The sequence below is a fragment of the Lepisosteus platostomus genome, chromosome 5 (assembly GCF_059453375.1).
Source record: "Lepisosteus platostomus isolate fLepPlt1 chromosome 5, fLepPlt1.hap1, whole genome shotgun sequence".
Classification (NCBI taxonomy): domain Eukaryota; kingdom Metazoa; phylum Chordata; class Actinopteri; order Semionotiformes; family Lepisosteidae; genus Lepisosteus; species Lepisosteus platostomus.
The window spans coordinates 10,620,272-10,759,042 of NC_142615.1; the positions used below are offsets into that span (position 1 = coordinate 10,620,272).

Here is a 138,771-nt window from a genome sequence, read left to right on the forward strand (position 1 = left end):
AGAGGAGGTCAGGCTGCAAAAGTGGGGGAATGGAAAAAATCTCCTCTCCAGAAAGTGGAAAAACTTTCCTGGCTTGAGTCCTTTTCTCTGCAAGTCACTCCTCCCTACCTCGTGCAGTGTAGTGATTGTCATATTCTCTTAACACACCGAAGGGTTTCAGTTCGAAAGCAGGAGGAAACAAGCTATCTCTTTTATCAAAATTTTAGCTCTCCCTACAGTGCTTAACGGGGCTCTTTTCTACACTGAGCTGCTTATTTGGAAAACATAAGGGAAGAGAAAAGTTTCCCTTATTGGGAGTTTAACCCAGGCCACCTGGGTGAAAACCCAGAATCCTAACCACTAGACTATACAGGAGCACACAGCCTCACAAACAATGTGTAATTTCTGTCTTTATAGCGCACTTGTTACATAGCTAGCTGGCACTCAGAGTACTGCAAGATCTATTTTCTGAGAAGTATAACGTCAGGACTATAACCCCAGCTTTCAGGGGGACTGCAACCTTAACACAGAGCCTTAGACCACTCAGAAAAGGTTTGTTGGCTTTTATAAGTAATTACATGTGTGAAATCTATGTCTCTCAGGCCTGTGAGACTACATCACAGAAGTGCAAACTTGGAGGAAGGGCTTAGTAGATAGGGCAACAATTGCGACACGCGCCAAGCCTCTTATGTCCACTGAACATGCAGACTTTAAAAGGGGTCTCAGATTTTATGGGTACTCAATTCTATACAACACTAGCAAGACAGAGTAAAGGAGCAGACCCTTTAAGAGACAAAAACAACACATTGTTACAGCCAATGTTAATTAAAAGGGCAGCACAGCGTTGGAACTACTGTCGCGGATGTTATAAGGCCATGCCGTGGAATGGCCAGGAGAGCAAAATAGGCCCTATGTGTGGTGGCAAAACGGGTGTTAGCCCGTTTAGGAGGTCAGATGATGTCGGGTAGAAACATAAGCCCTCAGGCCGCGGAGGAGATGGCCTGGTGCTAGGCAGGTCTGAAGACATATGAACCCTCAATACTGAATGAGGAGGAAAGGGTGACCCGGAAATATATAGCCCCAGACAAAGACAAACCAGAAGGACAAGCAAAGCACAGGGAAACTAGGACAGGACAGAGTGGGAGCGCCCTCTAGCTGTAGAGGGTTTGACAACTATTAGTTTTGAGTGATTGAAATCCATTTTCAATGGTGTTTTTCCTGCTCATAACATTACCAGTGAGAAAGAGGATTGTGAAACCCCCATTGCTTAAACAGCGAGTGCGTTGGTGGTAATAGTAAGAAGTTTCCATAAAATGAAGCATTATATTTTTGTAATACGTTTAGTGCCTATAAAAACTATTCACCCCCCTTGGCCTTTTCACATTTTATTGTGTTACAGTATGGAACCATGATGTATTTAACTGAGAATTGTTGCCACTCATCAACACAAAGTGCTCTATAATATCAAAGTGAAAAAATTCCAGACATTTTACTAAGTCATCAAAATAAAAAACACTAACCCTATCACTCAATACCCAGTTTATAAGGTGAAAAATTATGCTTGAAGCACAGCAAAGTTCTAAAACCAGCATTTGAAAAGCACCCAGAAACATAAAATGTCCATTATTCAAAAGTAAAATCTTTAGCTTTGAAAGATTGTTATCCATGTTTTCTTTTTTTCTTTTTTTACATAACATGCTTTCGAGAAATAAACTGCCTATTACAATGAAGGCAGCATTAGCAAATGTGCATCTAGCTTTGTTAAATAAAATCAGGACGTTTACCTATCTCAAATTGATCACTCTTTGCAGGCACACTACGGAAACCCGCGGATGTGAGCTGGGAGAATTGACTCTTACAAAGAGTGTTGACCTAAGAGAAAAGGAGTCCTCCTCCCAGTAATACATTTCCACATGTTGAAGAGTCGATTTTCCCCATTGCTTTCCCATATTTTTCTGTGTGGTTATTGATCACTGCCAGTTATCTGCCAAGTCACAGTGAAACTGTTACAGTGAAAAGATTAATAATATTTATTTTATTGGAATACATGTGTAATGTCTCATTCTTACAAGCAATTTTTAAAGAAACACTAGTGTAAATTATAGTGTAAATAGACAGGAGCTATTTTAATGTTAAATACTAGTTGTGATAGGTGAAGCTGCATCCAAGTGCTTGGTATGAATAGGTTATCTACGGAGTCTTTGACTTATCTACTCAGATGAGGAGCTAGATCAGTCCTTTTTTTCTCAATTTGAGTCACCATCAAGATGTAACATGGTCAAAGATGAACAGGAAACTTAATTAATGAGAACACCTGTATCACCCAAAATTGAATTCATAACCCTGAGATTAAGAATTCCATGCTCTACTGACTGAGCCAATCAGGCACTGGTTAAAGTGCCAATCTAGTCCCTGCTGACGTCAATTTGAAAAGGTATACTTGCTGGCTTTTAATCCTGTTTGGACCGGAGTCTAGTGAAGCACATTGTGTTCTTCATTGATTACTTAAAGCAGAGCAAATGTCAGTGTAGCGGCGATGCTTATTAATAAGAAAGAATTAAGTGTTCTGAGCTTTCCCAAATGGTCCCATCTCTGTTCATCTCTGTGGTGCAGCCACAGAGAAACTATTCATGCAGGCTGATTTAAGGTTTCCTTTGGTAAGGGACAGCTCCCAAAGGGGGATGCACTTAGCTAAGCCTGGCTATCATGATCAATGGTCATCCATTGGCGCCTATGTGTCTAGGGAGTGCCAGATGGACATCTGGACTGCATTCATAAGTGTCAGGAGTAAGTGACTCTTATCTCACCTTGATCAACCAATCAGGGACTGGTAGGGCCGAGTAACCCACGTGGGACTCTGATGCCCATGGAACTTTCAGCCAATCAATGAGCTGAAGTTCATCCAGGTAAAAACAGGCAACACAGAGGGCCTGAGAAGATTCAGTGGAGAATTCTGTGGACTTTTCTAAAGGGAATTCAAAGGAGAATTCCAGGGCAGGACGGCCCAGGATCAGAAGGCTCCCAAGGGCAGGACATTCTCGCAGAGCGCCTCCTGACCATCCTGAGACTCAGCCCGGACAACCACGGAACGGCCAGTGTGTCCGAGTGCCAGAACTTTCCTTTGTTCTAAGAGTCTAGAGCGGAGGTTGCCAGAGAGTAACCAGAGGATCCACCCGAGGTTAGCACCAGCAGCAGGCCTCGTGAACAGGTCAGAACTGTGGACAGCTGAATCACTATTCAGAACTAGCTCTTCATCAGGAATGAACCGGTCCTCTTCCTGACTTGCTGGGACCCACAGTCATCTTTTCTCCTGTGCACAAACTTTGCTAGTTAAAGCCAACACTAACTAGCTGGTCAGTGAGCATCAGCAGCGCACCGTCGCAAGCCGCACAGCACAGCCTGGCACCGAGCCAGAGAGCGCGGATTGGACAACAACAGCCTGAAACTGTTTCTTTGTGCCCGCAGGAGATCTGAATCCACAGAGTTTGGATGAGTATTCAACTTCACTGCATTACTGCTCGAGAATTCAATTGTTATCCCAACCAGTTGATATCAATTTAATTCCTAAGAGTTATGTACTTGTTTTGAGTATCTAATGTAGAAGTTGTAACCAAGTTCACTTTATGAAACGGTCTAAATTAATGATATACTGAACGTATGTCCTCTTGATATATGTAACACTTCGTAACTGACTGAATATATATCTTTTGTATTCTGATAACCCTCTCGATAAGATCTGTTAGGTTTATATGCATATTCTATGTATTAATAAATGTATCCTCGTGTATTAGTACCTGTGTGTGCGTTGTTTGAGTTATATCGCATGGTTGGATTTTAAAGCCATCAAAAGAATCAATTTTGTGATTTACTGCTACAATTAATGATTGTCCCAGTAAATGCCCAAACCCTACAGAACTGGTGCCTTCAGAGAGCACACTACAGGGGTCAGAACAGGACTGAGCAGTTTGTGTTATTTTGATTTCTACTCTTTTGGACTTTCAAAATGCATTTTGCGGTTCAGTCTTTATCCTGACCTGAAGGAATCCAACAACTGAATTTCAAATTCTCTAAGACTGAAGGAATTCAGTCACAATTCTGTGATACCATAGCGCGTTTTTTTTTTTTACTCCCTGGCGGAAATGGGCTTCCATAGGTTCTCAGTCCTGCGAAGCAAAAGCAATCTCTGAAAAATCAGAAAAATTATTATCAGATCATGTCAAAAGCTGATCAGTATTTCTTTACTGGGAAGCAAAGAAATGCTTGTATTACACATTTTAATATGACATGCAATTACACGTGAAAAATAGTAAAATTATTTTCATTGCGGTACATGTTGATGGAACAGCCCCCACGATAAAGGAAAGTGTGGACGGACGTGTCGCATGTTCCGTACTCTGTCTGACAGCGAGTTTAACACACTGTCCTCGGAAAATAGAAACTAATTGAACAATAAATTCATCTGAGCCAAATCTACACATGTGGGTGATTTAATTCTGTCTAAATTGCATGGAACTCCTCCGCTGAGGTCAGATACACACGGGAAAGTGTTCAGGAGAGGCTTCACGGAGTCCCGCCTCAGACTGGAAGCAGGTTCTAATTAGACGCTGAGAACAATCCGGATCTCTGTGTGTAATTGATTGTGTTGATTGAGCGGTAGTGTGACCAGGTGTGTGGTAGCAGGTCCTGTCAGTATAAAAACCTAGTCACCGCATTCACACTTTATGCTCTCTTCTTTCAACACAGTTTGGTGGTTTACTTATTTTACTCCTGTAGCAATTTAGCGGGACGATAATTTGGCAATGCGCTCGTTTCTCTTTATGCTGTGCCTGTGCGCAGGGGCCGGGCTCCCCGCACTGATCTCCGCCGGGCCGGCTGGCTGGGACTCTCGGGAATTAGCGCTCCAGGCTGACCTCCCGGCTCCTGAAGACGTAGCCCAGTCGGAGGACTTGAGCCTGGCAGATGCGTCCTCCGAAGACCTGTCTGCAAGCGAAAACGACTCGCAGTCCTTGGCTCCCGACTTTCGCCGCCTTCCCGTGTCCAGAGACGCGTACTCGCCCTACTTCGACAAGGAGAAGATGAAGCCCGAAGCTGGCAGCCGCCCCTTACCCGCCTACATCAAAAGCGTCCTGTTTCCTCCCCAGCGAGGGTGGCAGCCGGCTCGCCCGGCCATCGGGGGCACCCGAGGAGTGGCCGTGTGGTGCGACTCCAGCAGGATGTACGTGAGTGTCAGTCGGCTCCTGTTCGGCTTCAGCTGTCGGCCATCGGAGGTGACCTTGGGCAACTGCAGCGTCAGCCGAACCACACGCAGTTACTTCAACTTCATCTACGGGCTTCACGAGTGCGGTACCGAGCAATCGGTAAGCAGGTCTTCATCTACATGCAGTGTATCGATGTGAGCTTTAGGGCTTGTGTCGGGGTTGCCTTTCCTGGGAATATCCCTTCCTCTGTGACCCTGCAGGTTGTCCAGGGCCGCCTGGTGTACTCCAACACTCTCCGCTATGCCCCGCCCTCCTCCAGTGCACCTGTGCATCGCTTCATTCCCTTCTCTGTGCCGGTCAAGTGCTCCTACTACAGGTAGGCAGGGCTTTGCTGCTGCTGAGAAGCTGCTGGGGAAAGTGTCCAGAAGCCCCTCATCCCCTCTGTCCTGCAGGTTCCACTACTCCTACAAGGTTGGCTATGTCCCCACGTGGGCCAGGAGAAGGACCTTCTTCAAGGACCTGAAGAACAAGCACAGCTTTGTGCTGCTCACCACCAACTGTTAGCTCCTTGAGTGAGTGGCTCCTCCTGCCTGCAGGGGGTGCTGTGTGCATGTGTAATGCTGCCTCTCTCTCCAGCCCACCGGGTCCGCCTCTCTCCCAAGGATGAGTACTTCCTGGGTCAGCCCATGTACTTCCAGGCCACTGCCTACTTTGCCACAGCGGAGCAGAGGCTGTACATCCACTCGTGTTACGTAACGGAGAAACCAGACCAGCACTCACAGCCCCGTTTCCCCGTGATTGACAACTTGGGGTACGGCCCCTTCTGGGAGGGGAGGTGGGCAGGAGCCCCGAGAGCCTGCAGGGGTTCATCCTTGTCCTTGTCCCCAAGTGCATGGTGGACAGCAAGGCAGATGGCTGCCTGTCCAGGTTTGTCCCCTCCAAGCAGAAGGATGTGCTCCGCTTCACGATTGATGCCTTCCTCTTCCAGAAGAAGCTGTCCAGGAAGGTACTGCTCTCAAAGGCTGCTCAGCCTTCCTGCTCTACTGATCCATTGTCTGCTTTTCCATCCATGATCTCGATGTGAACCAGACTGTGGCAGCTGTAGTGCCTAGAGCTGCCAGCTTGCCTTCACTGATGGCAGAAGGTCCTTCTCTGTCCCTCTATTGGCCTTGATCCCTTAATGCTGTGACCTTCCCTCTTGCAGCATGAAGTGACTGAGCTGTACATGCACTGTGTCATGGCTGTGGCTCCTGCTAAAGCAACACCAGGGACCAAGTCCTGCACCTACAACAGGGAGGCGGAGAGGTACTTCTGCAAGGAGCCTGCTGAGGGTGCTCTGGGACATGCCAGGTGGGGACCTCACCTGTCCTCCTCTCCTCCAGGTGGGAGGAGCTGTATGGTGACCATGAGGTCTGTGCCTGCTGTGAGTCCAGGTGTGCTGGCACCGGGAATGAAGGTGGGCCTGGTTCTCTATCCCTTGTGGATGCATCTCTGCCCAAGAGACAACCATGCTTGGACAACTGAGGAATGATCCTGTGCTGGACAAAGGGACTGTTTAGATGAGCAGACTGTGGGTCTCTGGGTATAGCAGATCCCTCACTCCTGGGTGTTGCTTGTCCACAGGTACCAGGAGCCTGGTGACCAGCAGTCGGGTGGCTGTGGCACCAGTAGAAGCTCCTCTGGATATGGGGGCTGACTGGACTGAGGATGAGGAGGGAGACCCTCAGAGCTCCAGTGAAGATGCTGAGAGCACCAGTGAGGATGTGGAGGGAGCAGAGGACTTTGGAGATGTTGGCCAGTGGACAGGTAGGGTCTGGCAGGAGGAGCTCCTGTAGGGGTGGTGTCCTGCAGTTCAGCTGGATTTTTCTCCTTCTTCCTCCCCAGGTGCCTGAATGAAGGCTCCAGCCTGGCCCTTGTGACTCTCCTGCCTCCACTTGCCTTGTAATGGCAACATTTCAATAAAGCTGTGAAAGACCTTTCTGCCTGCCCTTGTTTCTTTATGGTTTATTCAGATGCAGCCATTCAAAATGGGTGAGGTATTTCGCGGCATACCCCGGTGGGCGTGTCGCGGTGTCACGCGGTATCACGTGGTGTCACGTATCATTTGACGCTCTGCCGGAAACTATCCGGCGTCGCCTTGTAAAACCGCCAGGGGGAGCTTAACCTCTCATGCACAGCATTTGAGCCTTTAATTTTGAACTGTGTATTACAGCATGTTAATCATCAGTCATTAAGTTATGGTATATTTTATGAAAGCAAGATTGCTCAGTTGGACAAAAGTACACAACCTACCTTTATCAGAAATATTTATGCATCAAAGCCTTTACTGAAGATATTACTAATAGTATTAATAATGGATTCGTCACAGCCAGCACTCCGGGAGTTCATCAGCGGTTTTACAGTATATATCGCCTTTAAAGGTGGCTTCTCAAAACGCTTTACGGGATAAAAACAACCAGAACAGCAGCAACAACAATATTGTATTTCGTTGCACTTTGAAAACCAAGTAATAACTTAACTATACAGTACGTGCAAACGTTTCGTATGTTGCTGTCGTGAATGCCTGCGTACCCATAAGTATCTTATTTGCCTTGAGTCTGTCAACAGTATATCTGTCCCACTACCCCCCTCTCTCCCTCAATTCAATTCAAGGTGTTTTATTTGCATGACAGATGGGTACAAGCAGTGTTGGGTATGTATATTGTAACGCTTACTGCCGACAGGCACTGTGTAAGACCCGGCGTACCAGAGCAGCGCACCGAGGAAGCGTTTGCATTTATAACTTAGTTTTTAAAATTAGTCAAGCAATATGAACTCCCGGAGTGCTGGCTGTGACGAATTAAACCGGTCTCACAGGTATTCAAAGTACGAAGTACAGTGTTAAGTGGTAGCTGGGCTACTCCCTCAATAGAACCGCTTTAAGGAAATGCATTTTCAGAGAGCAATCACGCTGTGTTTATGTAGAAAAAGCGATTAGGTTTATGAGCAATCTAATTACCTATTCGCTTAAAACGCTATATAAAATAAAGTTTATTTAGAGATGAATGATCAGTGTCGCAGTTTAAATAATGGGAGTCAGGAAACTAACACAGCGCCACCGGATTTAATAACGCAATAAAAACGCTATAAAATAATGTGACTAGCTTGATTATGATTAAAAAACACAATTAAACACGCGCTTGCGATTTAAATCAGAACACGATTTAAATCAATATAAATGTTTATATTGTAACGCATACTGTCCAGCCTCCATTTCTCTATAAAAATGTACTCTGTTGCACACACACACACACTAGAAGCAGGAACCGCTGTCAGAAGGGAAGATATGTTCAAAATATCGCAAATATCGATCATGTTGCGATATTTTGAAATATAAAAGTCAATTGATTGTCCATAATATCGCTTACCTATTTTTTAAAAGAAATGTTTGTTAAAAGTAAAGTCCAGCACCAGCTGGATTCAAACACACAACCTGCTAGTTAGTAGTTACGCACCTAGACCAGCAGGCTACAAGACAGCTCGCATGAACAGGCAGGCGAAACAGCCCTACACAGCCCTGTCGCAGTACACGGATCTAATCATACCGTTATTAAATTCTTTAGATACGCGATTCCATATTATATTCCCTTTTAATCAAATTCTAAAAGTATGCTTGTTGACTCCGGTATCACGTTAGTTAAAGACTTCGAAGCTTACAATGTTTAGGGAGAAATGGAATACTGGTGTGTATTTTTTTCTTTAAAGTACCAAGACCAGCTATATACTGTTTGTTTATGTTCCAAAATTAATATCGTTTATGGCCTTCACAGGCGTTACAGTATGCTCCTTTTCTTTTTATGCTCAGCTACTAAGATTTCCCTTCAGTGGTAAAATTCAATATCTACAACGGGCACAGTAAAGACGTTTACAGTAAGTCTTTCTACGACAGACCAACGGACCACGAGTGCCCCTGTCGGTCAACCAATCACGCACCGCGGTACCCCGTGTCATCTTACCTGCGGTACGTGTCTGTACCGCTCACTTTGAATGACTGCATCTGTAGGTTTGAATGGGGTGGAGGAATTCAAGGGAAGTGAGACCCATTAATCAATGGAAGTATTTGTGGGGGTTCCCCTTTCAAGAATGCTTCCCATATTGCTGCCAATGAGGACTGAAAATGGCTGGAGTAATAAAGTGTTGTACTGGGGGAAGATGGCCGCACTATTCCTTGGGCAGGGCATTGTGAATTTTTTTTACTGGGGTAGAGACAGAAGTGTTCTATATACTGGAAATCCTCCTGTTTTCGAGAGGGGTAGTGCTTCTGGAGTGTGAGTTGCTACTGTAGTGCCCAGTAAGAGTGAGATCTGGTGTCCTATTCTAGGCTGCACAAACTGACTAAAAGAAACACAAGGAAGGAATTGTCAACAGGGGCTTGGTGTAAAGTAGGCTTTCCCTTCCTTAGCAGAGGAACAATACTGGTGCACAAACATCAGTGAATAATGGTACAGTTAGAATCTTGGAGGTCTTGTCTTATGGGTGTTGGTTTCACAGTATTGGACAGTCATGGGAAGTATTAGGATTGAGACTGGAGATCCCAGTACTTGACTGGGAAGACAGGTGTTCACAACCACCTCTACCAGCAGCACAGACTGTGTAGATTGAGACTGAATGCTTACTACACAAAGCCTCTCCCCTGTTTCAGTGTCCCATGTCATGAATTTCAAGTGAATCCTAGTCATCCTTTGGGACTACCTATAATTTGCACCAATCCTGCTGGCCCACTAAAGCTGTTAATTTTTAGCCCTACTGCACTGCCCTATTAAAGCTTCAAGGATTTAGGATAAACTATTTTATATAATGGTTCCAAAGGTGTCTTCTCAAAGCACTTGAAATAATTACAATAAGAATACACAGTATAAAACAATTCCAATAGACAGAGGAGACCATGGCTGGTGGTACTAAGGAAAGTAGAAGCAGAGGGGTAAAGAATGGAACCAGTTCAGTAAAGGCTCTTCTACAGAAGAAGGTGTTGAGTCTGAATTTGAAGGAGTTTAGGGAAGGTGACTCTGCTATCCTTGGGCAGAGCGTGGGGGCATAACAGGAGAAGGCCCTGTCACCCATACAGTGTAGACGGGCTTGGGGGACAGTTAGGAGACCAGAATTAGAAGAGTGAAGGTTATGAAGTGGGGAATAGGGTGATAATAGATTAAACTGCAACTGAAATGTGAAGGTACTTTCTACAGTTTATGCAAGAAAGGGTAATGTTAGGCTTTTATGGGACGGGGGTAATGGCAGCACTTTTGAGGACCGTTGGTACAACAGCAGTGCTCAAGGATTCAATTCTAATATTGAGGACAATGGGTTATATACCCATTGTTCTAACCAAAGGCTCAGAGACCTTTTGCTATATAAAAAGACTTCTTTCCACCACTAATTTATTCAGGTTTGGTTCATTTGGGTTTTATCTGTTAAACATTTAATATAGTATGTCAGTTTGTTGATGCCTGTATATCATAGTGATCTGCACACACACCTTTGACTGAATATGGGCTGCCAAACCTCTCCACCAAACTTATGTATCACGGTAGGTACACAAGAAGTTTATTTGTAATAACAGGGTTGTTGGTGCCAGTAGTCAGATTGGGTCAAGTGCAAGGTAACAACAGCATCACATTAACTGGAGATGATCCAGAGATTAGCATTCAGCTCTGTACGCCAGATTAATACCGATTTGCAACTCGCTCATCTGCTGACTTTAGTCCCCTGCTCAGTAATCACAATATTCCCAATTGCAATGAGCCCAAGGAAACAGCTGCTGCTCTCTAGAGGACACTACAGGACAGGACTAAGTACAATTCCTGCAATAGACTAAGCAGTTTAGTGCCAAACTAATGGAACACTGAATCCTATGGGACAGTTCCGAATGTAGTAACAGCTTAATACTGAAATAATATCGTAAACACCTCGTGATCTTAAGAATCTGTCGCTGTTAAAAAGTATTATAATAATAAACTAAAATTGTACTGCAGCCACAACACAGTGGACTTGCAGCTCCTGTCCTGATCAAACAGAAAGATGTCATCACTATAACACCTGTTAACAAACATAGTGCCTGCAGTCTGTGAAAGAGAGCTCTGAGGTAAATATTCCTTGCAGGGAAGTGAACTGAAAAACAGGCAAATACATCACTCAGATGAAGAGCAACGACTGTCGCTAAAGAAAGTGAGCGAGGGTACACCTATAGTTGTTAATCCGGCGAAATTCAAACATAAATTCGTGACGCACCAGAGTACCACAAAGCTAGAAGCGTGCCTTCAACTGGAGTATTGTAGCATGACTATTTATAAGTAATATTAACTTATTCCAGGCGTTCATCTGGTTTAAGAATACGAATCGGTGCCTTCAAATAGACCTTTAACAGTCCTTTGATGTAGAATTAAGAAAATGGGGAATTATTTGATCCCATTCTCAATCCAGTAGTTTATGGACAGGCACTCTCAGCGGACTGTGTGCAGGAGTGAGGGGTGATGTGGAATTCTATGGGCTCAGTGGGACTCTGGGAGTCAACTCAGGGCTCTGCTGTAGATTCCTGTAGAACCGGTGTGAAATGATAATGTATCGTTGGCTGGTATTGTTAATGTAAAGTTTACTAGTACGTTTCGGCAAAAACATATTTTCTTTCTTATTTTTTTCAGCATGGAATAAACCTATTACTTGTTCCTTTGCAGCCTACAGTACGCATGCTGACGCAGCTACCCACCTGAACTACAAATTGTATGTTGGCCGTTCCGTTACACCATATTGATGAATCGTACAAGATCATAGGATCTATAAGCCTGAAGACTCGTCTTGTACAGTGCCCTGATAAAAATCAAATTAATTACACTAATTTTTATGGAATCCCATTTCCGGTAGTGAGGCTTCCATAGTAAACGGATGGAATAGTGGACGGTGGGCTTTTAAATTCTTTTTTTATTTAAACACCAGAAATACAAAAACAGAATATGAAATAAGATACAGAAATAGACACTTCACATCCAGAAGAATTCACAATTATAAAAGCTGAAACTTATAATTTTTAAATATTTCCATTGTATGTCCTTTTTTACTTAAAAAAGGTCTTCTTTAGCTCAGCTGGCAAGGCCTGGGTTCGAGCCAATGCAGTGAGGCACGAACTAGGGTGGGAGCGGGGAAGGCACAAGCCCTGGAACCCGAATCCGTTACAATAACAAAAGGACAGACAATGAAATATAGGTTATTTCGAAGTCCCAAATGTGAGATATAAAGTCGCAATTACGAGATATAAAGTCGGAATTCTGAGTTTTTAAGTCGCAATTCTCAGTTACTAAGTCGGAATTCTGAGATACCATAGCGCGTTTTTATTTTTACTCCCTGGCGGAAACGGGCTTCCATAGAAATGGTCAGATTCAGAGCCATTGCAGTTCGTGCTAATTAGAACAACGCCAGTACTGAACCCTCAGCACCGTACTGACTACTGAGCACAAGTTCAGCTGCTCGCCAGCTTTGTTACGCACAGTTTTGCATTGCTATTGAGCTCAGAGCAGGAGCTGATCTTCAGACAGTACCGTGTTAAAAAAGCAACATGAGCCAGGCAGGAGTCAAACCTACAATCTTCTGTTTCAAAGTCAGATGCGTTATACATTACGTCACTGGCCCTAATCTTACGGTGCTCAACTGCACCATAGTGACCTCAGCGCCACTACTAGTAATACATCGCCCCCGGCCAAAATTGCTTAGTAAAAAAAAACATTTTCTATACTGTCTGTTTAAAAATATTATATCTTTAAAAAAGACAAAGGGTTTGTGTGTCGCGCTAAAGTTTCGATTCATTTCGAATGCAAAGAAAAAACATTTTCTTCCAAGAAATCATAAATTTGTCTCATCCTCCATACTATAATTCTCTCTTGTAGTAGTAAAGCATTTTGAGTCAAACCGAACAATATATTAAAGGAACAAGTAATAGGTTTATTCCATGCTGAAAAGAGAAGAGAGAAAACACAACGTTTCAGCTGTGAAACATTCTTCAGGTTTGTTTTCTCTCTACTCTTTTCAGCATGGAATAAACCTACAGTATTACTTGTTCCTTTGCAGATATGCATGCTGACGTAGCTACCCACCTGAATATATTTAACGTTTCATCTATACGATTAACATAATGTTCTCCTGAATAACTACAGTAAATGGCAAAGCCTTAGAGCCACAGAGAAAAACAAATTGCATTTAAAGTCATTTTAAAGGCTCGAGATAACATTGCACTATAAACGCAAATGTTTGTCTTCTTTGTGGCGCTTACTTTTTGTTGCTTTAGCAAATTTCATGCAGTTTATTTCTGACACAAGACATAACAAGCTTGTGTATTTATGACAAAAAAGCAGGGCAACAATTTATATCGGCCTTGAAACTGAAATTGTTAAAAAAGTGAGTTAAATGCAGATATAGTAAATATATTTTCTCATATAATGGTGTGTTTTTTTGTCTAAAAATCCTTCATGAATGGTTTAACAGACACTTTGCATAATAAAAAAAATATATTTGCAAATTTTAACTTTTTATATAGTAAAGTTTTGTTGTGAACATGAGCCCTGTTTATCGATATCACCAACACAGTTCTGGATTTTATTCTGCCTTCCTATGGACATATGAATTTTCTTTCACACAACAGCTCGCATGTGTGGTAGCTTATTAGCACCAGGGAGAAAAATAATATTGTTGGCTTTTAAATGAGAAACCATTTGCATTTATACAAAATCACAATGCATTGTCCCAGACATTGGGACATCCTCTGTTTAAACACCTGTCGTTTTCTCTCATATTGGCTCCTGTGCTTCAGTCCATTTGAGAGAGAAGACACTGAAAAAGTCTTGTGAAAGTGGATTTTGCACCTACGCCAGTGCTGTAGTGGTATCATACAGACACCCATACAAATCCATCACACGTTGGAAGCTCTGGAGGGCAACGTAAAATATTGCTCTGTCTGTTGGTGGATTAGGTATGCATGCTACATTTCAACGTAAAATGCAATGTAAAAAGATCAAATTTGATTCAAAATCGATTAATGTAAAAACCGATAAAGCTCATGTTTTTTATCTAGTTTTATCTATATCTATATCTAGTTTTTCAAAGGTCTTAAAAAAATGTTTATCGTGATTGTGAAAGTTCGAGAAGGTGTACCAGCGCGTGCCTTTATATCGCCAGCTTCAGTCTCGCCTGTAGCTGCGAGAAGGTTAAAAGCGCACAAGTGATCTGTCTTTCGTCAAAATAATTGCTGGAGCAGCAGGGCGTAGAGTACCATCCAGCAGCTGTAGATGGTGCTCGGGTAAGCGCTAATTCTGTTTTCAGCACAGGGAGCAAGAATGAGCTTAGTCCGGCTCCCAGCAGAATCCATTCTGGTTTGGTTGCTGTCAGACTGTGCATCTGAGGCTTTTTGGATCGCAACGTGAAAAAAAAAAAAAAAAAAAAACAATTGCTCACATCGTGTTACTTCCACCAGAGGAAGGGAAGATATCACTTAAAAAAAATCAGAACTGAATATTTGGATCCGGTGCCTCATACTTATCAAATTATTAAAATAATAATTATTTAACTATCAGATTGTGTTTCTGCAACATTTCGTGCACAGTATGCCGTATTCAACAATAAAACAACAGTCACAACGAGGCGTTTACACCCAGTCTGGGGTATTTTCCCCTTTTATATTTTTGCCACTTTATATCGAACCTGTTATACTCCCAGAACTGCGCAGTAGCTTCTACTTAATACAAATATACAATTCACCGCTGGTATAAACAGATGTGTGCCGTGTTTGCCTTTGTAAACATTTGTTTCAAAAATAAGTTCACAATATGTTAAAAACACAAAAAGCACAAACTTAATAATACAACGATACAAAATCAAAACCAAATCATAAAGCCAATTAAGTACCTATCCTTCGAAAACAGAGAACACCTTTATATCTACAATAAAAAAGTGACATTTGTATCTACTTTTGAATTACTGTACAAAGCAGACAGAGTATTCCCTGAATTCAAAGATCAGATCTTGGCCAAAACAAGACAATCAGACTTGAGCTGAATTCAGAACAAGAGCCTCTGCTTCGTCGTTTATTGAGCTTTTGATCAAAGTCTGAGTGAAAAAGGATCAGCTATTTTAACTGTTTGAATGAAATACACAAAGGGCACCTTCCTTCGAACCGGAGTCAAACCAGCAACCTAAGGATTCCCTCTTGTTTCCACTACAGTCCTCCACTCTACCAACTGAGCTATCAACAGATGTCAGGAGCTGCTTTCTGGCACATACTGCCCAATGTAGTGAAATGTTCCGGATGATTTAAATCCCAGATCGACATTGTTTCCAACTCGTTTCCTTAGTCTTGTTTACCTTGAATTTAAGCCACAAACCAGGATTCTACTGTATAAACTTCCGGAGATATTACAAAATGTTTGATGGAGCATCAATCATTCCAGGCAGAAATTGACTCCTTTCTTTCTCGAGGGATCATATTAAACATTTCATTTGGATCGAGAAGAGGATCACCATGAGACACAAAACAAACAGTTTCATTCTGTCTTTATTAGAATTTGTATCAACGCTAATGTTAGCTAATGTAAAGCCTTTAGTATGCGAGAGTGAGAGTTCAGTTATGCCAGGGAGTGTGAGAAAAGAGAACTGAAATTTAATAAATTAATATTTAAATAGAGTGTAAATCTTCAAAGTGTCACTGCAAAATTATTACAGGGGTCTACCAGCTGCCGGACGTACTTGTTTTGGGACTATTTCCAATAAGTACCGCATTAGTAGTTGTGTGTCCTTACTGGTATCTTTTAAACATTTGGTTATATACAAATGGGACAGAGACACAGTAATAATCCGATTTTAACGTGTCCTGCATTTTAACTTACTGAACAGGTAAATTGAAATGTTCTGATTCAGAGCCCCTGCAGTTCGTGCTAATTAGAACCATAACAACACTCCTGAGTCCTGAGCACCACACTGAGCAAAGGTTCAGCTGAACTCTGACTTTGTTCAGCATGACTTGTTGTTGCAGTTGAGCTCAGAGCTGGAGATGATCTCCATATTCTACCACACTAACTAGTCCTAAACGTAGTACACAGTACACACTTTTTAAAAACAATTTAAAATATTACACAAGGGCTGTAAAGCACACTCTAAATCAATCCGAACATTTGATTTCTGCGATCCGTTTAGGCAACATTAGGCAACGTGGTGCTTCTCCAGCAAAGCATTTCTCAGTTTTGTGAACTACTGGTGCTTTTAACACACCCACTTACGTACCTCGTCAGGATGGCTGAGTGGTCTAAGGCACCAGACGCAAGGACTCCTGTCTTTCCATTGCTTGGGTGTTCTGGTCTCTAAATAGAGGTGTGGGTTCAAATCCCACTCTTGACAGCTTTTCCCTCTCTTGCATTTTTCCTGTCTTCTTGTGCTCGCTGACAACGACAGAAAGAAGAAAACGGAGAAACCGGCTTGCGGGCACATGATGGGCAGGGAAATGCTTCGTGAACACTTCAATGTGATTAGCAGAAAGTCAAATAGGCTTCGATTTCTCCCTTAAGAACTGTTTGGGGTGCCTGTAATCGAGTAAAGATTTACGGTCAAGGTATGCATTCAAAGGTGAAAGACTGAAATATAAATCCAGAAGAAGATGTATTAAAACCTATTGTTTTCCTTGCGGTTTCCCCTGTATTTCATTAAATGTGGCATTGTGAAATCAGCCTGTAGCCCTACGGAATGCAGCCACTCTCCCAGTGACAGTGGCAGGAGCCGAGAGGATTAAATCAGAGCTCGAACAGAGAGTTAAAAATATATGGGCAACTAGAACATAGATCATAGAACATTTTTATTAAACTTTCCTATCTGCTCGGCCTTACTGGAGTATTTTAGCTGCATTTTAGCTTCAATGTATATACTTTACAGTAGATAGTGTTTAGTAAGAGAAGAGAGATACAAGCACTAAACCCCCACAATAACCAAACCTTAACTAAAGCAGGAAGATCAGTTTCTGCTCGAGACAGCTGTTTTCGGAACTGTAAATCTCTGGCTGGAGACGCTGTGTCCGGACTCAGAGGTTGTATAAGAAAAGACTCGGAGAGCTGCAGGCGCGGCTCATTGCTCTACGCTCCCCGTGCGGAATGGGCGTGTCCTCCCTCCCTCATTACCTTCATACACTCCTCTCAAACCACAGCAAACTCCTGAAATATTTCGGTGAACAGATACTGGGTCTTTCTTTCCAAGATCATAGGCAGAAACAATAAACACGGTGAAAACAGGAAGGTATTCTGATCGTATAGAGAAATGCGCAAAAAAACATTTCCTAAAATCCAATAAAATCTAGTTACATTCTGATGCTATTCTGATGTATCTGAATAGTTTTGGCACAGTTGTTACAGCAAAGAGACAAATAAACTTTTTTTTTAAATTTCATTCGAGCTGTAGTTTTGAAAATGTTTTTTCAATTCTCTAAATAATACAAACACAAACACCCGTTGTAAGCGTCTGACCATTGATATTCTTGAATTATAAGCCCGTACACATGCTGGCAGGCAGTTCAGCGAATATGATGCCCCTGCAGGGGCCGAATATTAGACAGATGTATACATACAGTCATCGTGTGGAGTTTATTCCTCCTCTACCGCAGTCTTTGCCTCTTGTCACATTTGCGCTTAATTGTCGATTTTTTGTATAGAACACCGAATATCTCGAGGAAGCCTGTCAAGCGAAGACTGATGGATTATTGAGGTGCAAACACTGGTTCAAAATCAACACCCTCTGCTATTGCCGTTGTTTCTTTGATAGTTTCTTCAAATTCCTCATCTGACCTTCAATATCGAGGGATATTGAGCATAATACCATACAAATTGTAACTTTCTTTTGATTGCCAGTTTTATTAAAATGCCATCCCCTTTTACAGTTAGTTTAGATGTTTGGCAAGGCGTAATATCCCCCCTCTCACCCTCAGCTAAAATATTTTAAAAGTACGACAACATTACACTATATTGAACAGCACTTCGGTTAACATTTATATTCAAATTAAGGTAAATATACGAAAATAGTAAAATAGAACTCCGGCGATCTGTTGTTTTTGCTTGTCAAGTTCTCAAACAATTTTGCATTGTTTTTTAAATTACTTTAGCTGAAGATGCAACGGGAGCAGAAGTGAATTCTCCCGCCACCCATTGGAACATAAATGAACATGGGTGAATACTATCTGCTTGGAAGTTGCCGTTGTCAGTAATTATTGGAAATTCCCGGTAATGTTGACTCTTTTCTCAATTGTTTACTACTGCAAATATCAAAATAGTTAAGGTTTTGCGGAAAAACAAAATTTTTGCGGTGATGATGTTTACTACAGGAAGAAGTGCGTCCCCGGGTGGGTTCAAAACACCCACCTTTGGGTTAATAGCCGAACACGCGAACCGATTGCACCACAGAAATGTTTGCACCTTGCTTTTTTTTTCATTTACATGCTTTTGGTGAACAAAAAATTCGCTTGCATTTCATCTTTCGTAAGCTATATGGTTAAAAAAAAGCAAGATGGGTTCCGCAAATGAAATTAATACACGCATTAAACCAAATCAAGACCTCTGTGAGTGTCCCAAATTACATGTTCTGTAAAACAAGACAGGAAAAAAAGTACCGCTGGAATTCGGATCCAGTATCTCCTCTTAATGGTACCAAATCATGTCTGAAGGGAGTGGGTTTCTAGGTGAGGTGGCTGAGTGGTTAAGGTGATTGACTGCTATTATATTGTGCTCTGCACGTGTGGGTTTGAATCCCATCCTCATCAATGACAATATCTTTTTTTCTTTAACGTAACCTTACATTTGCCCATAAAGTTCATATATTTTTCTGTAGCCGCAAATCCCCAATATTTCTGCTGTCTCCCGAGAAACACAAGCGTGGAGTCAAATCATATTAAATAACACAACACATCTATTAATTTAACACCCAGATGTGACAGAACACATGTAAGACTTACACACAGCTTTTAATATGCTATAGTGAATTTGCAGGTATCCTGGGGAGGGAAGAGAACTGATATTAAGGAAATACATATTTAAAGGGGATGTAAGTCTTAAATGTGTTTTGTCACATCTGGGTGTTAACTGAATAATTTTCTAGCATTATTTATTGTGTTTTAACTCTATACTTGTGTTTCTCAGGAGACAGCAGAAATATTGATGTTTACATTTATATTCACATTCCCGGTGATATTGACATAGGTACTCAACTATTTACTTGTAGTTTGACTCGTGTCAAAAGTTGAAAATCTCTGCAAACATCAAGATGGCTAAGGACGTGCAAAGAAACTCAATCACATTTAGAGAAGGTAATGTTTAGATCGGATTAATTCGAAGTGTGTCTCTGGGTGCATTTGATCTACGAACGCTGTGTTTAACTGAAGCACACCCTGACTGAGTGTGCCATAGAAACTGACACATGTCGTGTTTTTCTACATTCACAGATTTTTGGCTAAAGTAAAAAAAAATCGTTGTCATTTTCTTGCCAGCTGGCAGTAATTCTTTTGCACTGATAAGAAAGATAAGCATTTTAGCTTTCGCAATGTGTGGAGTTCTTGAAAAACAAGTTGTGCCAAAAACTAAATGAACACCTCCATTAAACTTAATGCAGAAGCATGTTGTCTATAATGATAAATGGTGCAAAAAGACAGGAATAAAGGTACCACTGGGATTTGATCCCAGGATGTCCTGTTCACTAGGCAAACACTTTTACCAAGTGAGCCACAGCAAAGCACTACCCTTTTTTAAGTGGTTGTGTTTTTGTTTCATTTTTCGCTCTTGTACTAGAGTAGTAATGTTTCTAGATGTGCATGAACGTGGTATAGTAGGCTGACAGCAGGAACACGTGGCCCACAAGCAGTGACGGTATTAGAGGTGCCTGCAGTATGTTGGTTTGTGAGAAGCGATAAAGTAACTTGCCGAGGAAGCAGGTGTGCCTGATTTAATAGAGGCCATCGAGCAGAAAAAGTAACAGAAGAACCAACATAAATTCAACAGTGATCTTCTGCAGCTGAAAACACAGGCGAGACTTCTCCAGGAAACTCACAACCTGGGCATGACTTCACTGCACACTGCTGTTGAGAACGATTGGTGCAGTGGTGCACTGGAGCTGTGCAAGTATTTCTCTCGACACTGACTGACACTGCAGAAACACAGGGTTTGGGCTGTGGATCCTCGTGGAAGAAAGAGACAGTAAAATAGCAAGGAAAATACAAGAGAAGAAACTGAAAGAATTGTGCCCACTGCAAATTAGGAAGGACAGAGGTGGCCGGACACTTAATACAGCTCAGCGGATAATTTGTAACGACATTCTTCTGTGACAATCAGCAGATGGATTCAGGTTCTGTTGTGCAGTTTGAACGTTTGTTCTCAGAAATCTGGTTCGTTATATGAGATGAACTGATATTAAATAGGAATAATCATTGATATAATAATTGATGTCTGGCGAAGGCAAATAACCTTTGTTCATGATTTGGGATGTGACTGGTTACATTGCAACAGTTACAACCCCCTATATAAAGGGTTTGCACTCTTATGCAATCAAGGGATTGAAAGATTTTTATAATTATTATTATTGTTCCAAAAATGTTCTATTTTTTTATTTCTGATGGAGCTGTGTGCAAAGATTTAACAAGCTCAACTCCCGCCAACGATTCGTCGTGAAGAAGCAAAACATTGAAGTTTCACAGACAGAAGCAGTACGCCAGCACAACCAACATTAAAACACGTAATAGGTTTATTCCATGCTGAAAAAAAGAAGAAAGAGAACACAACGTTTCGGCCGTGGAGCCTTCTTCAGGTGTGAGAGAGACAGGGCAGTAGGCAAAGGTAAAGTAGCGGGAGAACAAAGGTTGAGAGGGAGGAGGAGTGAGAGGCGGGAGCAGGGGACAGAAAGAGAGGCCAATCAAGAGGTGTGAAGTCAGAATGGGTGCAGAGAGGTGTGAAATGAAACTTCCAATGAATGGAGAAAATTTAAAAGAACAGTAATCTGTTGTTAAGGGAAGGGAGAATGTGTGATCCCAGCTGCAGAATAATTTTAGTTTCGGTGGTCTTTCTGATGTATGAGTTCGGAAAACCGTCTTTGAGAACACAGACGGAGAGATTAGAGTGGTCGTGGCCGTCAGAGGTGAAATGAGAAACAATGGGCTTGGAGAGATCTTTAATCTTCACAGCCCTGACGTGTTCTCTGAAGCGGTCTCCGAGTCTCCTTCCTGTTTCCCCAATGTAGATGGCTGGGCATTTACTGCAAGAGATACAGTAAATAAGGTTGCTGGAGGTACAAGATGCTGTCTGGGTGATCCGGAATTGTCCTGAGGGGCCTTGAATGAGTGTGGTGGTGGCTGTGTACTTGCAGGTGATACAGCGAGCTCTTTTGCAAGGGAAAGTGCCTGGTGTGGATGGTTGCTGAGGGCGGTCAAGGGAGCTGTGAACAAGGAGGTTACGCAGATTAGGTGGTCGGCGATATGAGATGATAGGGCGAACAGAAAAGAGGGCCGCAATGGATGGATCATCCTGTAGGATGGAAAAATTCTGGTTAATGGTCCTGGGGATAGGAAGTGTGTTAGGGTGGTAAGGAAGCACCAAAGGAATGCGGTTGTTACGGCGGGAGTTCCTGATCGGGTTGATGGTCCGGGGGGTGTTTTTGGCTCGGGCAAGGGCCCTGTCAATCACACTGCTGGGGTATCCTCTGTTGATGAAAAATGAGTACATTTCGAGGGCTTGGTTTTCGAAGTCGATGTCGTCGCTGCATAATCGTCGTAACCTAAGGAACTGTGAAAAAGGAAGAGAGTTTTTAGTGTGGTTGGGGTGAAATGAGCTGTACACCCATCAAACCAGCGGACAAAGGAGGTGCTGTTGTGGTGTGGCGTAAAGATCTATATATCTTTGAAGCCTCTAGACAACTAACTGACACTTCTGCCTACCTCCCCCTCCAACAGGACCCTACCACTGACCACCAAAAGGAAGTGGTATCCACCATTTCCCTTCTTATCAGCAGCAACGAGCTCCCCCAGGAGGCGAACCGGCTCATCATGGAACACCCACAGGTATCTCAATTTTACCTCCTCCCCAAAATCCACAAACCGGACACCCCTGGACGCCCCATCGTATCAGCATGTAACTGTCCAACTACTTACATCTCGGCCTTTCTCGACAGCCTCATGTGACCACTGGTTGAAGATCTTCCCTCATAAATCAAAGACACCAACCACGCGCTCCAACTTTTCAATGATTTCCAATTTCAGGGTACCGAATGCCACATTTTTACCATGGACATCACATCTCTGTACACCGTCATTCCCCATAATGACGGCCTTACAGCCCTCAAGCACACGCTGGACAAACGCACAGTGCTTGATCCACCCACCCACACCCTGGTACGCCTTGCAGAATTGGTCCTCACACTGAACGCATTCTCTTTCAATAATCTTTTTTACCAACAGGTCAGTGGAGTTGCCATGGGCACCAGAATGGGACCCAGCTATGCCAACATTTTTGTCGGCTGGGTAGAAGAACGCTTCTTCGCTTCCTACACTGGCTATGTCCCTGACCTCTACAAACGATATATTGATGACTGCGTCGGTGCCGCCACATGCTCCAACGATCAGCTTGAATTCTTCCTGCACCATTTCACCAACTTCCACCCGTCCCTCAAATATACGGTTAACATATCTTCCACCACTCTTCTGTTTCTAGACATCCACTTGTCTATCAACTACCCCCGACTGTCCACTTCAGTTTATTACAAACCCACGGATTCACACAGCTACCTCCTGTACAGCTCATTTCACCCCAACCACACTAAAAACTCTCTTCCCTTTTCACAGTTCCTTAGGTTACGACGATTATGCAGCGACGACATCGACTTCGAAAACCAAGCCCTCGAAATGTACTCATTTTTCATCAACAGAGGATACCCCAGCAGTGTGATTGACAGGGCCCTTGCCCGAGCCAAAAACACCCCCCGGACCATCAACCCGATCAGGAACTCCCGCCGTAACAACCGCATTCCTTTGGTGCTTCCTTACCACCCTAACACACTTCCTATCCCCAGGACCATTAACCAGAATTTTTCCATCCTACAGGATGATCCCTCCATTGGGGCCCTCTTTTCTGATCGCCCTATCATCTCATATCGCCGACCACCTAATCTGCGTAACCTCCTTGTTCACAGCTCCCTTGACCGCCCTCAGCAACCATCCACACCAGGCACTTTCCCTTGCAAAAGAGCTCGCTGTATCACCTGCAAGTACACAGCCCCCACCACACTCATTCAAGGCCCCTCAGGACAATTCCGGATCACCCAGACAGCATCTTGTACCTCCAGCAACCTTATTTACTGTATCTCTTGCAGTAAATGCCCAGCCATCTACATTGGGGAAACAGGAAGGAGACTCGGAGACCGCTTCAGAGAACACGTCAGGGCTGTGAAGATTAAAGATCTCTCCAAGCCCATTGTTTCTCATTTCACCTCTGACGGCCACGACCACTCTAATCTCTCCGTCTGTGTTCTCAAAGACGGTTTTCCGAACTCATACATCAGAAAGACCACCGAAACTAAAATTATTCTGCAGCTGGGATCACACATTCTCCCTTCCCTTAACGACAGATTACTGTTCTTTAAAATTTTCTCCATTCATTGGAAGTTTCATTTCACACCTCTCTGCACCCATTCTGACTTCACACCTCTTGATTGGCCTCTCTTTCTGTCCCCTGCTCCCGCCTCTCACTCCTCCTCCCTCTCAACCTTTGTTCTCCCGCTACTTTACCTTTGCCTACTGCCCTGTCTCTCTCACACCTGAAGAAGGCTCCACGGCCGAAACGTTATGTTCTCTTTCTTCTTTTTTTCAGCATGGAATAAACCTATTACTTGTTCCTTTGCAGCCTACGCATGCTGACGCAGCTACCCACCTGAACATTAAAACACTACGATTTGCACTGACTCGAAAGTGATCTCAGCAGATGTTGTTCCCATGCATAACGCTAAAGGTTGCAAAGCGCATTTGGGTTGAGAGGACGCAGTAAAGCTTTTGTTTTCTGCCTTGATGTCAAGCTGACAAAGTATCTCTAAAACTTAGCTTAGGTTTTCAAGAGACTGTCAAAACACAATTCCACTGATTGCTTTCCAAGTCACTTTTTGGCAGCCGGTAATATTTCTTCTGCACTGATAACCAAGAATTGAATTTCATTTTTTCGCAAGCTGTGTGAATTTCTTGAAAAACAAGTTTTACAGAAAGGAACTGAACACATGCATTTAACGAAATCAAGCCCTTTGTGATTGCCCGAAATGGTACGCTCTGTACCAAAAGATAAGAAGAAAGACACAGCTGGGATTTGAATCTAGATTCTTTTGTTTAATAGACAGGTGCTTTAACTAAGTAAGGCACGGTGACAGGGTACCCATCACCTTTTACAGCCACTTGGACACACCACTCTGAGACATCTGCGTTCAGTAAGCGCTGAGCCTGCTCTCAGAGCAAATTGCCTCTTTTACATAGCAGCCCCGACACTGAGAAACGAAGAGAACTGGCTTTTATCTGGCATTTTCATGTCCAATGCGTTTGACATCTCCCAAGGGCGACAGAGTTCTTTTGCGACACTATTTCTTCTTCTTTTTTATTTCTGTACGCTTTGATAAAAAAAAACAAGAAATCGCGCAAGGGAAAAATGTCCTTTTTTTCATAGAGAAAACGTGAACCAGGAAATGTGTTGAGAAGAAATGATTTAACATGATACGTGACCTAACTTACCGGAGCAAATGCTCACCCGTCGAGGTCTGCTTTACTAGAGTGAAATATTTGATCATTTCTCGGCATTTTGGAAGAAAACAGTCTTTTTTTAATTCAAAATCAGTCGGAATTTCAGTGCGACATAAACGCTTTGTCTGATTTAAAGAGATTATATTTTAAAACTCATAAAAATGTAGAAAACAACTGTTTCTCACTTTGAAATTTTAGTCGGGCGGTGTATTACTAGTAGCAGCGCAGCACACTATGGCGCAATTCAGGTTATGTGATATACCAGAGGTTTAATAAATAATGAGTGTGATTTCGAATCATAAGATTGTAGGTTCGATTTGTACCTGGCTCGTGTAAACTTTACTCAGGCCCCACAGTAATAGATGTCTATTATGCAATGAACTGCACCTGAAAGCAAACGTTGGGTCTGTTCTTTTTTTTCCAGCATGAAATAGCAAATCGTTACAAAAAGCACCAGCTGCCCAATAGTGTTTTTTTTTTAAATTACATTTACTTCAGGCTTCAGACACTTTTTAATAAAACAAAAGTGTCCTGAAACTCCCTAGCAGGTTTGCTTGAACCTGTATTAAAAGAAGTTATCTAAAACTTCCGGGATTCCATTTCATTCTCTGATGTAGCTGTCTCTGAAGTCGGACGTGATGTTTAGCAGATGTGAACTGTGCCTTTTCTCTTTTGTTCAAGGGTATTCGCTGTGTGAGCTCTATTTTGTTTAGATTATCTATGTGGTGTACACACAGATCTTAACTGCATGGTGTGAATTCCGTGTTCAGGACCAGCAGAACCTGAAAAACTATGAGCTGATTCCGGTGTGACTTAAACACACAGCCTTCTGATCAGGAGTCAGATGCGCTACCGTTGCACCACAAGGTCTCAGCTGGCTATTCATTTGAATTCCCCAAAGGAGAAAAATCAGCTTCACAAAAAAAAAAAGATTTTTTTTCTCCTGTGAGGAGCGCCGCTCTTCTGAAGAGAGTTTCTTCTTCCCAGACCACATTTTATTTTTCCTGCGCAGCTCTTGTGCAGGTGTTGTTCTCGATAACAGATCCAGGATCACTGATTGTTTTTTCTATTTCTTTAATTAAGTACCCCATGGTGCAACTGTAACACGTCTGACTCTAAATCCCGAAGTTAATTTTCAGAGTATATCGGAGTCAACTGATACTGATCAGGTTCTGATTTTGCTGAACCCACAGCTTTAATCATAATGTCAAATTCCCAAAGCCTGCTGACCTTATATGTCCATCCATTCTCGTCAAAACTCGTATTTTCACAGGGTACCGTTCAGAAATCGCTGTATAGAATGAAAAACTCCAGTAGATGTTTGTGATTTTCCTTTAAAAACAATTGAATCTTCGGAAATTTTACGGAGTGTATCACTTTTACTGAGACCGAGGAGTGTTAAGCTGTACATGAGTCTTTGTGAGTCAGTTGTTAACCAAAAGGGTGGTGGTTTGAGCCCTCCCAGGGATGCTATGAGCCTTTTAATGTACACACCCTCCTCACTTCATTTCTCCATGGCCGGTCTTGTACCGCAATCAAATACAGAGCCCGTAGGGAGTAGAAGGCTCGCAAAAATAGCTCACTGTGTATATAATGAAGAATCGGAGGTTAGTTTCTTATCTGCATGTTGCAGAGCCTTACACAACTCGTACCAACAGCTGGGGTTTGATCCCTGCACAGGTTATAAGTTGAAAGGTCATTGTAAATGACGTGTAACAGATTTTTCCAGCTGGCTTTTATGTTTCACACTAAATTGCGATCTTGAAACCAAAATAATTAGAAATATTGAACACAACCGTTGTTCTCCAAGAAGAAATGCTGTTTTACACTGATGTCACTCCTTTTTATTTAACCCGGATTGTGAAGACAACTCTGCCCTATCAAAGGAAAATGTTACACAAAAGTCGGAAAGCACACTCTGAACCCATCTGTATATTTGATTCCCGCGATCCGTTCAAAGCTGCTTAGTGCTTTGCAAACAAATCATTTCAGGGAAGAAACTCAGTTTAGTGAACTACTTGTGTATTTTCACTCATTGAATTTGATCTCAAAATTACAATTCAGATTTATTGGAAAACTTCACAAGCATTATTAGGTTAGGACTGTAAAATTATGTTTTAATATCTTGGTATATTTACCTTCATTTTAATATAGATATAACCATAAAAGTTGTTAAGCATATTGTACCTTTGTCGTACTTTTTAAAACATTTTAGCTGAGGGTGCACGGCGACTATTTTACCTTGTGATACATTAAAGACATCTGTAAACGAAGATGTAATTACAATAAAATTGGCAATTAACAGAAAACCACAATTTGTATAATATTATTCCTCGATATCGATGATCAGTTGAAGGATTTGAAGAAACTATCAAAGAAACATCAGCAATAGCAGATGATTTTGGTTTTGAACCCAACTTTACACCTCAAAAATCTATTTGTCCTCGAAAAAAGAAAAGATAGGCATGTTTTGAGTCTCATAATTATCCTCTTCTAGATCCAAAAGAAACGTATAAATTGATTGCTTCCTTAGTATTTTGGATTTTCTTACGAAGATCTCACGAAGTATTGCCAGGATCTATATTTAGCGTTCGGTAGCGATAACACTGCTGATATTGATTGAGTAAAAATCTATGATGTATTGACAGCTTTACTGAAGCGAGAAGTCCTCGAACGCCGCTTATGAAGTGTTGGGATTCATACCAAGATATACTTTTTGTTTTCCCACCCAAAATGCTGCTATTGCATTACACATTATATGAACATTACCAGTTGTGGTAGCTTCTGGGTGTAATTTTCCAAAATTGAAACTAGTTACAAAATTATTTAAGATGAACCATGTCCAAAAAATTTTAATCATGACTAATATTAATATCAACTGAAATTACTACAGAAAAAAAGATTTAACCGAAACATTTATAAGGCTATGCAAGCCTAAAAAGTAGAACAATTAATTTCATATAACTTTTATTTTTTATTTTTTTAGAAATGGGCTCACACACCTGAAGACACTAATGTTTCTCTCCGCTAGAGTATGTGAATAATAGTTTAACCCAAAATGTTTCTAATTGTGATTTTGTTAAAATGCAATAAATCGTCTATCAGCAGTAAGAAATTATATAGAAAGTAAGAAATTGTTTTATTTCATAAACTGTAAGACGTGAAGGTAGTTTACAGTTTGCATCCTTCACTTTGTCTTTTAACTTAAGCGTTCAGGATCCAAGCCCGTGTGCGGACGGTTGTGTTTCTTGAATCTCTTGTAATCATCAAAAGACATTGTTTAGTCTTTCAGTTTTTTCTCGAGTTGTACCATGGATATTTTATACGATGCAGCTTTCAGCTCAGTGCGGAGTGCAGAAGGAGGACTCGCTCGCTGAACGATCTCTCAAGAAATCCCGGGTGAGATTCAACAAGTGGCTTCTTCAACAGCCACGACAAGTCTGAAGACTTTCTTCTGAATTTCCTGAATATACTGTTACATTAAATTAGTTCAAATAATTTGGTAGTTAACACAACTAAATGCTTTGGAGGTATATTTAAAACAGCAGAGCAAGACATCAGGCACTTCGAGTATGCATGAAATTAATTGTGTAAACCTGGATCTATATGAACAAGTTCTCTTGTTCATTATATCTTTTTATATTTGTTAATTGAATATATCAATTGAGTATATCTGTTATATTTTTTAATGGGATAGGACTGTACACTGGTGGTTCCCAGGGGAAAAAGGGTTATTGAGCCATTGGACATTCAGAGATTATATGTTGTGTGGGCGAATGTAACCGTGTGCGAAAGTAAAACAAAAAATCCTCTTAGATGATCAAAGAATAAGTTGGGTTGGTGAATGTAACTGTGCTCTAACAATCCTCTTAGATGAAGCCCTACAGATGCAGCCCCTGAAAGTGTATTCGACTTACCTGTATAGTACTGCTGACACAAATGTAGCCTCTACATCAGACAGAAAAGGCAATGTGTTCGCTTAATCGTGTGAAGGGTCTCCTTGTGAATCTGCCTCATTCATCAATGGAAATAGAAGCCATTAGAATACAATACATGTTCACCTTCAACCCCGCAGCTGCCGGACGTGCTTGTTTTGGGACTATTTGTGATGAGTATCGCATTAGTAGGTATGTGTCCTTAAAAATGTAAGGGACATTCAGTTATATACAGACGGTACAGAGACAAAGTAATAATCCTATTTTAACGTGTCCTGCATTTTAACTTACTGAACAGATATATCGAAATGTTCTTATTCAGAGCCCCTGCAGTTCGTGCAAATTAGAACCACAACAATACTCCTGAGTCCTGAGCACCACACTGAGCACACGTTCAACTGGGCTCTGACTTTGTTCAGCACGACTTCTTGTTGCAGTTGAGCTCAGAGCTGGAGATGATCTCCATATTCTACCACACTAACTAGTCCTAAACGTAGAACACAGTACACACTTCCTTGCGGTTTCTCCTGTATTTAATTAAATGTGGCATTGTGAAATCAACCTGTAGCCCTACTGAATGCAGAGTGACAGCGGCAGAAACAGAGAGGATTATATAAGAGGATTATATCAGTCTCACAGTCTTATAAATTTACAATTAGATGAATTATTGTAACAGTTATACCGTTAATTTAAACAATCAGACTACCTATGGAACTGAGAGCAGGCTGGAAATAAAACCAGGAAACACATTTTAACCCCCAGGATCAGGTTCCTGATCCTCCTGGCTTCTATACTCTGATGATTCGTTTAAAACATTTAAAAGCACTTATTACAGGGACTTATGCTTGTTCTCTACTGCTCCACACGGGGACACCTTGTAACACATTAATCTGCGAAGTAAACTTTTTTTTTCCTGTTTAATGAATTTCATTCCTTGGTTTGTCGCTCTCCTTTTACAACTGTTATGATTCGCTTCTCTTCACAGCCCGGTGTGTTCTTTTTTGGGGGGGATGTTATATCTGTAAGAAAAGCCGCCCGGGCTCTGGACAGGAGTTTCCTCCAGCGGAGATGCACTCTGCTCTGTCAGAAAGAGCACTGTGACGTCATAGACACAAGTCTGAGCGCCTGGATCAGAGAGCAAGGGCACGCATGGAGGAGAGTTATTGATCACTTATCCATCGAAAACCAATTAATTCAACTGAAGAACCGTAGAATAAACGATTAACTTCACCGATTGGTGAGTACTGATTCTTTTTCCGTTTTTGACCCTGTTTTAAATATCTAGAAAACAGTCAATAAAGATTGTATCCATCAATTACCATAGTGCGTTTAGTGTAGAAAAAAAATAGGTAACTGTATCCTAGAGCTAAAAAATTATATTCCAAGTTGATAAATGTATGTAACAGTTCACATGTATTTTTTCCTGTGTTTATAAATCAAAGAGCAATGTGACGTAATGGGTAGCAACAAATACTAATACTAGTGTATTCATATTAATATTAATGAGAGTAAAACTGGTAGTTTTAATGCTAGTGTTCATGTGAGTATTAATGATGATAGCGCTACTCATGATAGCGCAATGGTCATCCATTGGCGCCTATCTGTCTAGGGAGTGCCAGATGGACATCTGGACTGCATTCCTAAGTGTCAGGAGTAAGTGACTCATAACTCACCTTGATCAACCAATCAGGGACTGGTAGGGCAGAGTAACCCACGTGGGACTCTGATGCCCATGGAACTTTCTGTAACGATGCTCTGTAGAGGTGAAAAGGATCCGATGCAGATGCAGGAGTCGCAGGGAGGTAAGTAAACGTACCGAGCAAATCCAGGAGCTGAGCCGTAGTCCGAAGGCGAAGGTAAGTCGAGATCCGGTAAAGGCACTGGTGGCGAACAATCCAAAACGTGAGACAGAATCGTAGTCGAAAAGAGAGCTACAGGGTCAAATCCAAAACAGGCAATGATAGCAAACAATCCAAAGGGCGAGACGAGTTCCGAAGTCCGAAGGCAAAAGGTGCAGGCAGAATTCCAGGAAGGCAAAAGAGGGGTGAGAACGCTAGGCTGAGCAACAAGAAGAGAACTCAATACCGAGCAACGGGAATCAGGTACGAATGGTATAAATAACCCGGAGTGCCGCACGGTAGAGCAATTGCAGGTGTGTTAACTCGTGCGGCGGCGCTTGTTAGTAGTAATCCGCTGCTGGTGCTGATTGGCTCGCTTACGTGTTGATCTCCGCTGGCTGGTGGTCGTGACAGTACCCCCCCCTTCACGGGCGGCTCCCGACGCCCGAGACGGCCAATTAGGATAGTCCCTGTGAAAGTCACTGATTAGTGTAGGGTCCAAAATATCCTTCTCTGGAACCCAAGATCTCTCCTCGGCACCAAAACCTTCCCAGTCGACAAAAAACTGCAGGGTACCGCGGTTCCATCTGGAGTCAATGATCTTGTGGACCGTATAAGCCGGGCGCCCCTGAATGCGACGAGGAGGTGGCGGGCGATGTTGGGGAGCCGCAAGGGGCGAGCGGTAAACAGGTTTCAGGAGGGAGACATGAAATGAGGGGTGGATTCTGAGGGTAGGGGGGAGAGCAAGACGGAAGGTAAATGGGGTGATCCGGGAACGAATCCGGAAGGGACCAATATATCTAGGCCCAAGCTTTTTGGAAGGCTGATGTATAGGTAGGTTCCGTGTAGATAACCAAACAAACTGTCCTTTCCGAAAACGAGGGGCTGGTCTGCGGTGTCGGTTGGCGAATTTGGCGTGGCGCTGGGTTGACTTAATAAGAGCTGTCCTCGCCATTTTCCAGGTCCTTCGCAGTTTGGCAATATATTGTTGCACGGACGGGACTGCCGTGAGTGGAGGTGTGACAGGGATGAGAGTGGGCTGATAACCTAAAGAACAAAGGAAGGGAGAGAGACCTGTGGAGGAGGAGGTAAGAGAATTGTGGGCATATTCTGCCCAGGGAAGTAGTGATGACCAATCATCCTGTGAGCTGGAGGTGAAGGCTCTCAAAAAGGTCAGGAGGCTTTGATTGGTCCTTTCCACCTGACCATTGGCCTCAGGATGATAACCAGAAGTCAAAGATACATGAGTCCCTAGAGTTTGACAGAAAGCCTTCCAAAAGGCCGAGATCAATTGCGGTCCCCTGTCCGAGACAACGTCATCAGGCAAACCATGTATCCTAAAGACCTGTTGTACAAACAAAGATGCCATTTCCTGGGCTGTGGGCAATGCTGGGAGGGGGACAAAATGGGCTGCTTTGGAAAAACGATCGGAGACCACCATGATTACCGTATGACCCTGACTGTTAGGAAGGTCCGTAATGAAGTCAACAGCTATGTGGGACCAAGGGCGGTGTGGGATTGGAAGGGGGTGAAGGAGGCCAGCCTTCCTAGAGCGCGGAGTCTTGCTCCTGGCACAGACCGGGCAAGCCCGGACGTACTCTGCTGCATCAGATCGCATGGAAGGCCACCAAAAGTCCCTGGTGAGGAGGTCCAGAGTGCGTCTGCATCCCGGGTGGCCGGCAAACCGGGAATCATGTCCCCACTGCAAAACCACAGAACGTAAGTTGTTCGGGACGAAAAGCTTATCCGGGGGGCAGCACAGAGGAACTGTAGTTCCGTTGAGGGCACGCCTGACCTGATCTTCAATGGAGCAATGAATCGCTGCCACGATTCTGTTAGGAGAGATGATTGGTTCAGGTGTGTCGTCCAGGTCTGGGGGGTCATGGAGCCGAGAGAGTGCATCAGCCCTCCCATTCTTCGAGCCAGGAGTGTAAGTGATAACAAAATTGAAACGAGAAAAGAAAAGTGACCAACGGGCCTGACGCGAGTTGAGGCGCTTGGCAGATTGAATATAGGACAGGTTCTTATGGTCCGTAATAATGACAAAGGGGTGCTGAGCCCCCTCCAGCCAGTGTCTCCATTCCTCGAGGGCCAGCTTGATAGCTAGGAGTTCCCGATTGCCCACATCATAGTTAACCTCAGCAGGAGAGAGCTTCTTGGAAAAGAAAGCACATGGATGAGGGAGGTGATCCTCTTCGAGGCGTTGTTAGAGGACTGCACCAACCCCATGGGCAGAGGCGTCAACTTCAACAATGAAAGGCCGGGAGGGATCCGGATGCCGTAGGAGAGGAGCGGAGCTGAAGAGACGTTTCAAGCGCAGGAATGCCTGGTTAGCCTCCGGATTCCATTTACCCCAACTAGGACGGTTGCGGGTCAGAGCCGTAATGGGCGCCACCACGGAGCTAAAGTTCCGGATGAATCGCCTGTAGAAGTTGGCAAAACCTAGAAAGCGTTGGATTTGCTTCAAATTACGTGGCACAGGCCAATCATTGATAGCTGCCACCTTGGCTGAGTCCATCTCGACTCCAAGAGGAGAAATAATGTAGCCCAGAAAGTGAATCTTAGAAGCATGAAAAATGCATTTCTCAAGCTTGGCGTAGAGCTGGTTGTCGATGAGTCTGGACAAGACCTCCTGGACGTGATGGACATGTTCCTGAGGGTCGGTGGAAAAAATGAGGATGTCATCCAAGTATACCAAGACAAATTTTCCAATAATGTCCCTGAAGATGTCATTTATGAAGGATTGAAAGACTGCCGGGGCATTAGCGAGTCCAAAAGGCATCACCTGATATTCATAGTGGCCGTGCGTGGTCATAAAGGCTGTCTTCCACTCATCCCCTTCACGGATCCTGATTAAATTATAAGCCCCTCGTAGATCTAGTTTTGAGAAAATGGAGGCTCCACGTAGGGACTCCAGAGCGGCTGGGATTAAAGGCACGGGGTAGGGATGTTTGACTGTAATGGAGTTCAGGCCTCTGTAATCAATACACGGCCTCAAGGAGCCGTCCTTCTTCCCTATGAAGAAGAACCCAGCACAGGCTGGGGATGAGGAGGGACGAATAAAACCAGAATTCAGGGCCTCCTTGATATAATCCTGCAGGGCTTCATTCTCCATCTGAGTGAGCGGGTAGATCCGTCCTTTGGGTGGGAGTGCTCCTGGAAGCAAATCTATTGCACAGTCATAGGTGCGGTGAGGGGGGAGCGATAGAGCTTTCTGTTTGTCAAAGGCTTGCTTCAAATGTGCATATTGGGGGGGAATAATAGAGTGTTCTTCCAAGAGGTTTACTGAAGCAGCAACCTTGAGTGGAGGACGACAACAGTTGTCACGACAGGCCTGGCTCCAGGCAATGATCTCATTCTTGGCCCAGGAGATGTGGGGATCATGCTTTTTGAGCCAGGGAAGGCCCAGGATCACAGGGTAAGCAGGGGAGTCCAGGAGAAGGAGTGAAATGTCCTCCATGTGAGTGGCACCAACAGTAAGGGATAGGGGAATGGTCTGCCAGGAAATACGTCCAGGAGCGATCGGTGACCCATCCAACGTTTGAATGCAGATAGGGGGTGAAAGCGGAGCAAGAGGAATATCCCACTTCTTAGCAAAAGAGGCATCCATAAAATTCCCAGCTGCCCCTGAATCCACCAAAACCGAAAGGGGAAGGTGCGTGTCCATCCAGGAAATCTCAGCTGGGAATAAAGGCCCTGAAGAGGATTGTGAAAAAACAGCACTACTGACACTAACAGTAGGCAGTGGGGGAGTTCGAGGTGGATGTGGGGGTCTCAAAGGACAAGTAGCGAGCAGGTGACCCGACGCAGAGCAGTACAGACACAGCCCCTCCTGACGGCGCCTTTTCTTTTCCTCCAAGGACAGGGGTGCATGTGGCAGGGTGGGCGCCAAGAGGGGAGGACCCATGGGGCGCACAGGTCTGCTTCCTGGGTGTCTCTCCGCTCTCCGCAGCCGAATGCGAGTGTCCAATTCAACTACCGCAGCGATAGCCGCCTCTAGAGACCAGGTGGGTAAAGACATGAGCACCAGGTGGTCCTTTAGATCCTCCGAGAGACCCTTAGCGAAGAGGCAAACCAAAGCTTCAGGGTTCCAGGCAGACTCCGTGGCGAGGGCTTGGAATTCAGCCACATAATCTTGCAGTGGTCTGTCGCCCTGGCGAAGAGAGGAAAGCCGAAGGCAAGTCAAATCCAGGTTGCTTTGAGAAAAACGCGCCTGGAGACGGTCAGCAAAAAGCTGAAAGTCAGAGAACAGCTGATCTCCTCTAGCAAGCAATACTGCAGCCCAATCCAATGCTTTGCCTGTGAGCAAGGAAAGTGCGAATCCGATCCTCTCTCGAGAAGTAGAAAAACGCTCAGGCTGCAGCTGAAAAGCCAGGGAGCACTGGGCAATAAAGCCCCTGCAGCCTGCAGGATTGCCGTCATACTTCTCCGGGAGGACAAATGGTAAAGTTGAGGGAGTGGTGGGCGGGGCAGCGGGGGTTGGAGCAGGTGTTTGTAAAAAAGGCGTTGCAGGAATTGGTGCGGGAGCCGGCGAAACAGGGGAAGAAAAAAGCCAGGCGACCTGGTTAGTGAGCAGAGAAGATTGAAGCTGGGCGATGGTTTGGGAATGCTGCGGGAGAAGGGAACGAAGGGTCTGTGCGTCTGCGGGATCCATAATCTGGCTCGGTATTCTGTAACGCTGCTCTGTAGAGGTGAAAAGGATCCGATGCAGATGCAGGAGTCGCAGGGAGGTAAGTAAAAGTACCCAGCAAATCCAGGAGCTGAGTCGTAGTCCGAAGGCAAAGGTAGGTCGAGATCTGGTAAAGGCACTGGTGGCGAACAATCCAAAACGTGAGACAGAATCGTGGTCGAAAAGAGGGCTACAGGGTCAAATCCAAAACAGGCAATGATAGCAAACAATCCAAGGGGCGAGACGAGATCCGAAGTCCGAAGGCAAAAGGTGCAGGCAGAATTCCAGGAAGGCAAAAGAGGGGGGTAAGAACGCTAGGCTGAGCAACAAGTAGAGAACTCAATACCGAGCAACGGGAATCAGGTACGAATGGTATAAATAACCCGGCGTGCCGCACCGTAGAGCAATTGCAGGTGTGTTAACTCGTGCGGCGGCGCTTGTTAGTAGTAATCTGCTGCTGGTGCTGATTGGCTCGCTTACGTGTTGATCTCCGCTGGCTGGTGGTCGTGACACTACCGAAACCGCTAATGGTTACATAACACTTAATGCAAAAGCAACGTTCGGGTTTGAAAAAAAAATATTACTTGCTATGAATACAAACACTGTTACAGGAGGCGTGTTAGGGCTATTTTAGCTTAGACCATCAATTCATCTTACATTTCTTCTCCATCTATATCAACAGCGTCATCGCTACTGAGCGCTAAAGGCAGGTCCTGGCAATACAATCTTCTTTAGAAAACATTTTTAAAACTATTTCCACTACCATACATAAAGTAAAAGATACCGATTGCACGCAACTGATAAAATCTCTTATCCAGGGACGTTGTAGCTAGATGCAAATTCCAATCGAAAATGTATCAGCTTTAAAATTTTCTTTTGGATCCACAGGACGATCAGCATGAGACTCAAAATATACCTGTGTTTGATTGTACAGCATAGATTGTACAGCATGTATGTTTACATTTATGTTAAAATTAAGGTAAATATATCAAAATATCAACATCCAACTTCACAGTGCTAACGTACTGTAACAGTGCTTGTCAAATTCTCAAACAAATCTGCATTGTATTTCTAAACTCTTTATAATTATAATTACAGGCTTCAGACGCTTTTTTATACAAAAGTGACCAAACACTCCCTAACTTTCAGGTTTGCTTGAACCTGTAAAAAAAACAAGGTCTGAAACTTCCATTCTCTGTTGTTTATGTCTCTAACGTCGGACGTGATGTTTCACGGATGTGCAGTGTCTCTTTTCTCTTGCCGTGTTCAGGATGAAATGCTGCATAAGCTCCTGACTGGTAGTTCTTTACTTTATTGTTATTTCGTTCAGATTCCTTATGTGGTGTACAGCTAAAACCCGACTGAATGGTGTAATTTCCAGGTTCAGCACCAGCAGCACCTGCAAACTCATCAGCTGACCTCGACGTGATTTGAACACGCAACCTTCTGATCTGGAGTCAGACGAGCTACCGTTGTGCCTCGAGGTCACTCGCCACTCGCCAAAGAGAATAACAGTAATGGTAGAATAACAGTAGTATTAAAACTACTACTACTACTGTTAATTCTCTAACAGTAACACTATAATTATATTTAATATTAACATGAATATGAACATTAGTGTGTGGACCAATCCAAGAAATTTCAGTAAAGGAAGTGACAGAAGCTATCAAAGAGATGAAAGTGGGCAAAGCAACTGGACCATCAGGAATAGCAGCAGAACACTTTAAGAACCTCGATGAAGAGGGGATTCAGTGGCTGACGAGATTGCTAAACAATATTGCAAAGGAAGAGAGAATTCCAGAAGAATGGACAAAAAGCAGTATGGTTACCATCTACAAGGAGAAAGGAGACCCAATGGAGTGTAAAAACTATAGAGGAATAAAACTTCTGGAACATGGATTGAAAATCCTGGAAAAAATTCTGGACAAGAGACTCAGGAAGATAATCAGGATCCACAACTCACAATTTGGATTCTCAGCGGGGAAAAGCACAACAGATGCCATTTTTGTGATGAGACAGTTACAGGAGAAGACACTAGAGAAAGGGAAAAAGCTGTATGTGGCCTTTCTGGACTTGGAGAAGGCATATGACCGTGTGCCCAGAGAGGTGGTGTATTGGTGCTTGAGGAAGAAAGGAGTACCAGAAAGCATGGTGAAGTTAGTTCAAGCAACCTATAGAGATACAACTACAAAGATGATAACACAACAGGGAGAGACAAAAGAGTTTGAAATCACAGTTGGAGTACACCAAGGATCAGCACTAAGTCCTTTCCTTTTCATAAACATTATTGACACACTGACAGAGGAGGTAAGAACAGAAGTGCCTTGGGAACTCATCTTTGCTGATGATGTGGCACTGATGGCAGACTCAGAAGTAGAACTACAGGAGAAAGTGTTCAAATGGCAGAGGAGTCTGGAAAAGGGTGGACTGAAAATGAATGCAGAAAAATCTGAAATAATGGTAATGGAGAGAAGAGGAGATACTATGACCAATGTTGAGGAGACAAATGGAGGAAAACTGAAACAAGTTGATGACTTTAAATACCTTGGATCAAAACTGGTAAAGGGAGGAGAAACACTGGAGGCAGTAAAACAAAGAGTGAAAGCTGGATGGAACAAGTGGAGAGAAATAACTGGAATAATCTGTGACAGGAAAATTCCCAGAAAGTTAAAGTGCAAAATGTACAAGACTGTGATTAGACCTGTATTACTATATGGAGCTGAATGCTTGGCAGTTGGAAAGAGGGAAGAGAACTTGATGAGAAGAACTGAAATGAGGATGTTGAGATGGATTCTGCAGATTTCAATGAAGGATAAGATCAGAAATGAAGAAATCCGTAGACGATGTAGGGTGGTGGATGTGGTTGAGAAGATGCGAGAAGCGAGGTTACGGTGGTATGGACATATCATGAGGAGGGACGTTGAGGAAGTAACAAAGAGGGTAATGGAATTTGAGGTGGAAGGTAACAGAGGAAGAGGCAGGCCTAGAAAGAGATGGATAGATTGTGTGAGAAAAGATATGGAGGTATGTGAAGTGAGTGAGGAAGATGTGCTCGACAGAGACAAATGGAGAAGAGCAACCAAAGCAGCTGACCCCAGGACAGTCTGGGACTAAGGCTGTGAAAAAGAAGAAGAAGAAGAAGAAGAAGATGAATATGAACATTAAAACTAAAACTATCAGTAGCGCTATCATCATTAATACTCACATGAACACTAGCATTAAAACAATCAGTTGTACTCTCATTAATATTCATATGAATACACTAGTATTAGTATTTGTTGCTACCCATGACGTCACATCGCTCTTTGTGACGAACGCAATACACCTAGATGCACAGAGTGACATGGCACCTGTCCCCGTGGTTACCATACTTATGATTTATAAACACGGGAAAAAATACATGTAAACTGTTACTTACATACATTTATCAACTTGGAATATATATTTTTAGCTCTAGGATACAGTTACCTAAATAATAATAAGAATAATCATTGTTTAATTTCGGTTTGAACATTTTTTACACTAAACGCACTACGGTAATTGATCGATACAGTCTTTATTGACTGTTTTCTAGATATTTAAAACAGGATCAAAAACAGAAAAAGAATCAGTACTCACCAATCGGTGAAGTTAATCGTTTATTCTATGGTTTTTCAATTGAATTAATTGGTTTTCGACAGATAAGTGATCAATAACTCTCCTCCATGTGTGCCCTCACTCTCTGATCAAGGGCGCTCAGGCTGGTGTCTGTGACATCACAGCGCTCTTTCTAACAGAGCAGAGCGCGTCTCCGCTGGAGGAGACTCCTGTCCGGAGCCTGGGGGGCTTTTCTTACAGATATAACATCCCCCCAAAAAAAGAACACACCGGGCTGTGAAGAGAAGCGAATCATAACAGTTGTAAAAGGAGAGCGACAAACCAAGGAATGAAATTCATTAAACAGGAAAAAAAATAGTTTACTTCGCAGATTAATGTGTTACAAGGCGTACCTGTGTGGAGCAGTAAGGAACGAGCACAAGTCCCTGTAATAAGTGCTTTTAAATGTTTTAAACGAATCATCAGAGTATAGAAGCCAGGAGGATCAGGAACCTGATCCTGGAGGTTAAAATGTGTATCCTAGTTTTATTTCCAGCCTGCTCTCAGTTCCATAGGTAGTCTGATTATTTAAATTAACTGTATAACTGTTACAATAATTCATCTAATTGTAAATTTATAAGACTGTGAGACACCTGTGAGAGACATATGAGAGCTGGTGATTCCCTGGGCTGGTGTGGAATCACACACAGACAGGTCTTCTTCTGTGTGATCTGAGTCCCACTGCTGAGAGCTACAGACTGGTCAACTGGTCACTACTGTAGACACGGCCATCGGCCCATCGGCTACTAATAATCAATATACAGTGTACTGACCAGAGTGTCACTACTTGTGTTTATTACATAAAAAGATAAGTCCACACTCACGTGTGTTATAAAACATGTTTGGAGACTGACATACAGTAAAGAAAGTAATACTGAAGGGCTGGAGGTCCTGGAAAGGGTTAATAGAAGCTTCTTGCTTCTGACCTGGAACAGAGTCCACAGCTGACAGATCAGTGAGTCTTGAGCCCAGTTCACAGAGAGGAGAACCAGGAGCTCTTCTCTGTCTCTAAGTGGCTGTGAGGAAGGAGAAAATGGGGAGATGTGACCTGAGTCCAGGCTGTTCTGTCTGATATTATTCATGTAACAGCAATGATTGTCTGAATGTCCTCTGGTTCTGGATTGACGGATAAAAAGAAGTATGGAGCTTCTGTCCGATTGTCTCTGAGCTGTGAATCTGACTGAGAAGAGAATAATGATTTTTTATTCTGCCTCTGATAATTTTTCTCTTTGCCAAGTGGTGTTACATCCCCTTCAGAAACTCTGCACAGACTGTCAGAGTGAGAGAAAATTAGAGAGATGGACAGATAAGAGCACACGCGGCGAAAGATACATACGTCTTGATTTACTTTGAACCAAGTGTTCATTTCCTTTGTGGAACAAGTTGTTTCTGAACTTCAAGAAATTCATACAACTTCTGAAAGATAAAATATAAAAGTCTTGCTAATCAGGACAGAAGAAATACCGCAAGAAAATGTCAGTGATTTTTCTCCTTTCAACGAAAAGTGGAGAAAAACAACGGCAGTGCATCTCCGTCATCTTAATTTAGCTTAATACAAGTATTCACTTCCTTTTCTGTGGATTACAGACTGCGAAAGATGAAATAAAGTTATTGGTTATTCATGGTCAGTGCAGAAGAAATACTGCCGACTGGCAGGAAAATGTCAGTATTTTATAATTCTTTAACTACAAACGTGTGAATGGCAAAAAGCAACGGGAGTGTGTCTCTATGCAGCTATTAAATGAAGGGCTGGTGGTTCAAACCCACTAAGGGACGAGCTTCAGACTGTTCCGCTGTAACCATAATCTCTGCTAAAACTTGATGGGATTTCTTCGCAAGCCCTCTTGAAATTTGCAGGAAATATGTATTTTACTCGTGTGGAACTACAAGTAAACAATTAAGTACCTGTCAATGTCCAAGAAAACCATTTTCACGTGTGGAATTTTATCTTCAACTGGCTGTCAGGAGAATTCATTTATACACCCGTTGTATCCTTAGCAAAAATATTTTAAAATTAGAACACAGATTTGTTGGAGAACTTGACAATCCTTGACAATCATTATTAAATGAGCATTATACAAATGTGTGTTGATATTTTGTATATGTACCTTAATTGTAATAAAATTAAACATAATTGCTTTGATATGGATGTTCATTTGAAGGATTTGAGGAAACTATCAAGGATCTCAGAACAACCAAAGATACATTTGGGCATCTGCTATTGGTAAAGATTAAAGAGTACTGTAAGTGTGAAGCTTGCACACACACGAGAGAAAAATCAGTTTTAATGAACTTCATTAAACTGATGGTGTGCTTATCAATCGTGCATAAAATGTACATAGCTAAGGATGGTTTCAATCAGTCAATTTCTGGATTAAGGGCCCAGCACGGTTCCGCTGCACCACTCTGCTAACAGATGTCTTAGTGTGATTCAACACAACTACTCTATCTTTGCTTTCTAAAAGTGTGCCCGAGATGGAAAAGTCTAAACGGTAAATGCAGACGTCACTTTGAGCACTTGGTCTTTTATAGTACAAATCATCACCCGCTGCTCTACATGGGCGTGTCTTCAAGATCGTTATGAACCAAACCTTCTGCCAAACTGAATCTTTCGTTAATTCCCAAATCTTCAATGAGAATCAGTGAAACGAAAACCAAGCCCATGTACACACTCGCGTCCTAGCGTGAAAGAAAAATGATGTAAGCATTTGAGAAACAAACTGTCTTGTAATGAAGGCTGCATTAGAAAATGTGTATCTAGCTTTGTTAAATTAAAATCGGCACATCCCAGTGGACAAAAGATGTAGAATATACGACTATTAAACGCATACTTTAGACGTATAAATGTGATCCGTAACTGGTCTAGAATGAAATTCTAATATATGTATATCGTTATACGTCAATTAGACATCTATGATTATATGTTTATTATACATAAATGGTTGGAGTTCTATTATACGGATAAATTTAGACGACTAATATACATATATAGTTAAAGGTCTATTATACATCAAATACATATTTTATAGGTGTAGAAACTAGTAAATAAAGCCAATGATTTGTTTTAGAAATTTATTCTTAAAATATACAATTATTCACACCTGAAAAATATGTAGTTCAAATTATACATTATATACAATATTGTAATCAACAAATGGCTAATCATCATAAAAACACAACTAGTAAACTTCAGTTACAAATTCTAGTAACATGGCAGTATATATAGTAATGACAAACAAACTAATCACATGATCCCGCTAATATTTAACTCAAAACCACATTTCGATTCAAATATAAATTTAAACATTTACAACTTCTATATTTCCACGAAAATATAATTAATGTAGCACAAACGCTACTTTCTAAAAAAGACAGAATGAAACTGTTTGTTTTGTGTTTCATGGTGATCCTCCTCTCGATACTAATGAAATGTTTAATATGATCCCTCGAGAAACAAAAAGGAGTCAATTTCCGCCTGGAATGATTGATGCCCCATCAAACATTTTGTAATATCCCCGGAAGTTTATATAGTAGAATCCTGGTTCGTGGCCTAAATTCAAGGTAAACAAGACTAAGGAAACGAGTTGGAAACTTGATGTCGAACTGGGATTTAAATCACCCGGAACATTTCACTACATTGGGCAGTATGTGCCAGGAAGTATTGCTAGACATGCCTTCGATAGCTCAGTTGGTAGAGCGGTGGACTGTAGTGGAGACAGTAGGGAATCCTTAGGTCGCTGTTCGATTCCGGCTCGAAGGAAGGTGCTTTTTGTGAACTTTAATCAAAGAGTTAAAATAGCGAATCTTTTTCACTCAGACATTGATCAAAAGCTCAATAAACGACGAAGCAGAGGCTCCTGTTCCAAAGTCAGCCCACGTCTGATTGTCTTGTTTTGGACAATATCTGATCTTTGAATTAAGGGAATACTCTGTTTGCTTTGTAATTAAAAAAAAAACATACAGTACAAATGTCAATTTCATTTTGGTTTCAAGATCGCAATTTAGTGTGAAACATAAAAGCCAGCTGGATAAGCTTTATTAATTTCCCTCACGGGATCAATAAAGTATCTATCTATAAATTTCTTATACGTCATTTACAATGGCCTTTCAACTAATAGCCCGTGCAGGGATCAAACCCCAGCTGTTGGTACACTACGAGTTGCGTAAGGCTCTGTAACGCGCAGATGAGAAACTAACCTCTGCTTCTTCATTATATACACAGAGAGCTATATATGCGAGCATACTGCCTCCTACGGGCTCTGTATTTGTTAGCGGTACAAGACCGGACGTGGAGAAATGAAGTGAGGAGGGTGTGTACATTAAAAGGCTCATATCGTCCCTGGAAGGGCTCAAACCACCACCCTTTTGGTTAACAACCAAACCATAAAGACGCATGTACAGCTTAACACTTCTCGGTCTCAGTAAATTGATACACTCCGAAAAATTTCCAGAGATTCATTTATTTTAAAAGGAAAATCACCAACAGCGGCCGAGATCTACTGGAGTTTTTTCATTCTATACTGCGATTTCTGAAGGGTACCCTGTGAAAATACGAGTTTTGACGAGAAGGGATGGACATATACGGTCAAAAGGCTTGGGGAATTGAACTTTAAGGTGAAGACTGCGGGTTCAGTAGCAGCAGAACCTGATCAGTATCAGTTGACTCCGATATACTTTGAAAATGAACTTGGGGATTTAGAGTCAGACGTGCTACCGTTGCACCTTGGGGTACTTAATTTAAAAAAATAGAAAAAACAATCAGTGTTCCTGGAACTGTAATCGAGAACAACACCTGCACAGGAAGAATAAAATGTGGTCTGGGAAGAAGAGACTCTCTTCGGAAGAGCTGCGCTCTTCACAGGAGATTTTTTTTTTGTGAAGCTGATTTGTCTCCTTTGGGGAATTCAAAGGTACGGACAGCCGTGACTTCGTGGCGCAACGGTAGCGCGTCTGACTCCAGATCAGAAGGCTGCGTGTTCAAATCACGTCGAGGTCAGCTGTTACTTTTTCAGGTTCTGCTGGTCCTGAACACGGAATTCACACCATGCAGTTGAGTTCTATCTGTACACCACATAGATAACCTAAACAAAATAGAGCAGTACAGGACACGCAGTGTGGAGCTCACACAGGCTTACAGTCTCCAGCATTGGAGTGAAGAGGAAAAAAAGAACTTTGTTTTTTTTTAAAGAGAAAAGGCACAGTTCACATCTGCTTAACATCACGTCCAACTTTAGAGACAGCTACATCAGATAATGGAATCACGGAAGTTTCAGATACCTTTTTTTTAATACAGGTTCAAGCAAACCTGAAAGTTAATGAGTGTCGGACACTTTTGTTTTATTAAAAAGTGTCTGAAGCCTGAAAATGTAATTTGAAAAAAAAAACCGCTATTGGACATTAGCAGGTGCTTTTTGTAACGATTTGCTATTTCATGCTGGAAAACAAAGGAAACAGACCCAACGTTTGCTTTCAGGTGCGGTTCATTACATAATATACATCTATTACTGAGGAGCTTGAATAAAACTTACACGAGCCAGGTAGAAGTCGAACCTACAATCTTATGATCCGAAATCAGACGCGTTGTTTATTAAACCGCTGGCATTTCACATGACTTGAATTTCCCCATAGTGTGCTCAGCGCCGCTACTAGTAATGCACCGCTCCGTCTAAAATTTCAAAGTGAGAAACATGTGTTTTCTGATTTTTTATGAGTTTTAAAATATAATCTCTTTAAATCAGACAAGGGGTTTATGTTTCGCACTGAAATTCCGATTGACTGAGAAGTCAAAGAAAGACTGTTTTCTTCCACAACACCGTATAATTATCACATCCACCAGACTCTGCAACCTCGCCAGACCTTGCTGGTTGAGCAATTGTTCCGATTAATTAGGTCACGTATCATGTTAAATCATTTCTTCTCAACACAACATTTCCTGGTGCACGTTTTCTCTATGAAAAAAAAAAGACATTTTTCCCTTGCACGATTTCTCGTTTTTTATCAAAGCGTACAGAAATAAAAAAGAAGAAGAAATAGTGTCGCAAAAGAACTCTGTCGCCCTTGGGAGATGTCAAACGCATTGGACATGAAAATGCCAGATACAAGCCAATTCTCTTCGTTTCTCAGTGTCGGGGCTGCTACTGTATGTAAAAGAGGCAATTTGCTCTTAGCGCAGGTTCAGCGCTTCCTGAACGCAGATGTCTCAGAGCGGTGTGTCCAAGTGGCTGTAAAAGGTGATGGAAGTCCTGTTACCGTAGCTTAGTTGGTTAAAGTGCCTCTTTATTGAACAAAAAAACCGCGGTTCAAATCCCAGCCGTGTATTTCTTCCTATCTTGTAGTACAGAACGTATAATTTCGGGCAATCACAAAGGGCTTGATTTCGTTAAATGCATGTGTTCATTTCCTTTCTGGAAAACTTGTTTTTGATGAAATTCACACAGCTTGCGAAAAATGAAATTCAATTCTTGGTTATCAGTGCAGAAGAAATATTACTGGCTGGCAAAATAAACGGTAAGAGATTTTTTTTTAACCGAAAACTTGTGATTCGAGATTCTCTGTGGCGCAATCGGTTAGCGCATTTGGCTATTAACTGAAAGGTTGGTGGTTCGAGTCCATCCAGGGATGGGTTTCTTCTGCAATGTAAACGTTGTCTTAAGTCAATTGGATTTCTCAGTGAAACCATAACCATTTTAATATATGCAGGAAATGCGAGTGTTTAACACGTGTCAGGGTCACCGGGAAATGTCCAATAATGCCCAACATTGCAACTCCCCAGAAAACCATATTCACTCAAAAGAAATTATCGTCGAATCTTCATTTATACTCCAGTTGAATCCTCTGCTGAAATATTTTAAAAATACAATGCAGGTTTGTTTGAGAACTTGACAAGCATTGTTACGATAGCACTGTGCAGTTGGATTTTGATATTTTGACATATTTACCTTAATTTTAAACATAAATACTATACAGTCTATTGTAATTTTAAAATAAGTTAGCTGAGGATGCAAAGGGGTGAAAGGGAAAGGTCAGAGGGTATAGTAAAAACAAGGTTAGGATTGGTGGAGGTGGTAGGGGTGTTGATGTTTTTTCTCTGTAGAGGATGTTTTTTATCCTTCTCTGAAGTGAGAAATTGGAAGAGTTGGGAGTTGAGGGATCTGATGATGTTAGTTATAAAAGGAAGTTGATGTGGAGCTGTTAGCCGTAAAACTTCCTAACGTCTTTAAACTGCAGTAAACGTTATGTTTCCTTTCTTTTCAGCATGGAATAATCCTTTACTTTTTCCTTTGCAGCCTACGCATGCTGACACAGCTACTCACCTGATATATAACATTCCTATAATCACAACTATGAATGTCCACTGTGGGTATTTTTTTCCATTATTATTTATTTTGGCATTGAAGCATATTTTATGTAATACCGAAGTGTCATAATCACTGAAAAACTTTTTTCATTTAGAAAGAATTAAAAAAATATAAATCACTATGAATTACATTTAGCCTTTTCTGAACTAGGTTTTCTATATACTTTAACATGCCATGTTCAGAATGTCACAATGCAGAAATGCAACAGTGAAGTTTTGTCATTACAAATGTTCGTGGTGAGTGATTTTGTCTCTTACCTTAGTGTCAGAATACTAAGATGTTTTGGTAATGAGGAAGGAGGGAAAAAGTAATTCAGCAGAAGGGGTGCTATTTTGTTGACTATAAATCCTCACATGCCATGTTCAGAGGGTCATATTAAAAAAAAGGTACAGTAAATTTTCTTATAGTTCATGATTTTCATAATTTGTTACATTGTGACTCACACCTTTGTGTCAGAATTCTGAGATGTTTTTTTTTCTAAACAGGGGCCATCACAATACAACAGAAAGAGCAATTAGCTTTTCCCTATGAATTCTCTCATGCCATATTCAGAAGGTCATATCTTAAAAATGGTACAGCAACATTACCTGAAGTTCAGGATTTTGAGAGTCTGTTACATTGTCTCTCACACCTCAGTGGCAGAATTGTGAGACAATTTTATAATCAGGAGGGAGGGTCATAGCAATAAGCAGAAAGTGTCATCACCCTTTGCTCATCCTCCGTTAACCATATATTCTCATATGCCATGTTCTAAATGTCCCATTGTAAACTGCTATAATAACATTTCTTGCAAAATGCAAGATTTTAAGACTTAGAGAATTCACGTTTTGCCTTTGTCTTATTTACTTGTCGTCTAACATGCCAGTTTGTGTTATTGTGAGTTTTGAAAATTGGTTTTCGATTTTCTGAAATGTGTTTCATACAAAAATGCAATTTGGATAATCATTACTTACATATTCCCCTTTACTGAGGATATGTCCAGTAATCCACTCGGATTAGTATTTTTAAAAATGACTATAGAGAGCCATCTACAGGAGAAAGGCGCCATAACATCACAGCAGCAGCACTTAAGGTGGAACAAAAAATAAGAAGCTGGCGAATAAGCAGCAAACTTCAGCCTCGTTAATGCTGAAAAATATTTCTTCCTCTGAATCCTAACATTTTTGTAGGTGATCTAGGGCTTCTTGCCTCAGATAAAGCTGCCAATACATCACTTATTTCTACTCCATCAATATCAGCAGTGTTATCAGTACTGAGCCCTAAGTGTAGGTCCTGTCATCATATAAAAACTTGAACGTATCGACTGCATTCACCTGAAAAAATCTGATAAAATTGAAAAATACATCGGAAACAAATTTACACTGTTTTTTTCAGATCCAGAAGAGAATCATCATGAGACTCAAAACAGACCTGTTTTTAATTCGTTCCAGGAGGAAAGATTATTCAGATGCAAACATGGGTCCAAAATCAATGTACTCACCTATCGGTGTTGCTTCTTTAAATCCTTCAACTGAACGTCGATATTGAGGGATGATATCATACAAATTTTGGTTTTCTTTTAAAGCAAATTTTATTAAAATATGAGCCTCTATTACAGTTGTCTTGGATGTTTCGCAAGGTATAATAGACCCCCTTGTGCCCTCTGCTAAAATATTATAAAATACAACAATCTTTATATATATATAGAACAGCATTTATGGTTACATCTATATTAAAATTAAGATAAATATACAAAAGTATTGAAATACAAATGTACAGTCCTAACATAATCATGCTGTCCAACTGTCTTTTTTGCTATTCAAGTTCTCCAACAAATCTGTGTTGTAATTTTAAATATTTTAACTAAGGGTGCAACGAGAGTATAAATGAATTCTCCCGTCAGCCATTTGAAGGTCAAAGTCCATGGCTGAATACGATTCCCTTGAATGTTGGCCATGACTGGTCATTCCCAGTGATAATGACTAATGTACTCAATTGTTTACTTGTTGTAGTTCGCCACACAAAGCAACTGCATTTCCTGCAAATATCAAGTGGGTAAAGGTTTTACTAAGAAATCCAATTATCTCCAATAATGAGAAATGGGCTCGAACCACTTACCTTTCAATTAACAGCTCCCAGAGACTCACGTGCATCCCTTTTCTCTATTTGCAAGCTTTTGGTAAAAAAAAAGACTTTATTCTTGCCAGCCTGTGATATTTGTTTTGCACTGATAAGCAAGATCTGTGTTTCATCTTTCGCAAGCTGTATGAATTTCATGAAAAGCAAGTTGTTCTAAAAAGAAAATGAAAACTTGCATTTAACAAAATCAAGCCACACGTGATCATCCATAGTGATACATTCTATAAGACAAGACGGGAAGAAAGGCAACACTGGGATTTGAACTCAAGATCTCCTGTTTAATAGGAAAATGCATTAACCAAATAAGCCAAAGTGCTGTCAGAGTATTAACATCATGTCTGATGTCAGTGATTGCAGCTGACAAAGAGGATCACTGGAGGACAGTTCACTGTGAACAAGTCAGTCTGCATAATGAGGGGAAGAGACTGGCCTCTGTGATGCACTATAGAGTTACACTAACCTTCTGCCCTACTGTTCTCTGCTGCATTCTACTCTAGCAGATAAATATTGGTTTCCATGTGTGTAAGGTTTCTTTTTTTTGTCAAATATTTTCAAGCATATTTTTGCTGTTGAAAATAAGTGGTTTGTGGTTTTGAGTGTTGTGTTCCTCTTCCCTTAGTGTCACCCAAAGTGATACATTGTGCTTTGGCAATTCTTCAGGCTATAGTGTTTAGAGGAGCTCAGTTGAATTAGTTTGCATAGATAAAGTATTTATTTTCCTTTTAATCCTTTAAAGCATATTACATTGTCAATACATTGTATCTTTCTTCCTACTAATTGTCATCATTATTTTTCTGGCTTGATCTCGTAATTAGATATTTCAGAATCTTCCTTAAAAACTAGTAAAAGTAGTGGGACACATTCATGCACACTAAAAAATGCGAAAGGGTAGCAGGACACAGTAACCACCAAACATCTTGTAGATTATGGATGTGCCTAAAATATTTCAGTACTTTAGAGGGTTCTGCCATTTTAGATGTTGTACTGTGCCTGTCTGATTTATCAAACGTGTCATTTAAATCTCCCGTCATTTCTATATCAGTCTGAAGGCCTTGCAGTAAAGATTGCAATTCATCCCAAAATGCCAAGTTTCCCACTGTTGATACGTACAAAGAAATTAATGTACATTTTCCACCAAGATTAACCAATTTAAAAATCAAATGCATCCCTCCTCATCTGCAGTTGGAGAGAATAATGTCAGGATAAATACAGGTTTAAAAGTCAGGAGCATTGATAGTCCTATTTAAACATTTTGCTAAAATGCTCACAATATATTAAAAAAGTTCTATAAAATGCAAAAATAATTAAAACATTAAAACAAGGTAAAAAGAAATGATACACAGTTATAAAGATCAGGAATTATCAATTTGAAGTTACAATCCACTTACAATATGCCAAAAATGGCAAGAATATGTAAAACAGGTGTACAATTTTCTTTTTAAATAAAACAAGTTAAAAATAAATACTAAATACTTTTAAAATTCAGGAATGTGATTGGTCAGATGCTTACGATGAGTGTTGTTGGTGTTTCGTGTGATTTAGCGAATTGAAAAAATATTAAATTTAAAAACTGCAATAGCTCGTATGAAAAAAAATAGTTCGTAAGTAACTTTGTTGTAACAGCTGCACCAGAACTAGTGTATTCATATTCAGCAGAAAAGTACCTGAACTTGACTGGTTTATATTCAGTTATGTGCGTTGGGGACAAAATGGAGACTTACTGTACGTGGATTTTATTAGGTTTTATGAATCAGAAAATGTATTTTTACACGTTTATGCCTACGAGCAGAAATAACTTCCTGCTTTCAGCGCTTTTATTGTTTCTGCTTGTAATCTCGAACAGAGAAACTCAGTACTGACTCACAGAAACGCCCCTGAGTTTCTGTGTTTCTGGGATTCAAGAGGGATGTATGAAGACAGTAGAGGGGAGTTTGTTTTTTTTCCCCGCTGTAGAAGGCGGTGTGACGAGTCTGGAGGTAGGAGACGCACATTCCGCACGGGGAGCGCAGAGCAATGAGTTTCACCTGCAGCTCGCCGAGTCCTGTTCTATATAACCACTGAGCCCGGACACACTGAGTCTCCAGCCAGTGTTGGAGACTTACAGGGTTAAAGCCTAGAAGTTGAGAGTAGAGTTTGTGTACGAGTATAAGATTAAGGGAATAGGGTTTTGGTTTGGTTTTTGTTTGCTTTTGACACATTTGTAACGGCCATGGCGGCCTGTAGGGTCGGCATGCGCCGTTACTTTTGCGCGCGTTTGGTGTATAAGAGAGGTGAGGCCTTGGCTCATTCGGGTGATATTTCACGGTTGAACTTTTCAAGGAAGGTGTTACAGAAAGAGTTAAAGGTTAAGGCATTAGATGTCAATTGTTTAATTACTTTGCCGAAAGGAATTGGTTTTGACATTAGTTTCAAATCGGCAAAGTTATTGGAAGAATTTGGAGAAAAATAGAAGAGAAAAAAGATGTGGGTCTGATTAGAGTGTTTGAATGGCAGAAGCTGACGGATCTTTCTAATAGGACTGTGATTGTTCGTATGTTTAATGAGATGGTGATGATGGAAGATAGTGACATGGTTGTCTAAGTATTTTTTAGTGAAAGGTGAGCCTCAGAAAGTCTTGGATGATGATGGGATCTGGAACTGTGCATGGAGAGTACCTGTTTCGTTGCATGAAGACAAAAATGGTTATGGTGGATTTAAACACATTCCTTCTTTGATTGGATTAGGTGAAAATAGAGGCCTTGTGTTCTACCAAGGGCAGCCAAAACTGTGCAGGAGGTGTGGGGAGCTGGGTCACTTTGTGGATGCCTGTACAAAGGTGGTGTGTGGTAAGTGCAAGGAAATTGGACATGCATATACTGAATGTACAAGCGTGAGGAAATGCAATCTATGTGAGTGTGAAGGTCATGTGTTTAAAGACTGTCCAAAATCCTTTGCAAATAGAACAAAACTGGGAAGACCGATGCAAAAACAGGAAGAGTTTGAAGAGGTATTAGGGCTGGAGCAGTGGTTCTGGATCAGGAACTGGATGTGGTTGACGTTGAAGAAAGTAGTGGAAAAGAGAGTGAGGGTTCAGAATGGAGTGAAGGAGATGAAGCTGAGGTAGAAGAGAATGATAATGATGTGGAAAGTGAGGTGGACTCTGAATTGATTGGTAGTATCTCTCCTGATCGTCTGCCACCCGTGGAGACTGAAAGCGCTCAAATGGAATGTACAGAACAGAGGGTGCAGTCTAAAAGGTCTGCTGAGACATCTGATTTAGAAAGTGATCTAACTCCGAGTGGAAAAGCGAGGGAAGATCATTTTCAGAGTCCTCAGATGGCAGGTTCTCCCATGGGATTAGTTCTCTCCAATCCTACTGATCCAGCTTTAGAACTAGAGACTCAAGGAGGGCAGGTGGAGAACCATCCTATTGATGGTGGAGGAGGAGGCAAGGAGAGCAAATGGAAAAAGAAAAAGGCCTGTATAATAGGTGTCACAGACTGAATGATTCTAGCCAGAGCTTTTAGTCTTCCCTGGTTTAACTTTAAGTATGGCTCTGAACATTGTGTCCATAAATGTGAGAAGCATTCGATCCAAGTTAAGGGCAAGGAATATACTATCATTTGTGAGTAAGGTAAATGCTGATATTATGTTGTTACAGGCGTGTGGATTACCTTTTAAAAACGGCTATAAGGATATGGAGGAACTGTGGACATTGGGGCCCATCAATTTGGAGTGGGTCCAATGAGAATAAATCTGATGGTATAGCTGTTTTAATTAAAAATAAGATGGTAGAGGTACGTCAGCACCTTGTAGTGAAACCAGGGAGAGCACTGGTGGTGTATCTTGGTTTCATGAATGTCTAATTTAAACTTTTAAATGTGTATTGTCTGAGTTGCTCACATGGCAGATATGTCCTAATTCAGGAACTGAGTATATTTATTGGGATGGGAACCAGTGGTTTTAGCTGGGGATTTTAATTCTCTTTTAGAAAGAGAAGGCAGAATGAGGGGCGAGAGGCGGGTCCAATTTGATAAATCATCAATATTATTGCGAACATTATGTAAAGATTTTAAACTGAAAGATGCCCTCAAACTTCATTGTCAGGGGAGGGCAGGTTTCACATGGCACAAGTCTAATGGGACCCAAGCCTCACGTATAGATTTTGTTTTGATACGTGATTTTACTTGCACAACTGCAGACTTAACCCCTGTTTTTTTTTCTCTGACCATTGTTTACTGTCATGTACACTTGCTATTCCAACGGTTGTTACTGTGGGGAAGGGTGTGTGGAAGCTGAATATTTCACTTCTGGAGGATGAGGAAGTGAGGAGCAGGTTCAGGGAAAGATATAAGGAATGGCAGTCTTTGTATGACCTGTTTGGCACAAGAGCACAGTGGTGGGAGGAGGTGAAGGAGCGTACAAAAGCATTCTTCATAGAGATGGGGAGGAGAAAACAGGCTAGGATACGAAGGGTTGAAAACAGATTACAAAAGAGATTGCAGAGGTATGTTAAGTTATTAGAAGAGGGGTGGGACTTCAGTGAGGAAATCAAAGAATTAAAGAATGAGCTTTTAAGTCTCTCTAAAGAAAAGATTAAAAAAATCATGTTTCAAAGCAAAGTGAAAGAGCTTGAAGAAGGTGAAAAATGTACAAGATTCTTTTTCAAGAAAAGGGTTGCAGGGAGGGGACTAATGTCAGCATTGAAGGGATGAAAGGGGGTTTTGCAAACTTGTATGGAAGACATGTTGACTGTAGCTGAGGATTTCTATGGGGAGTTGTTTGGAAAGAAACAAGTGTCTAAGGATTTGTTAGAAACATTTGTGCAAATCATTCCAAAGAGTGTAAATGACGATACCGTGTTATCAAAAGGCCTTTCTGTAGAAGAGTAAATGGAAAGTTTGAAGACCTTCAAAACGGGTAAAACTCCAGGGTTGATGGTCTACCCATTGAGTTTTATAGGGCCTTTTGGGATATTTTAGCATTGGATCTTTTAACCAGTTTTTAGAAGAACTGCCGGACAGCTTTAAGATGGGAGTTGTGATCTTACTATTCAAAAAGAATGATCGCACTGACCTGGCAAATTGGCGACCGATAACTTTATTGAATTGTGATCTTAAGCTGCTTTCCAAGTGTTTAACGCGTCGATTAAAATCTGTCCTGAGTGAAGTCATTCATCCAGATCAAGCTTGTGGTGTGGCAGGGAGGAGGATCACGGACAGCCTAATACTGATTAAAGATACCATAGGTTATGCGAGAGAGGGGAATATTGGATTAGTGGTCTTAAATTTGGATTTTGAGAAAGCTTACGATCGTATCTCTCATGAGTATATGTTTAGAGTACTACAAAAGATGGGGCTTTCAACCAGGTTCCTCACTTGGGTAAGGTTATTATATAAGGCACAGGAAGTAGAATAATGATTAATGGAAGCATGTCAAATGTGGTTAATGTGAATTGCGGTGTTCGCCAAGGCTGTCCGTTATCCCCACTCCTTTTTGTTTGCTGCATAGAACCACTGGCACAAGCCTTAAGAATGGAGAATGGGATTGAAGGCATTAAAATCCCTGGGAGTGGAGCCCAAGAGGTGAGAACTGTACTATACATGGACGATGTAAATGTTTTTTGTACAGATTATAAGGGAGTCAGAAATAGCTTGGAGGTGACAACCCAGTTTTGCGGAGCATCAGGGGCCAAGCTGAATAAAAACAAATGTGTGCTGATGCAATATGGAAACTGGAGTGAAGAGGAAAATGTGGGAATCACAATTCGTAGAGATGAAATAAAGATCTTGGGAATAAACTTTGACAGAAATGGGATGGGGAGTAGGAATTGGGAGAGGGTGGTAGGGAAAGTCAAAAGCAAGATCGGTCTGTGGAGTTTACGGGAATTAACAATGGAAGGCAAGGTTTTAGTTGTCAAGACTGTAATTTTACCATTACTGTTGTTTGTCAGTGCTGTTTTTATGCCATCAAGGTCTGTTTTATTGGTTTTAAAGAGGGCTATTTTTTATTTTTTCTGGAGGTCAAAATGGGAGAGAGTAAAGAGGGTGGTTGTAGGAAAAAAAGGTGGAAATGGGTGGAAAAGGCATGCCTGAACTGTTCACTTTCCTAATGTACAAATATGTATCATTACATTTGTCTTTAGTGGTAGGGAACAGGGGGAAAGTATCCTTTACGTCTCACTTTTTGTGTGGTTTTTATTTAAGGACATTGAAAGTTTTAGAGGTCCCTTTAACAGCACCTGTTGCTTTTAACCTCCCATATTCATATTTTATCATAAAGAAATTTTTAAGGGAATGGAATTTGGAAAATGAGGCACTGGATGTGTCGACAAGTGCAAGAAGGCTGGAACTTGTTGTGCAGGGTAGAGGTGCAGTATGTCATATTCGTGGCCTCGTGGCTGGGGATCCCAGCCATGTTTGGAAAAGGGTTGGCCACACGGTTTTGTTGAACAGACACAGAGACATGTGCTGGTTGATTGTACATGAAGTTTTACCAACAAGGGCTGTGATGCATTCGAGAGGCATGGGGAAGACATCAAGGTGTCCAGTGGAAGGATGCGGACAAGAAAAATCCATCCGGCACGTCCTGTGGGACTGTGGCATCGCAAAAGAGGTGTGGACATTGGCTAACAGCTGGATAAGGTGCTTTCTGGCTTGCGGTATAAGTGACCCCCAGGTAGTGCTCTATGGATATGGACTTGAGAAGCTATCGAAATCGGAAGAAAGCAAAGCCCGGCAGGTCATCTGTTGCCTAAGGGAAGCTTTATGGAAGACTAGAACTACATTGTATATAGAATGGAAAAAATTCGGCCTCTGTCAGTGATACAGAAGGCTGTGTCTTATTTGAGAGACTACATTTTGATCCACCGGAGAAGATTTGGGGAGAAAGAGACTGAGAGGGTCTGGAAGTGGACATTATGGCCCAAGCATGTTGCAATCAAATGGTGATGGATCACAAGTCGTGTTTCAGCAGGTCATGTTGGAAACTTTTTTTTTTGATGCCTCTTGCCTTGCACAAAAACTGTCTAGTTTTTTATTCTTTGCTTTTGTATCTTATTTAATTTTATGTAGAACTTAATAGTGTAAGTTGTTATTGCTTGTGTATCAATAAAAACTTTAAATTTTTTTTATGCAGAAGCTGGGATTCTTTCGCTTTTATAATAATAATTGTTATTATTGGAGTTAGTGGTTACTATGCTAAACTGGCACAAATGACGCTTCTATTTCTTCTCTCTGCTCAAACACTGCTGGGCAAAGCTTAAATTAAAACCCTTTTTCTGAAACATTGAGTGTGAGGGGTAACAGCTGGAGTTTAAAGCCGAATAAAGGGCTGTTTTGGATGAAAGCAGTAGATTGGGTCTGATCGAGCTCGTTACTCGTCACTCACGCAAATTCCATACGTGCGGTAAAGAGAAGAGTACAGATGCAGCCATTCAAAATGGGTGGGGTATTCCGCGGCATACCCCGGTGGGCGTGTCGCGGTGTCACGCAGTATCACACGGTTAATCGAGTCATTCGACGTCACACCGGAAACTATCCGGCGTCACCTTGTAAAACTAGCGGGGGGAGCTTAACCTTTCATGTACAGCATTTGAGCTTTTAATTTTGAACTGTGTCTTACAGCATGTTAATCAACAGTCATTAAAATGTTGGTATATTCTATGAAAGCAAGATTGCTCAGTTGGACAAAAGTACACAACCTACCTTTATCAGAAATATTTATGCATCAAAGCCTTTACCGAAGATATTACTAATAGTATTAATAATGAATGACTTTGGGCAAGCTGTATACTCAAAGTATAATTTCTTTAGCACATTTGTACAAGCACTTGGAATCTGTCCAAGCCATACTTTGTCAGGCATTTTGTTTTACTTCAACGGGCATAAAAACTCCCTTGCTTTTAACAGGGCGTTTCATAATTTCTAACTACGAAAATGATTTAAAATGCGACACTTATCATTCAACTAGAGCTCAAAATATCACAAGGATCCTCAAGAGCACAGCAAAGATTGTATTAAAAGATACTTGTATGTATCAACGCTTTCTTTTCTGTATACCAGATTTTATGTAACCACTTCAGAAGGGTGTCAGCCAGTCCGATTCCAGGAATCGGTACTTTAAAGGAAAAATACATACCGGTATTCCATTTCTCTCTAACGATTTTAAGCATCGAAGTATTTAACTAGCATGTGAAATAGCGTGTGAAAAAGTGGTAGTTTTAAGCTTTTCTGCTAATATAATATGGAATCGCGTATCTAAAAAATTGAATAACGATATGATTATATTCGTGTACTGCGACAGGGCTGTGTAGGGCTGTTTCGCCTCCCTTTTCATGTGACTTCCCTTGTAGCCTACTGGTCTACATGCCCGATTACCAACTCATGGGTTGTGTGTTCAAATCCCGCTGGTACTGGACTTTTCTTTTAACAAACATTTCTTGGAAAAAATAGAATAGCGATAGTATGGACAATCAATTGACTTTTTTATTTCAAAATATCACAACATGATCGATTCTAAGTCATTTTTGATAACAATGAATAGTCACCTTCTTCCCTTCTGACAACGGTCCCTGCTTCTGCTTCCTGCTTCTAATGTGTGTGTGTGTAATAGAGTAAATTTTTATAGAGAAATGGAGGCTGGACAGTATGCGTTACAATATAAACATTTATATTGATTTAAATCGTGTTTTGATTTAAATCGCAAACGTGTGTTTAATTATGTGTTTTTTTATCATAATCAGGCTAATGCAACATAAATTGATACAGTATCTTTGTCTTCTAAGTATCTTAATAAACTTTCAGCATAGCTTTCTACCCATTTAGATTTATATTTCTTGGGATTTTGGGATCAAACGTGGAAGGATTAGGTTGTGATCGTTTTTATTTTTCAAATACGTTTTAGAAAAGTGTAATCTATACCTGCCCAGACTGTACGCCTTCCTAAACCCCGCCTTTCACTCCTGTCCTGCTCTTCCCCACGCACCCCAGCCGGGCGCTCTTCAGCCTCTGCCCGGGACGAATGTATATTTTGATATTTACACCCGGCGCGGCACCGAGGGAGCGTCTGCATTTATAACTTTCTTTTTTTTTTCAGCATGGAATAAACCTGTTACTTGATTCATATGGATGCCCGGTTCCGCCGGGGATTTAAAACATTTTTTATTTTTTTATATTTATTTTTATTTTTTTTAATCGGGTGTCAAAGGGAATAGGCAGTATAACCCTGTTCATGCACAAACTGTGGCATGTTACATTGATTTGGGTGTCTCCTCTTGCCAGAAAGCTCTAAATTGCATTTTGAGTGCGGTTTTTGACTTTTTTTAAATTGCATTTTGGGCGCGGACAGCACATACAATGGTTAATGAACTGCGCCAAGAAATTTAAAATAGTATTCTTTAGGTGTGAGGGTAGGAGTGGACCGCAGCAGGCATAATCAGCAAACCAGGAAAACAAAGAACAGGACAGGTGAGATGTGTATCCAGAAAGCGAGTGATCAGAAAAAGGAAATGGTGTTACGCCCAGGTTTTCGACCCAATTGTTTTAACTTGCTAATGCATCAGACACATTTCCTGGCGTATTGTGTTTTAAATAAAATAGGAGTGTCTTTCCCTGGCATTAGCTCATCGGTATGGTGTAAGTTTTATCTGTACCATACCATACAGTATATAGGTACAGAATTCAAGCTGCACCACTGTATCGCTTTGGTAAGGGGACGGACAATGACCAAAATCACGAAGACTCTCTCACACCAAATAATGAAGATGAAAAGAAACGGGAAGTCAACACGGGACATTGTACAGCAGTTGGCTTCGATGGACATCTTCGTTTCTGAAAGCACAGTGAGACGGCATTATAAAGGGGAGAGGAGGCAAAGAGAATCTAAACCGAGGACGATTCAAAGGTAAATAAATTTCTAAAAAGACCTTTCTTGCATGTAAATACAACTACGCACATTATTTTTAAAACTAACTGCTGATCTCTTTTTTTTTCAAGTCTTATTGTGCGAGCTATCAACAAACTGACTGGTGAAAATGATGAGCTACCGGCGATGCAAGTCCAAAGACGGCTATGGGCTGACCTCGGTGCGAATATAAGCCCGACATCGATAAGAAGAGTACGCAGGAGGCTTGGATGGAGATACAGAAAAACCAACACATGCCCCATGATAAGGCAAAAAAACAAAGAGGAAAGACTCAAGCAAGCACTCCAATGGATTGAACAGGGGGTGGCATTTCAGGATGTACTTTTCACCGACGAAACAGTGGCTCTGGAACAGTTTTCAACAATGGCATTTTGCAAAAAGGGGAGATATGTGGACAAACCAAAGCCCAAACATCCACTGAAGGTTCACATCTGGGGGGGTATATCTAGAAGAGGCCCGGGACCACTTCTTATTTTCGAAGGAATTATGGACCGTGTATTCTTCGAGGAAGTCGTGGTCACACAGCATGCTGCCCCATATATCAGGGAGCAGTTTGGATCAAGGCACCGTCTCTTTCAAGACAACGATCCGAAACACACAGCAGCAAGGGCGAGGCTTATAGCAGAAGGAGTGAACTGGGTGAAAACTCCAGCCGAATCCCCAGATCTAAATCCAATAGAGATGGTTTGGCATTTGTTGAAAGACTACGTTCGGAAAACTGCTAAGCCCGTCACAAAGCAGGAACTGATCGATGCGATCTATAAATTCTGGGAGGAAGAACTGACCAAAATTGTAAAAATTTTTGTGTTCTTCCTAGGATTGTTGACCGGGGCGGGGGACGTTCGGGAATGTAAGTCTGAGAAAGACAGTCTCACGTTTGTGGACAGTCTGTCCACAAACAAAACATTCCTGTTAGACAAGAGGAATTGAAAAAAACAAATTTTGTCAAATTTTTTTGAATCCCCGGCGGAACACATTCCATAAGAATCAGCGCTTTACAACCCTTACTTCGTGCGACTGGAAAAGAATTCGTGATCGGATCAACGAAATGCTTCGTAGAAGGAGGCGCTCTTTTCCTCTAGTCTAACAGTCTGTCCACAAACAAAACATTCCTGTTAGACAAGAGGAATTGAAAAAAAACATTTTTGTCAATGGAAACCGGTGTGTGTGTCTCTCTGCTGGATGTCCCTCTCACTCTCTGCTGAATGAATAAAAGCATTTTATTAAAAACGCGTTTGTGTTTGTCTGGTATTTACTTTGGTCCCTTTTAACTGTTTTTTTGATCTACTGTATTGCTTTGAGATGCCACTTTTAAAGGTGATATGTAAAATAAAGTTTTTATTATTGTTATAGAGAAACATGATCAGATTTTCCCTGCTTCAGAAAAAAAATCTAAAGTGCTACACATAACTTTCTTAATTCGATGTATTTAAAGCAGTGAACTACTGTAGGTGTAACATAACATTCAGAAATACAATCGAGAATAGTTTTGTGGTGTTTGTTTAGATGAAACGTTCCTAAAACGTATAACGTAACAAAATTAAAGACGATTAAAATCTGTAATCTTTCCACTTGTACTGTATGTCATCGGAAAGTTTCTGCTTTGTGTAAGGATGGTATCAAAAAGCAATCTTAAGTGGTGAGTAAGCTGTGCTCAATGTATTTAAGGGACTTAAAAGTAAAAAGGAGATGCTTCATATTGCTTGACTAATTTTAAAAACTAAGTTATAAATGCAGACGCTCCCTCGGTACTAGTATTTTAGTACTTAGTACTAAAGTACTAAGTATTTATTTTAGTACTAAAAATAAGATACACTCTACAGACATTCACAACGGCGACTGTCAGAAGATAGGACACAGCGGCTCAGGCACCCGCTGAATGGAAAAGGGGCACTTTAATGTTCTGTATGGCTAATACTAAAGCCAATACTAATATTCAATACTTTAATATTCTTTTCTGTATGTTTAACAATAGTGGGTACTGGCCTTAATCGTCCCTGCTCCCGTTGTTAGGTGTTAATGTGTTGTTAAGTATGAATTTGTACCTGTTTCCCTGAGGTCTGGCTTTTTTTCTGGAAAACCATAACTCTGGTCTTGTCCAGATTGACTGTTGGCGCCCAGGTCTGACAGTGCTGCTCCAGCAGTGCCAGGTTCTGGCGCAGCCTCTGTTCTGTGGGCGACACCGGGACCAGGTCGTTTGCAAAGAGCAGGAACTCGATTTCCATAATTAATGCAGATCAGTAAATCAAGGGACAAAACAACTATTGCGCCCGGCTCCTCAATGGGCTTTGACGTGCTAATGCGTTGGTTTAACAGTCCAGGTGTGGCAAGCCTCTAATGTCTCCAGACTTCGGCAAGAGGCACCCGCCTTTCATTGGAAGACAATGAACATTCTAGCCGTACATGTGAATATAGCATAAATACACAAAGGGATTGGGTGAGCTCCCATCACAAAAAAAACTGCGAACCTGCACTACAGCGACCACAGTACAGTATGGAGACCAAGACCTTTTACGGGAAGAGACGGGGTGCTTCTGCCGCCCCAGCTTCCAAAGAGCGAAGGGTCAGCAAATACAGCAGACTTCATCTGAAATACGTGATTACAGCGTATATTACAAGGTATTATTGCTGTTTTGAATTTTAAATTCAATTATAATTATTTCTTCGTAGCCTGTTCTTCAAGAAAACACCGCACGGGCGAAACGATCTACCACCAGGACAGTAAAAAAGAAAGCGGTAAGACGGAAAAAAAGAAAAGTTTATTTTGACTTCTGTTCCGCGACTGATGAATACTACTGTGTGACTATTTCTTACATGAATTATGTTATTTTGCCACAGGCCGTGGGTCTCTGCTCTCGGCCACTGGCCAGGGTGCCAACCTGTAGAAGCAGCACCCGTGTGGAGACATTTCGGCAGCAGCGGGAGCAGTACGATGCATTACTGGGGAGGACTGGGAGGCTAGAGACACTCCTGAAAATGCAGAGGAAGGAGACAGTATGTTCCAGCAGTCAAACAGTTGAGCAGCTGTCTCCCGAAAAGTGCCTCTCCCCGCCGCGCAGGTTGCAATGCCTGGCGGAAGCTCTGCCCCCCGCAGAGCACACACCGCCTCAGGACACTCCATCCCGGCCTCTCCGTTCACCACCGCATGGGAATTGGTTGATGCTGTCCCCGCCGTCTATCTCCCCCCAGGAAGCACAGCGGAATTCACAGACGCCAGTGGGACGAATAATTCTCCCAGATGTCCAACTGCTACCCATCACTCAGGAGATGGAGGGGGGGTTGTACTTGCAGTGCATCGGCATAGACGGGAAAGCAAGAGCCGACCGCTACGCCGCCCTCATGTTTCGAAATCTTGTGACTTTTGAAATTTACTGGGGGTGGACCACGTCTGTAAATTTCGATGGGTCCAGAGGCAAAAGTGCCTTGCCTTGCAATCTCCGGGAAACCATTAGTAGCATGGTGAATCGGAGATTCTCAACCCTTACTTTGTGCGACTGGAAAATAATTCGTGATCGGATCAACGAAATGCTTCGTAGAAGGAGGTGCTCTTTTCCTCTCGTCTAACAGTCTGTCCACAAACAAAACATTCCTGTTAGACAAGAGGAATGTAAAAAAACAATTACTTTTGTCAATGGAAACCTGTGTGTGTGTGTCTCTCTCTGCTGGATGTCCCTCTCACTCTCTGCTGAATGAATAAAAGCATTTTTATTAAAAACGCGTTTGCGTTTGTCTGGTATTTACTTTGGTCCCTTTTAACTGTTTTTCCCATCTACTTTTTTGCTTTGAGATGCCACTTTTAAAGGTGATATGTAAAATAATGTATTTTATTATTGTTATAGAGAAACATGATCAGATTTTCCCTGGTTCAGAAAAAAAGATCTAAAGTGCTACATCTAACTTTCTTAATTCGATGTATTTAAAGCAGTGAACTACTGTAGATGTAACATAACATTCAGAAATACAATCGAGAATAGTTTTGTGGTGTTTGTTTAGATGAAACGTTCCTAAAACGTATAACGTAACAAAATTAAAGACGATTAAAATCTGTAATCTTTCCACTTGTACTGTATGTCATCGGAAAGTTTCTGCTTTGTGTAAGGATGGTATCAAAAAGCAATCTTAAGTGGTGAGAAAGCTGTGCTCAATGTATTTAAGGGACTTAAAAGTAAAAGGAGATGCTTCATATTGCTTGACTAATTTTAAAAACTAAGTTATAAATGCAGATGCTCCCTCGGTGCCACGCCGGGTGTAAAGATCAAAATATACATTCGTCCCGGGCAGAGGCCGAAGAGTGCCCGGCTGGGGTGCGCGGGGAAGAGCAGGACAGGAGTGAAAGTGGTCAGGGTGGGGTTTAGGAAGGCGTACAGTCTGGGCAGGTATAGATTACACTTTTCTAAAACGTATTTGAAAAATAAAAACGATTACAATCTAATCCTTCCACGTTTGATCCCAAAATCCCAAGAAAAATAAATCTAAATGGGTAGAAAGCTATGCTGAAAGTTTATTAAGATACTTAGAAGACAAAGATACTGTATCAATTTATGTTGCATTAGTCTGATTATGATTAAAAAAACACATATAATTAAACATGCGTTTGCGATTTAAATCAAAACACGATTTAAATAAATATAAATGTTTATATTGTAACGCATACTCTCCAGCCTCCATTTCTCTATAAAAATTTACTCTATTACACACACACACACAATAGAAGCAGGAAGCAGAAGCAGGGACCGTTGTCAGAAGGGAAGAAGGTGACTATTCATTGTTATCAAAAATGACTTAGAATCGATCGTTGTGATATTTTGAAATATAAAAGTCAATTGATTGTCCATAATATTGCTATTCTATTTTTTCAAAGAAATGTTTGTTAAAAGAAAAGTCCAGCACCAGCTGGATTTGAACACACAACCCGTGAGTTGGTCATCGGGCACGTAGACCAGTGGGCTACAAGGGAAGTCGCATGAAGAGAGAGGCGAAACAGCCCTACACAGCCCTGTCGCAGTACACGACTATAATCATATCGTTATTAATTTCTTGAGATACGCGATTCCATATTATATTCCCTTTAAATCGAATTCTAAAAGTATGCTTGTTGACTCCGGTATCACGTTAGTTAAAGACTTCGATGCTTAAAATGTTTAGTGAGAAATGGAATACTGGTGTGTATGTTTTCTTTAAAGTACCGAGACCAGCCATATACTGTATGTTTAAGTTCAAAAATTAATATCGTTTATGGCCTTCACACGCGTTGCAGTATGCTCCTATTCTTTTTATGCTCAGGCACTAAGATTTCCCTTCAGTGGTAAAATTCCATATAAATATTCAATACTTAAAGGGCACAGTTAAGACATTAAATATACATATACATACTGTATACAGTACAGTTTGCATACGGTAATATGTTTAGGTTCCTAAATCAATCTCTTTTATGAGCATGTGAAAGGCATGGTGAATTGATTCTCAAAAATTACTGTACTTTGCATGATTGGAAACAAATGCATGATTGCGAAATGCTGTGGTGTTACTTTTACAAAGAGGGTCAATGAAAAAAAGAATGTTGACCAGGGCAATACTTTGAGTTTACACTTACAGCTCGTCCAAGGTCATTCATTATTACTACTATTAGTAATATCTTCGTTAAAGACTTTGATGGCGACAGCTCAAACATGAGAGGTTGAGCTTTATTAGCTCCACCTTGCGGAAATTCCGGATACTATAATTTTGCTTGCCGTATTATAGGAGAATTTACGGTAACTCGCGGTAGACTGCGTACAGCGTACCGGAAAATAATGCGGTATCGCCCACGCATTTTGAATGGCTGCATCTGTATGTTCCAGCAGTCAAACACTAGGGTGTCAGCCGTCTCCAAACAGACCTTCATCTCCTGAAAAGTGCCCCTCCCTGCCACACAGGTTGCTGTACCTGGTGCAATGCGTATCTCCATACAACCCTCCACCCCCAGCAGAGCACACCCCTTCAGGACACTCCATCCTGTCCTCTCTGCTCACCACCACTAATGAATTGGCTGGTGCCGTCCCCACTGTCTCTCTCCCCTCAGGAAGCACCATCTACACAGCAGAACTCACAGATGCCACGTACAGTTCTCCCAGATGTCCACCTTTTGCCCATCAGTCAAGAGAAGGAGGGATTGAATGTGCAGTGTGTCGGCACAGAGGGGACAGCCAGAGCCGACCGCTACGCCACTCTTCTGTTTAGCAATTTTGGGACTGGGGGTGAACCACATCCATAAATTTTGACTGGTCCAGAGGCAAAAGGGCTTTGCATTCTCCAGGAAAACATAGGTATGTTGAATTGGAGATTCTCAGAACTTACTTTGTATGATTGGAAACCGATACATGATAGGATAAACAAAATGCTTCAAAGAAAGAGGTGCTATTTCTCTCTGGTTTTAGTCTGTGCAGCAATAAAACAATCAGATTAAACAAGAGAGAGTGCGACATTACTTTTCGTCAATGAAAAAATAGTCTTTTCATGTTTATTTAAGTGTCCTTCTTTCATTTGGATTGCATTAAACAACTCGGGAGTTATTGTTATGATTACTCTATTATCGAATCCTCAACTCGTTCACTTTTTGTTATTTTGGGAACATTTTGACATGTTGCTTTTAGCCGTCGATTCTGTTGAATTCACTGAGTTTGTAATGTAGGGTAAGTTAAACTTTGATACAGGACAAATGTATTTCCCACAAGCTGTACTGTAGTAGCATTAAAAATATACAACATGACACTGTATGCATGTGGCACATCTTTGTTCAACTTAAGAAAAAACAGGACATTTGATTGCTGGTTGCGTTATGTTACAGGCCAACAATGACACCAGAAAACTGAAAGTTCCTTCCCCTCCCCAAGTAGAACTGTCTAATCTACATAAACACAGTGGGGTGTAACACCTAGCCTAGACTTTGTGAGAAGTATGGAGCTGCGTTGCATTAAAATGGCTGCAATGGAATATACATAGTAGGCAAGAGTTAATTTCAAGCTGAAAAGAAAAGACTCAACATGTCCCATTAAAATCAGAAATTTTCTTACAAGTGTAAATCCAACTATTTTCTAATTGCTTTATCCAGGACAGGTAACAGTTTCACTAATATTATTTGGTAACTTTTTACGATTGTCAGACTTCAGAATGCTTCAACTGATGCTTAAAGATATGACATAATGCGTACTGTGTTAAAGAGCTATTGAGCACAGAACATCTTTACACTTGTGAAAAGATTTGCACGTGCAGTTTATTCTTATCTGTGTGAAAACAGGAAATATCGATGGAGTTTCAGAAAGTAAACAGAGGTATAGAACACCATATCTAAGATGTTTAATAAATTGAAGTTTGTGAAAACAGTGACAAATCACCCGCAAACAAAATACAATTTTAAAATACAAGCAGTTTGAAATTATTAGTTGTTATTAATAAATCACTTAACTTTGAACATCTTGTGATATTTAGAAATAGCAACAAATCAATATATTTTACTATTTTCGTTTTTCAAAGAAATGTTTTTGTTAAAGGAAAACTCATGCCAGGAGCTGGGTTCAAACAAAGCTATAGCTGAAAAGGGCAGGCAAAATGTTTAAGTAATCATGGGTGAATGAGACAAATTGATGCAGATGTTTAGAAAGAAAGTGGACTATGGTAATATTTTGAGCTTACAGCCTATCCAATATTATTCTTTATTAATCTTTCATATCACATTAAAATGAATGTTTTTTTTAAATGTAAGAGAATACACAACGCGTGTCCTCTATAACACTTCAGTGTACTTTTTAATCAGTTTAATTTTTATCAATGTTATACAAAGCTTAAAATTATTAAATTGTATATACCGTTTAGACTGTTAAAGTCTGTAATTGACAAAAGATTGTCCCTCAGTATTGACAGGGATTCAAAACCAAACATTTTCTAGCAACAGCGCAAATGCTGCACATGAGACATTAAGCTTTCATAGCTCCGCCTGGCGGTTTTACAAGATATTTCACCCTACTTTGATACATCATGCGATATCCTACAGTTCTTTGCAGAACAAGCACTGCTATTTACTGCACATTTTGAATGGTTGGATCTGTAGTTCTACTCAGTTTGGTGTATTCTTGATAAACCAAACTGGTGCCCTCCCTCCAACTCACCATTCCTCCCTTATGGTAGTGTATGCAGAGAAACCCATGTATATAAACCCACAGGGTCAATTGCAATGGACATCCCAAGTTAAAACACAGCCGCGTGCTAAGTTAGTACGGTACATTCTGGAGATCATCTCCCGCTCCGAGTTCAATTGCAGCAAAAACATGTGGAACAAAGATGGAGCTCAGCTCAACTTGTGCTTAATCCGGTTCCAAGGGCTTGGCCTTGTTGAACTAATTAGCCCGAACTGGAGAGGACTGTACATCAGAACACTTCTGATTAGTAGAATAATACATAGGCCACATTAATATACAATTACTTTTCTGTTTCTTCTTTATATTCAAGCTAAATTTCCTGACAAATCAGTTAGTTTTTAATTTAAGAATTGCATTTAGGCTACAATTCACCTGATGAGGCTACGTCATTATTAAATGAGATACCCAATTGTAATTAGTCATGAAACAAATGAGAACCGCAGCTGTGCATTTGAAATTAAACACTACTGTATTATTGCAGCATTAATTTTGTTTAACACTCCAGATGAATAAGTGGACACATCGTTATAGCTAAATCATTACAAAACACACCGACTAATAACCAGTAAAGTTAAGTTTAATTTTTAACAGAACTGGAAATTAAACTTGTGCAAAAAAAACAAAACAATTGTTCCTCTGACCTAAGCATTTTTTTTAAGGCAATACATTTCTTTAGCAGGGTGTGCCTTGTGCTTACTTTTCAGAACTTTGATTTTCTCCCTCTCCTGTATCAGTAGGACCGTACATTTCAAATTAAGTTATTTTTTAGTCAGTTCCAATGTCTTCCTTTCAGTTCAGCTCAACTTGTGCTTAATAAACATTTGGAACCAAGTTGGAGCTCAGCTCATCTTGTGCTTAATCCAGTTCACAGGGCTCAGCATTGTTGTTGTACTATTTAGCCCGAATTGCAAGGGACTGTGCATCAGAACATTGCATCTGATAAGTAGGTTAATTCATAGACCACGCTAATTACTTTGTCTCTTGTTTAAAATTAGTCAGGAAATTTAGTTTAAATATAGTTTTAAAATGTAAGAATTGCATTGAGGCTACAATTCACCAAATGAGGGATACTCAATTGCAATAAGTCACAAAACAAATGAGAACTGCAGCTGTGGGCTTGAGACAGGACACTACTGTATTAATTTGACATTAATTTATTTTTAACAGAACTTTACTGAAAATTAAACTTATAAAACTACCTGAGCAAATAAATACAACAATTATTGTTCGTCTGACCTTCTCAGAATCAGTTCCAGCATCTTCCTTTCAAAGTGGGGAAGTGCTTGCTGGCGTGTTGTTTTGCTAACTCATGCTTATCCTTTATAACGGTATCTTCTGACACCTGTGCACAATCCAACAACATTACAAGACCAGCACTATAACAGGAGTCATAAAAACACAAGAAGCCACATTGAACGAGCTTTCAGAATTGTAAAACAACGCTTTGCTTCTCTGTCATTTGGTTTGCATACCAGTCCATCAAGAGCTAGCACAACCCTGGCTGTTTCAACACAGTCATTGGATCACAGCCACAGGACAGAAAAGGGACTGTAAACCATCATAAATCACTTAAAATGCCGAGTTTTTTCCTTTAACATGCTTGGGTGCCACCTATTTCCTCCTCATCCCTGCTTTCCTCTGATAACCACAAATACGGAGACCCATCACTAAAATATTTAACAAATCTATCCAGTTGACTCCTCAATTTTATAAAACACATTAAAGGCTCACGCTACATTTATATAAATAATAGCTTAGGTTCTGTTCTCTTCACTCCCTAGCACCTCAAACTTCACAGCTACTAGTAATGATTAACATTCAACATAATAAGTAAATGTCACTTTTGTAAATACCCACATTAAATCAACTTCATCATGAATAAATGTGGTATGAGTGTTAAGCAATTTTAATTAAATATTACAATGTTTCCAAGCGACGGATGCATAAATTCAGTACGTGGTAACGATATTATTTCCACTATATTCTGGAGCCTTCTAATGCAATTCATCGTTACACCAAGTATGGTACTAAGTTGCTCAAGCCATATTAAGAGGTGGTTTAAAATAATTCACTAGTTTAGTCACTTCTAGAGGGCAACAACTATTACTCTGTGTTCGTTGTAATTGAGAACAGGTTTAGTACGGTGCTGTGGACTAAGCACAGCAGCAACGTTCGTTGCAATTGGACTTAAAGTGGAGCACAACTTCAGACCACAGCTGCGTACTAAACACGGGTTGAACGCCTGTTAGTACTTCACTTTCAGTTTGTTGCAATTAACCCCTAGACTTTGCACTACGAAGGTGTAAATCAAGCTCAAGCAGAGACAACCCATTAATGGCTTTCATAACTTCCATTAGTCTCCACCTCTGTCTTCCCTAACTCATTCTTGATCTTCCTAAACTAGGCGTTTAACTGAAATTCAGCCCAATGATACTGTTTAGTCTGAGAAAAAAAAAATATAATAATAAGCGCTATTCCTGACAGCCTGAAAAGAAACACAGATTCCTATAGCCTCAACTGAGCAAAAGAGTCCGTTTCTGCACCTTCTGAAGTATTATTTAAAAAAAAAACTCCAGCACTGGCTGGAGAGGCTGTGGGTGTCCGGGCTCAGCGGTTATATAGGACAGGACTCAGCGCGCAGCAGGTGTGACTCATTGCTCTGCGCTGCCCGTGAGGAATGCGCGTCTCCTCCCTCCACACGCCACCGCCTCGCTAAACCGCCTTCATACTCCCCAGCGGCAATAACATCTCCATTTATTAAATTTATTCTTCCATCTTAACCCAGAAACCTCCTGGGACGTTTCTGTGAACCGGTAAAGCTCTCTCTGTTGGTGGTCACAAGTAGAAACAATGCACGAGCTGAAAGCAGGAAGTCAAAGCACTCCTCCCTCACTGTATATCTGGGTCCAGACTTCCGAAAACTCCTAAAAGTGAATTCCCAGAAAGCCATATTAAAGTCTCCCATCCGTTCGTTTCAAATACATAAATTAGATGAGTTTGGGTACTTTTCTGATGTATTTTAATTGTTTGGCACTGTACCTTGTTAAATATGTTACAAGCAAAGTTTATCAACTTCATGCGAGGTTTTGCGTGGATACAAAAACATTATATGATATCTATAACACACGTGAAGAGTGAATCTGAATTAAACAGAATGCCTCGCTGCACCAGAATTGTTATTTGCGTATTTTAAAAATACATCTGGTGCATCTGAAGACAGAATAAAACCCAGAACTGTAAAAGGACGACAGACCATTAAACTGTCTGGTGATATTGCTGCATGGGGCGCAAGATCACAATAGAACACGTTATTGTAAAAAATGTTTACATTCGTGAATGAGTATTTTTTTTTAATTATACCAAATGTCCGTTAAATAATGAATTACGTTTATCAGACCATAAACACTATTATATGAAAAAGAAAAACATTTACTATATATGCATTTAACTTGCTTTTTTAAAAAACATGACAATACGGTAGATGAAAATTGTTGTTCAGCGCTCTTGTATTAAATATACTCTACCAGCCTTTTAAGTCATGTGTCAGAAATAAAGTGTATAAAATTCGCTAAATCAAACAAAACACAAGCGCTACGAAAAAGAAAAAATGTGTTTATCCTGCAATTTTATCTTGCTGAAACGTTTTTTTTTTCTGTGGCACTAACGGGCTAACGGTTAGGATTCCTGGTTTCCTGATTACATAGAAATGTGTCTCTCTTGTCCTACGGTGTCCAAATGATCAGTTCAGTGTAGAAAAGAGCAGCGTAAAACACCGGGGTAAAGTTAGCTTGAAGTTCGAAAACGATTTTGCCACGCCTGTAGCGTTTTCACGAAACCTATTAGAATCGCGAGAATACTTGCTTTGTGCATAAAATACATTGTGAATGCTTTCTCAGCCTTTACTTTTTCGTTTATATTACATTTTTTGGACCAAGCACGAATATTCTTTTGTCCATATCTTCGCAACGGAAGCACAGAACGCTTTCAAACCAAATGCATTTTAAAGACCACGACGTGGATATTTCCACAGCCTCTACATCAAAGTATCAGTGAGCTAATTATCTTTTTTTTAAACCCCCGAGAAATACTGTTCAATACGGCTTCATGCGAAAAACCCGTATATGACCATAGGAAGCATAACAGCGCAGTCTCCAATTACCCAGACTGTAAGCACGGGAATAAAGCTTTGTCTGAATTCTGAAACCCTTCCTTTACGTCCTGTTTTCATTCAGGTAAGAGTCAACTACATGCACAATACTACTGACAGCAGGAAGATTAAAATATTCTTTACTCAGCAGCTTATTAAAAACAGCTCCCATGATGTTCAAACCGATTTTTTACACAGAACACTGACACAGCTTTGTGTTCTGAATCTCTTTTTCTCGTGTGTTTATTTAATGTGGCACAATGTACTGGGATAGGGGTATTCTGTTCACAAACCAATAGCATTTAAACAACAGCACCCACAATGCTGCAAGTAAGTGTTTTACACACTAAGCAGAGAGCGATGTCTTCCTCGTTAGTATAGTGGCAAGTGTAACGCTGCTCTGTAGAGGTGAAAAGGATCCGATGCAGATGCAGGAGTCGCAGGGAGGTAAGTAAACGTACCGAGCAAATCCAGGAGCTGAGTCGTAGTCCGAAGGCGAAGGTAAGTCGAGATCCGGTAAAGGCACTGGTGGCGAACAATCCAAAACGTGAGACAGAATCGTAGTCGAAAAGAGAGCTACAGGGTCAAATCCAAAACAGCCAATGATAGCAAACAATCCAAGGGGCGAGACGAGATCCGAAGTCCGAAGGCAAAAGGTGCAGGCAGAATTCCAGGAAGGCAAAAGAGGGGTAAGAACGCTAGGCTGAGCAACAAGTAGAGAACTCAATACCGAGCAACGGGAATCAGGTACGAATGGTATAAATAACCCGGCGTGCCGCACGGTAGAGCAATTGCAGGTGTGTTAACTCGTGCGGCGGCGCTTGTTAGTAGTTATCCACTGCTGGTGCTGATTGGCTCGCTTACGTGATGATCTCCGCTGGCTGGTGGTCGTGACAGCAAGTATCCCCACCTGTCACGCGGGAGACCAGGGTACATCAGGACATGCATTGAAGTGAAAGCAAGATGCGCTGCGACATCCACTGTGCAGATCCCGCCACACTAAGAGGTGAGTGGGTCAGTTCGATCACAGCGCTAGGCGAATCCCCAAACATTGTGCGTGGCAACAAACGAAACGGGCCTGTTTCCGCCCGGTTTCGATCCGGGGAAATCGGGCCCAGTAGTGGCGGGATCTGTACAGTGCATGTCGCAGCGCTTCAATGTGCTTCCTGATGTCCTACCCCAAGAACAGAAAAGACAGCGTCCGAAACAACAACAGCTCAGGTCTCTGCACTGGAGCTAAGCTGCCCCCATCTCCTCTGCTCTGCTCTGTGGCTCCTGCGGAGTGGAGTCCTGCCTGGAGCCGTGTTTGCAGGCGGCGGCTCCCCGCGCTCTGTCTGTGCGTGGTGTCCAAGAGCTCCTGGGAGGAAGAGAGAGCCCTCCCACTCGGGGGCTTTTCCACGGTCTGTGTGAGGAGGGGCGGGTGTGTCCAGTAGCTTATCGAGCGGAAGCCTGGGGCGGCGGAGAGCTGTGATCGTGCAGACCTTGAGGTGTCACCTCTTTGTCTGCTTTCCCGCCCCCCCTCCGCCCAAGCTCTGCTCCAAAGTAGCCCGGCAACCCCTCACACCTGCACGTGTCACAACCTAAGGTGCGGTCATGAGACACCCATGGGGTGTCGTTCTGTTCTTGCTAATTGTTTCCTGCCCGTCGCAGGCAGGAGTCCATGCGAGGAAGATGCGCTGGACAGAGCTCAGAGGGCGCAGCTGGGTGGCTTTCCTTCTGAGTGACGTTCCTGCAACACTCTCCCGCTACTCTTGGTGCGCTCATGCCACAACACAGGAAGGCTGGAGCAGGTGGCTGTGGGCTTTGCGCACCGCCGAAATAGCTCAGTTGGGAGAGCGTTAGACTGAAGATCTAAAGGTCCCTGGTTCGATCCCAGGTTTCGGCATTTTGTTTCATCGCGCCCTTTGTTCCTCTCTCCAGCGCCACCTGCCTAAAGTGACGCGTCCCTTTCTCAGCCCGAAACGCAAGCGAGACACCAGCAGCAGTCCCTACAGGTTTCCGTAGTGTAGCGGCTATCACGTTCGCCTAACACGCGAAAGGTCCCCGGTTCGAGACCGGGCGGAAACAGCCTCATTTTGCACGCTCCTGTACTTCACAGAGGTCTTGAGCGACCGGTCATTTGTTCCCAATGTATTTCCGGTGCCTTCGTGCACTCTTGTACCAAACGCACGTTCCTTCTGTACGCGGAGCCGATCATTTGCAATTGGGCTGTGCCGACAGACCAGGTCGAGCTCTGTCGGCTCAAAAGCAGCGCAGGACCTGCAAGAACAACAGAATGATTAGCATCCAGCGGGGGCCTCTTAGTGAGCCCAAGAGCTCATCAAGAATCGGCTCCAGCAACAGGGCTGGGCGCATTGTTCCATTCTCCGCCCACTCTCGGTGTAAACAAGTCCCTCCTGGTCTCTGCTTGAAATGCACTTTCCTGCGTTTGCTTTGGTGTAACTGGCTTCCCCTGCATGGGCGAATGTGAAGAAGATCCTTAGTAAGTCATTGAAGAAAACCGAGAAGAGGTCGGAGTGGCCTCTGTCGTTCATCAACGATCCAGTCAGGCAGTACTCCTCTGTAAAGCGCCGTTCGTTCACATCGATTGGCTTTTATTTGCCTTCATTCGTGCGAGTAGTAAAAGCAGACGCCCCTATTCTGCCGTGACCCGGATTCGAACCGGGGTTGTTGCGGCCACAACGCAAAGTACTGACCACTATACGATCACAGCGAGTTACCGAGACACACGCGGCAGGGCGGAAAGGGCTGTGCTCTCTTCGTGTGACATAATTCGGAAAAGTCCTGACGTTGCATTTCAACTGAGCCCCAGTATACATCGACCGACACTCTGAGTGACAACTCTCTTGCGTGTTTTCTCATATTTATGTAGTTTGCTTGCATGATGCCGGGAACAGCATGGTTGTTCGCTGCCATATAGTCTAGCGGTTAGGGTTCCTGGTTTTCACCCAGGCGGTTCGACTCGGTTTTGCCTCCTGCTTTCCAAAAGATCAGCACCGTGTACGAAAGAGCCGCATTAAAACTACTCGAACGTGCAAAACGTGCGAGAAGAGGGGGCGCTTGTTTCCAACCGAAACTTCTCGCGTGTGAGACGAGCTGATCATCGCTGTGGGAGGGTTACTCTGGTAGACAGGGCTGACCTTCGGCAATAGGATTTATAGTCTCCAAGATGATATTTGCACTTTCTGGAGAGGCGATTTTCTCCACTTCAGTAGCCCGATTTCGTCGATTGCGTGGAGAGGGCTGTAGAATGTGGCGCCGCCTTTCCTGCTCCGTCCATGACAGGCGTGCTGGTCTCTGGAGAGAGAGCACGGTCCATCAGCGCACTCCAATAAAGGCACTGGAAGCAGCTAAATCGCATTGGCGAAGCTCAGCGCTGGGCCGCTGGGCACGTCTTACCACCGTTTCCGTAGTGTAGTGGTTATCACGTTCGCCTCACACGCGAAAGGTCCCCGGTTCGAAACCGGGCGGAAACAGACATCTTTTGTCGCCAGGCACAAAAGGGGATTGGGGATTCGCCTAGCGCTGTGATCGAACAGACCCACTGGACCCACCTCTTAGTGTGGCGGGATCTGCACAGTGCATGTCACAGCGCATCCTGCTTTCACTTCAAGGCGCGTCCTGATGCACCCCAGTCTCCCGCGTGACAGGTGGGGACAGGTGACAGGTCCTATACTAACGAGGAAGACATCGCTCTCTCCGACCCCCGGCATCGTGTCCCGACCCACCGTGCTGGAAGCCGACGCGTGCTGTGATTCCTTTACGGAGCAGAAATGACAACCGAGGAGCCGAGAGATCTTTTCAGCATTTCGGGTCTGAACGGAAAACACAAACGACCAACTCGGAATGACTTGCCTTTGACGCTTCTCAAAGCGTTCCTTGTGCATCGAACAGACCCACTCACCTCTTAGTGTGGCAGGATCTGCACAGTGCATGTCGCAGCGCTTCCTGCTTTCACTTCAATGTGCTTCCTGATGTCGAGTCGACTGCCGTGCGGAGGCTCTGAAAGCGAGAGCAATGAAAAGGTGCACGACGCTGTGAAAGAAAACAGAGAAGTGAAAGGCAGTCATTTCTCTAAGGAGGTGAAAGAAAAGCTACTCCCCGTCGGGGAATCGAACCCCGGTCTCCCGCGTGACAGGCGGGGATACTTGCCACTATACTAACGAGGAAGACATCGCTCTCTCCGACCCCCGGCATCGTGTCCCGACCCACCGTGCTGGAAGCCGACGCGTGCTGTGATTCCTTTACGGAGCAGAAATGACAACCGAGGAGCCGAGAGATCATTTCAGCATTTCGCGTCTGAACGGAAAACACAAACGACCAACTCGGAATGACTTGCCTTTGACGCTTTTCAAAGCGTTTTGTGCACGACGACTGCGCCGCCTAGCAGATACAAATGGGTTGTACAACTTTGAACTAGCAAATGGAAGAGGGCTAAGCAACCTCTCTTTTAGCCCAGGTTTGATCTGTCTCCCAGAATCACCAGGGCGCGCACACACACACACCCGTGCCGTTGAAGTGCTCTGCTTCATTTCTAAGGGCAACTCAACATTCACTCCTACCCCGAGTGCAGAAAAGACAGCATCCACAGCAACAACAGCTCAGGTCTCTGCACAGGAGCTAAGCTGCCCTCATCTCCTCTGCTCTGCGGCTCCTGCGGAGTGGAGTCCCGCCTGGAGCCGTGTTTGCAGGCGGCGGCTCCCCGCGCCCTGTATGTGCGTCGTGTCCAAGAGCTCCTGGGAGGAAGAGAGAGCCCTCCCACTCGGGGGCTTTTCCACGGTCTGTGTGAGGAGGGGCGGGTGTGTCCAGTAGCTTATCGAGCGGAAGCCTGGGGCGGCGGAGAGCTGTGATCGTGCAGACCTTGAGGTGTCACCTCTTTGTCTGCTTTCCCGTCCCCCCTCCGCCCAAGCTCTGCTCCAAAGTAGCCCGGCAACCCCTCACACCTGCACGTGTCACAACCTAAGGTGCGGTCATGAGACACCCATGGGGTGTCGTTCTGTTCTTGCTAATTGTTTCCTGCCCGTCGCAGGCAGGAGTCCATGCGAGGAAGATGCGCTGGACAGAGCTCAGAGGGCGCAGCTGGGTGGCTTTCCTTCTGAGTGACGTTCCTGCAACACTCTCCCGCTACTCTTGGTGCGCTCATGCCACAACACAGGAAGGCTGGAGCAGGTGGCTGCGGGCTTTGTGCACCGCCGAAATAGCTCAGTTGGGAGAGCGTTAGACTGAACATCTAAAGGTCCCTGGTTCGATCCCGGGTTTCGGCATTTTGTTTCATCGCGCCCTTTGTTCCTCTCTCCAGCGCCACCTGCCTAAAGTGACGCGTCCCTTTCTCAGCCCGAAACGCAAGCGAGACACCAGCAGCAGTCCCTACAGGTTTCCGTAGTGTAGCGGCTATCACGTTCGCCTAACACGCGAAAGGTCCCCGGTTCGAGACCGGGCGGAAACAGCCTCATTTTGCACGCTCCTGTACTTCACAGAGGTCTTGAGCGACCGGTCATTTGTTCCCAATGTATTTCCGGTGCCTTCGTGCACTCTTGTACCAAACGCACGTTCCTTCTGTACGCGGAGCCGATCATTTGCAATTGGGCTGTGCCGACAGACCAGGTCGAGCTCTGTCGGCTCAAAAGCAGCGCAGGACCTGCAAGAACAACAGAAAGATTAGCATCCAGCGGGGGCCTCTTAGTGAGCCCAAGAGCTCATCAAGAATCGGCTCCAGCAACAGGGCTGGGCGCATTGTTCCATTCTCCGCCCACTCTCGGTGTAAACAAGTCCCTCCTGGTCTCTGCTTGAAATGCACTTTCCTGCGTTTGCTTTGGTGTAACTGGCTTCCCCTGCATGGGCGAATGTGAAGAAGATCCTTAGTAAGTCATTGAAGAAAACCGAGAAGAGGTCGGAGTGGCCTCTGTCGTTCATCAACGATCCAGTCAGGCAGTACTCCTCTGTAAAGCGCCGTTCGTTCACATCGATTGGCTTTTTTTTGCCTTCATTCGTGCGAGTAGTAAAAGCAGACGCCCCTATTCTACCGTGACCCGGATTCGAACCGGGGTTGTTGCGGCCACAACGCAAAGTACTGACCACTATACGATCACAGCGAGTTACCGAGACACACGCGGCAGGGCGGAAAGGGCTGTGCTCTCTTCGTGTGACATAATTCGGAAAAGTCCTGACGTTGCATTTCAACTGAGCCCCAGTATACATCGACCCTTCGACACTCTGAGTGACAACTCTCTTGCGTGTTAGTAGTATAAAGCAACACCTTTCGTCAAACTTTTGACAGGTACCACGCCCCCTTTTCCATCCAATGGTCGTCCGCGGTGTTTGGTTGTCCCGCCCCCCAGCCATCCAATGGCGTGTTGTTATTTGTGCATGTCCCGCCCCCTCAGGAGCCAATGGTGTGGTTCGGAACCCCCACCGGCCGGTCGCCCCGGCGCCTCGGGGTCCCAAAGCCCCCAGCCGGCGCATCCCTGGGTGTGTGCGAGTGTGTATTGGTTCGGAATGGGGAGCATGTCTGCCGCGGGGTTGAGTGCGCTCTATTATAACCCTAGGAAATCGGGCAGTTACGGCGGCGCAGGGGGTCTGTTGCGGGCCGCGAGATCCCGGGGTGTGCGCGGCGCCAGCCGTGGCCGGGTGGTCGAGTGGCTGTCCGGCCAGGCTGCTTATACGCTGCACAAGCCGGCGCGAGTACGTTTTAAGAGAAACAGGACGCTGGTGTCCGAAATGGACTGGCAGTGGCAGGCCGACTTGGTGGACATGAGAGAACACCACGCGTTCAACGACGGTTTCTGTTACATTTTAATGTGTATAGACATGCTGTCTAAATACGCTTGGGCCGTGCCGCTGAAAACCAAGACTGGTGGGGCCGTGACAGGCGCTTTCCGAAATATACTGCAAGAGGGGCGTGCTCCTAAAAAGCTACAAACGGACGAGGGTAAAGAATTTCTTAACAGGACCTTCCAAAATTTTCTCAAACGTGAGAATATTGAACATTTCAATACGGCCAGCGATGTGAAGGCTAGTGTGGTCGAGAGGTTTAACAGAACTATTAAAACAAAAATGTGGAGGTACCCGACACACAAAAACACCTTTCGTTATATCGACGTCCTTTCAGATCTTATTTACGCTTATAACCATAGTTACCACACGACTATTAAACGAACCCCGGCTTCTGTTACGCCCGACAACTCCCTTGAGGTGTGGAGAACGGTCTATGACGCGCACTTTAAGAGAAAACCGTCAAAGTTTTCATTTAATGTGGGTGATCGCGTGCGGGTGTCCAAAATAAAGGGAGTGTTTGAGAAGGGATATGAACAGACCTTCACAGATGAAATTTTCATTGTCAAAGAGCGGTCCGCGGCTCTGAGACCCTATTACAAACTGCAGGACTACGCAGGCGACGATATTAAGGGTTCCTTCTATGCCGAAGAGCTACAGAAGATAAACCCGGATGTTGAGAACGTCTACCGCATCCAAACGATTTTAGCAACCAGGGGTCGTGGCAAAAACAAACAGCTTTTGGTAAAGTGGCGTGGCTGGAGCGATAAATTCAATAGTTGGGTGAAGGCTTCTGAGGTCCGAGACATATAGAGGTGGTGAAAAATGAACCCCAATGGTTTCTATGTGACGCTGGCCAGTAATTCATCCTCAAAGATGTTTCCAAAGAACACTAACGCCTGCTTCACAGAGCATCTGGCAAAGGCGATTGACCTGGACGGGGGCTGGGAAGTGGGCCTGGTCGAACTACACTATCCGAATACAGTAAACACTTTTGATGAAGACGAAGTTTTTCTGTTCATCAGCGAGGAGCTCAAGACTATCTGGACCTGTACCTTACCGAGAGGGTACTACGGCAACATCGAGCAGCTCTTGCATGAAATGAAACGGGCTGCTGAAAAATACAAGTTATCGGCTGTAAGTCTTAAATACAACCCCATTAGCCGGTCGGTAAGGATTGTTAGTGATAAACGGTTTGTTATGCAGCTGCGTAATCGCCTAGCGCGGATGTTGGGTTTCAATTCGGGTGTAGCGGGTGTAAAATCACCGCACCCCGTCGATATGACTGGCGGATTTAACACCATGTATATATACACCGATATCATAGAACACCAGTTAGTAGGCGACGTCTACGCACCGCTTTTGCGGTGCCCTTCAGAGGCGTGGATGGTGAATTCGTCACAGTATTGTACGACAAACCCCATTATGTGCCGGTGAGCATCGACCATTTTAACAACATCACTATTGAAATAAAGACGGATCAAAACGAACACGTGTCATTTGCATTTGGAAAGGTCATCGTCAAGCTGCATTTCAGACCTGTGAAAGCGTCAAACATCTAAAAGGATGACGGTCATCAAGAGCTAGGGGATCCTTCTCTGTATACGCACTACTACAAACAACAGGCTGGTTATGGATTACCAGGATTTTCAGGGCTACCAGTTCAGTACGGCGCTGGTATCGGGGGTATTTTCAGAGCGCTATTTAGAAAAGCCGTGCCTTTTCTGAAACGCTGGTTTGAAATAGCTAAGCCGCACATGGCATCGGCAGCTAAAAACATCGCCAAAGACGTGGTCGGCAACGTTACAAGCGCGGTCATGTCTAAGGTGGCTGCACATCAGCAGGAAGGTTCGGGTCTAGCATACATCCGCAGGGGTGTCAGTAGAAAAAGACAGACGTCATCATCCCACCGTCGGGGGCCGCCGAAACCTGATAAAAGAACGGCTAAGCGCAGACAGGCAACTCATAGAAGCTTCAGGTCGACCAAGAAGAGCGTGACACACCGCAATCAACGCGACACGAAACGAGACATATTTTAAACATGGCTTTTGTTCACGGCGGGTCTGCAGAATGCGCCAAGTCGGAGCTGGACATATTTCAATTAGTACCTACCCAAACAAGCGTCGAGAAAAGCTTTTACATAGAAGTTCCACCCCTCACGGCCCTCACGGAAAACGCACCTCTGGAGTTCTACGTCGCAGGCAACGGTGAAGATTATTTAGATTTAAACAACACACTGCTCTATTTGACCTGTAAAATAACGGAAGCAGACGGTCGGGACATTGATGCGGCAGCCCGTGTGAGCCTGGTGAACTACCCCATCGCTGCCATCTTCAGCCAGGTTGACATCACCGTAGGAGACCGATTGATCAGCCAGAGCAACAACTGCTATCCTTACAGAGCCTTTATAGAGTCGGTCCTGAACTACAGTGAAGAGACGCTGAAGACGCAGTATTCAACAGGTCTCTTTTACAAAGACACAGCCGGGGAACACGAGTCCACACTTTTGGATGGTCCCAATCAGGGGTTCCGAAAAAGAGCATCATACACGGCGCAAAGCCGAAAACTGGAGCTCCTGGGTCACATTCACGCTGACCTGTTTTTTCAGGACAAACTACTTCTGAATGGCGTAGACCTGAAAATAAAACTCACGCGAAACAGAGATGCTTTCTGCTTAATGAACAACGCCGGAGAACACAAACTGAGCGTACTCTCTGCATCTTTGTTTGTGAAAAGAGTCAGAGTGTCACCCGGGGTCAGACTGGGACACGCCGAAGCACTCCTGACGGCCAACGCTAAATACCCCATAGACCGCGTACAGATGAAAGTCTTCAGCCTGCCAGCAGGGAGCCGTGTGTGTAACCAAGAAAACCTCTTTCTCGGGCAGTTACCCAAAGTGGTCATTTTGGGGTTTGTGGACAACGCGGCATTCAGCGGCAGTTTTACCCAAAACCCCTTCAATTTTAAACACTACAACGTTAACTTTCTGGCTCTCTACGCGGACGGGGAACAAATCCCCACTAAACCGCTTCAACCAGACTTCCAGAATGGACATTGCGTCCGTGAATATTTTAATCTGGTGGAAACAGCCGGGAAGCGTCTGAAAGACAAACCAGTTCTGGTGGACCGCGAGGAGTACGCGCGCGGTTACACATTGTTCGCTTTCAACCTCAGCCCCGACGACGAGTGCACAGGACATTATTCACTTATCAAAACGGGTAATCTGAGAGCTGAAATACGCTTCGCGCTCCCGCTACCCACTACAGTTAACATGGTTGTGTACGCGCTGTTCGACAACGTGATAGAGCTGGATATGAGACGTCAAGTCATTTACGACTTCAGCTAAAAAGCACTTGGAGACCACACAACCTGCACATAAAGATGAACACCAAACAGCTAGAAGACATTCTAACCCGAGACCGCTATACCCGAGACAGTTTTCTAGGCGTGTTCCCCAGTGATGCCCTACCGAGCGAGAGACTGGCGCGGCGCCCTCTGAGTTTAATAGTTAATACTCACCCACACGACCGCCCCGGTGAGCACTGGCTGGCTATTTACTTACCCGACGACGAGGGCGCAGAATTTTTCGACTCCTACGGATTTTCACCCCAAGCCTTTTTCTTTCCCAAGAACATTAATGATTTCTTAAACAGAAATGCTAACTCCATATTTTACAATAACAGATAATTGCAAGATTCTTTTGCAGTGACCTGCGGTCTACACTGCGTCTTTTTTCTATACCATAGATGTAAAGGTTTATCTTTTAGAAACATTTTAGAACTTTATTCTACGGATGCAATCCAGAATGACCGCATGGTGGAAATGTTTCTGAAAAACCGACGTCGTGTCGTGAGACGGAGACCCCTGTACCCTTTCAAGCCCTTTGAAAATACGAATGTTCAATTATGCGGGTGTTTACGACAATTTAAAACATGTCATAAATGTTAATCGGTCGTCTAAAATAAAAATGAAATCGAACCATTTCGACGTCTGTGTGGTTATTATTTAAAAAGAACACAAAACATGGATGAAAATCAACACAATATTTTTATTATACATTCGCTGTTACAGCGCTCAAGCTTTTTTTAATACATGTTACAGACAAACCATTTTTAAACATATTGCGCACGCTTTTTAATATACATTTCAAGTCATTTAACACAAACACACAGACCCAGAGAAAAAAATGTTACAAAGACAGCCATGTGGGTCTAGGTATTAATGATCGTCTCCTTTCAGCGGTTATCTTAGAGACCGGGTCGACCGTCGACAACTCTACCGGTTGTTTTAAAGTTTTGGCCGACGCGGCACACCCCGGCGGGGCAGCCTTGAATTTTTCAAGTAGCTCTCGGTTACCAGCGTTGGCTAGCAAGGTGCCCGGCACGTTGATTTCAGCCATAGCCTCCATGAACACATCCCAACCTTTTGGCTTCTTACCGCCAGCAACTGCTTGCTGCTGCGTGAGAGCCCTGACAAGATCAATCATGTGAGAGCCCTCAACGGGTGCCCCCCACAAATTCCCCCTTTTCATTCCAGGCTATTAGTGGTTCATTGCGGGCCATGGTCTTTAACAATATCTCGGCATTTCTCCGGAACCTCTGAGACACGCTGTCCAAAATATACTCAAAGTCAGCCTCGCTCGATGACGGCGGTTGCGCGAACGTACGTGATAGTTCGGTGGGTGCATTTTCCGGTAGTACAACGGTTAATGTCCCCTTTTCGGAAGTCTCCTGGCGTACTAATGTCAAATACCGTTGCAACACCTGGATGTACAATTTCACTTTTTCATATTCGGCCAGATGCGAGTTCTGCAGAATGTCACGCATTTCATCATCCAGGCGACGGGCGGTTATTTTTCTTACATCGCTTTCGAACCCAGACCGCTCTCGGAGTCGATCGAGCTGTTTCTGAGGTACCAGGTACATTTTTTCAGCGTGCTCCATTATCGAAGTTGTAGAAGCCCCGTAATCAGTGGTACTGCAATACTCAACAGGGCCCCGATAAAACCACCGGACTGGTTCACCAAGAGTCTCTTTCTTTTAAGAGAAAGACCCTTTCGACTCAAAGTCTTTATAAGCTTACGCTTTCTCTTCAGGGTCCCAAACTGCTTAGCAGATAACGGTATGTTCCCTTTCAAGGTATTCAAGGCGATTTCAGCTATGGCCTGTACAAGATCATTTGTAGCCCCGCAGAGAATAGCTTTCCGCTGTTTGGGGGTGGCTTTTACCAGAAAATTTAAGAGAGTCAGGTTTCTCCGAACGCGTGAAGACATGACGACGCCCCGAACGTGTTTTTTCGACTGAGTCGGTGGTTGTGAGATCACCGACTTTTAGATTTTTTAAACACATAAGCCGTGGCTACATCTGGGGGGAAAAGACCTGTTCGCAAGCGATAGTCATCTGGGGTGTCGGCATTTAAATCCACCAACAAGTAACCGAAAGGTTTTTTAGTAGCGTCATCGAACGCTTCCAAAAAAAAATTTGGCTTTACCGGGGTACATCTGCCGGGACAGGGTTGTAATCTGTAGTTTATCTCTAGGGTTTTTAAACAGCACCATGTACTTTGTATTTAACGCGATGGTTCTACTTTTCCGGCCTTGACAAAACACATTTTGGACGATATACATGATGCTGAGGTTTCGGTGGTGTACGTATTTGGTAAAAGCTTTTTCTATCTCATTATTTTCACACGCAGACTCCATCAAATCATCCACTATAATCAAATTTACTCTACCCGGCGGCAGTAGCTGGTCGTCGGAAAACGACGTCGGTAGTCCTTCTATAAACTGAATGTATGGAAATTTCACAAGCAACTCGTCGTATAGAGGTTGCCAGCAGCTGTAACACCAGACTATGTTTTCGGGTTTACGAGTCATAACGGTATCACCGCTCTCCAAGAGCTGTTTTATAAAATAACTTTTACCGCAATTCGAGGGTCCGGACAAAATGCACGAAAAAGGGTGTTTTAACCTGACATCCATCGTGTTAATATCCGTAGGGCAACGATGTCAAATTTTCTTGCAGCACCCGCTTGTCGTACACCACCTTCTGGGTTTTCTTTAAGGTCCGGGTCTCAATGCGCCAATCCTTTTTAACACGCACGATCATCGGCTGTTGAATAGAAATGTGTTTAAATTCCCGGCACTCTGCATAAGGGTTAACGCCATAGTCAAAAACCAAGTCCCGCAGACTCTCAAAGTTAACTTTTTCACAATTGTTCACATTGAGCGTAATGCCTTTTACCTTTAAACAGGCTTTCCCTCCAGACAGTTTGTACCCGTACGACTTGGGTCCTGTTGATACAAACTCGGTGATGTGTTGACCAGCATCGATTTTGCTGGTCAGCTCACCCAAGTAGTCACCCAGTTCCGGATTCCACTCACCTTCCCGGCTCACAAAGATAACTGAATCTGTGTCGTGGTACAGACAGCGGCCTTGCAAAGCATTTAGCAGATTGTATAACTCCAAGCGGGCATAGGCGGTTGTAAAGCTAGTGATGAAAATGTTAGTGTTTGAATGGCCCGTATAGTGGTGTTTAGTGTGTTTCCACGTAACAAAGGCTGTGTTTTCATCGATAAACTCGCAGGCTGACACCTCATGATATGGCGTAAATAAGTACCTGAACAATTCATCGGGGTTTCTCACAATGGTGGTCTGTGGTAAATTGTCTCTTTGTCCATACTTGCCCCACAAACTGTTCAAGGCAATTTTTGAAAGCTGTCTTTTGGCCGGATTCTTTTTAATGTTGCCAGGGTCCAGCCGGACACCCTCTTTTTCATAATATTCGCGGATATATTTCTGTTGTTTCTCGACATCTGTACACCACTCTGGAAACCCCGAAGCTTCCTGTTTCCCTTTCAGATGCAGTTTGATGTAGTCGGTAAAAAGATCGTGTGAGGACTTTTCGAAATGCCAAATTTTGTAATTTTTACCCACTCTATACCCCAGATCTAAGGCCATATGTAATTCCGGGGTGCACCAGACACCAGTCAAGGCACGATCTTCATCACTGTGCTCGCAGGGAGTGGTCTGTTTTGTTTCAGCACATGTACGACACAGTGTGAGAAACAGTTTTTTGTCAATTTTGGTTGGAAGAACTGGAAAGTACAAACGTCTGGGTGGGTAAACTTTCACCTTCGCTAAACCGAAATACCGTTTTAAATCTCCAAAGTTGTTATAAATTATTCAGGGGTGCCCCATTGGGTTTTTGTTAGTTTTGTTCACAAATGGGTACAGACTGGTGAAATCAGAGTAATGAATTTTTTCACCGGGTTGTGCGATGTAATGCAAACAAATAGCATTTGTTCTCCCCCCAAAAAGCGAATCGCTCGGTTGCAGAGGCTCTGGTAAGTCTCCATTTTCAACAAGCATGTCTCTGAACTCGTGTTCCCACAAAACACGCATGTTAAAACCTCTCATTTTGAAAAAATTAATTTTCACCACCATCTTTCTGTACAACCAACTAAAAGTAGTGTTTGTCAGCGGATTAAAACCATTTTCACAATAACAAACGCTACAACCGTGAAAAAGCAACCGTTGAACTCAAAGGCTATCTGCACTCCGTCAATTACAGCATAACCATCCAGAAAATATGGGCCAACCTTGAACTCACCAGCCGTGGTTAAGGCGTGTTGGATTTTAACGGGCTCTGTGTGTTCGATATACATAAGCCACTGAATGCTGGGTGTAGAAATTGTTTTTGCTGGTGGTGGTAATTGTCATGGGGTAGCAACGCTATCGTCTCTTCCTGTAAAAACATAAGTCTGAACATGGCCATGCAGACACTAGCGATGGTCACAAACTGACAGGGGTCGATGCACACAATGCAGGCTGCCCCTGAATCAGTCACGCGTGTCTGTCTGGTCATAGTCATGACCTTGTCCCGGAACCTGACACAGCCTTCTCTTAGAACTGCCACATCGATCTGGCAGTAGCGTTTCAGCTCTCTCTGTAAGATAAACACACTTCCCTTGCATTCTTCATACCAAACCAAAAATTCGGCTTTCTCGCTCGGCAGCATGTAGTTAATGCCGTAAAGTTCTGGCGGCGGCATCAGGCCGACATAATTTTGGTTTTCTGAAGAGTTCATCAAGTATGGAAAATGACCCTTACACCCGGGGAACCCCATGGCGGCCGGCAGTTTGCTTAATTTCATAGGCAGAAAGTTTAAAGAATCGATAAATCTGATGTTCAGAGCTTTTACGGTCATACACATTATCTTTCCACCCTGATTAATTAGTTCAACGTCCATCTTTTCAGCTAACAACTGTCTGATCACTAGGTAATTGTCATATCCCTTGCCATTGTGCGATATTAACGTATGGTTTTTGAAACGTCTATCGATAAATTTACACAAAAAATCCTTTAGACAAGTTTCACTATAAAATTCCCAGCTTTGTTTATTGTTAATATGAAGGGCGTGGACGTAATTTGGTATGTGTGTCCCTGTTTCTTGCATGCATTCAAAGTCGAAAAAAATGTACTTGTTTGAAATTTTGGGGTTGTCCAAAGGCAGTATGTAGCACAAATGTGTGTCAGGGGTGTCGATCACGTTGTTACAACGCGAGCACAGTTTCTCTTTACATTTGTGACTTGCGAGGTTACTCACACTGTTCTTGGTGAAAATGTGCTGCGGTGTCTGTGTTTGATTCAGACCGCTAAGAATATTATCAAGCAAAATGTTTTTTATTAACGCTATAAGAAAATGTATCTGTTCTTTATAGCGACGTGTTCACAAACCAAGCTTAACCTTTTGAGGTTTTATTTTTTCGCGATGCGATGTTAAGAACATTTTTCCGTGAAATACATGTGGTGCTTGTAAATTAGAAAACTTTACATGAATATAAAATGTAAACTTTCCCTGGGGTCAATTTTAGCCCCCCTCCCCCACTCTGCATTCCAAAGCCTTTAACTAAACGCCACACCGCTCGTCTCCAAAACAACTCAAATTATCTCTAATGCGTGATTTTAAAACTTTAAGACCAATCCGTTTAAGTATAAAGAACAACACCCCATCATTTGTTGCCTGTTAATACCTTAAAGATTTTTATGCTTGCGATGTGTGGAAATTTATCTCAAACTTTCGAAAAAGCTGTTGCGAATGTTTTATTAAAAATCTTATTACATTATTTTAAAAACTTTAAGACCAACCCCGCGTGTTTAAAATTTCTTTTCTGGGCAAACACATCATTTGTTTGCGTTGTGTGTTAATACTTTTAAAGTTTAAAACTTATAAACTGATATGTGAATACTTTTCACTCTCGATAAAACAATGGGGGGGGGGGGGTCTTTTTAAAGCATCACAACCAATTGAAAAATGTCTTGTGTTATGTAGGCTTGGTAACACCATTAGCGCATATTCTCAAACGCGCCGGCCTGACAGGGTCGCAGCGCGTCCCTGGAGCTGTCAGACACCACCCCTTGTTGGGAACTGCGAAGATGGCTTCTTTGTGTGGAGAAACATCGGGGTCCGCTACTCTACAAAGTGAAGAGGTAGGTGGCTAAAATATTTTTTCTGATTGTGGAATTGTTGTATCGGTGCTTAGCGTATGTCATTTTAATACTTGGTCTTCTTTTTAGCAAAACCAGACCCCACCCTCTGCACCCTGTGACAACGGCGGGGATGTGAGTTCAGCTGGGGTACCAGAAGAACTGCTGGGTGCTAGCGATGATACCACGCTACAAATGGTAAATATTAATGAAAAACCTTAGCTCAAAAGTGCGTTAAATGCTCGATATTTTAGGTACAAAGCATGTCTATTTTGTTAAGCCTTCCTTTTCTTTTTCCTTTAATAGAATAAAGAGGATGTGGATGGGTCAATCTTCAGCCTACTGGCACAACTGAATGTTTCGTGTCTATGTGTTTGGCCAAATGTTAATAAAGCTGATGCCCATGTCCCTAATGAGCCCGATGTTATGCCCCAGATTGTGAAAGCAGTAGTTTATTGCATCTTCAAACACTGTTTAAAGGGGGTCCTGGTTGATGACTGCTCGGCCTGTTTGATTGACCATCCCGGGCAGCAAGGTCACACATGCCTGTCTGTCGGCTACACAGATGGGTTTGAAGATGTGACGTTTGCTGCTTTAGAAATTTATAAGTCTCTCAGTTTAGCCTGAAATTTATCGGCTGTTCTGTACACTGCCAGGTGTCTGGGTTCGTACACCATTACAAATGACACTGAGCGGGGCATAAAACAGTTGCTGAAAAATATAATTGAGGACCGCTCCCCATTCGAGCATGTACACACCATACTTAAACAGCTGGATGAAAAATTAGTAGACGTGACTTTTGATGCGTTGCAAAAGAAACACTATTCTTATTTTTACAGACGCAAAAAAAAAGATCTATGTAAAATGTGAATACAGATTTCACTCTGTTTTACAGACCCGGGTGTGCCATCGTCCGAAGAATGAAGTATTTCTAATGTATACGTCTGAATTCTTACTAAGAGTGCTTTACACACTTCTCTCTACAAAGCTTGATATGCAAAACAGAGTCGAATGCTAATGTCCTTAAATTTGTTGAAGAGATAGATGTGTATGTCAAGAACTTGAGTGAAATTATTGCAGATCTGATGTTTTCAGATCAGAAATGGAAGCCTGGGGTGTTCTACAGTGTGTATTCCAAAATACAGCGTGTTTTGCACAGAACCTGTGGTAACACCATCCCGCTGTCTACGCAGGCAAACTTTTTTGCTCTGCTAGATCGGATCGCCCAGTGTGGTTAGCATGGCTTTAGACATGGGGAGCGGAAGGGGGTTATGAATGCTTTTTCAGATGCCTCAAAGTTTCTCAGCAATGTTGGGGTGGTGGTTACGTGTACCGAACTAATTTTCCGCACCAACACTTAATTGTTGAATGCAAACAGGGGCCGGTAACGCGTGTGTGCTACGTTGTTTCAGTGTTTGAAGCACGCACTGTTGAAATAAAGCGGTTCACATTTCACATACTTGCAAACTGGAGTCTGTAACTTGTGTGAAAAGTGCTGCTGCGCTGTTTCTGTGTTTGAAAACCCCCCGTTGAAATAAAGCAGTTCACATTTCACATGGTGTTTGTCCTGTGCGTTCTTTCCGTGAGACTTTACGCTGTGTGTGTGTGTGTGTGTGTGTGTGTGTGTGTGTGTGTGTGTGTGTGTTTACACCCCTGATGCTTTTGAGACACAGCTTATGCAGCGTATAAGCAGCCTGGCCAGACAACCACTCGGCCACCCGGCCGCGGCTGGCGCTGCTCACACCCGGGGATCTCGCGGCCCTCACCAGACTCCCAGACACGAAAACTACCCGATTTCCTAGGGTTATAATAGAGCGCACTCAACCCCGCGGCAGACATGGTCCCCTTCCAAACCAATACACACTTTCACACACAAGCGAGGGATGCGCCGCCTTGGGGCTTTGGGACCCTAAGGCTCCGGACCGACCGGCCAGGGGGAGGCGGGAGTTCCGACCCTTAACGACACACCATTGGCTCCTGAGGGGGCGGGACATGCACAAATAACAACACGCCATTGGCTGGCAAGGGGGCGGGACAGCCAAACACCGCTGACGCCCATTGGCTGGAAAAGGGGGGCGTGGTACCTGTCAAAAGTTTGACGAAAGGTGTCGCTTTATACTACTCGTAACAATGCTTGTCAAATTCTCAAACAAATCTGCGTTGTATTTCTAATCTCTTTTAGCAGAGGACGCAACAAGAGTATAAATGATATCTCCCGCCAGCCATTCAAAGATACTTTTCCATGGGTAAATATGGATTTCTGGGGAGTTGCGGTGTTGATCACTATTGGACTTCCCCGGTCTCAAGTGTTGTTGTTGGACACGGGCAAAAGACTCGCATTTTCTGCAAATATAAAGAGGGTTAAGGTTTCAGCTTTAGCGGAGACAGTGTTTACATTGACAATAATAAGAAGATTGTCCCTGGGTGGGTTTGAACCACCAACCTTTCAGTTAACAACCAAACGTGCTCACCGATTGCGCCACAGAGACTGATGAGAGAGGCTTTTCTCCATTCGCACCTTTCTGGTCAAAAATTAAACATTGCTCTGATAGGCAAAAATTAAATTTCATTTTTCACAAGCTGTATGAATTTCTTGAAAAACAAGTTGTTGCAGAAAGGAAATGCATTCATGCATTAAACTAAATCAAGCCCTATGCGGTTGTCCAAGATGGTTGTTTCTGCACAGAAAGACAGGAAGAAAGGCACAGCTGGGATGTGGAGCCAGGATCCCCAGTTAACGAGACAGATACTTAAACCGATTCAGCTACAGTGCCGGCAGAATTCTCCTCTTTTACAGCCGCTTGGACACACCGCTCTGAGCCATTTGCATTCACTAAGCCCTGAGTCTGACGGCTGAGCAAGCTGTCTCCTTTACACGGAACAGGAGCCCTGACCGTAAAAGAAACGAAGAGAAATGGCTTTTATTGGGCACTTTTCATGTCCAATGCGCTTGACATCTCCCAAGGGCAACAGAGTTCATTTACGACACTTTTTCTTTCTTTCTTCTTTCTGTACTCTTTGATGAAACAAAATTCTTATAGGCTTCAGTTTGGAAAAGTGCGCTCTTTAGAAGTTACCGAAACCGCTAATGGTTACATAACACTTAATGAAAAAGCAACGTTCGGGTTTGAAAAAGAATATTACTTGCTATGAATACAAACACTGTTACAGGAGGCGTGTTAGGGATATTTTAGCTTAGATCATCAATTCATCTTACATTTCTTCTCCATCTATATCAACAGCGTAATCGCTACTGAGCGCTAAAGGCAGGTCCTGGCAATACAATCTTCTTTAGAAAACATTTTTAAAACTATTTCCACTACCATCCGTAAAGTAAAAGATTCCGATTGCACGCAACTAATAAATTATCTTTTCCAGGGACGTTGTAGCTAGATGCAAATTACAATTGAAAATATATCAGCTTTAACATTTTCTTTCAAATCCACAGGACGATCAGCATGAGCCATCAAAGAGCCTGTAACGGCAAAAAGGTTAAAAGTGCACAAGTGATCTGTCTTTGGTCAAAGGAATTGCTGGAGCAGTAGGACGCAGAGCAATATCTAGCAGCTGTAGATGATGTTCGGGGAAGAGATAATTCTGTTTTCAGCACAGGGAGTGAGAATGAGCTCAGTCCGGCTCCCAGCAGAATCCATTCTGGTTTGGTTACTGTCAGACTGTGTGTCTGAGGCTCTTTGGATCGCAACGTGAAAAAAAAAGAACAAAAAACATTTGCTCACATCTTGTGATTTCCACGAGAGGAAGAGAAGATATCACTTTAAAAAAAATCAGAACTGAAGATTTGGATCCGGGACCTCATACTTGTCAAATGATTAAAATAATAATTATGAAAATATCAGGTTGTGTTTCTGCAACATATCCTGCACAGTATGCCATTTTTTTCTAAAAATACAGTAGATTGTACTTAATAAAAATGTACAATTCACCACTGGTATAAACAGATGTGTGCTGTGTTTGCCTTTGTAAGCATTTGTTAAAAAAATAAGTTCACAATATGATAAAAAACACAAAAAGCACAAACGTAATAATATAATGATACAAAATCAATACTAAATCATAAAGCCAATTAAGTACCTATCCTTTGAAAACAGTGACATTTGTATCTACTTTTGAATTACAAATCAGACAGCGTAGTCCCTTAATTCAAAGATAAGATATTTGCCAAAACAAGACAACCAGATGTTAGCTGAATTCGGAACAAGAGCCTCTGCTTCATTGTTTATTGAGCTTTTGATCAACGTCTGAGTGAAAAAGATTTGCTATTTTAACTATTTGATTAAAGTTCACAAAAGCACCTTTCTTCAAGCTGGAGTCGAAACAGCGACTTAAGGATTCCAAACTGTTTCTAATACAATTAGCCACGCTACCAACTGAGCTATCGAAGGGATTTAAAGTGCTCTTCTCTGGCACATATTGCCCAATGTAGTGAAATATTCCGGGTACTTAAATTCCAGTTCGACATCAAGTTTCCAACTCGTTTCCTTAGTCTTGTTTACCTTGAATTTAAGCCACAAACCAGGATTCTACTGTATAATCTTCCGGGGATGTTACAAAATGTTTGATGGGGCATCCATCATTATAGGTGGAAATCCACTCCTTTTTTTTTCTCGAGGCATCATATTAAACATTTCATTTGGATCGAGAAGAGGATCACCATGAGAGACAGAACAAACTGTTTGATTCCGTCTTTATTGGGAACTGAATCACAGCTAATGCATGTAAAGCCTTCAGTATGCGATAGTGAGAGCTCAGTTATGCCAGGGAGTGGGAGTGAAGAGAACTGAACTGAAATTTATTAAATTCATATTTAAATAGAGTGTAAATCATCAAAGTGTTCTGTCACTTAAAACTTATTACAACACTACCAGGAGTGGGGATTGAACCCACGTGGACATCTGTCCATTGGATCTTAAGTCCAACGCCTTAACCACTCGGCCATCCTGGTCTACAGCAATATGCTCTTCAGTTGTTTAACATTTAAATATGATTCAACAATTAAAAAAAATTAAACCACGAAACCTCTTAGAGTTGCGAGAATACTTCCTTTGTGTATAAAATACATTGTGAATGCTTTCTCAGCCTTTACTTTTTCGTTTTTATGACATTTTTTTGACCGAGCACGAATATTCTTTTGTCCATATCTTCCCAAAGGAAGCACAGAACGCCGTCAAACCAAATGCATTTTAAAGACCAAGACTTGTGGATATTTCCACAGCATCTACATCAAACTATCAGTGGGCTAATTATCTTTTTTTAAACCTCCGGTTTTTCATCGATGCATAATTACGCACTTACTGGAACCTGGAGGACTGCTGTGTACAGACGTTCACAACGCAAGAAATACTGTTCAATACGGCTTCGTGCGAATAAGCCGTATATGACCATAGGAAGCAGAACAGTGCAGTCTCCAATTACCCAGACTGTAAGCACAGGAATAAAGCTTTGTTTGATTTCTGAAACCCTTCCTTTACGCCCTGTTTTCATTCAGGTAAGGGTCAACTATATTGACAATACTACTGACAGCAGGAAGATTAAAATATTCTTTACTCAGCAGCTCATTAAAAACAGCTCCCATGATGTTCAAACCGATATTTTACACAGAACACTGACACAGCTTTGCGTTCTGAATCTCTTTTTCTCGTGCTTTTATTTAATATGGCACAATGCACTGGGATAGGGATATTCTGTTCACAAACCAATAGCATTTAAATCACAGCACCCACAATGCTGCAAGTAAGTGTTTTGCACACTAAGCAGGTCTTCTGACTTTTTCCAGCTTTGTTTTGGGTTGTGGAACCTTTATTTTTTATGATTTTCTGAAGATAACACTACAGGTATACACTGGGATAGGTGGGTCTTTTTCATGGCTCAATAGTAATTCAAATACAACAGCCACACTGCTGAAACCATATGTTTTACACACCAGACAGGGCCCCTAACCTCATACAACCTTGCTGTGGCTGTGGCCTCTTTCTTTATTTTTTTATGATTTTCTGAAAGTAACACTACAGGTAATACACTGGGACAGGTGGGTCTTCTTCATGGCTCAATAGTGTAGTGGTTTGATGGGTTTACTGAGACAATTATTAATTGTAACAGTAATCACGAGGTTGTTCGTTGTAGCTTTTAGAAAATAAATCGTCAGAACAACTAACAACGCACACACACGGGTTCAATACACGAGATACATTTATTAATATAAATTGTGCACCAAAGATATACTAGTCTGCCTGGATACGAGTGGCAGACCTTGCTGTGAGGGTTATCAATATACAAGGTATATAATCTCGAAGAGATGCAAACACAAAGAGATACACAACAGAGAATATATGTCAATATATATCGTTCGGTTACCAAATCGCTAACCAGTGTTATTACCCACTGTTACTCTAAACTCGGAAGTAAATACATTACTCATGAATTAAATTGATAACAACTTGTGTTGAGGTACAATTGAATTCTCGAGACGCAACGTAGAATATGGGGTTTACTTATCCACTGTGTATGGATTTGGAATCTCCTGGCACGAACACCAAACCAGCTGACAGGCTCTGTTGCAGCCTCTGTTGCAGCGGTTGGCCAATGGGCATTGTGTCGGCGTCCTCTAGCTACCGGCCAACCAGTCAAGGTGCAGCTCAGAGTAGGACGGGCGGAGGAATCTGACTGCGGCGCACAGGGCAGTCGTTGCTCCGAGGGGATCTACCAGGAGTCCGGCTGGCTAGTAGAAAGTCTCTATGCAAAGAGTGTGACCGTGAGTCTTCACAAGTCACTCTTTTGCCTGGGAAGAAGCTGGTTCGTTCCCGGTCCAGCGCTGCTTCTGAATAAGCTATTCAGGTTGTCGACGAGGGGTCCAACTGTAGGCTGCCGTTGATCAAGTGGAGCATTCACGTTGGTAGAATTCTGAGTACGTACGGGATCCTCGGCCTCGCGCTTAGAACAAAGTCCAAGTCCTTTTGCAGACAACAGCAGTTGTCACGTGATTGTCTCTGAGGATGCACGAAAATGGCCAAGGAGAGCCCCGATCTGAGCTTGCGCTCCCTTTTTGACCAAGACCCAGATGTGTGCTGATTGGTTGAGAGTTTGGCGGGCATTGGAGACCCACGTGGTATTACCACGCCCTGCCAGTCCCTGATTGGTTGGTCAAGATGAGATATAAGTCACTTACTCTTGACACTTAGGAATGCAGTCCAGATGTCCATTCGGCACTCTCTAGACTGATAGGCACCAATGGATGACCATTGATCATGATAGCCAGGCTTAGCTAAGTGCATCCCCGTCTGGGAGCTTGTTCCTTATCAAAAGAAAACATCTTAAATCAGCCTGCATGAATACTTTCTCTGTGGCTGCACCACAGAGATGGAGGGTGAGATGGGGCCTCCTTTAGGACAGCATACCAACGCCTAATTCTGTCTTATTAACAAGCATTGCCGCTACATATCCCCCCTTTTTGAAGGTCACGAGGTCCTGAGGCGTTGTTGCCTTCAAAACAAAAACAGAGTTAAGTGATGTCTGTTGTACCACGGTGGATTCTACCACCCAATATTCACATTACCTCTCGAGAATTTGTACAGGAAATAGTGTTGGAAAGAACATTGCGTATACCTGCTCTCAGTTATAAGGTACATAGAAATGAGGCATCGGGCATCATCAATAGCCCTAGACCTTAAACTTCCGGCAGTTCACTATCAGTATCGGATAGCTCTGCAGCAGGCAGACGTTTGGGAGTGGTTACCTGATTTCGGTGATACACCATTGCTCCCTTTGTCTCATTCAAACTACCCCGCAAGGCTTTGATACAAGAGAACAGCATCCAACGCATTACCCCAGCCATGATCCAGCTACCCAGCAGCAGTGTCAAGATGACCACGTTTACTGTTCCCAGCGCCCCAGAGGATCCACAACGACCGTACTTGGGACCTACCAGCGTAGTTTTTAAGTTTGTGTCGTTGAGAACAAATTCAAGTAACTGTACACCCTCAAGGCTTACTGTCTCTTGGATTCTCTCATCCAAGTCAACGCTGTGTCCTCTGAAAGCGTCCTCAATCTCGAGTTCCGTTTCATACAGTTCTGACTCCAGGTGATATAGTGCTAAATCGTTGAGATGCACTATAGCTCCTTCAGAAACTTGTAGAAAAACTGTTTGGTTGGGTAGCTGCACTTCGGTAGCTATGTCATGTCTGTCATAGGTTCTTGTAACAGTTAACTGTGGTGTGCTGACCAGCCATATCTTTCCCACCTGCTCAACCTGGGGTTCATTAACCTCACTTTTGCTCGTCACTGTGGCTTTACACTTTTCAGTGGCAGCCCCCTTTCTGATACCACACAACCTCTGAGTTGTGTCCCTAAGGAATGGCTTACTTGGGCATACCCAGTGGATATCCTTGGTTGACATACACAGTTCCAGGTTTGGAACAAGGTACAAATTTGGATCATCCTCCTGGTAAGCTACGAGCGATGGGGTGGTCAACTTCACATGCATGTCCCCCCTCCAGAAGCCAACGTTCGATATAGACTTGAGTCTATAGATATCCTTGCTACTCACGATGGGAAGGTTCAACAGGAAACCTATTTCCTTGGCTTCGGGGTTGACATGTATGGGAATGGCACTGCCTAGACTGTATGCAAGATGTACTTGCACTGGCTGCACCATCTCAGAAGTGGTGATCCTCAGTACTTCTTCTACCAAGGACAGTGGAACCAAGTAGGTTGGAATCTGTCCCATGGCTAGGCTAGTTACCATGGCACTAAGCTCCCTAAGCAAATCCTGCATCAGCATTCTGACCTGTTGCACGTAAGCATAATCCCACTGTAACACGTCGACAATCCTGCCCACGGTGTGGAGGGTGTTATTTAACACTGCTGCATGAAGGTTTACTGCTAATATTGTGCCCTGTAAGGTTTTCCCTAGGCTTTCCAGCCGCTGCTTCTGTTGATACAGTCTTTCACTACCCTCTGGCATTTCTGACACCTGCCTTCTTGGGGCAGTCAGGGTGAGAGTGCCGGTAACAAACAAACCTATCAAAAAGAGCAAATGCACAACAGTGGCGGCAGCAATCAGTCCTCCCAAAAGTTTTTAAGGGTGGCTGATCCCAGTCATCTCCTTCTGAGTGACTGTCGCCTTTCTAAGCTGGCGCAGCGTGTACATGGTGTCTTTCTCAGTATGCCATGTGGCATCCTGGGCACCAACATCCTGGAAATCTGGGGAGATCTGACGCAGCTGCTGATGCTGCTCCTCCATTTCCAGGGCATCTGCTTTTTTGATTTGTTCATGCCTGTGCTCTAGGAACGTTGCAGGGGGCGGTGCAGCGGTGGAGCATGCCTGACCCTCGGCTGAGTGGTCATCTGGAGCACCTGAGTGATCTGGGATTGTTACCCCATTCTCACTGTTCAGGTCCACCCTGCACCCCTCCTGATTGAGGAATCCCTCTATCGGCATGTTTACAATCGTTCGCTGGGCGTGGGTGTAGGACACCTGCTCACTCCCCCCTTCCCTCGCTAGGGGTTCAGGGAGCTGCCCCAGCACTGGGATAGCTAGTTCACTGTCTTTGAACTCGCTATCACCCACCAGGCCCATGTCAGTGCAGGCGGGGATTCTGACACCCCTCTTTGCGATGTCCTGCGCTGGCAGGCGGGTGGCTTGAGCATCCAGCTCCAGTATGGCTGAACCACTGTTGGTGAGACTCAGACTGACAGACTGAGCTGGTGGCTGTAAGAAAACCGGCTCGGCTTTCATTCCCTGTCCCTTCTTGGGGACTGGATGTGTTGGAAACCCTGCCGTTGAGGCAGGAACAATCAGGTCGGTCTCTCTCACTACCTGGTAGTTGTGAGAAATAATGTTACCTGACTGCAGGTTCCCTGGATCACAGCAGAGGGAATCGGCATCCACAGCGGTAAGCTACAGCGCAGTAGTCCCAGTGTCCAGCTGGACCTCCTGTCTAACCTGTGAATGTTGCACCAGGGGCACCTGGCGGTGGCCCTGTGACAGCTGCTCAAGCAGATCCTCACTAATAGAGGACCTCTCAGGGCTAAGGGTGAGGGCTACATCACCAACCTGCTCTCTTGCCATCTGGATCCCTTCCACCCCTGCGGGGTGGTGGTCCTGACCCCTCTTGGGTGCCAGGGTGCACAGGGAAAGCTCCTTTTCATCACCAAGTGGGGAGATCCGCTCCTCTTTAGGGATGTGAATGGGGTTTGCTTTACCTGGTGGATCAGGCGGCTGCTCGGAGCACCGCTCCTGTGGCATGGAGGCTGTTGGGACCTTGGCCAGGGCACGACTTCCCTGTAGTTTTGGAAAGCAAGAAGAGACATTTATTTCTCGTCCAGAGGAACCAGGAGGAACCTCCAACTCAGCTATAGTGTTCAGTGGGCACTGTGTGATCACAGCATAACCACTGAACCCCCCTTTTTGCTGTGCGACAGGCTTAGGGTTTTTGACCTGAGCCCACAATTTTCCACGCTGGCAGTCCACCAGAGGCTCCAGCCTGTCAAGCAGGTCTTGGCCAATGAGTAGTGGCTCTGTTTTAAACCTAGAGTTATAAACAGGATGCACCACGTTCATTGGCCCGAACCTAAGTGCCACCCACACTCGGTGTGTGATCCTGGCATGATCCTGGGTATAGCTGGAAATATCTGTCTTACATGGTTCTACCTTAAGTCTGATGCCTTTTCCTTTTGCTACTCGTTTGAGCTCGCTGAGTAGATCGGCTGACATCAAACTAATTTCAGCCCCAGTGTCAATCAGTGCTTCTCTATCTAAGACGTTTTCAAGAGAAACCTTGATATAAATACGCCTTGCTTTGCCTTTCTGGCTGAGATTCCTTAAGAATTGTTGGAAGCCTGTCTTTTCTTTGACTTCAGGGGCGGGGTCAGCGCCCAACTCAGAGTCACAGCCTTCTTCCAGGCAGGAACCCTCCCACCCAATCAGATAGACTGAGGGAGGGGTTTGGGACGGATCCCCGCCTCCTCCAGTGAGAAGGGGCGTGGTCCCCCTCAGCTTATTCACGCTTCCAGCATTCGGTGCGGAAGGTTTACCCTGTCCTGATCTCTCAAGCAGGGTGTAACGAACAGTTCTTTCCGGACCCTATGCGGACGACACAGTCCGACGGAGTGGGGAAACACTAGGGAAACGTCATGCAGGAATACGGGGCTGAAGACAGGGGGGCGTGTCCAAGGTGCGCTGGTGCACGGGGAAGGTGTGGCCGAGGCGAACAATCCGAGAGAGTAGTCCTTTGGGAATATCCAAAACACAAGGGTAAGTCCAAAACCAGAAGATCCATCAGAAGAAGGAATTAAAAGCCACGAAGGCCGGGTCGGAACCGGCGGACGGGGAACAGGAACAGGAACGGGAACGGGAACGGAGGTTAAAACCTTAACGGGACCAGGCGCTTCCAGGTCCCGGACTCGCACGATATGGAAATCAGATGCAGAGACCGGATGAGCGTCAGCGCCTGGCTTTTAAGGTGGGCTGGGAATGGGAAACAGGTGCAGAGAATAAAGTCTTAAGTGAAAGGGCTGGAGCACCCTTAAGGAGGGGGGACTAATATCATGACACAGGGCTTGTTCAAGCCGGGCCAGGCGGGCTGCAGTCGACTCCCTTCGTCCAGCCTTATGATAGGCTCTGCCTGAGCCCTTGCCTTCCCCGTAGCGCTCACAGCGGCTCTGACGCTTAGTGCGGTCCTGCCTGCCTATTTTGCGCCGGGGCTTAGCGGGCTCAGGAACCTCAGCTCCCTCAAGCTGAGGCGAGTCGTCAACCCTGCTGGCTTTAGTGGTGAACACGGCCGTTTTAGCAGGTTTTCGCTCTGAGGAAGCAGAGACTTCAGCTCCCCAGGCTTTTTGAGTGTGTGCATCACAATCATTTTCCTGACTGAGGGATGCAGATTAGCAATGAATAAACCTTTGAAATTCACGTTCTCTTCGCAACCCTCTTCATTCCGCCCTGCAAAATAAGTGCGCCTAAGCCTCTCATAGTAGTCGCGAGGGGCTTCAGCTTTTTCGTGCTTAATATGGTGCGCAGCGGCCACGGCAGATATGGGATCGATAAAAGCCGAAAATTCTCCGATCATTGCCTGACACAGCTCCTCAAAGCTATTACAGACCTCCGGTCCTTGTCTAGACATCCACTCGTGGACCGCTCGGCTGGTAGTTTTCCTTACTAACATAGCCTTTTCCTGTTCGGACGCTTCGGGCATAAACTGCAAAGTATATCTCAGCTCATCGATGTAGGTTTCCACATTATTCCCTGACACTGACAGGTCGAACCTTTCTACATCTTTGGCTAACTGCCTCAGGGAGTGGAGGTTAATTTTTACGGTTTCTCCGCGGGCAGGAGGACGGCCGTGATCAGGAGCAGGGGGTCTATGCCTGAATTGAATCGCCCTTGCGTCCCGCGCAGGACTTGGCGATCTCCCCCATGCCGATCCGACCACAGACCCTGGCCGGGAGAAACCTCCTCCCGGCGCGCTGGGTGAGCGCTCCGGGCTGCTAGGTGGGCTGGCATGCAAGTGGGATCTAGCCTGTTTTGCTTCCAGTACGGCAGCATCTAACTCCTTTTGCCTTTCCTGGCTGAGCTCATTTAAACTCTCAATTTCTTTTTCTTTCAAGGTCGCTTCCAGGTCTCTCCTAGCTACCTCAGCCGCAGTTTCTCTAGCAGACAGGTCATCTAATTTACCTAAAACTTCCCTGAGTCTGTCTTCACTTTCCTCATTTTTCACTCTCTTTTCTCTGATTATATCCAACAACTCAACTCGCTCCGCCTTATATCTTTCTAGCTTTCCCTGAAGCTTTTGAAACTTTGTCAGCTCGGACAAAGACAGTTCCAGCTGTTTAGCTAGATTTAAGGCGAAACTCGATAGGACCTGAACTGCATTCACAGACTCTCCTGTGTTAAGCTGGTTCGCTACCTTAGTTACTAGATTTACTTGCAGCTTCTCAATATCATCAAAGTTCAAATTTTCGATACCGCTCCAGCAAATAGGATTGTCGTCGCTAGAAATAGTATTTATAAGCGACTCCACTTCAGACATTTTAGCAGCCATTGTCATTACGTCAGAAAAACTTTAAGAGTATTACTTTTTTTCCTTTTTACCAAAATACAGTACGGAATCTAAACACCCGAGCAGATGGATTTCCAATCAGCACACGTTACACTAAATGCTAGAAAACAGGGGGATTTCTTTAGGCAGTTATCAGCACACCCGGTATTCACGTATAGAAGCCGTGGTGCTGTGCTGAACTTGAACTCACAGCAACATCAGTTATTCTGTGCGATTGATTCTCATTTCATTCTAAACTCGCCCGCACAGGGACGCCATTAAATGTAGTGGTTTGATGGGTTTACTGAGACAATTATTAATTGTAACAGTAATCACGAGGTTGTTCGTTGTAGCTTTTAGAAAATCAATTGTCAGAACAACTAACAACGCACACACACGGGTTCAATACACGAGATACATTTATTAATATAAATTGTGCACCAAAGATATACTAGTCTGCATGGATACGAGCGGCAGACCTTACTGTGAGGGTTATCAATATACAAGGTATATAATCTCGAAGAGATGCAAACACAAAGAGATACACAACAGAGAATATATGTCAATATATATCGTTTGGTTATCAAATTGCTAATCAGTGTTATTACCCACTGTTACTCTAAACTCGGAAGTAAATACATTACTCATGAATTAAATTGATAACAACTTGTGTTGAGGTACAATTGAATTCTCGGGACTCTCCCGGCACGAACACCAAACCAGCTGACAGGCTCTGTTGCAGCCTCTGTTGCAGCGGTTGTCCAATGGGCATTGTGTCGGCGTTCTCTGGCTACCGGCCAACCAGTCAACGTGCAGCTCGGAGTAGGACGGGCTGAGAAATCTGACTGCGGCGCGCAGGGCAGTCGTTGCTCGGAGGGGATCTACCAGGAGTCCGGCTGGCTAGTAGAAAGTCTCTATGCACAGAGTGTGACCGCGAGTCCTCACAAGTCACTCTTTTGCCTGGGAAGAAGCTGGTTCGTTCCCGGTCCAGCGCTGCTTCTGAATAAGCTATTCAGGTTGTCGACGAGGGTCCAACTGTAGGCTGCCGTTGATCAAGCGGAGCATTCACGTTGGTAGAATTCTGAGTACGTACGGGATCTTCGGCCTCGCGCTTAGAACAAAGTCCAAGTCCTTTTGCAGACAACAGCAGTTGTCACGTGATTGTCTCTGAGGATGCGCGAAAATGGCCAAGGAGAGCCCCGATCTGAGCTTGCGCTCCCTTTTTGACCAAGACCCAGATGTGTGCTGACTGGTTGAGAGTTTGGCGGACATTGGAGACCCAAATGGTATTACCACGCCCTGCCAGTCCCTGATTGGTTGGTCAAGATGAGATATAAGTCACTTACTCTTGACACTTAGGAATGCAGTCCAGATGTCCATTCGGCACTCTCTAGACTGATAGGCACCAATGGATGACCATTGATCATGATAGCCAGGCTTAGCTAAGTGCATCCCCGTCTGGGAGCTTGTTCCTTATCAAAAGAAAACATCTTAAATCAGCCTGCATGAATACTTTCTCTGTGGCTGCACCACAGAGATGGAGGGTGAGATGGGGCCTCCTTTAGGACAGCATACCAACGTTTAATTCTGTCTTATTAACAAGCATTGCCGCTACAATAGCAATTCAAATACAACAGCCACACTGCTGAAACCATATGTTTTACACACCAGACAGGCCCCCTAACCTCATACAACCTTGCTGTGGCTGTGACCCCTTTCTTTATTTTTTTATGATTTTCTGAAGGTAACACTACAGGTAATACATTGGGATAGGTGGGTCTTCTTCATGGCTCAATAGCAATTCAAATACAACAGCCACACTGCTAAAGCCATATGTTTTACACACCAGACAGGCCTCCTAACCTTATACAACCTTGCTGTGGATGCGGCCCCTTTATTTATTTTGTAATGATTTTTTCAATATGGCACCATTAGACAGCCGGTACATGGGGATAGGGGGGTGTTATTCACGAGTCAATAGCTCTTCAAGCACAACAGCCACAGTGCTGCAACCAGGTGTTTTACACACCAGACAGGCCCCCTAACCTTATACAATCTTGCTGTGGCTGTGTCCCTTTTCTTTATTTTTTTATGATGTTTTCAATACGGCACCATTAGACAGGCTGTACATGGTGATAGGAGGGTGCTATTCACGAGTCAATAGCTCTTCAAGCACAACAGCCACAGTGCTGCAACCAGGTGTTTTACACATCAGACAGCTCCCCTAACCTTATACAACCTTGCTTTGAGTTGTGGAACATTTCTTTATTTTTAATGATTTTTTTACTGTAATCAAGTGTTGTGCTCATTAATAATAATAATAATTGCTTACACTTATATAGCGCTTTTCTGGACACTCCACTCAAAGCGCTTTACAGGTAATGGGGACTCCCCTCCACCACCACCAATGTGCAGCATCCACCTGGATGATGCGACGGCAGCCATAGTGCGCCAGAACACTCACCACTATCAGTGAGGAGTAGAGAAGAGAAATGTAGCCAATTCAAAGAAGGGGATTATTAGGAGGCCATGATTGATAAGGGCCAATGGGGAAATTTGGCCAGGACGCAGGGGTTACACATCTCCTCTTTTCAAGAAACGCCACGGGATTTGTAATGACCACAGAGAGTCAGGACCTCAGTTTTACATCTCATTCGAAGGAAGGCGCCTGTTTACAGTATAGTGTCCCCGTCACTATACTGGGGCATTAGGACCCACATGGACCGCAGGGTGAGCGCCCCCTGCTGGCCCCACTAGCACCTCTTCCCCCAGGAACCTTAGTTTTTCCCAGGAGGTCTACTATCCAGGTACTGACCAGGCTCACACCTGCTTAGCTTCAGTGGGTTGCCAGTTGTGAGTTGCAGGGTGATATGGCTGCTGGCCATAATCAGCAGCCTTCAGTACTGAAGCAGGTGTGAGCCTGGTCAGTACCTGGATGGGAGACCTCCTGGGAAAAACTAAGGTTGCTGCTGGAAGAGGTGCTAGTGGGGCCAGCACCACCATTAGGCAGGCCTCCTGACCTTTCAAAGTCATGCTTTGTTGTGTGAAACTTTAATTATCTTTTTAGGATTTTTTGAACATGGCAACTTCCACCGAGATGGGTGGGGGGTGTTGGGGTGCTCTTCAATAGCTTTTTCATCTATACACACAAACGGATGTAAACAAGACACACAGAACCTGTCACGCATTGGCTGACTGCTGAGGATAGGGATCCAATGCGGTGCCCTTGGTAGGGTTGGCGCGAGACGCAGACGTAGTCGGAGTAAACAGGCAGGGGTCCGAGTCCGGGAAGGCGTATGTCGAAGAAAACTCTTCACTCAGGCTGGGAGATTGTCAACAGAGATCTTTAATACAATCAGCTGAAGGGGAGCATATCACAGAGAAAGGGTTTCCCCTAGCACTCAAGACATGTTCATTGGACTGAAGTTATACTTTCCTTTTTTATACAGTAAAAGTAGGCAATACTTTAACATGTAATAGGTTTATTCCATGCTGAAAAAAAGAAGAAAGAGAACACAACGTTTCGGCCGTGGAGCCTTCTTCAGGTGTGAGAGAGACAGGGCAGTAGGCAAAGGTAAAGTAGCGGGAGAACAAAGGTTGGGAGGGAGGAGGAGTGAGAGGCGGGAGCAGGGGACAGAAAGAGAGGCCAATCAAGAGGTGTGAAGTCAGAATGGGTGCAGAGAGGTGTGAAATGAAACTTCCAATGAATGGAGAAAATTTAAAAGAAGGGAGAATGTGTGATCCTAACTGCAGAATAATTTTAGTTTCGGTGGTCTTTCTGATGTATGAGTTCGGAAAACCGTCTTTGAGAACACAGACGGAGAGATTAGTGTGGTCGTGGCCGTCAGAGGTGAAATGAGAAACAATGGGCTTGGAGAGATCTTTAATCTTCACAGCCCTGACGTGTTCTCTGAAGCGGTCTCCGAGTCTCCTTCCTGTTTCTCCAATGTAGATGGCTGGGCATTTACTGCAAGAGATACAGTAAATAAGGTTGCTGGAGGTACAAGATGCTGTCTGGGTGATCCGGAATTGTCCTGAGGGGCCTTGAATGAGTGTGGTGGTGGCTGTGTACTTGCAGGTGATACAGCGAGCTCTGTTGCAAGGGAAAGTGCCTGGTGTGGATGGTTGTTGAGGGCGGCACCGACGCAATCATCAATATATCGTTTGTAGAGACGATATATTGAACGATATATTGATGATTGCGTCGGTGCCGCCACATGCTCCAACGATCAGCTCGAGTTCTTCCTGCACCATTTCACCAACTTCCACCCGTCCCTCAAATATACAGTTCACATATCTTCCACCACTCTTCCGTTTCTAGACATCCACTTGTCTATCAACTACCCCTGACTTTCCACTTCAGTTTATTACAAACCCACGGATTCACACAGCTACCTCCTGTACAGCTCATTTCACCCCAACCACACTAAAAACTCTCTTCCTTTTTCACAGTTCCTTAGGTTACGAAGACTATGCAGCGACGACATCGACTTCGAGAACCAAGCCCTCGAAATGTACTCATTTTTTATCAACAGAGGATATCCCAGCAGTGTGATTGACAGGGCCCTTGCCCGAGCCAAAAACACCCCCCGGACCATCAACCCGATCAGGAACTCCCGCCGTAACAACCGCATTCCCTTGGTGCTTCCTTACCACCCTAACACACTTCCTATCCCCAGGACCATTAACCAGAATTTTTCCATCCTACAGGATGATCCCTCCATTGGGGCCCTCTTTTCTGATCGCCCTATCATCTCATATCGCCGACCACCTAATCTGCGTAACCTCCTTGTTCACAGCTCCCTTGACCGCCCTCAACAACCATCCACACCAGGCACTTTCCCTTGCAACAGAGCTCGCTGTATCACCTGCAAGTACACAGCCACCACCACACTCATTCAAGGCCCCTCAGGACAATTCCGGATCACCCAGACAGCATCTTGTACCTCCAGCAACCTTATTTACTGTATCTCTTGCAGTAAATGCCCAGCCATCTACATTGGAGAAACAGGAAGGAGACTCGGAGACCGCTTCAGAGAACACGTCAGGGCTGTGAAGATTAAAGATCTCTCCAAGCCCATTGTTTCTCATTTCACCTCTGACGGCCACGACCACACTAATCTCTCCGTCTGTGTTCTCAAAGACGGTTTTCCGAACTCATACATCAGAAAGACCACCGAAACTAAAATTATTCTGCAGTTAGGATCACACATTCTCCCTTCCCTTAACGACAGATTACTGTTCTTTTAAATTTTCTCCATTCATTGGAAGTTTCATTTCACACCTCTCTGCACCCATTCTGACTTCACACCTCTTGATTGGCCTCTCTTTCTGTCCCCTGCTCCCGCCTCTCACTCCTCCTCCCTCCCAACCTTTGTTCTCCCGCTACTTTACCTTTGCCTACTGCCCTGTCTCTCTCACACCTGAAGAAGGCTCCACGGCCGAAACGTTGTGTTCTCTTTCTTCTTTTTTTCAGCATGGAATAAACCTATTACTTGTTCCTTTGCAGCCTACGCATGCTGACGCAGCTACCCACCTGAAATACTTTAACATATCAAAGGAACATACAGGGAAAGGGGCAGTGTCAGAAGTCAAACAAACAGGACAGGGGGGTGCCATTTGGCATCCTACAATCTGTTTCAATTTTGTCTGATTGAATGGGTGTGAGGAATCACAGGCTTTAGTTTGCACCTAAGACAGTGGTCTTAGGTGCGAACAGATAACCTTTCCCACGCATAGTCACTGTCCTGACCTTTTGACTCAGTCTTCCACATGTAGCACAGGCGTAGGCACAGAATCGACAGGCGAAATTGTAGTTGAGGGACTGGCAGGGGTCGGAGTCCGGGAAGGCGTAGAAGTTGCGTCGGTGTGGATTCAGAAGGCAGAGGTGTAAACGAAGAGACAGGCTTGGGTCAGGATCCGAGAAAGCGTAAAACAGGCGAAGGTACAAAATCGAGTGGCTAAAGCGGTAGTCGGAAAAGCGGGGTCGAGGTCCAGGGGAGAAGTCGTAGTAAGGCAAAGGTGTAGTTAGTACGTAAGCTCCGGGAGAGAATCTCAATCGTGAGCAATGACCGGGGGGCAGATGAGGGTTTAAGCAGAGGACTGATTGACACGTGCACGTTTGGTACGGGGAGAGCTCGTAGGAATGCGGGAGCGCTTGCCTGCGTGAGGGAGATTCGTGGCAAAACCAACCTGAACTCACAGAAAAACAAGAATGCCCCCGAGACACCTGCACCCCCCCGGACCACTCTGGTATCAACACCCCCAAACCCATCCATACCAGCTAACAAGACTCAGAATCGGTGCAACCCTCCAACCTGGACCAAGAGCAGGATGGGACAAGAACCTGCACCACACTACGCACCCCTTATCCAGACCAGCAGGACAGCCAGACCACAGACAGCACCATCATGTAACCCCCCTGTTCATTCCAACAGAAAAGGCGAACTGACCCCCACCAGCATGGCGACGCTGCAGCTCTGGTCACACCAGTAGGCCCAATGGGCTCAGAGCTGGGGGACATACAGATGCAGCCATTCAAAATACGTGGGCGATACCGGTACGCTGTACGCAGTCTACCGCAAGTTACCGGTAAATACCGCGAGTTACCGGTAAATACCGCTAGTTACCGTACATTCTCCTATAATATGACAAGCAAAATAATAGTATCCGGAATTTCGGCAAGGTGGAGCTAATAAAGCTCAACCTCTCATGTTTGAGCTGTGGCCATCAAAGTCTTTAACGAAGATATTACTAATAGTATTAATAATGAATGACCTTGGACAAGCTGTAAGTGTAAACTCAAAGTATTGCCCTGGTCAACATTCTTTTTTTCATTGACCGTCTTTGTAAAAGTAACACCACAGCATTTCGCAATGACGCATTTGTTTCCAATCATGCAAAGTACAGTAATTTTTGAGAATCGATTCACCATGCCTTTCACATGCTCATAAAAGAGATTGATTTAGGAACGTAAACATATTACTGTATGAAAACTGTACTGTATACAGTATGTATATGTATATTTAATGTCTTAACTGTGCCCGTTTAAGTATTGAATATTCATATCTAATTTTACCACTGAAGGGAAATCTTAGTAGCTGAGCATAAAAAGAATAGGAGAATACTGCAACGCGTGTGAAGGCCATAAACGATATTAATTTTGGAACATAAACATACAGTATATGGCTGGTCTCGGTACTTTAAAGAAAACATACACGAAACATGGTTTCATTATGACCAGAATCGGTCTTGAGATATTTTTAACTTGATTTACAGTATTTGAGAGGTATGTCTTAACACCGATACTACAGTACGTAAATACTGCTCACGTATATGTTTCTAGGTTTATATTATGCATTTCATACGGTCAAATTTCTTTTGAGCAACTAATAAGAAGCGCGAAACGGTATGCCCAGGGCATTTTAGTTTCGTTTTACTGGGACTCTGCTTTAACAATGTCGCCGTGGATTGATTAGAGATATCAAGTACATACAAGTCATTTTTTAAATGTTGTAGTTCGTCTTGTAAAAATGTTACGAGTACATCATCTATCAATAATTACACAGGTTCTGTTTCCATATTGCGGATTTTGGTTACATAATATTATTTTCTAAATTTCATGTTGTGAATATATGATTTGGGCAAACAGAGCCGCAAAGAAGTACATTATGGGTTGTTGTTTTTTTTTTTCAGTTTTATCTAGAACAAGCGATGCTTAAACCTTTGTCTGATTCTTGTGAAACTATCCACACGACAGTTACAGTACCTAGGAGTTGACTTCAGTGATGTCACTGATGGGATGAATCTAAAAATCCATCCTCTGTAAAACGTCTTCTCTAGTTGTCCTGCATATGTATTCGCTAATGAAGCTGTGTGTTCTGAGCCTGGATCTCTACATTTCTGTATGAACCAGCTTAGAGGGCTAAAGACAGCTTATGTTTAAATTGAGTGTAAGGCAATTTATGCTTCTAAAGTCATGGTCAGCATTTATTATTGTACTGTGCTGTAAACTTGTTCTGTGCCTAGTCACATTATTTTATAGCGTTTTTATAGCGTTATCAAATCCGGTGGCGCTGTGTGTTAGTTTCCTGACTCCCATGTCACATGGTCTGTGATTGAAACCTGTGAAACCGGTTTAATTAGTCACAGCCAGCACTCCGGCAGAGAGGGGTTGTACTTGTAAAGTAGAAGCAGGCGAGATTTCCAGTGAAAGACACCTCCCCCTCCCCCCCCACCCTCATACGATTCAAATTGTATTACAGCATTGTAATTACACATTGTAATTGTATTACACATTGTACACATGCTTAAAAGAGAAGAGAGAAAACGTAAGCCTTCTTCAGGTGTGAGGGTCTTCTGCTCAGAATGAAACACTAAAATGTAATGTAGGCTCTGAATGGGTTCAATTATGATTTGGGCTTGATTAAGGTCGCTGCCTTTCATCTAAAACCCTACTTGAATCCTTCTAAACTAAAAATCAGTGTTAGTGAGTTCTAAATAAAGAGGTACTGTATCCAGGTAACAGTGAAACGGGCGGACAGTCTGGGGAGATCGCCCGTTTTCCATGTAAATAGTTCCCTGGTTCCGCACCCCTTGGTGTTTCTCTCGCTCTCTCTCGGGTAACCTGATCATTAGCTCGAAAGATTTGAGTGCTTTGTGTATATTCTAATGGTAGTGGGGGCAGGTGTGTGGGAACAGGTTTGGTTGAAATTGCATTGGAGTTCTATGTTCTTCACACCTGAAACATTTTCTCTGAAAGCATTTTCTTCGCAGTTTAACCGATCTTGTTACAGCATGTTACAGTTTACTATTATTAACCATATTCATTTTAAGTGCTTAATGCCATTTTTTGACCAGGCACGAATATTCTTAAGTCCATATCTTCGCAAGGGAATCAGTGCGAATTGCAATACTAATTAAATTAAAACTACTAACTACTAACTAATACTAGCTAATTAATACAAACCAGAAACGTATCTAATGACATTACAAGTGGAAAGATTACAGATTTTAATCGTCTTTAATTTTGTTATGTTATACATTTTAGAAACGTTTCATCCATACAAACACCACAAAACTATTTTCGATTGTATTTCTGAATAGTATGTTACACTTAGTTCACTGTTTTAAATACATCTAATTAAGAAAGTTAGGTGTTAGCATAAACTATTAGCAATCAATAATATTAAATTTAGCACTGTAATAAGCTGTTGCACTTTCCCCCGCATCTTGTAAAAATATATTTTCATTGTTCAAATATACATTAAGTCTGACTATCATATAATAAGTTAAATACAAAACTAAAGAAAAAATAGGGTTAAATATAATTCAAAATATTTTGTTAACAATGTTAAAATAAAATGTATTAACTAAGGAGTAGGGTGGCACAGTTGTTAGTATGTTTTTTGTTTTGTTTCTTTTTCATAAATACAATAGTAGTACCTGATGTCTCAGTGGCTTTCAAAATTAAATTATGCATGCAAACCTGTGAACTAGAAAGATAACTAAGATATCCATCCATTTATAATGGTGGCAAAGTGGTTAGCATTGCTGTCTTGCAGCACTGGGGTCCTAGGTTCAATTCCTGCCATCCTGTGTGTGTGGGGTTTACATGTTCTCTCTGGGTTACATGGTATTTCTCCATATGTGTGATATGACTCCCTCTCGCACTCCAAAACATACTGGTAAGTTAATTGATGTATGGGAAAACTGGCCCTGGTGTGTGTGTGTTTGTGTCTGTCTGTCCTGTGATGGACTGGCGCTTCGTCCAGGGTGTATTCTGCCTTGTGTCCGTTGCTTACTGGGATAGGCTCCAAATCCTCTGTACTGGATAAAGAGATTAGAAATGGATGGAAGTAAAGGCACTGTGTGGATGGAACTATACACAGTGTTAGAAACCCACTATGAAATGGCAGCATCTCACTGAGAATAAAATATCTTATAGTGCTGGCTTAAGGAAACAGCCTTTCCACCTCTCTTGCACATCAGTATCCATACCTAGTTATTTAAACAAATTGCCTCTAATTATAAACATCTTAATATGCTGGCTCTGTGGATCTGCATCAGCTATGTTTGCCCATTCCTTCAATTCATGTGCATCCAACACACAGTTCAATGCCAGCAACTACACATAATCTAAAATACAATCCTTATTTCAGTATCTATGTAAACATATAGTCTGTTAACTTCATCATCTTCATCAAAAGTATGCCTAACCCCATTAGGAAGTGTTCTTGTTATAAGTGTATTCCTCAGGTTTCCCCAAATTATCTTCTTCTTGTCAACATCTCTAGTCTTTTATCCTGCAATAACTCAGCCAACACTTAAATCTCCAAAAGCTGCTTGTGTTAATTTCTTTAAATCACAAATATCATGTGTAAATACTGGCCATGTAATACTCTGCATTGTGGAATAATAGTTTATTTTAAAGGGAAATAGAGAAACTAAGAACTAGAGAAATCAAGAAAGGCTTTTTTTCTAGAATTAATAAATGCACATCCTGTTCACTGGGGAAATTAAATCCACACTGAGCAATCTTCAATATGTTCAGAATATGACAGCAAGAATCCTATCAGGGATGCATTATACCTGTTTTCAAGTCCTTGCACTGGTTACCTATCAGATTTAGAGTCAACTTCAAAATCCGTATCCTCCTTATATACTGTCCTACAACTGTTATTATTGATCACCGAATTATTGTACTTGACATGACTTCATTCAGCCTTTCCTGAACGTCTATGACAGGCAGAGAGAGTGCTGTTTCTGGTGCGATCTTTTGCAGCTGACATTTCACTGTTTTAAACGAACAAGAAATTAGATTGCTCATAAATCAGTTATTCTATATAAACACAGCGTAATTGCCCTCCGAAAATCCTCTTTTTCTTGTTCGTTTTAGAGACCTTGATCGAAACTGATTTTAGATGTCAGAAAGGATTTATTTTCTCTGTATTTCCTACATTGCTTTGTCGAGATTTTAACTTTATATCTAACTTTATATCTAGGCTCAGATTTCAACTATAAATCGTACAGTAATTAATAGCAGTAAATACTGATGTGTTGCGCCCTCTTACCACAAAAATATATGTTTTGTAGTTGGGATTAACTTTATTTCGTACGCATAGCTACTCCGATTCAGACACGGAACAGTTAAAGATGGCGGCAAATCAGACACCCAGAGGGGGGCGGCTTCTTGCCTTCATAACTAAAATGCCAAATAGGAGTGGCTTAAGCGACATACACAGTCGTGTAACTGACAGTTTGAGGTAGCCTATCGTGTAAATTTCGCTTTGTTGCTGATAGGTTAAGCTTTCGAAACTCTGCCCCAAAGTCATGTGACTGATTTTTCGCCCTGTTTCGTTGGTTAAACGCAATGATCACAAGCACCACCATGGTAACTGGGATGTGTAGTTTTTAATTCCGTTTGAATTATAACTGTACGTACTGTCTTCATATTTGACCAGGGCTTCAAAGAGAAGGCGCGCCAAAAAATTTCGGTGCCGTCGTCTCCGCTTTAAAGGTACCCCCGTGCTGGAAGAATTTGACCTTGGAACGTTTGCCCAGCATAGTTATAGTGGACATAAAAACAAGAGTTCGCTGGCATTATATCCTAGAAGACACAGACCGGCGCCAGACCGGTAAATGCTTGATGAACTAGGGATTGGACAGTTTCCAAGTGCTTGTACAATTGATAGAAATGTTCAAATAAATGTGCAAAAGAAATAAACAAAATAATCATTTATTTCTTTATCATATTGGCTAGCTAATGTCCTCTCTTTGCTAGTTAGTGGCTGTGTTTCTGCGTTGGGTAGCAACGGGTGACTGTTCTCAGGCGGAAGATGTAAACAGCTTAATTTTCGTGTTAAATAATTTTTAAAAATTAAAATTCATTCTATACAGCAATCACATATTTGGGTACCATTTCATAAAACTTTCATGCTTAAAATGTTTAGGGAGAAATGGAAGACTGGTGTGTATTTTTTCTTTAAACAAATCAAGACCAGCCATACACAGTACAGTTTATGTACATACAGTAATGTTTATGTTTCTAAATTAATATCGTTTAGGACTTTCAGATGGGTTATGCTCCTCTTCTTTTTATGCTCAGCTACTAAAATTTCCCTTTAGTGGTAAAATTCCATATAAATATTCAAAACTAAGCGGATTGAAACGTGCACAGTAAAGACATTAAATGATTAAATCTTTTCACTACCAACCAATGCACCACGAGTGCCCCTGTCGGTCATTTTGGCCAGCAAATCACTTACCGCGGTGCCCTACGGTGCCCTGCGGGTTGGTTAAAGAACCACGGGTTTTTAACGCTCATTTTGAATGGCTGCATCTGTATTTCACTTCAGCCTTTCACTCTTGCTTCCTTCCAATGAGGACGGAGCTGCGGGAGAAAGGGCGCTATAGAGGATCGCTGTGGAGAGCTGCTGCTGTGCTTTGACATCTGAGCTCTGTGGAAAACGATCTCAATACAATTCTGAAAAACGCAACTCCCCGAACGCCAGCCGAACAAGTCTCCAAAGCCGAACTGCTGTGTCTCTTTTCAGCTGACGATAAACCTTTCCTCGATCCTTTGCGGACTTGTAAAACTGTTCATGATCAGAATAAAAAACGCTCACGCTAATACACAAGCACCCGTGTCTCGCCAAAGCTGACAAATAAACAGACGGACAAGCCGCACTGCACGTGTGAACAGGGGAATGAGCGAGCGAGCGGGGATAGGGCGCCTCCTGCGCTTAAAAGCTTACAGCACCTGGTATTCCAACGCGGTCTCCCATTCAAGTACTAACCAGGCCCACCCCTGTTTAGCTTCCGAGATCAGAAGAGATCAGGCGTGCTCAAGGGGGTGTGGCCGTAAGCGAGAGCAAGGCTCGCTGGCACCCTTCTTATAGAGAATTGTCATGGAAATATAACTATCAAGGAAGCCACAAGAGAGAGTTCTCACCTGAGTAAGGTCTTTATTTCAATATTGCAATATTGGGAGCCCTGCAAAGTGCAACCAGAGACTCAATTTGTTACAAGCAGTACAGGGTTTTTATAAGACGTTGCGCTGTAAAAAAGTTCAGCACTTGGTCCCTTCTAAAACTTCCCCTTTCTCTAAGAGAAAACAGATTACATCATAGAGCGAGAGAAGAAAAACTAGATTTGTTATTCAAAGCTTATCAGTTACTTTCAGCTAATTCTAATGACCCAGACAGCATATATTGTTTTGGTACATCTAAACTAGTCTTCTAAACTAACCTAAACAGTGTACTTTGTTGACGAACTGTTTTCTAAAATTCTGCACGTACTGTAGCACAGCAGTTACATCTTTGAAATATATTATCTAAAAGCACCAATATATTTTTTTCAAAGCTCTCTACATTTTTAAGAATCAATTTACTTATTAGATTTCCACTTCAATTCCCTCCTTTTTATTCTTGAAAATGATTAAAAGTTAGATTCTTCATATGGACTCCCAGGAGGCTCCCGTACTTCGGATTCTTGCGTTCTTATCAGAACATACTGATGCGCAAACATATTCATTACCATATTTCAAAGCATTGGAATAATATATTTCGTACAGCAACACAAAACCAGGAAGACAAGTATCACAGCTACTATAATCGGTGTTAGTAACTTAAAGAAAAACATTCCCCCTGTCCCAAACAGTGATTCTAACCAGGAGAGAAATGGGTGAGGCTGTAGAATGAGGCATTAAAGCACATACATAACAAGATGCATTACATTTCTTTAACTTTACAGTATGATTTATAAGTTTATACCACAAATTACTCATATCCCCCTCATTATCAGTTTCATTCAGCCAGTTTGTATACAAATAGGCTTCGCGTTTAGATTCTTCCTCTTTCTGGGTGATGACAGGCTTCCACATAAAATGGAAAAAGGCTGGGCACATCAGTCCCAAGGATGTGATCTCCATCTATCCCTGTGGAGACATCACTCCTGCGCTTTGCTCAGTTCATTTGTGACCTTTTTACAGTGGGAAGCATGAATACAGGGCACCTGGCATGGCCCCCTCCACTTGAGTGAACACCATTTCTTTTTCCTGAAGTCTTTCACCAGAATCCAGTCTCCTTATTCATGCATTAGTTCTTACAGCACAGGTAAATCCCTGTGGGCTGGAGCCCAGCATTTTTCTTAGGGTTTTATTTTTTACAAGATTGGTCAACAGCTGGGTAATAACTCTTAGAAAAATCTACACATTGTTCCACTGACTCAGCTGTGCCGTTTTGCAGAACAATTCTAGCTGAAGTTGTAAAATTTCTCTTTGGTCCGTTCCTGCAAAACATCTTATTATGAACAAACAAACCATAATAATAATGTGCATCTATGGGAATCACTCCCAAGGGTAACCCCCCTTAAAACTATATTGTTCTACCCATCAGGTTCTGCCACTAGATAAGAGAACCTTTCCCATGAAATCATTTTTTGACCTTTATGATCCCTTCAGGGCATACAATTAGCACAGAAGCAGCAGCTTTAGTCCACATGTTTTTCAAGCAGGATATTAACAGTATGATCGTAACGAATAATACCAGACACACAAATCTGTATTGAACCAGAGACCCTCGCCAGGTTCCTAGCACAGACTGTAGCCATGCACCAATGCCCCAATCATCTGGATTCTAATTATGGTATATATTTTTCTTCATCATAGATGTGCTTTGCTAAGTCATTAATTTGCTAATAATTGTCTAGAATACAAGTACTGTTTAGTCTTTGCTCACCTAAACAGCTGTCTATCACCCTAATAGAGAATGGCCTAAAACTGTGATTATAGCGAGGAGCATACACTTATTTCCATTCTAATACATCTGAGTTACACACAGACTAAAAGCAGGGCTATTTTCCCATGCCAGTAAACCTAAATAATCACCTCTATCAAAGGGGATTACTCCCATGACCATCTTTTATAGCAATACAATCCCAACATGAGCTCTGATTATTATTTGTGGCTGACTGATAAAGTATTGATTCCATATCCCCATTTTATCAAAGTAAAGCTCCTTACACTTAACAGGTACACTGTCGCCCCCCCTCAGGAAGCTCAACAAACACAGAAACAGTGACAATATAATAATAAATGTTCACTCAGTCTCTGGTGAAGAAAGATGTGAAGACGGGGGTTTGAATTTAATCCTTTCTGTAGGGGGTTTAGACTTCCAAGTCACAAGCTGGGGTTTATGGCAGGAAAGGGGGTTAACTGATAAGGATTGCAGATGCAAGCTAGGAACCCCCCTGGGTGTAATCTTAAACTGACCATTTGTCCAGAACATCGTAAACTGGTCAAATACCATGAACCCCCCTCTTTACCATCAGACCGAGTGTCGTCAGAAACGGAGAAGAAAACACTATATAACCCAAAAGTTTGTAACAGTACGGCGAACAATACTTCGGTTTTGTTGTTTCTTGCGGGAAACAAGACTTCGGCTTTATTGTTCCTTGTATGCAATAAACTCATCTGTTTTACTTCATCTCGGGATCAGGAACCTTATTTCTTCTGTTACAACACTGGTGCAGTGGTTCGGTGTCGGCGCAATGCGTAGATCCAGTGATCTCATCCTGTCACTCAGATGGCAGAGTCGGTAGTCAGTTGCACTTGATATGGTCCTTCCCAGCAGGGTTGCAACATCTGGCAGGATATATCTTCCACACCCACACCCCACTCGCCAGGTATCAGGTCGTGTCTTCCCTCTACTGGAGGTCTCCAGGAGCGTCCAGCACCTGTTCACCAGCCCCGTGCACCACTTCAATTAACAACCTACAATACTACAATAGAGAATTAGCAAATTCAACAATCCATTAGCCAAATTCATCCCTCCAGGAAGTTTCGTTGATTGGCCTGTGATGATATCAAACAGGCTCTATTACACAGTTCTGTTTGATCCAGCCCGCATCCCATGGCGTTCCTTCAGTCTGATGTCTCGTCGATCTTTTAGAGTTCTGTTCCTTCATTCCACTGTTCCAGCAGACTGAGGGTGATCTCAGTCCATCTCACCCCGAATAATGCAGCCACAGCCTGTCCCTTGATCATAATATAAGCGGTAGGGCAGTGCCCACCGAGGGCTTATCTCCATCATCAAGTGTTTGGTAGACACAGAGGCAGTGACAGCAACCCACTGGGAAAACAGATTATAAGAGCCAAGGTTTCCCTTTACAATTGTAAATTGTAAACATTTGCTACTGCATGAAAGGTTTCTCAGGAGCAGGCCTTTTGAGCTGTAGCACCTGCACCTGAACTGTAGTTGAGTTCCTTTGATAAGCATCACATTGAGATACAGTACCACATAAGTGGCTACTGCTTCAAACACGGTCCCCACCCAGGTTTGGGTAACCGGCATACCATTTGACTCACACCCAGGTGTCTGACAGAGTGCATTTGTCGAGCTACAAAGGGCATTAGGCTGTGAGGGCATGCAGGGCGTCCAGTGTGCTGGCAGCACCACACTCTTTTCTTACCATGTCCTTTTCTCTGCTTTAGAGGCCTCAGCCTGAATATCTTGTAGCGGTCCCCTTTTCACCAACAGAGGTTTCACAGGGGTCTCAGACTCCTGTTCTACCAGGACTGCGCACCTGACAGCTACATCTGCAAAGTTGTTCCCTCGAGTTACTGGAAACATTTCTTTATTATGTGATTTACACTTTACCACAGCTACTTCAGTCAGTAGCTGCAAAGCTTCTAACAGTTCAGAGACAAACTCAGCATTCTTAACTGGAGTCCCTGCCATGTTGGGGAAATCCCTATTCCTTCACTGCCATCCAAAATTGTGGCATACACCAAATGTATATATACAGTCTATATAAATTGCTACAATTTTCCATTTAGCATATTTACAAGTTTCAATTAAATCTTTTCATAGTCTGCTAGTTCTACACCAGATTATTCACAGTTTATACAGCCAGGCAGGTAGCCTGCACAACACATAAACACGGCCCCTTGGCCACCGCATCAAGGGGTCCTGAATAATAATAAACCCACCAGACGATGCCTATCTCCATGCTCCTGCACCAGCACAATGGCTCACAACCCATTTCTTTCACTTACAGACAGATTACATACAGATGATCCGTCTGAGGGAATCCAGTCCAGGGCCAGTGCCTGCAAGAAAGCTTGTCTCAAAACATCAAAAACAGTTTCTGCTGCAGGGGTCAAGGCAATTTTGTCTTTAGACTGCACTACCCCCCTTAAACCAATACGTCACTAGACAAGCTCGTTCTGAGAAGGCATTCACCCTGGCTTTATCATGCAGTTGGTTTTATACTCCTTTTTTTTTCAAGATCCAGTACTTGGAGTAGCCCGGCCTTATGGAGTCCCTCATTAGGTAAAACAATCACAATATCACATAACTCTATTGAGTTAGGTTTACATAAATGCTATTTCATGCAGTAATTCCTTATAAAATGCTACAGTCTGGGCCTAAAATAGGTCTGGGGTGTCCCCCACCCACATCAGTAGTTGAAACTGTACATCTTTACCCAAGCAGACTCTGACAGCTTATATTTGTTTTAAACACAACTCCTTCTCCTGTAGCCTCCTGTTACCTGTTAGAAAACTTTATATCACATTTTTATGCTGTTTTAGTCTAAAAACAGAACAGCTGTGCTCCTGTGTCCCCCAGTTACTGCACACTGTAAGATTATTTCACTTTTATTTCAATCCTGAGATAAATTTAGGAAGGCTACAGAGGGGTTTACTAGATTAAAACTGTTAGTTCACGCACAGCTCTCGTTTCAGCTTCTGACATGTTCTTTAATTGTGAAATCAAGCCTCTTTCTTCCAATTTCTCCAAAAAACATTTTTTGTTTTAGTAACTGCACACCAGCTTATTAGTAGTTTTGTCTTTGGGGTTTTATATCTCAGTATAACATGAAAGTCGCACAATAATTTTGACAAACTGGCGGCTCCCTTTTCTCCTCCTTGGGAGTCTTTTTACCTCCCATTTGCAGCGCTCGCACTTCTGCATGCATGCTTCGCGAGTTATTAAATCAAATCTGTCTCCGCTGTCCGTAATATCAGGAAAGCATAGTTGTACATTCTTGGCAACATCAGGTTTTAACACACTCAAGTAAATTTGTTTTATTACTGTGGAAGTATCTTCATTCACTTCCTTTTCATCGGCTAACCCCGAGTATACTATCCATTAAGCTATAAACCTTTCTGTAAAATCTGAAAACATCCTCACTTCCTTCTGCTGACATGCTGTTACTTTTCTCTAATCAGTTTTCGGTGGGTAATGCTCTTTCAAAAATCTCCACACTAATTCCCACCCTTCTCCCAGATTCTCTCTTAAGGCGTTCTATTTCTTCTTTTGCTGTTTCTTTTTCTGCATATATAACTTCGTTTCGTTCAGCCATTGCTTTTAGCTTTTCCATCAGGGATTTTTGCGTCTCATCTATGATATTCTGTTGAATTCTCAAATATTCTTCTAACTATTGTTTATTTTTATCCAAATATTCATACACTTTTCTACATTCCTGTTCAGCCTAAATTCCGTCTGACAGTCAATATTTCTTTTAAGTTTCACTTTGGATTAATCAAACTTTTTTTCTTCACACCAAACCATTTTCACGTCTCCCACGCGCCCCGCGGAATCCCCCAGTCGAGACAAACTGACGAACTATCACAATACGGGAACACGGACCAGGTTCCAAATCCTGGCTTTAAACACACAGTTGAATCGAGTTACCATTTTCGGCTCTTCTGCGAGTACAGTTCTAGTTACTACCTTCAGCCGTATTGCAGTCGTGTACCAGGATGCAACACCTGGATTGTTTCGCACGGGCAGGGCGAGACGCTATTCCTTCAGCAATCCCTCTTTTTCTACCCCACCTTCACAAAACAGGCATCTAAAAACACATACACCATTAACTCATTTTTCTGTTGTACTTGCTTCAGCACCACAGCAACATGGAGAGGACAAGGGACTTTTTAGAAAAGAGGAGTCCTTACCTCTTTTTAGAAGCGGCCGCCTATCTTTTCCTCTCCATGTCCGTGTGGTTTAATTTAGATGGACACTTCTTCATCATTTGGGTCATGTATCGGCCAATCTGCCTCCTCCTTTTTAGAGGATGTTGTAAACCTTTAGGAACAATATGATCTAGCAACAAGGTTATGTCACTGTAATTACAGATGCAGCCATTCAAAATGAGCGGTAAAAACCCGCGGTGCAGTAACCAACCCGCAGGGCACCATAGGGCACCGCAGGGCAAGTGATTGGCTGGCCAAAATGACCGACAGGGGCACTCGTGGTGGATTGGTTGGTAGTGAAAAGATTTAATCATTTAATGTCTTTACTGTGCACATTTCAATCCGCTTAGTTTTGAATATTTATATGGAATTTTACCACTAAAGGGAAATTTTAGTAGCTGAGCATAAAAAGAATAGGAGCATACTGTAACGCGTGAAGGCCATAAATGATATTAATTTTGGAACATAAACATACAGTATATAGCTGGTCTTGGTACTTTAAAGAAAAAAATACACACCAGTATTCCATTTCTCCCTAAACATTGTAAGCTTCGAAGTCTTTAACTAACGTGATACCGGAGTCAACAAGCATACATTTAGAATTTGATTAAAAGGGAATATAATATGGAATCGCGTATCTCAAGAATTTAATAACGGTATGATTATATCCGTGTGCTGCGACAGGGCTGTGTGTTAGTTTCCTGACTCCCATTATTTAAACTTTGACACTGATCATTCATCTCTAAATAAACTTTATTTTATATAGCGTTTTAAGCGAATAGGTAATTAGATTGCTCATAAACCTAATCGCTTTTTCTACATAAACTGCCTGATTGCTCTCTGAAAATGCTTTTCCTTTATTTTTAAAGTAGGCTCAGATTTCAACTATAGATCGTATTATTATAAACTTTCTTGGAAAAATGTATTTTATGTAAACCCTGTTTGCTATTAATTCATTTAGGGCTAAAATACGTTCATTGTCTTCCAATCGAGTTGAGTTGACATTGGAAGCCTGCCACACCCGGACTGTTAAACCAACGCATTACCACGTCAAAGCCCATTGAGCCAGTATTGGCTTTAGTATTCCCCCCTTCTCCCCTCAATTCAATTCAATTCAAGGTGTTTTATTTGCATGACAGATGGGTACAAGCAGTGTTGGGTATGTATATTGTAACGCTTACGGCAGACAGGCACTGTGTAAGAGCCGACGCACCAGAGCAGCGCACCGAGGGAGCGTCTGCATTTATAACTTAGTTTTTAAAATTAGTAAAGCAATATGAAGCATCTCCTTTTACTTAGTGCCTGAGCATAAAAAGAATAGGAGCATACTGCAATGCGTGTGAACTTTGGAACTTAAACATACAGTATATGGCTGGTCTCGGTACTTTAAAGAAAACATACACACCAGTATTCCATTTCTCCCTAAACATTTTAAGCATCGAAGTCTTTAACTAACGCGATACCGGAGTCAACAAGCATACTTTTAGAATTTGATTAAAAGGGAATATAATATGGAATCGCGTATCTCAAGAAATTAATAACGATATAATTATGTTCATGTTGCAAAAGAACTGCAACGGACATAAAAACTCCCTTGCTTTTAACAGAGCGTTCCATAATTTCTAACTACGAAAATGCCAGGTGAAAGGATTTGTAAACATATTTTGTTAAAGCAAGTCACTTTTTTCCGCAACACATAAAATACATTTTTCCAAGAAAGTTTAGCCTTTGTCACTATGAAACCACTAAATAAAGACATAAATATAGAAATCTTATTTAAATCTTATTTAATGTTGGTAGCAGGATGAACTGTCAGAGTGTATATTTTGTCGCAGATTTGCTGCAAGATGTTAACAGTGAAAAAGGTATTTAGAAATGAGTTATTTCAAGATGAAAATTTTCAGAATAATTGCAAATCTAGGAGGATAGAGAAAGCACAGAAAACTGGCAGTTAGATTGATCAGATTAGTATGAAAAGTCATTTAGCAAAGGGAATGAGAAGAGTGACAAACTAGTACACTTTAGATCTTTTTTTCTGAACCAGGGAAAATCTGATCATGTTTCCCTATAACAATAATAAAAAACTTTATTTGATATATCACCATTAAAGGTGGCATCTCAAAGCAATACAGTAGATGTAAAAACAGATAAAAGGACCACAGATTACAAAGTAAATGCATATAAGAAAGACAAGCAGTTAGAGGTGCTACCAAAATTAGAAAATGAAGCAGATACAGACACTAAGTCTTCTGAAAAGAAAGGTTCTGAGGTTAGATTTAAACTGGCCCTGGTGTGTGTGTGTTTGTGTCTGTCTGTCCTGTGATGGACTGGCGCTATGTCCAGGGTGTATTCTGCCTTGTGTCCGTCGCTTACTGGGATAGGATCCAAATCCTCTGTACTGGATAAAGAGATTAGAAATGGATGGAAGTAAAGGCACTGAAGAAACCCAGAAACCCACTATGAAATGGCAGCATCTCACTGAGAATAAAACATTTTATAGTGCTGGCTTAAGGAAACAGCCTTTCCACCTCTCTTGCACATCAGTATCCATACCTAGTTATTTAAACAAATTGCCTCTAATTATAAACATCTTAATATGCTGGCTCTGTGGATCCGCATCAGCTATGTTTGCCCATTCCTTCAATTCATGTGCATCCAACACACAGTTCAACGCTAGCAACTACACAAAATCTAAAATATGAGCTCTACTTGCCACTTAAAATACCAACAGTACCAGCTAACTTTAGTAGTGACATTTTCATGGATCTTTTTAACAATAAAATTTACAACATCAGACTTCAGACACAATTAAACAGGCCTCAAAAAAGTCTGGTACAAACATTTTCAGCATGGAATAAACCGTTACTTTAATGGTATAAACCTTAAATGGATTCATATTCTCAATAAGATTTGGTGCTCAGTAACATGACTTAGAAAATGACAGAAGACATACGTATCATGCTTATCCTTCTATTTTTCATAATCATAAACTCCTTAAGGCAGTTACATTTTCTCTGTTCTGACCTGGAGTTACAGAGAAATTTAAATTCTAATAAGAGATTTGTAATGAGGAAAGTCATACCAATCACTCATACAGTACCAGGATTTCCAATTACAATACAAATACTTTCTTTCTGTGTTTATTTTGCAGTTTGAGTCTATGGCATTCCTTTGGGGGTCTATACTCCAAGGCATGACTTTTTTATGTATAAACATCAGTATTTACTGCTATTAATTACTGTACGATTTATAGTTGAAATCTGAGCCTAGATATAAAGTTAGATATAAAGTTAAAATCTCGACAAAGCAATGTAGGAAATACAGAGAAAATAAATCCTTTCTGACATCTAAAATCAGTTTTGATCAAGGTCTCTAAAACGAACAAGAAAAAGAGGATTTTCAGAGGGCAATTATGCTGTGTTTATATAGAATAACTGATTTATGAGCAATCTAATTTCTTGTTCGTTTAAAACAGTGAAATGTCATCTGCAAAAGATCGCACCAGAAACAGCACTCTCTCTGCCTGTCATAGACGTTCAGGAAAGGCTGAATGAAGTCATGTCAAGTACAATAATTCGGTGATCAATAATAACAGTTGTAGGACAGTATATAAGGAGGATAAGGATTTTGAAGTTGACTCGAAATCTGATAGGTAACCAGTGCAAGGACTTGAAAACAGGTGTAATGCATCCCTGATAGGATTCTTGCTGTCATATTCTGAACATATTGAAGATTGCTCAGTGTGGATTTAATTTCCCCAGTGAACAGGATGTGCATTTATTAATTCTAGAAAAAAAGCCTTTCTTGATTTCTCTAGTTCTTAGTTTCTCTAGTTCCCTTTAAAATAAACTATTATTCCACAATGCAGAGTATTACATGGCCAGTATTTACACATGATATTTGTGATTTAAAGAAATTAACACAAGCAGCTTTTGGAGATTTAAGTGTTGGCTGAGTTATTGCAGGATAAAAGACTAGAGATGTTGGCAAGAAGAAGATAATTTGCGGAAAGCTGAGGAATACACTTATAACAAGAACACTTCCTAATGGGGTTAGGCATACTTTTGATGAAGATGATGAAGTTAACAGACTATATGTTTACATAGATACTGAAATAAGGATTGTATTTTAGATTATGTGTAGTTGCTGGCATTGAACTGTGTGTTGGATGCACATGAATTGAAGTAATGGGCAAACATAGCTGATGCGGATCCACAGACCCAGCATATTAAGATGTTTATAATTAGAGGCAATTTTTTTAAATAACTAGGTATGGATACTGATGTGCAAGAGAGGTGGAAAGGCTGTTTCCTTAAGCCAGCACTATAAAATGTTTTATTCTCAGTGAGATGCTGCCATTTCATAGTGGGTTTCTAACACTGTGTATGGTTCCATCCACACAGTGCCTTTACTTCCATTTCTAACCTCTTTATCCAGTACAGAGGATTTGGAGCCTATCCCAGTAAGCAACGGACACAAGGCAGAATACACCCTGGACATAGCGCCAGTCCATCACAGGACAGACAGACACAAACACACACACACCAGGACCAGTTTTCCCATAAACCAATTAACTTACCAGTATGTTTTGGAGTGCGAGAGGGAGTCATATCACACATATGGAGAAAAACCATGTAACCCAGAGAGAACATGTAAACCCCACTCACACAGGATGGCAGGAATTGAACCTAGGACCCCAGTGCTGCAAGATAGCAATGTTAACCACTTCGCCACCATTATAAATGGATGGATATCTTAGTTATCTTTCTAGTTCACAGGTTTGCATGCATAATTTAATTTTGAAAGCCACTGAGACATCAGGTACTACTGTTGTATTTATGAAAAAGAAACAAAACAAAAAGCATACTAACAACTGTGCCATCCTACTCCTTAGTTAATACATTTTATTTTAACATTGTTAACAAAATATTTTGAATTATATTTAACCCTATTTTTTCTTTAGTTTTGTATTTAACTTATTATATGATAGTCAGACTTAATGTATATTTGAACAATGAAAATATATTTTTACAAGATTTTACATTAAGCACTTAAAATTAATATGGTTAATAATAGTAACTGTAACATGCTGTAACAAGATCGGTTAAACTGAGAAGAAAATGCTTTCAGAGAAAATGTTTCAGGTGTGAAGAACATAGATTTCCAATGCAATTTCAACCAAACCTGTTCCCACACACCCTGCCCCCACTACCATTAGAATATACACAAAGCACTCAAATCTTTCGAGGTAATGATCAGGTGACCCGAGAGAGAGCGAGAGAAACACCAAGTGGTGCGGAACTATTTACATGGAAAACGGGCGATCTCCCCAGACTGTCCGCCCGTTTCACTGTTACCTGGATACCTCTTTATTTAGAACTCACTAACACTGATTTTTAGTTTAGAAGGATTCAAGTAGGGTTTAGATGAAAGGCAGCGACCTTAATCAAGCCCAAATCATAATTGAACCCATTCAGAGCCTACATTACATTTTAGCGTTTCATTCTGAGCAGAAGACCCTCTGCTCCTGAAGAAGGGGGAGGTGTTTTTCGCTAGAAATCTCGCCTGCTTCTACTTTACAACCGGAGCGCTGGCTGTGCCGAATTAAACCGGTTTTACAGGTTTCAATCCCAGACCATGTGACATAGGAGTCAGGAAACTAACACACAGCGCCACCGGATTCGATAACGCTATAAAAACGCTATAAAATAATGTGACTTGGCACAGATCAAGTTTACAGCACAGTACAATAATAAATGCTGACCATGACTTTAGAAGCATAAATTGCCTTACACTCAATTTAAACACAAGCTGTCTTTAGCCCTCTAAGCTGGTTCAAACAGAAATGTAGAGATCCAGGCTCAGAACACACAGCTTCATTAGCGAATACATATGCAGGACAACTAGAGAAGACGTTTTACAGAGGATGGATTTTTAGAAACATCCCATCAGTGACATCACTGAAGTTAACTCCTAGGTACTGTAACTGTCGTGTGGATAGTTTCACAAGAATCAGACAAAGGTTTAAGCATCGCTTGTTCTAGATAAAACTGCAAAAAAAAACAACAACCTATAATGTACTTCTTTGCGGCTCTGTTTGCCCAAATCATATATTCACAACGTGAAATCTAGAAAATAATATTACGTAACCAAAATCCGCAATATGGAAACAGAACCTGAGTAATTGTTGATAGATGATGTACTCGTAACATTTTTTCAAGACGAACTACAACATTTAAAAAATGACTTGTATGTACTTGATATCTCTAATCAATCCACGGGTCCCAGCACAAAACGAAACTAAAACGCATACCGTTTCGCGCTTCTTATTAGTTGCTCAAAAGTAATTTGACCGTATGAAATGCATAATATAAACCTAGAAACATATACGTGAGCAGTACTTAAGCACTGTAGTTTCGGTGTTAAGACATACCTCTCAAATACTGTAAATCAAGTTAAAAATATCTCAAGACCGATTCTGGTCATAATGAAACCATGTTTTGTGTATGTTTTCTTAAAAGTACCGAGACCAGCCATATACTGTATGTTTATGTTCCAAAATTAATATTGTTTATGGCCTTCACACGCGTTGCAGTATGCTCCTATTCTTTTTATGCTCAGCTACTAAGATTTCCCTTCAGTGGTAAAATTAGATATGAATATTCAATACTTAAACGGGCACAGTTAAGACATTAAATATACATATACATACTGTATACCGTACAGTTTTCATACAGTAATATGTTTACGTTCCTAAATCAATCTCTTTTATGAGCATGTGAAATTCATGGTGAATCGATTCTCAAAAATTACTGTACTTTGCATGATTGGAAACAAATGCGTGATTGCGAAATGCTGTGGTGTTACTTTTACAAAGACGGTCAATGAAAAAAAGAATGTTGACCAGGGCAATACTTTGAGTTTACACTTACAGCTTGTCCAAGGTCATTCATTATTAATACTATTAGTAATATCTTCGTTAAAGACTTTGATGGCCACAGCTCAAACATGAGAGGTTGAGCTTTATTAGCTCCACCTTGCCGAAATTCCGGATACTATTATTTTGCTTGTCATATTATAGGAGAATTTACGGTAACTCGCGGTAGACTGCGTACAGCGTACCGCAAAATAATGCGGTATTGTCACAGACGTCCAAAGGGACTAACCGTGGGGAGCAGGAGAGCGGAAAAAGACCCATATGCGTAGCGGCGAGACGGGAAAAAGGCCGGGCTCATTAGTGCAAAGAGTTCAGGAATGCCGAATAGAAACCTATGCCCTCAGGGAGCGGACGTGGGGCGCCCTGGTGCTAGGCGGGTCTCAGGACATCCGAACATCAATGCTGAGCGAGGACAGAGTGCAAGACCCGGAAATATATAGCCCAAGGAAGAGAGGGACAGGAAGGACAGCAGACCAGAAACTAGGGACAGGACAGAGAAGGAGCGCCCTCTGGCTGCAGAGGGCGTGACAGTACCCCCCCCTTCATGGGCGGCTCCCGACGCCCAAACAAATAAATAAGCTGCACAGCACTGGGGGGAGGAAAAACCTCATTTAACTGAAAGGAAACCTCCGGGAATCCACGGCTGAGAGCTACCCCTTCCTCCGGGGTATAAACCTTTATTGGGTGGAGGAAGGGGGGGTAGAGAAGACCTCCGGAGACTAAAAACAAAAAAGTACACAAGCACAAACACAACAGACAAAAACCTGGGAAAGACCAAGGAGACAAACCACACAAAAAAAAAATAGGAACCAAAAACAGGTAGGACCCAAAGTTCCGAGACACAGAGAGCAGGGGGGACCAAAAAGGAGGGGAAACCAGAGGAAAAAATCAAAACAAAAGGCAAAAAACAAGAAAAAAAAACACAAAAACCCCGGGGAAAAATACCGCAGACTGGGCAAATGGCACGTTCACATTCTAACGCTGATATCGGAGTGGACAACCTGAGGAAAGCCAGACCGAAGTCCGCTCACAGACACAGATGCCCGGAGTGATATCCAGCGAAAAAAATGGAGGAACGGCAAATGGGCACGTTCACATACTAACGCTGATATCAGAGTGGACAACCTGAGGAAAGCCAGACCGAAGCCCGCTCACAGACACAGATGCCCGGAGTGATATCCAGCGAAAGGCATGAAGGAACGGCAGAAAGCTTACCATTCTATCACTGATATTGGAGAGACCAAGACCAGGAAGAGCCAGGCACGAGAACCCCCTCCAGACACAGAAGCTCGGAGTGATATCCAGTAATAAGAATAGGCAAGCCAGCTCAACATTCAATCACTGATATCGGAGTGATCTACCCGAGGAAAGCCAGGTACAGGACCCGCTCACAGGCACAGAAGATCTGAGTGATATCCAGTGATTAGAATAGAGGAATTGAAAAAAAAAAACAGCCCAGAGAACAAGAAAAAAAAAACTGCAGCAAGACAAAAAAAAACGCCGCTCGCGGGGTCAGTAGGGGGCTCAGCATTCTGTCACGGACGTCCAAAGGGACTAACCGTGGGGAGCAGGAGAGCGGAAAAAGACCCATATGCGTAGCAGCGAGACGGGAAAAAGGCCCGGGCTCATTAGTGCAAAGAGTTCAGGAATGCCATATAGAAACCTATGCCCTCAGGGAGCGGATGTGGGGCGCCCTGGTGCTAGGCGGGTCTCAGGACATCCGAACATCAATGCTGAGCGAGGACAGAGTGCAAGACCCGGAAATATATAGCCCAAGGAAGAGAGGGACAGGAAGGACAGCAGACCAGAAACTAGGGACAGGACAGAGAAGGAGCGCCCTCTGGCTGCAGAGGGCGTGACAGGTATCGCCCGCGCATTTTGAATGGCTGCATCTGTAGGCTTAAGACAATCAAGAACAAGGCTTGCCTTTCGTCTAAATTCCTTACGATCATCAGGCAATTTAGGAAAAGACTTAACTAATGCAAATAATTCACCAGGAGACCAATGTCAATGTACTGTACATATGCTGGAGTTCCTTCTGGACCTGGAAAAGTGCACATTGGCATTTCACAAACAAGTGGCTCCGGACCGCTTTCTAATTTAGGTGGAGACTTTTTCTTTTTAGTAGGCATGGCCATGACTTTAGCTGCAGCTTGCTGTTCTTTAGTTTCAAGACTAGTCTTTTTTGAAGCTTCCCATTATTTCTGTGATTCCTCTTTCCATTACATAAATTTTCCAATTCAATTTCTTTCCTTTCTTCTCCTTCTCTTCTAAGTTTCCCCTTCTTCAGGAAACTTCTTTTTCCTAATTCAACTTTCCTCTGTCCATTCTGATTCACTTACAAAGATCCTTCATAGTTATGGGCCCCTAATTATCATAAATAAATTATATGCAAGTTCCCTTACACCTATTACCCTAGCTTTACAGTTCATGAACATAAATTTTTTTTTTACTCTAACCCAGGCTATAATTGTTTCTCTGAATTTGTCGTACATATACTTTTGCTGGACTGCTCGGTCCCATTTTCGTCTCTGAATTTTAATTTCCCATTTTTACCGATCGGTGCCTTACTTAGAACCTTATCACATTAACTACTCCGCAGAGCAAAAACCACACGTCTGTGTTAAGATAAGTTCTTTATATGAGTCCTGGACTCATCAAACCCGCGTGAGAACACCCCTGTGACTCACTTCTCAAACTATTAATTTTAAAGGATCACTTACTGACATCAGACAGCTGCCAATTCTCCAGACGCGTCTCTGGAAGGATAAACAGTTTATCCTCCGAGGTTCGTCCAATTTGCTAAAATTGTCCGGGTCCGGATGGAGTTTCAGCAGCCGTTCGCGCTCAGGTTTGTGATCCCGGACGAGCCCCCAAATTGTCATGGAAATATAACTATCAAGGAAGCCACAAGAAAGAGTTCTCACCTGGGTAAGGTCTTTATTTCAATATTGCAATATTGGGAGCCCTGCAAAGTGCAACCAGAGACTCAATTTGTTACAAGCAGTACAGGGTTTTTATTAGACGTTACGCTGTAAAAAAGTTCAGCACTTGGTCCCTTCTAAAACTTCCCCTTTCTCTAAGAGAAAACAGATTACATCATAGAGCGAGAGAAGAAAAACTAGATTTGTTATTCATAGCTTATCAGTTACTTTCAGCTAATTCTAATGACCCAGACAGCATACATTGTTTTGGTACATTGTCTTCTAAACTAACCTAAACAGTGTACTTTGTTGACGAACTGTTTTCTAACATTCTGCACGTACTGTAGCACAGCAGTTACATCCTTGAAATATATTATCTAAAAGCACCAATATATCCAATATTTTCAAAGCTCTCTACATTTTTAAGAATCAATTTACTTATTAGATTTCCACTTCAGAGGACAGCTCCGTCACCTCTTTTACGACGCTGCTTTTTTTCCCCTGCGTTTTTCTCTTCTTCCCACGTTCTCTCTCTTCACTGCCTTCGTCCCCGCTCTATTTCACTTCAGCCTTTCACTCTTGCTTCCTTCCAATGAGGACGGAGCTGCGGGAGAAAGGGCGCTATAGAGGATCGCTGTGGAGAGCTGCTGCTGTGCTTTGACATCTGAGCTCTATGGAAGCCCGTTTCCGCCAGGAAGGAAAAAAAAACGCGCTATGGTATCTCAGAATTCCGACTTAGTATCTCAGAATTGCGACTTAGCAACTCAGAATTCCGACTTAGCATCTCAGAATTGCGACTTAGTAAGTCAGAATTCCGACTTAGTATCTCAGAATTGCGACTTAGCAAGTCAGAATTCCGACTTAGTATCTCAGAATTGCGACTTAGCAACTCAGAATTCCGACTTAGTATCTCAGAATTGCGACTTAGCAACTCTCACATTTGTGACTTCGAAATAGCCATATTTCATTGTCTGTCCTTTTGTTATTGTAACGGATTCGGGTTCTAGGGCTTGTGCCCTCGCCGCTCCCACCCTTGTTCGTGCCTCGCTGCACTGGCTCATTTTCTTTAACCCTGGCGGCCAGCATCCCTGTTCTGCGCAGGGGAGGGTGGTGTACTGCAACCAGATCGTACAACCTGTATGTCGGCCGTTCTGTTACACTATTTTCATGAATCGTACAGGATCATAGGATCTATAAGCCTGAAGACTTGTCCTGTACAGTGCCCTGATAAAAATCAAATTAATTACACTAATTTTTATAGAATCCCATTTCCGCCAGTGAGGCTTCCATAGTACCCGGATGGAATAGTGCATGGTGGGCTTTTTAAAATAGTTTTTATTTACGTAGACAGAATATGAAATAAGATACAGAAATAGGCACTTCACATCCAGAAGAATTCACAATTATAAAAGCTGAAACATACTTTTTACGTATTTCCATTGTATGTCCTTTTTTACTTAAAAAAGAAGGTCTTCTTTAGCTCAGCTGGCAAGACTCAGGTTCGAGCCAGTGCAGCGAGGCACGAACTAGGGTGGGAGCGGCGAGGGCACAATCCCTAGAACCCGAATCCGTTACAATAACAAAAGGACAGACAATGGAATACGGCTATTTCGAAGTCACAAATGTGAGATATAAAGTCGGAATTCTGAGTTGCTAAGTCGCAATTCTGAGTTGCTAAGTCGCAATTCTGAGATACTAAGTCAGAATTCTGAGTTGCTAAGTCGCAATTCTGTGATACTAAGTCGGAATTCTGACTTAATAAGTCGCAATTCTGAGATACTAAGTCGCAATTCTGACTTACTAAGTCGCAATTCTGAGTTGCTAAGTCGGAATTCTGAGTTGCTAAGTCGCAATTCTGAGATACTAAGTCGGAATTCTGAGATAGCATAGCGCGTTTTTTTTTTCCTCCCTGGCGGAAACGGGCTTCCATAGAGCTCTGTGGAAAACGATCTCAATACAATTCTGAAAAACTCGACTCCCCGAACGCCAGCCGAACAAGTCTCCACAGCCGAAGCGCTGTGTCTCTTTTCAGCTGGCGATAAACCTTTCCTCGATCCTTTGCGGACTTGTAAAACTGTTCCTGATCAGAATAAAAAACGCTCACGCTAATACACAAGCATCCGTGTCTCGCCAAAGCTGACAAATAAACAGACGGACAAGCCGCACTGCACGTGTGAACAGGGGAATGAGCGAGCGAGCGGGGATAGGGCGCCTCCTGCGCTTAAAAGCTTACAGCACCTGGTATTCCCAGGCGGTCTCCCATCCAAGTACTAACCAGGCCCATCCCTGTTTAGCTTCCGAGATCAGACGAGATCAGGTGTGCTCAAGGGGGTGTGGCCGTAAGCGAGAGCAAGGCTCGCTGGCACCCTTCTTATAGAGAGGACAGCTCCGTCACCTCTTTTACGACGCTGCTTTTTTCCCTTGCGTTTTTCTCTTCTTCCCACGTTCTCTCTCTTCACTGCCTTCGTCCCCGCTCTATTTCACTTCAGCCTTTCACTCTTGCTTCCTTCCAATGAGGACGGAGCTGCGGGAGAAAGGGCGCTATAGAGGATCGCTGTGGAGAGCTGCTGCTGTGCTTTGACATCTGAGCTCTGTGGAAAACGATCTCAATACAATTCTGAAAAACGCGACTCCCCGAACGCCAGCCGAACAAGTCTTGAAGTGGAAATCTAATAACTAAATTGATTCTTAAAATGTAGAGAGCTTTGCAAAGAAATATATTGGTGCTTTTAGATAATATATTTCAAGGATGTAACTGCTGTGCTACAGTGCGTGCAGAATTTTAGAAAACAGTGCGTCAACAAAGTACACTGTTTAGGTTACTTTAGAAGACAATGTACCAAAACAATATATGCTGTCTGGGTCGTTAGAATTAGCTGAAAGTAACTGATAAGCTTTGAATAACATATCTAGTGCTTCTTCTTTCGCTTTTTGATGTAATCTGTTTTCTCTTAGGGAAAGGGGAAGTTTTAGAAGGGACAAAGCGCTGAGCTTTTTTACAGCGCAACGTCTTATAAAAACCCTGTACTGCTTGTAACAAATTGAGTCTCTGGTTGCACTTTGCGAAGTGGCAGCAGGGCTCCCAATATTGCAATATTGAAATAAAGACCTTTCTCAGGTGAGAACTCTCTCTTGTGGCTTCCTTGATAGTTATATTTCCATGACACCGGTTTTAATGTCTGTAGATTGTATCTTATTTTTATTTTTTGTTTTGTTTCATGTTCATATTATGTGTTTTCACCCAGTTGACTCCAGTTAATAACAGTTCACCCAGTTAATAGCCACTTTTTATGCGCGAAAAACGGGTGATCTTTCTATCTCGTGATCAGCTTAGTATCTTTCTGTAAGTTTTTTTCTTCTTAATGAAACGTTTAAAATACATGAATTTCATAAAGACAACACACGTTTCGACACAGAAAAAAATCATATTCTGTTCTCTTCCTGGTATGTATAACAGATCAGCAGGTCTTATTTTCCCAATTGTTTTTTCCACTGTATTTATCATATTGGCTAGCCAATGTCCTCTCTTAGCTAGGTAATGTTACTTGTGGATGTGCTTCTGCGTTGCGTAGAAGCACATGTATCCATAGAAAGTGTATTATACTACTATTTGAGCTACAGTACATAAAAATAATTATATCGTTATTAATTTCTTTAGGTACGTGATTCCATATTATATTCCCTATTAATCAAATTCTAAAAGTATGCTTTTGTTTACTCCGATAACGAGCACATTCACAGAAAATGTTAATATCTTATGACTTTTCACAAAGTATATAAACTTAAGATGGTCAGAAGGAGCATGTAAAAACGTTTCCGAAACGTGGTAAAATCTTACTACATGTAAGACTTTGATGCTTAAAATGTTTAGGAAGAAAGTGGAATACTGGTGTGTATTTTTTCTTTAAACTACCAATACCAGCCATATACAGTTTACACTATATGTTTATGTTCCTAAATTAATATAGTTTATGGTGGTGTATCGTGGTTTGATGGGTTTACTGAGACAATTATTAATTGTAGCAGTAATCACGAGGTTGTTCGTTGTGGCTTTTAGAAAATCAATCGTCAGAACAACTAACAACGCACACACACGGGTTCAATACACGAGATACATTTATTCATATAAATTGTGCACCAAACATATACTAGTCTGCCTGGATACGAGCGGCAGACCTTACTGTGAGGGTTATCAATATACAAGGTATATAATCTCGAAGAGATGCTAACACAAAGAGATACACAACAGAGAATATATGTCAATATATATCGTTCGGTTACCAAATCGCTAATCAGTGTTATTACCCACTGTTACTCTAAACTCGGAAGTAAATACATTACTCATGAATTAAATTGATAACAACTTGTGTTGAGGTACAATTGAATTCTCGAGACGCAATGTAGAACATGGGGTTTGCTTATCCACTGTGTATGGATTTGGAATCTCCCGGCACGAACACCAAACCAGCTGACAGGCTCTGTTGCAGCCTCTGTTGCAGCGGTTGTCCAATGGGCGTTGTGTGGGCGTTCTCTGGCTACCGGCCAACCAGTCAAGGTGCAGCTCGGAGTAGGACGGGCGGAGGAATCTGACTGCGGCGCGCAGGGCAGTCGTTGCTCCGAGGGGATCTACCAGCAGTCCGGCTGGCTAGTAGAAAGTCTCTATGCACAGAGTGTGACCGCGAGTCCTCACAAGTCACTCTTTTGCCTGGGAAGAAGCTGGTTCGTTCCCGGTCCAGCGCTGCTTCTGAATAAGCTATTCAGGTTGTCGACGAGGGTCCAACTGTAGGCTGCCGTTGATCAAGCGGAGCATTCATGTTGGTAGAATTCTGAGTACGTACGGGATCCTCGGCCTCGCGCTTAGAACAAAGTCCAAGTCCCTTTTGCAGACAACAGCAGTTGTCACATGATTGTCTCTGAGGATGCGCGAAAATGGCCAAGGAGAGCCCCGATCTGAGCTTGCGCTCCCTTTTTGACCAAGACACAGATGTGTGCTGATTGGTTGAGAGTTTGGCGGGCATTGGAGACCCACGTGGTATTACCACGCCCTGCCAGTCCCTGATTGGTTGATCAAGGTGAGATATGAGTCACTTACTCTTGACACTTAGGAATGCAGTCCAGATGTCCATTTGGCACTCCCTAAAGGATAGGCGCCAATGGATGACCATTGATCATGATAGCCAGGCTTAGCTAAGTGCATCCCCATCTGGGAGCTGTCCCTTATCAAAAGAAAACATCTTAAATCAGCCTGCATGAATACTTTCTCTGTGGCTGCACCACAGAGATGGAGGGTGAGATGGGGCCTCATTTAGGACAGCATACCACCGCTTAATTCTGTCTTATTAACAAGCATTGCCGCTAAAACGGCATCTCTCCTGTCAAACTTCCTCCTGACGTGTTTGACAGGATCTGGGCCGTGGTGAACAGTGGGAAAGACCCCTGTGGAGAGTGAGAAACATGGGGCTGTTCAAAGGCATCGAGGTCCCAGTCAAGGCAGCAGGTAGCCTGGCCCTGTTCATCACCCGAGAGAACTATTACCTCAGAGATCTGTGGAGAGAAAGGAGGGAGGAAGCAGAAAATCTGTGGGAAATAGAGAGCATAGGTCAATATCTCAAGAAACTGTGAAAAACATTATCATGTTTAAGTAAAGAATGTGATTTACACCAGAAAAAAAGAAAATTGTTGCTATGTAACTGGTACCGTGTCAAAATGTAATGAGATGTGATCATATATACTGTTTTAAGTATTTATATTAATGTAAAGCTTTCGAATTTGTGATGTCCTGTATTTTTTTGTGAAAAGAAAATAAAGTTCTTAAAAAATCGATTCACCCAAGGCGAGGCTCGGCCATTGCACTCCGGCTGTGCTGACCCCTGCGAATTCCCCAAATGTGGGAATCTCGACTGCATCATTTCTGGTATTGGGGGACTGCGTTCGCGCTCTCCCCTGATGTGCTTGGTCCAATATCAGATACGGAAGAGTTACGACACCACGTGCTGCGATAGGATCCCAGTTCGAAAGCCACTGCTGGTTCCCGGTTTCTTTTAGTTAGAGGTCCGGAGAAGCATTTCAAGCTGGTTACACTACTCCTTCCGGACATTCATTCCCTTTTCAAAGTCAGTCGTTTTGCTGTAGTCTGCATTATTAAGGCCAATTTATTTGGTCATGGGGGCCTCGGTACTGTATGCTAATTCTCAAGACAGTTTCACCCGTTTTCTGATTGCTAGGTTCTGTACCAGTGCAGACATGTCAAACAGTGAATGGCTGTACCTCTATTGGATCTGTGCTCAATGAATGAAATCAGTAATAAATGAATATATGTATAGTTATACGAAAAACAAGTGGTTTATCGACTCATCTTCATTTGCAGATTTAGAGGCAGCTTCGATATTTGTTTTACAAACGGGTTTTTTTTTATATGGGTCACACACATGCCATAGCAACAAAACATCTCTAGAGATGAGGCTATAGATCACCTTTCCATCCTCCAGGTTTTCCTCCCAAAGCCTACGGCACCAACAGCGACCCCTGCTGGCCGAGAGAGCAAAAGCTTGCAGCACCTGGTATTTCCAGGAAGTCTCCCATCCAAGTACTAACCAGGCCCAACCCTGCTTAGCTTCTGAGATCAGATGAGATTGGGCACATTCAGGGTGGTGTGGCCGCAAGCGAAAGCCATGGCGCTTAACTCGCTACTTGAAGCTGTGTGTGGCTGGGGCTCTGTGCCCCCCGAGCGGGACTGAAGGATCGTTCATGTGCAACTCTTTGGAAAGGAGCCTCTTTCCAAATCGCATTGCGTACCTGGATGTTGGCGAATGTGCTCCCTTGTGTTGGCTTGTCCCGCACTGGAGGAGAACAAACAAACTGCACGGAGGAGCACAAGGCAAGTCTTCACAAGACAAAAACCTCCAGTGCACAGCACTCTGAAAACATTTCTGGGCTGTCGCGTTTTTATTTCAGCACATAAAGCGCACCAGTCCAACACGTCGGCCGGGCGCGCGGCGCCTCCGCCCTCTTGTGGCCTTGCGGCGTCAGAGCAAGAGGCTTCTTCTCGCTGCCTTTCCGCTGTGTTGCAGAGCCCCGAGAGGGAACCTGGAGCATACACTTTGTGGGGGGCGGGGGACCGCGTTCGCACTCTGCCCCCAGTCTCTTGCGCGAGTACTAAATCTCACGGCGCTAGCCAGCGGCCAGGAGACAAATACAATATCGCGGGACAGGGGGGCCTCGTCATTGATTGTTACATATGAGACGGGGATTAGGAGGAGACCCCGACTGATTGGTAAAGGGGAACACTAACACCAGAGAGACACCCCCGGAGTCTCTTTTTGAGAGACACCCTGGGATTTCTTAATGGCCAAGGAGGGTCGGGACTTCGGTTTTATGCCTCCCCTGAAGGACGGCGCCTGTTTGTGCAGCAGAGTGTCTCCATCAGGATGCTGGGGCATAAGAAAGCCACACAGACCGCAGGGTGAGCGCTCCCTACTGGTCCCAGTCACACCTCTTGTAGGAGCAGCAGCAACCTGAGCTTTTCCGGGGGGAATCTCCCATCCGGGTGCCAGCTAGGCTCACACCTGCTGGGCTGCCGTGGGTGAGCCCAGTCGAGAGTCGCAGGGTGAGATCTAGTCACCGGGGAGAAACGATACAAGCGAAGGATTACTCGACTCCCAGCACTTGAAAAGACCGACAAATGACTCGTTCCCACCGGAGCTGAATGTACCTGCATGTGTCGTGTCGTCTTCTTCCCCCGCCCCGCTGTGTTTGCTGTATTGTCTTTGAAGCCGGCCCCCGAGACGAGACGGGCTGTTCCTGTGCCCCAATTAACACTTTACAGGTGCTATTCCCCGGCATTGTGGCCATTGTCGGTGGTCACACGCGATAAGATAAGGTGGAGGAGAGCGGGGCATGCCCAGCGCCAGACATTCGAGGAGGTGGCCGTGCGAGGTGAGGTGAGGTGCGACACGCCGGAGCCCCGACGCTGCTAATGCAGAGCACTTGTTGAACTGGCATTGAAAGGACATGTGCGCACGGAGCGAGCCTTCCCTGCGGCGGAGCGTGGAAACTTTCTCCCCGCGCTGCAGGAGTTGTGTGCGCTGCAGCGGTGCCGAGAGAACAGCACAGAAGGCAGCAAGCTCTGGAGAGCGGGTAAGAGACGGAGCCTTGTGGGCAGGCGAGCAGGCGAGCAGGCCCGTTTTTTGGAAATTGCTGAAAAGGCTCCGGTGTTTGTTCGGTGTGTGGCAGGCACACGACGTGAGCTTGCGTAGCGATCTGCCGGTCTGGTGTTATGCAAATGACACCGAATTGCGTCCCGGGACATGCTGCGAATGCATTTGTGCTGTGGGTGCTGGCCGCTTGCAGGGCCTTATACAACTTATACTTACCTGGCAGGGGTGATACCTTGATCATCCTGTAGGTGGAGTAGTTGGATTGTTTTCTTGTTTTGTGGAAGCAGTGTTTGTTTTGCAGTTTACGAAATGGCAACTTTTGGATCCCGCAAGAATTCTGTGCGTTTTGAGCTTTTGGATGACCTCTTCATGGATCGTATGCAGTTTAGCAGAAAAGTGTTGCAGAAGGAACTTGGCTTTGAACCTCAGCACTTTGATTTCATCTTCGCTCTCCCAGGTCAGAAAGCATTTGAGGTTGTATTTGCTACCTATCCTCTGTTTGAACAATGTGTGGATGTGTTTGAGGCAAGAGGAGGGAAAGTTCCTGCCCTTGAGAAGATCAACTTGCAGCCTCTGACACAGAGAGAGAGGAAAATGGTGCATGTTGTTATGTTCTCGGAACTGGCAAAGACTGAGGACATTCACACCTGGCTTAACCAGTACTGCACCGTCCACCATGGAACTGAGGTTAGAGATGTTGACGGTATAAAAACAGGAGCAAGGAAATTCGAGGTTCGCTTGCTACCGGACAATGTAAATGGAGGCTTAAGGCACCTGCCCTCTACAATCCGGCAGGGCGCCTGCAATGGCTATGTGTTTTATGTGGGACAACCAAAGGTGTGTTGGCGCTGTGGTGCTGTGGGACACCTGGCATCGTCCTGCACTGTGAAATGCTGCAAGACCTGTGGCAAACAGGGACATTTAGCCTCTGACTGTTCAATGCTGCCAAAGTGCAATTTATGTGGCTCGGAAGGACACGTTTTTAAGAACTGCCCTCACGCCTACGCCAATAAACTCAAAATGAGAAAGGATGAGGCAGTGCTTGTTTCAGCCAAACTGGCCCGTAAATCCAAAGCAAACAACAACTCAAACAAAAAACCCTTGTTGGACAAAGACTCTCAGCCTCCAGCCAGGATCAGTCCTGCTGTGGCTCTGGGGCCGGTGGAAGAGAAATCCACTACGACCCCACAACTGCAGACTGCACCAGACAAGCACGAGGGTTTGAAAACCCCCGAGAACAGCGAGGACCCCTCCCCCACTCCTGCTCCTCAGAACGAGGGCCAGTGTGGGGCCCCCCGGTGGAGCGGGTCCAGCGAGGATACCCAGGATTCAGCGGAGCTGCTTTTCTCAGACTCTGCAAGTGCTAGAGATGTCCTCCTCTCCTCCATCCAGTCCATCACGGAGGATCTGCAGCAGCTGGTGGGTGAGAGGGAAGAGGAGACTGGTGCATCGGCTGCACCCCTTTCCCCTCAGTGCTCCCAGGAGGTGGACTTGAGGAAAAGGAAAAATGACTCTGTTTTCTCCCCGAGCGAGGAGGAAGGAGAGCATGGTGATGGGGACAGCTGGAACCCCTCCACCCCTCCCTCTACCCCCTTCCTTGAAATGGACTCCGTGAACACTTTTACTGCTCTCCGATAAAACTGGATTCCAGCTCACTGGCCCTGCAAAACTTAGTTCAAGACTTTAAACTCTCAGACACATATAGATGTATATATCC

General features: G+C 43.0%; 1 protein-coding gene, 13 non-coding genes and 2 pseudogenes across 14 annotated transcripts; 10 read left to right on the top strand and 6 right to left on the bottom strand.

Moving 5' to 3' along the window:
- The first annotated feature begins 4,736 nt into the window (after positions 1 to 4,736).
- On the top strand, positions 4,737 to 80,867 carry LOC148663356 (uncharacterized). Its single transcript, XM_088632861.1, has 13 exons — positions 4,737 to 5,336; positions 5,438 to 5,553; positions 5,630 to 5,736; positions 5,814 to 5,988; positions 6,066 to 6,183; positions 6,382 to 6,482; positions 6,560 to 6,633; positions 6,801 to 6,983; positions 77,134 to 77,218; positions 77,296 to 77,431; positions 78,131 to 78,239; positions 79,816 to 79,950; positions 80,611 to 80,867. Exons 1-13 carry the CDS (start codon positions 4,779 to 4,781, stop codon positions 80,865 to 80,867), a joined length of 2,154 nt encoding a protein of 717 aa, XP_088488987.1. The 5' UTR covers positions 4,737 to 4,778.
- On the top strand, positions 16,473 to 16,583 carry trnal-caa (transfer RNA leucine (anticodon CAA)). The gene is made up of 2 exons: positions 16,473 to 16,510; positions 16,538 to 16,583. It is a non-coding gene; the product is annotated as a tRNA-Leu (tRNA).
- Positions 43,975 to 44,046, top strand: trnaw-cca (transfer RNA tryptophan (anticodon CCA)). The gene has a single exon. It is a non-coding gene; the product is annotated as a tRNA-Trp (tRNA).
- Positions 45,598 to 45,671, top strand: trnan-auu (transfer RNA asparagine (anticodon AUU)). The gene has a single exon. It is a non-coding gene; the product is annotated as a tRNA-Asn (tRNA).
- On the top strand, positions 72,563 to 72,635 carry trnaf-gaa (transfer RNA phenylalanine (anticodon GAA)). Its single transcript has one exon. It is a non-coding gene; the product is annotated as a tRNA-Phe (tRNA).
- Positions 72,745 to 72,817, top strand: trnav-aac (transfer RNA valine (anticodon AAC)). Its single transcript has one exon. It is a non-coding gene; the product is annotated as a tRNA-Val (tRNA).
- On the bottom strand, positions 73,392 to 73,463 carry trnah-gug (transfer RNA histidin (anticodon GUG)). Its single transcript has one exon. It is a non-coding gene; the product is annotated as a tRNA-His (tRNA).
- trnav-cac (transfer RNA valine (anticodon CAC)) lies at positions 74,154 to 74,226 on the top strand. Its single transcript has one exon. It is a non-coding gene; the product is annotated as a tRNA-Val (tRNA).
- trnad-guc (transfer RNA aspartic acid (anticodon GUC)) lies at positions 74,848 to 74,919 on the bottom strand. The gene has a single exon. It is a non-coding gene; the product is annotated as a tRNA-Asp (tRNA).
- Positions 75,942 to 76,014, top strand: trnaf-gaa (transfer RNA phenylalanine (anticodon GAA)). Its single transcript has one exon. It is a non-coding gene; the product is annotated as a tRNA-Phe (tRNA).
- trnav-aac (transfer RNA valine (anticodon AAC)) lies at positions 76,124 to 76,196 on the top strand. Its single transcript has one exon. It is a non-coding gene; the product is annotated as a tRNA-Val (tRNA).
- An 11,022-nt stretch (positions 80,868 to 91,889) lies between the features above and the next one.
- Positions 91,890 to 91,972, bottom strand: trnal-uaa (transfer RNA leucine (anticodon UAA)). The gene has a single exon. It is a non-coding gene; the product is annotated as a tRNA-Leu (tRNA).
- A 20,834-nt stretch (positions 91,973 to 112,806) lies between these two features.
- On the bottom strand, positions 112,807 to 112,925 carry LOC148663368 (5S ribosomal RNA; annotated as a pseudogene).
- An 18,199-nt stretch (positions 112,926 to 131,124) lies between these two features.
- LOC148663369 (5S ribosomal RNA) lies at positions 131,125 to 131,243 on the bottom strand. The gene has a single exon (XR_015938736.1). It is a non-coding gene; the product is annotated as a 5S ribosomal RNA (ribosomal RNA).
- Positions 131,244 to 134,679: 3,436 nt separating this feature from the next.
- On the top strand, positions 134,680 to 134,844 carry LOC148663370 (U1 spliceosomal RNA). The gene has a single exon (XR_015938655.1). It is a non-coding gene; the product is annotated as a U1 spliceosomal RNA (small nuclear RNA).
- Positions 134,845 to 135,443: 599 nt separating this feature from the next.
- On the bottom strand, positions 135,444 to 135,562 carry LOC148663371 (5S ribosomal RNA; annotated as a pseudogene).
- Between the last annotated feature and the right edge of the window lie 3,209 nt (positions 135,563 to 138,771).

Excerpts from the sequence above, each read along its gene's own strand:
- LOC148663356 (XM_088632861.1), top strand. The coding sequence starts at position 4,779 with ATGCGCTCGTTTCTCTTTATGCTGTGCCTGTGCGCAGGGGCCGGGCTC. Across the intron at positions 6,634-6,800 it reads TGCTGGCACCGGGAATGAAG|GTACCAGGAGCCTGGTGACC; the intron begins GTGGGCCTGGTT and ends GCTTGTCCACAG. Across the intron at positions 77,219-77,295 it reads CCCAGCCGGCGCATCCCTGG|GAAATCGGGCAGTTACGGCG; the intron begins GTGTGTGCGAGT and ends TTATAACCCTAG.